The sequence below is a fragment of the Ziziphus jujuba genome, chromosome 2, assembly GCF_031755915.1.
Source record: "Ziziphus jujuba cultivar Dongzao chromosome 2, ASM3175591v1".
NCBI lineage: Eukaryota > Viridiplantae > Streptophyta > Magnoliopsida > Rosales > Rhamnaceae > Ziziphus > Ziziphus jujuba.
The window spans coordinates 28256829-28361763 of NC_083380.1; the positions used below are offsets into that span (position 1 = coordinate 28256829).

The 104935-nt window shown below is 31.4% G+C and overlaps 9 protein-coding genes across 21 annotated transcripts in view; 5 read left to right on the forward strand and 4 right to left on the reverse strand.

The window, feature by feature from the left end:
- LOC107415641 (LRR receptor-like serine/threonine-protein kinase FEI 2) overlaps positions 1-1573 on the forward strand; it is a 5238-nt gene extending 3665 nt beyond the window's left edge. The window contains exons 11-13 of the mRNA XM_048473043.2: positions 1-204; positions 799-932; positions 1061-1573. The exon at positions 1-204 is cut by the window's left edge and continues 51 nt beyond it. Of these exons, the coding sequence (XP_048329000.1) occupies positions 1-204; positions 799-932; positions 1061-1285 (563 nt within the window). The 3' untranslated portion in view covers positions 1286-1573. The remainder of the gene's footprint in view (positions 205-798; positions 933-1060) is intronic.
- Positions 1574-12074: 10501 nt separating this feature from the next.
- LOC107415706 (homeobox-leucine zipper protein HAT5) lies at positions 12075-14539 on the reverse strand. Its single transcript, XM_016024091.4, has 3 exons — positions 13998-14539; positions 12881-13275; positions 12075-12776 (listed from the first exon to the last, which is right to left on the reverse strand). The coding sequence occupies exons 1-3, from the start codon at positions 14152-14154 to the stop codon at positions 12321-12323; spliced, it is 1008 nt and encodes a 335-aa protein (XP_015879577.3). The 5' UTR covers positions 14155-14539; the 3' UTR covers positions 12075-12320.
- A 2577-nt stretch (positions 14540-17116) lies between these two features.
- On the forward strand, positions 17117-21077 carry LOC107415713 (probable anion transporter 5). The gene is made up of 3 exons (XM_016024098.4): positions 17117-17357; positions 17771-17818; positions 19088-21077. The coding sequence occupies exon 3, from the start codon at positions 19312-19314 to the stop codon at positions 20641-20643; it is 1332 nt and encodes a 443-aa protein (XP_015879584.3). The 5' UTR covers positions 17117-17357; positions 17771-17818; positions 19088-19311; the 3' UTR covers positions 20644-21077.
- A 727-nt stretch (positions 21078-21804) lies between these two features.
- Positions 21805-24352, forward strand: LOC107415657 (stress response protein NST1). 4 transcript variants are annotated; one of them, XM_048473087.2, is made up of 2 exons: positions 21805-22100; positions 22826-24352. In XM_048473087.2, exon 2 carries the CDS (start codon positions 22875-22877, stop codon positions 24156-24158), a length of 1284 nt encoding a protein of 427 aa, XP_048329044.1. In that variant the 5' UTR covers positions 21805-22100; positions 22826-22874; the 3' UTR covers positions 24159-24352. The 4 variants fall into 4 exon arrangements, with proteins under 4 accessions (XP_048329044.1, XP_048329043.1, XP_048329042.1 ...); XM_048473086.2 differs by having other exon boundaries at positions 21805-22005; positions 22767-24352; XM_048473085.2 differs by having other exon boundaries at positions 21806-22005.
- A 997-nt stretch (positions 24353-25349) lies between these two features.
- Positions 25350-37507, forward strand: LOC107415711 (pyridoxal kinase). 4 transcript variants are annotated; one of them, XM_016024096.4, is made up of 14 exons: positions 25350-25630; positions 26500-26641; positions 26752-26854; positions 29890-29983; positions 30160-30264; positions 31768-31851; positions 33029-33102; positions 33394-33458; positions 34170-34233; positions 34692-34757; positions 35556-35612; positions 36220-36264; positions 36360-36413; positions 36981-37507. In XM_016024096.4, exons 3-14 carry the CDS (start codon positions 26777-26779, stop codon positions 37119-37121), a joined length of 927 nt encoding a protein of 308 aa, XP_015879582.2. In that variant the 5' UTR covers positions 25350-25630; positions 26500-26641; positions 26752-26776; the 3' UTR covers positions 37122-37507. The 4 variants fall into 4 exon arrangements, with proteins under 4 accessions (XP_015879582.2, XP_060670165.1, XP_060670166.1 ...); XM_060814182.1 differs by lacking the exon at positions 26500-26641 and having other exon boundaries at positions 25350-25510; positions 25563-25630; XM_060814183.1 differs by lacking the exon at positions 26500-26641 and having other exon boundaries at positions 25350-25510; positions 25575-25630.
- A 322-nt stretch (positions 37508-37829) lies between these two features.
- On the reverse strand, positions 37830-47128 carry LOC107415667 (alpha-N-acetylglucosaminidase). The gene is made up of 19 exons (XM_060814181.1): positions 46671-47128; positions 46414-46490; positions 45811-46022; positions 45520-45641; positions 45214-45299; positions 44361-44455; positions 43831-43912; positions 43561-43667; positions 43396-43426; positions 42762-42879; positions 42485-42532; positions 41918-42028; positions 41319-41420; positions 40641-40739; positions 39827-39937; positions 39373-39605; positions 38895-39132; positions 38734-38812; positions 37830-38218 (listed from the first exon to the last, which is right to left on the reverse strand). Exons 1-19 carry the CDS (start codon positions 46905-46907, stop codon positions 37935-37937), a joined length of 2472 nt encoding a protein of 823 aa, XP_060670164.1. The 5' UTR covers positions 46908-47128; the 3' UTR covers positions 37830-37934.
- An 18062-nt stretch (positions 47129-65190) lies between these two features.
- LOC107415673 (protein JINGUBANG) lies at positions 65191-66869 on the forward strand. The gene has a single exon (XM_016024038.4). The coding sequence runs from the start codon at positions 65333-65335 to the stop codon at positions 66620-66622; it is 1290 nt and encodes a 429-aa protein (XP_015879524.2). The 5' UTR covers positions 65191-65332; the 3' UTR covers positions 66623-66869.
- Positions 66870-71908: 5039 nt separating this feature from the next.
- LOC107415675 (uncharacterized) lies at positions 71909-75328 on the reverse strand. Of its 2 annotated transcripts, XM_048473014.2 has the most exons (7): positions 75053-75326; positions 74702-74894; positions 74430-74539; positions 74016-74094; positions 73869-73936; positions 72935-73001; positions 71909-72142 (listed from the first exon to the last, which is right to left on the reverse strand). In XM_048473014.2, exons 1-7 carry the CDS (start codon positions 75269-75271, stop codon positions 72030-72032), a joined length of 849 nt encoding a protein of 282 aa, XP_048328971.2. In that variant the 5' UTR covers positions 75272-75326; the 3' UTR covers positions 71909-72029. The 2 variants fall into 2 exon arrangements, with proteins under 2 accessions (XP_048328971.2, XP_048328972.2); XM_048473015.2 differs by lacking the exons at positions 73869-73936; positions 74016-74094 and having other exon boundaries at positions 75053-75328.
- Positions 75329-87423: 12095 nt separating this feature from the next.
- Positions 87424-97184, reverse strand: LOC107415685 (uncharacterized). Of its 6 annotated transcripts, none has more exons than XM_016024060.4 (15): positions 94025-97184; positions 93820-93948; positions 93544-93735; positions 93396-93448; positions 92922-93240; positions 92674-92776; positions 92374-92589; positions 91634-91744; positions 90333-90529; positions 90001-90216; positions 89596-89871; positions 89356-89503; positions 89105-89238; positions 88319-88405; positions 87424-88241 (listed from the first exon to the last, which is right to left on the reverse strand). In XM_016024060.4, the coding sequence occupies exons 1-15, from the start codon at positions 96755-96757 to the stop codon at positions 88155-88157; spliced, it is 5001 nt and encodes a 1666-aa protein (XP_015879546.3). In that variant the 5' UTR covers positions 96758-97184; the 3' UTR covers positions 87424-88154. The 6 variants fall into 6 exon arrangements, with proteins under 6 accessions (XP_015879546.3, XP_015879545.3, XP_015879542.3 ...); XM_016024059.4 differs by having other exon boundaries at positions 92922-93243; XM_016024056.4 differs by having other exon boundaries at positions 93390-93448.
- Positions 97185-104935: the final 7751 nt, after the last annotated feature.

Consider the following 104935-nt stretch of genomic DNA (forward strand, 5'->3'; position numbering starts at 1 on the left):
CCCTTGGTTCTGCCCGCGGATTATCATACTTACACCATGACTGCAGCCCAAAGATTGTGCATCGTGATATAAAATCCAGCAACATTCTCCTTGATGAAAATTTGGAGCCTCATGTCTCTGATTTTGGTCTGGCAAAGATTTTGGTTGATGAGGATGCCCATGTCACAACTGTTGTTGCTGGCACTTTTGGATATTTGGCACCAGGTTTGTGTTTTCTAATGTGCTCTTTCCCTTATTGGTTTTTGAAATCAAGTATGCTTGAACTATTAAAGGGTCACTTTGTCATGATCTTATAACATATGCCATGAAACAACCCTAGGACTGCAGGATTCTTGTTCTACCTAGATTCACTCAAAAGAAGAATATTTATGCCGTTTACATGCTCCAATGATTTATTGAAAATAAAGGATGTTTGGTTTTTGTGTGATAAAGTAAAAAGTCTTTGATAAGTAGTACCTACTTTCCACTCAGCCAAGTGTGTAAAGGATGCATTTAAGAAATTGGATTTACTGATATGATTTGAACTTTTCAAAGACATTTGGTTCTGAACATGTAACATCAAATTGATATGAATTTATTGTTGCTAGGTGCAAAAAGTCAATGGGAAAGAAATGTGCTTAAGAAGGAACAATAATAATAATGCATATATATATATATATATGTGTGTGTGTCAGTCATAATAAAATCAAGTAGAGGCGTAAAAGAACAATGGCCATCTTATATAATAAGAATGTCCTACAGTACATAGCCAATCATTAGTCCTTTAATTATCACTTTTCTTCTTTAACTACATTGCAGAGTATCTTCAAAGTGGTAGGGCCACTGATAAGTCAGATGTATATAGCTTTGGAGTCCTACTGCTGGAGCTTGTTACTGGAAAGAGACCTACTGACCCATCTTTTGTAAAGAGGGGCTTAAATGTTGTTGGTTGGGTAAGCAAGCTCTTCACAGTTCTCTATTTTGTTGCATGATCATGTGTGCATACAGGGGTAATCATGTTAAAAATGTCATATATTTTGGCTTTGTAAAACCCTTAAGATTTTGATCATATTTTTTGCAGATGAACACGCTATTGAAAGAAAATCGGTTGGAAGATGTAGTAGACAAAAGGTGCAAAGATGCAGATGCAGAAACTGTGGAAGCAATTCTTGAAGTAGCTGCAAGGTGTACAGATGCAAATCCCGATGACCGGCCAACAATGAATCAGGTACTGCAGTTGCTAGAGCAGGAGGCAATGTCACCATGCGCAAGTGATTTTTACGAGTCCCACTCAGATTGTTGTTAAGAGTGATGGAAGTCTCTTACTATTATAGCATTATTCACTGCTGTGAATGTTTTTTTCCCTTCTTGGGAGCCTGTAAATTTTCTTTCGTTTTTATTTTTTTTGGCTAGAAGCAAATTGCATTATTTGGCAATATGGATGTGCATGTTGAAGTTGTCCATCTACCTGTTTGTTTTGAATGCTTTTATATGGTTATTTTCCCCTCCCCAAGGAATGGGAATGCCATGATAGAGAAGCCCTACATGTTTCTAAGAATTATGTCCAGTTTGGAATTGTGTCTTTTCTTTTTCTTTTTTTTTTTTTTTTTTTTTTTTTTTTTTTTTTTTTTTTGAAACTTTGAGTTTTAAATATTTTTAAATAGAAAAAATACAGTGATACCTCCTCTCTTTAGTTATTCTTGTAGAAATGTTATTGTATTTTTCAAAATTATAAAATAAAAAACCCCTTATATTTCATCTTTTTTTCCAACACTTTTTTTTGGATATAACTTTTTGATATCTTCACATGTAAAACTTTCTTTTGTTTTTTTGTTTTTTTTTGTTTTTGTTTTTGGGAGGGAAACTGAATATAATTCTATGAAAAATTGTGCAATTGCATACATCATCCTTTAAAACTTTCAACAACCAACTAGGACTATCTTCTATCCAGGATTTAAATATGAGAGAACCAAGATGATGCATATCTAGCCAATTCATGAGCTATTGTATATGCTTCTCTAGGAGCGAAAAAAAAAACACCTAAAATTACCATAAGGAAGCAAACTCTTTTATCTCCTGCACTAAAAAAGACTTGAAACCTGAGATAATGTAACCATCTTGATTGTCACATGTAAATCAAGTATATAAAAAATGTGCAAATATCAATTATAGTTTAATAGATTATATTTATGAAAATATGACGGTTTAATGATTTTTATTTTTTTTTTAAAAAAAACTACATAAAAATGTAAACAAAAGAATAATTTTGTATCCAAAATGAAATCTATAATTCTTGAAAATATAAAAGGTGTTTTCTATAAAGTTGGTTGACAAAACAGAGAATGTCATTGTTATTTCGGCCTAATCTGAAACCCCGCAGGTAACAAGGTGGGCCTATTGTCTAATAAGTGGGCCAAAATATGGGGCCCATTTATGTGGGTAAGAGCGATGAGTCATTTTAATGGATATGACCCGCCTAATCTAAATCGGAGGGTTGCCCTACCCTAGTCTGCCAATTCCAACTGGGTCCCCCTGTCTCAGAATCGAAAGCGACTGATTGATTGTACTGGGATTCCTTTGGTTTCTATATTCTCTCCTCCTCTGCCTCGTTTTCATCTCTACCCCTGTGCCTTCACCCCACCCTACTTACCATTGTCCTCCTACTATTTTTTTTCCTGTTAGCATTTCCAAAATTCTATCCTTTAGCTTTTTTTTTTTTCTTTTTTTTTTCTTTTTTGTAATAAAAAAATTTGAGTTTTGTAAATTAACATACTGGATTAATGGATTCATATATTTATTTTGTACTTTTTAGTATATTTGGCATCATGCCTTTTTAATTTTTAATATTTTTGCACTTTACTTTCTTATAATATTTACCAATGTTCTTTGAAATTTATAAATATTGCAATACTAATTTAAATCTGAAATCTTTAGCCCATGACTTTTTTTAATTGTTCAAAGCGTCTGTACTCACAAAAAAAGAAAAAAAATCCTTTTTTCAAATAGATTATAATTAAAATGAAAATTTTGTTGAAAATTTTGTTCCAACTAATATAATTTAACAGTTAAAAAGTCATAATAAAAAAATATTGCAACTGTTACGTATCGGTACTAATTGGATAGTCAAATATAAAATGGAAATATCTATAGGCTTCATTCATTGATATAATAATACATTTTGAGATTCAAAATTTAAACGTTGATTTGGATGAAATTTTCTCTTCCTAATAAATATATATATTTTTAATAGGATATTTGGATAATGATAAAATTAGTAGAAATCTAAAATATTCTAGGAAAGCAAAATTTTTTCTTAGATAATTTTTAAAAGGAAGAATTTGTAAGCTTCAACAAAAAATAAATCTCACAATATGGAAAACTAAGATAAAAAATAAATCCTTCTAAAAAAATATCATTTTAAAATTTCCTGTAAAATTAATTTTATATTTTTTAATACAATTTTATTCTTTAATTTTAATGCATAAACTTATTTAATTACTTACAAGTTCTATTTTCTTCTATAATCAACCAAATACTATAAAAAGAATCCTTAAAAAACTCATTCTCGGAAAACTAAATCCTAAAAAACTGATTTTTAGAAATCAATTTCTTTAAATATTTTCTATTTTACCAAACATGCCATAAAGTTATATTTCTTTTGTTGGGTATGTATATTCTTCAATTTTAATTTAGTTCACTTTTAATCTCACATTGAATTTCATTGAAATAGTTTTGGATATTATCATGTATGTAGTATGATATACTTTCATACTCAACAATTTGATGATTAAGTTAAAAAAATCCGTGATTCAAATTTTATTTTTCTAAAATGAAAATAAATGATTCGTACAAGAAGAATAAAATCACGTAAACAATTTTTTTTTTTTCAGAAAGCAAATCATGCAAACTATTATCTACAATATATAAACTATTATTTCGTTAATTAACTTGGTTTTATAATTCTTTATTCCTATATAATAACTTTTTTACCACATAATCAATATTTTTTTTCCATTAATATACTTTTCTGAAAATAAAATAATATATTAATATAACGATCTACTAATAATGTTTAAAATCTAGAAAGCAGGATGGTGGCATCGGAGCAATGTAAAATTACGATTTATTTATAATAATTATTATAAATATCTAAAACTAAAAAAGAAGATATATTTTCATTAAAAATCTTGTTATAATAATTATTATAAATAACTAAAACTTAAACTAAAAAAGAAGATATGTTTTTATTAAAAATCTTGTTATAATAATTATTATAAATAACTAAAACTTAAACTAAAAATGAAGATATATTTTTATTAAAAATCTTGTTATTTGGTATTATTCATGATGAGTATCAACTTACATGATAAACTTTTTTTAAGATATTTAATTTTATTATTTTTATATTAAAATCCTAAAAGTAAATTGTTTAATAATAATAATTTAAAATTTTATTTGACATGTAGGTTTCATTAATGATCATTCACTAATAACAACAAATAACATTTATCTTTTATTACATGTCTAGATGTTTGATTAGACTTTATCTCCACCTAGACACTCAATTATCCAAACCACTATTTCTATATTAAATAATACTAAAGGTACTAACTAATATATTAATATATTTATCGAATTGATATGGCACAATGATATACTTTTATTTCATTCTTTGAAATTTTAATATGACTTACATAAGTGAATTATTTGAATAATAACTGTAGCTATGTCCATGATAAACATCTTATTAGATTAGTTGATATCTAGAACACGATTCTGCAAAGATAATATTATATAATAGCATCACCAATAGTGTATGTGGATTTTTACTAATGTCATATAGAAATTAATATTGTCTAAATTTAAATAATATAAATATACATTCTATTTAAAAATTATTCTCCTAAAGTAATATCCCTAAAAACTATGTGTGGCTTTTAATTAATTAAATTTTTATTTTTTTTTAAAGAATTGATTTTGAAAGAAAAATTTTAAATATTTGACAAACCCTCGAAAAATAGAGAGTAACATTAATAGTATATTTTTTTTTTCTACATTAGTTTAATACAATATTTAGACATACTTATTAAAAAGGTTTTTTTTTTTTTAAATAACTATATATCTATTTTGCTAAAATAAAAATAATTTATCAATAGACAAAACCATTAAAAATACTTTATCTATTCCTCGTTATAGATGGAGATGGAGGGAAGCATCTCGATCAATGCATCAATTGATATTACCTATAAATACCTATTTTACTACTCTGTTTTTGCCTACAATGATAGATGAGGATTTTGATTTATTTTTTTATTATAGTAGGCATCGGTTCGTATACCAGATAAAGCAAGATATAGTTGTGGCTTGAAGTACTTTGTCGTGAGTGAAAGTTCTTCAAAGTACTTTGTCGTGAGTGAAAGTTCTTCAAAGCGCAACAACTTAAGATGTGCATCAATTGCTTCATATACGAGCTGTCTCATATTTTGAGTGCCAAAACTTAAACTATACACGTACATACATACATATATATATATATATATATATATATATGTAGAGATTCTATGGTCAGGATCTATTGAATGGAGTTTCATGTATATCAAAAGCAAAACTGATGCAAAATTGAAATTTTTTAGAAAATCTGATTTTTTTTTTTTTGGTAGCATTTGTTTTTCTCCTAAAAAAAACTAATGTTTTTTTCTTGTATCGCATCTGTCTTTTACAGATTCGCATAAAATTCTATCGGGACGAACCTAATTGTAAAAGGTATTAAATACTAGCACATGCTCATTTCTACAATTGACATGTGTCTTACAACTTTTTCCAAAATCAATGAACTCCTTGAAACAATAATTTCACTTTTTTTGTGTTTATTACATTGTTACAATTCCTTTAATTTTAATACAAAATTCTTATTTTATATATATATTTCCTTTCCTAATTTTTTTAATATATATATATTTTGAAGAGTAGCACAACATATATCCAAAATAATAATAAATGAATATTTATTTATACACAATTGATTAATCTTATTTTATATGAAAAATAGATATTTAAATAAAGTAAGTATTTTTAATAAACTTTTATTTCACATGTGTTTTTAACTATGATGCAATATGATTAAGTAAACACATGTCAAAATTAAGCTGTTTCTTAATTTTATTAAAAATATTTACTTCATTTTAGTTATTTATGTTTCATACAAGAAAAATTAATGCTAATTACCTATATATGAAAAAATATAAATTAATTGTTTTGGATATGTTATAGATAGGAAGCTAGATTCTTCCCCCCATCCCCATCCCCACCCCCCCCCCCCCCAAAAAAAAAAAAAGAAAAAAAGAAAAGAAAAGAAAAAGTAAGAAAGAAAACAAACATATCTAAATTAAGAGTTTTATAGTTAAATAATAGAACGGTAATACTGTAATAAATTTAGAAGAAAAGATCAAATTTTTGTTTGAATTATGTTTTAGTTTTGACAAAAATTGAAAGACACATGTCAGCTATAGAAGTTGAAAAATGTGTGTTAGTAGATTAGCAAGTTGAGTTTTGCTGAAAATCCGTAAATTTGATAATCCAGATATTCGGATAGTAGAACGTCCATATATATATATATATATATATATATATTATTAAAAAAAAAAAAAACCAACAAAGATTGACATACCATAAAGAATGACATGAACTCGATAAAAAAATATAGTTTCGGCACAATATAAGGCAAAGTGGAGGAATTTGATGTTAAACTGAGGATATAACATTTTCGAACCTATCTAAGTCTAAGAAAAACTTTAGAATTTTAGCAAAAAAATAAAAAAGAAAAATTATAGAGAGCCCATTTGTACTTTATAAGGCTATCCTATGTTGTATGAAACTCTTTTCTATAAGGGTCTAGTATTAGTGGCTCTATCTTTGAAACAGGTCTTTTATGTTTAGTTTCTTCCGCAATATCTACTGATTCATTAGATGTTTATTAAATTTTATATGTTAATATTTGATTGGTTTATATATGTATTTATATTTATTTTTTTATTCATGAGTAAATATATTAGTGTCATGTGTTAATATTTAATTTGTTTATTTATATTTATACTTATTTTTTTTATCCATAAGTACATTATATTGATATATTAACTAATAAAACATTGACACATAACATTTAATAAAACTTATTTATTACTTTTAATGAATAATTTTCTTGTGAGAAAATTTCATTTAAATTATTTTAGTTTTATTTTGATTACAATTTAAATCCTATATTTTTAAAATTCATTATTTAAACTTCATTGGTCAATTTTTAACGGTTCATTTTAATAATTAAAAATTATAATTGTTTTTTATAATATTATTTAATAATAAAATGTTAATTTTAAACTTTTTATGTGGTTTTATACTATAAAATTAATTAAAAAATTAATAATAAATTTATTTTGATAATTTTAGGACATTAAAAAATTAATACTAATTTTTTAAAAATTTAAATTTAAATATAATTATAACAAAATTAATAACGTCTAAGTTGAAATTTATGCTTTTATTTTGACAAGAAAAAATTGACAGAAAGTAAGAAAGCGTAAAAAGATTTTTCTTTTTAAAGAAAAAAAAGGAATATGTGGTCCCAAAAACAAGAAGAGGGAGCATGGGGCAGGTGTAACCGTGGGACCGAGGAAAGCAACCCTACAGGTGTGACATCAGCCAGATAGGAAACACGGACAGATGCGTGCTATCACTGTCACTCTTAAATTCCACACCCCTCCCTCACCCCCAATACCCATCTCTCTTGTCTCTCTCACTAAATTACAAAACCCTTTGTCCCTTAAATAATCTTCTTCTTTTTTTTTTGAATTGAAAATATAAATAAATAATTTTGTTCATTTCTTATTATTCCTTCAGAAAAACACGACAATTATAATAATATAAAAAGTTAAATAAATAAATAAAAATATATTTATATATTCTATGAGCTGGTCCCACCACATTTGACCTGATTATCAGCAGGCAATCAAGATATCAGATCTATTGCCACGTATAGAGCAATGTCCACGTCGGTGGGGCCAGCACGATGCGATTCCATGGGGTTGCGCTGTCTTTGATAGCGATATCTTATTTGACGACACAAGCTAAGTACGACTAGCTAGCATCATCTATGCCGTACACGTGGCTGAATCTACTGAAACCCGAACGCCGTGGGTTTCGTAGGTGGGTTTTTACATGGTCGGCAGGAAATCTCGGAAAAAAAAAAAAAAGAAGTATCTCCTCGTGTTGCGTGAAGTAGATGAACAAGTGGCACTGGATCTATGGCTGTTGCGTTCTATGCCGTAGGATATGGGATATAGGCTACAGAGGACAGGTTGTAAAGTAGGATTCTCTATTTTGTTTTATTTTATTTTATTTATTTTAAATTTAATCAGGTCAATTTGCACTCGATTTTAATTTTAAATAGAAATATACAAATCTAATTAAATATTGATTTCAACAAATTAGATTATTAATAGTGAAGTTGATTTTAGATTTGAAATTATTGGATTTTATGTCAAAATCAATTAAAATTTTATTTTTTTATTATTAATACAAAAATCTATTGGGGTTGTTAGGATCGCAATAACCATTCTAAAAGAATCTGTAGCCATGTGGTCACCCAAAAAAAAAAAAGCTTGCTAATTAGAAAATAAAACTAAATTAAATTTTTGTAAAAATAATAAGGGATATTTTTTTTTGGATGTAGATTTATCTTCGAATTTGACACTAAATTGATTATGTCAAATCGAACACCATGGAACAACTAACAACTAACAAAACCATTATTTTAATATCTTTTGTATTAAATGTCTAAAGTCCAAATTTTTCTTGTTATAAAAAATTTCAAAATTTTCTCTCTCAATACGTGTAAAAAAAAAATAAAAAAAGAAAAAAAGAAATTCTGACATTTACCATTAAATTCAGAAACTCGTTTTCGATTTGTTATATGTTCATTTTATTACATACAGTGAAAAACAATAATGCAAAATTATTAAAATATTACTAATTTATTTATTAAATAATGTGATAAATAGTATAACAATAAATATTGATTTATTTTTTAATTCAATTATTTATTTTAAAATTTATCTATTTATATTTAAATTATATAAATATATTATTTATAATATTTTAATATATATTATTTGATAATTATATTTAAATTTAGTAAATATTGTAGTACATATAAAATTATTTGATAGTGAAAACGGGTCAATGTATGAGATTTACATTAGTTTGGGTTAAAATTTGCTTACCTCATGACAAAGCTAAAGGAGTTGAAATACGCTGCATGGATAGCGATCGTACAAATATGATACTTTCATGATTTCATCTTTTGGAAGAAAAACTTGTAGATCAAAATAACTATTCAAGATTGTAAAAGTAACGATGTTATATTTCACTCCAACGTAATAAAATGTGTGTGTGTGTGTGTGTGTTTTGAAATTTGACCAAAAGGACTACAAACTAAAAATATAAAAAAGCTTTCCATATCCAAAATACTTATGATACATCATCCTCTCTTATTTTATTTTATTTTAATTTTTTTACGAAACTAAAAATATGATGTTCAAAAGGATTTGAGAACGTGTATAAAATCACTTGGATGTTGATTATGAATAAAATTAGGAATTAAAATTAAGGAAATACTATAATATATAGAGCGGTGAGGTTGTGTGGCATCCGTCTTTTAATATGAGAGGATGAAAATAAGTGTGAGGCACGCGTGACAAAGATTGTTTAGCCAGTGATTAGGGCTTGCTTTTGTATCCTAATAGGACAGCTTTGTCACATACTATACCCAGTTTCAACAAATTTATATACAAAGAAAAAGAAGCTTTAACCCATTTTGACCAAGTAAAGCTTTTCTATAAGATAATTAAGCTTACCCATAAAGTTTACTTTCAGAGAAAAAGCATGAGAGAGAAAAGGGTTTTGATTTTCTTTCATATTGTATAATCCAATGTTGGCTAGGATAGTGTTTCTTTTCCTAATAACTAAGAATATAAAGTTGGGAGTTGTTGGTAGGACAGTTTAATGACGAAATAATTATAATTTTTGATAAATTTTTTAAAAAATTTAAATATTTGTCATATTAATAATATTAAATTAAAACTTATAAAATCAATATTTATAAATTTAATTTTGACAAATAGATCTAGTTTACTTAAACAAATTTATTATCAAACTTGGAAGATTGAACTTAGATACTTTAATTAAGTCTAATTTTATGAGAACGATATGAGACCTTTGTTGTATACTATATTAAATTAAAAAAAATTTCATCAACCCAATAGATAGAAATAAAGCAAACTCCTGATTTCAAAACTCAATCATTAATTTAAATCTCTACAGTTTAATTAAATCTAGATAACATGAAGGGAAAAAAAAATTAAAAATTTGCCTTCTATTTAAATAAATCTAAATAACATGAAGTAATCCTCGTCTTATAATTAGTACATGTGAATAAACCTATTATTCAACGAAATAGACAAACTTATCTATTTTTTGTTTTTCATTTGTTGAAAGCAAAATTTATCTATTAAAAATATAGTGATGTAATTAGTTAATGATGAACTTGAATGCTGAAGTTTCGAGAAGAAGTTTATGAAACGTATATAATTAGCCGTTTCAGCCTTCTGCCTAGGATTAATGTTATGCTGAGGATAAGCAGGAACATCACCATCAAACAAAGGACATCATGATGATGGGTTGCTCTGCAAATATTTTTTAATGGGACCCCTTTCTAATGTTTTTGAGTGCTATGGTTCTTTTTGCCACTATTTTATTCGGTAAGTTTGGCCAAAATAGAAAGCTCCTTTATAGTTTCTGTGTCCATGAGTTTTTTAAAAGTAAAGGACTGTTTTTGTTCAAACTCATCCAAAGTTACCAGTGCTTTCACCTTTCTTCTAACCCAAGAAAGAATTTGGAAATGCCACAATCTTTTACCTTTTTCTCTTCAAAAGTATATCTTTTACTTTTGGAGGCTCGTTTGGGAAAAAAAAAAAAAAAATATATATATATATATATATAATATATAGTGGTTGATTAATGAAAATGGATGATTTGAACTCAAAATCATTTATAGCCTTATAATATTGGTACAGTGTGACAAATCATTAATAATTAAAACATAAATGCGCTTAGAAGGTCTACATGCTTTTATGTCATGACATTGTTGAAATATCTGTATGGCAATGCATATGAAATATAACTGTTGCATTAATATATAGTTTTTTTTTTTTTTTTTGGTAATATGCATTAATATGTACTTTTTAAATAGTGCAACCCTGTTTAGAATACCATTTTTTTTATTATTAATATTTTTTGTTTTTATTTGATAAGTTTATACTGTTTTTACTTCGGCTAAATAAAAATTTTAAATAGTTCAATACCAGATTTCTCTTTTGGGATTTATTCAACGAATTGAATTGTACTAATTTAAATTTAACTCAAATCATATTAAATTATTACAAATTTAACCTGATATATTGTACAAAACATTAGATGATTTAAATAGTCTAATATAAACTAATAAATATTGCATTTTAAATGGCACATAGAGTCCTAATATAATATATCAACTGTACAGAGGGAGACAAAAAATTTTCGTTATGTTGGTTGAAGGCAAAATAGGTGGTGTCATTACACCGACTTTTAATCATCACCACAAGAAATTGGTGCAAGCAACATGTAAGTCAACGAGCATTTGCTTTTGCATAGCCATCCTTCAATTTCTTGAACCATAGAACATACATATCTGCCAATTGCAATTTTAAATAAACATTAGGACACCATTTACCATAAACGTTCTGCGAGTCAGTGGCCAAAATTTTGTGCCTTTTAATTTGCTTATAAGGGATCTAATTCCTTCCTCTTTGTTGAAAGATTTACAAGCTCGTAACCACTGAATTTTCACCAGTGCTCCCATTTATTACACTCTGAAAGGCTTGTTTACCCAAATTTAAGGACCATGTAATTTTGATTCTAGATGGTCAAATTTCACAGATTGTGATGAAAAAAAACACATTCATCCATAAGCATTTTTCACCCACATTTTGTTTGCAGCAACCCCATTTAGTTATATTCCAAAAACCAAATAGTTCCATTAAATACTAAAAACCCCAACAAAAACAAGATTACAAAAATGGGCAAAAACCACCATAATTTTTTTTCCAGGGCAACCAAAACCCACTACCAGATCTGGATCGGGGTGCCAGTCATTGAATTTATTGCTCTAAAAAGTTATGGCCATGCAGTACCAATTTAAACAGGACAATAACCACCCAGAAAAAGAAAAAAACATATGTACCAAATAAAACTTAGTAAGACCAGGACCAGAATGCATTATCTTCAACAGCAGGGAATCCAAAGTTACATGAACTTGCAGGCGGGTCCGAGTAATCCTCGTATTCCAGCTTGGGAAATATGTAAGAAGGAAACAAGCTTTTGTTCAAGTTGTCTTCTTCGTCTTGCGAAAGATCAGATTGATCAGGTTCGAAAACATAAGAAGAGTCAGCAGGCTCCATGAGTACAGAGGAGTGAGCTCCATCAGTGTAACGTGAAGGGCTGTCTGCATCAAGTATGTCACTCTTGGCAGAACTAATATCTTCCTGCTTACAGACCATAGCAGAGACTTTGGAAACTTCATCTTTCAAGGCCAATTCTTCTTCACTTGGCATTTTCTGTGTTTGTTCCAATAACTTGTTGGTTTCAGATAGTTCCAAGTTTACACCTTCTTTCTCTCTAAGAAGCAACTTGTCTTTAAGTGCAAGAATCTGTGAAAGGCAGAATTCAAATTCACCATAAGTGTTTAACTAAAAAGCTAGATATAACAAAAAAAACATCAATCGGGTTGTAAATTTTAAACATTAGTGCCCACCTCAACTTTCATTTTATCATTCTCCTTGAAGAGGCTCTCATAGTCAGCCTTAAGGCTGTTATAGTTTGCTAGCAGTGCCTCATAATCTTTCTCCAATTGTTTTGTCTTCCACCTTGCCCGGCGGTTCTGAAACCATATTGCAACCTGCCTAGGCTGCAAACCGAGGTCTTTTGCGAGCTGGATTTTCCTTTCCGGTTCAAGCTTGTTTTCGAGCTCGAAACTTTTCTCAAGAAACTGGACTTGATCAACAGACAGCCTCCTCTTTTTTCCAGGCTGGTGGAAATACTCATCAAATTCGTCGTCCCCATTTTCGTCATGATCAAAGGATTGGAACAAAGATGTATTTGATCCATTTCCTCCATGGACGTTTTGAAAGCTCATCATGGACCTTGAACCTGAATCAGGGGCAAACTGGATACTGTAAGGACAGCAGCACTAAAAGCAAATATTGATACTCTATTCTTGTGTGCTCGTTCATAGGAAAATTTGTAGATTTCTAACTTGTAATCCATGCATTGATGATCATATATTGTAATTTCAGGTACAATTTTTCATAAAAAAACTAGTTTTAGTCAGCAAGTTTGACATTTTAGAGAAATTTAACAGAACCACTATAACCAAAAAAGTAAAACAAGAGCCTATCAACACAACTCCATACCAATCATAACTAAATCAGCCCAACATCCAGGCATCAAATTACCTGGAAATTACAGAAGAAGTACAGAAATGAATAACCATATATTCTTGTTTTTAGTCAGGGTACATAAGAATTTTCCCCGAAATACCCATGGAAACATCACTTTCACACATCAGAAATACAGAGAGCACAATATTTATCTAAGTTTAATAAGGAAAAATACATATCAATTTAAAAGCACATAAATTACCCATCAGAAAGATAGCAAACTAGGACTCACAAATTTTTTAAAAAAAATTTGTTAGCTTTCCCGGAAAATTTTTCTGTTAAAAACTTTGCAGCAAAAACAGAATTCAAAAATTACAAAACCATAGCAAATATATACAGATTCGTTCAAAGCAGATAAAAGTTGTGAGCTGAAAAAAAAGGCATATATCAGAAGGATAAACCACATATAGAGAAAAAGAAGAAGATCGATACCAAGAAAAGAAGAAGAAGAAGAAGAAGAAGAAGAAGAATTCTTCGAAGACCCAGAAAGGAAAAGAGGATCAAGAGGCTGAGAAGCAGAAGAAAGGCCCTTTTGATTCTGAAGCAGAACGGTAACACCGCCCAAGACCCTCGAACCCCCCATGTTCATGTACGAAATCAGTAATTTTCTACTCTTAAAAGTCTCTGAAAACTGCCATGGACCAAGCTTTGATTTTTCTTTTTCCTTTTTTAGCTCTCTGATGATGGAGAAAAAGTTAAAAGAGTCTTAGAACCAGACGATCTATGGCTTGTGGCGAAAGAAGCTGGTGATAATGATTTCAGTGATGTGGGAAGTATGGGAACAACGGCTGCTCACACCCATCACTCAGAATAAAGGCAAATTATAGAAATGAAAAGCTTTCTTTTCTCTTTTGACTGTGTTTGAAAGGTGGTGGAGAAGTGGAGCTTGGTGTGTTTCTGAAAGAAAGGGAGAGAAGAAAGAGAGATGAAAGAGTTTCGAAAGAGTTTCTCTCTCTCAAGGAAGAGAGCTGACAGTGATATAATAAGGCTGGCAAGAGCTGTGGTGGACTGGACAAGGAAACCTCTCTATTTACTTTAATGCCCTTTCCCCTACTACCCAATTACCCATCCCATCTTCACTTGAGATTTTCACTCCTTTTTTTTTTAAAATTTAATTTAATTTTAATAATATTGTGCTTCTTCTCTTTTATTTTATTCTATTTTAGTTTTGCAAAATATGGAGACGTGGCTGATGAGAATCTGATCCCAAGTAAACCTCAAAATATTGAGACGTGACCACTGAGGGTGTTAGTTCAACGGAAAGGCCTTCAGTGTTACACTTGTCAGTTCAGGAGTTGGAGTTGAGGTTGAAATTTTGATAGGTTTCGTTATTATTTCGAATAATTCATATTGCAATATCGTATAGTACATAATTACAATCTGATTTTTATGATATTATTAAAAAATATATTTCAAAATTAAAGCAAAAAATATTGAGACGTGGAATTTAAAATCAGAATTATTATGATATCATTTAACATAGCTTTTTGAGAAACTACTTTTAGTATTTAAAAGCTCAAAAGCTGACTTTTTTTTTTTTTTTAAGTATTTGAAAATTTTTCTGAAAATACTTAAAAGGCAAGAGCTAATGATCAAAGCTGAATAATAGTTTTTAATTAAATATATTTGAAGAGGCAAAAAACAAAAATAAAAATTATGTGAAACAGAATCTATATGTATATAGAAATACCAATTAGATTGTATTTAATAGAAAACAATCACGTAAAAATATCATTAGTTTGTTCTCACATGAATAATTTGTTATTAAAACCATTATGTTCTGCACAAACATTATGGTTACCATGCGCTCATGGAAGTATGGTTGTGCTGAAGCTCGACTTTGTGGGTTTTTCACAAATCAAACGGAATAAAATCAATAAGAGAAACCAAACCAAATAAAATCGGTCATTATGGATTTAGTTCGATCTGGTCCAATTTGGGCTTTGACCTAATACTCTATTTTTTAAAAATATTATTATTTTAATTTGAATTCAATATTGTTAATATTTTAAATTACATAATTAAAAAATATAAAAAATATATATTTAAAATATAATTAATTATAATAAAAATATTAAAAAAATTAAAGTTTACTATATGATTGCTCTAATAAGATTTGGTTAAAAAATAAATGTTTGAATCAACTCAATCAAAGGATAAAAATTGAACTGAACCAAGTCAATTCGATTTGGTTAGTTCAGATTAATTTATGGCCACATAGAAGGATAGATTTATAATAAATAGTGAAATTTTATTTGCAAAATAATATTGATAGATGTTAGTAATTCACTTTCTATGAATTTAGAGTATATGCTTTTTATTGTCAATTACTAAGGCCCAAATTATTATAGCTTTTTTCTTGTATTTCTTCAAATAAGATTTTTAAAAAGTTACAAATTGATTTTAGTTAAAATAATATTGATTCATTTTCCATCGAATTAGAGTTTAGTTATTATTATTATTATTATTATTATTATTATTGAATTAGCGTTTAGTTATTATTATTATTATTTATGGTTGAGAAGAGATAGGTAATTTTTGTCAACTATCAAGGCCCTGATTGTTATAGATTTTGTTTATGTTTCTTAAAAAAACAAAAATTTAAAAAACTACTCTATACTTTTATTAAATGTTCTTTTAAAAGGTATAAAACACTTTTAGAAGTTAGAACTTAAAAGTACCTTTTGAAAATCATCAAAAACAAAACATAATACATTATCATATCATTTTTTATTTATTATAATTTGGGAGGGAGTGAATTTTAGTTAAGTTAAGATTTTGAAGTTAACTAAAAATATATTTTTAATAGTTTTACTATTAAAACAAGCCTTTAAATGCTTGTCATATAATTTGTTGAGCAAAATATGGTGTACAAATTTAATGATCCTAACATTACTTTAAAGTATTGATTATACAATATTTTTTTTAAAGTAAAATTGGAAAAATTACAATAATACCTCAATTGTTTTGCTGGTTCTGTAGAAATTTATGTTTTCAAGAATATTTTAAAAAACATGGCCACATTTTATTATTATTTTTTGTTTCAATGTCACCCTTTGTATAAATGCCAGTTGTGGTTTACAAGTGAAAAATTCAGGAAATACTTGAGAAAAAAATGGTAAACTAGTAGCCAAAATGGAATGTAAAGGGGTGTTTCTAAAAGTTTAGAAAAAATCAATAGTTTCTACAAAATTGTTGTAAACAGTGCAATATTTTTGTAGTTTTCCAATCAAAATAAAAGGTTTCTTCTACTTTTAAAACTAGAGTGCATAAAATATTTCAAATATTTCCTTTCAGTACAAAGGAATAGTTATTCAAAGTTCAAGACTAGTTCTTGTGCCAATTTTACATATAAAAAAAAAAAGGAGGAAAAAGATAATAATAATAAAAGAAGAAGAAAGATTCCAAAAAGACTGTTTCACACATAAATATATAATTCAATGAAAAAAAAAAAAATAATAAAAGTATAAAAAAAAAAAAACCAAAAATTTGCAAAAGTCCAAGTAAGCGTTTTCTAAAAATACCCCCCATTTTTTAAAACAATTTCATTTCCTATGCTTCGGTAGTTCTCGTTTCTTTTCGACTTCCTAAGCCCGACTTTTTGATTTGAAAGACGCCCTTTTTTCACTTTTTCAACTCCGTTCTTCTGTGGCTCCCTCTCGCTTTGCTGATCTCACTCCGATCGGCGATTTTCCAGGCGACAAATCGTCTAACGCATTGGTTGGCGGAGCCCTTGACTCTCTCGCTTACTGATCTCACTCCCATTGGCATTTTAATCTCCGCCACCCAAAGGTAATTCTTTTCATTTTTTGGGGGTAGATTCACAACATTCATTTTGCTCTGTTTGGAAATTTTGCGCATTCATAAATTTGGCTTTGTATCTGTCTGTTGGGGGTCCAAAGAGACCTGGTATGGACTTTTTTTTTTTTTTTTTCTTTTTCTCTTCTTCTTTCCAATCTTCGTGGTATGTAACTTTCTTCAATGACTGCTCAAATCTTAGATGGGTTTTTGTGGGTTTCTTGAAATTTTTAGTTTTTGAGGGATTTTTATTTTTATTTTTTCATAATTTGTGTGGGCTTAAGTGTTTGGTTGGCGGGAAATCTTGGAAAAGAAATGAGTAATTCTGTGGTTTCTTTTTTTCTCCCTCAGTGACGGTTTTCAATCTTCTAAAAAAGCTGCTCTTTTATTTATTTACTTTTTTTCAGGTTTGTGAGATTGTTGGCAGGTTGCAGAAGATGGGTTCTCTTTGAAAGGTGAACATTATCAACTGTCATTGGTAGTTATGGTAGCAGAGTTTTGAATGCTTCTGAAATTTTGAGTTTTGCTACCTACCCATTGGTATTTCAATTAAAGTGTTTTATGGAAAATGGAAAATTCTATATACTATCAGTATATTGTTTAACAATTTCTATTGTACTTCGAGTTTTACGGAAGTATTTGAATGGCTAAACATCTGAAGTTCCAAATTTAGAGTTCATCCTTTTTCAAATTCACATTTCAGATCCTTGAGGATGCAAAAATTGTATCCACCTGCAATTTGCACTAGTTCAGTGACTAGCCTTCGCTCATCCCATGATAAATGTAGCTTTTACGAATCCTTTATTTACTATTGAGAATCCAATGATTATAATATGCACTTGATTGTTTCTTTTGGTTGCTTGGACATTCGTGAAATCTATGATTAACATAATAAAGATGAAAACGATACACATAGTTTTACCATCACCTGCATTTAACACCTGTTTTTGTGTCAAAAGAAACGCTTGTTTCTTGTGTCTTTCACGAATCAAAGTGTTGATGAGTGCTTTTGTGAACTCCCTTATGAAAGCTTTTGTTTCTTTTTTTGTTTTTTGTTTTTTGTTTTATTTTTTCTCCAAAGCTTTTAAAGCATTTGATGTTTTTTTTAGTAGTGTATCTTGTATGAGCCTATGTGTGTAAGAACAAGCCTCAAGATCTTCAAAGATCCGACCATAGTTGTTGAGACACTCACCACTTGATATATATATTTTTACCATATACATATGAAATGGTGATTCAGTGCTAAGAGTCTACCAAATAAACAGCGTACTTTCTAATATTCTTGCTCCTAGCATTTGAATACCATTTTGAATAAGGAGATTAACTGTAAAAGTAGAAGAATTTACTTCAGTTTTTATTTTAAATCTCACCTGGTTGGGGTACTTCGTAGTAGTGGATCCTTCAACTTGATTTTCCCACTTGTTACTAACCATTAAGGACCTATGTTTCCCATATCTTGTAGCCTCCATAAGAATGACATTCATTAGATAATAAAACAGAAGAATTAGCTTCAGGGTTTTATTTGGAGGTTACCTGGTGGGGCCCCTTCAAAGTCGAGGGTCCTTCGACTTGATTTTCTCAGTTGTCGCTGCTACTAAGGATATACAATTTTAGCTTTTTGGGATATTATTTCTTTCTATTTAAAGAGCTTGCAAATTCATTTGTTATTACCACTTTCTAGGATGGAATTTATTTAATGTTCTTTCTTTTTACTCTTTCTTCAGGTCCCATTAACATTTCTAAGCTTTAGGTTTGTGATACTTGTGAAGTTGCTGTGTCTCTTATAAAATCATTTTCTTAGTAAAAGTGAGCTAAAGGTCAGCTCATCTAAGCAGTGGTTGACAATTTGTTAAGCTGAAGACATTGTCAAATCTGGCACATTGAGTAGCTGGCTGACCTATAGATGATTGACCATGTAAATACTAACAAATGACATTGAAGGTCAAGTATGCAGATAATGAAATTTCCAAGGCGTTACTTGATTGTCATTTTGACCTTCATCAGCACATCCGTTTGCTACGTAGAACGTGTGGGCTTCTCGATTGCATACACAGTTGCTGCAGATGCTGCAGGAGTTAACCAATCCAGCAAAGGCACAATACTTTCTACTTTCTATTATGGATATGCCTGTTCACAGGTTCCTGGAGGATGGGCAGCTCAGAAAATTGGGGGAAGGAAAGTGCTTCTCCTATCATTTGTCTTATGGTCAATGACTTGTGCATTAGTTCCACTTGACCCCAATAGGGTCTTAATCTTGGTGGTTGCTCGCTTGCTTGTTGGTGTCGCACAAGGGTTCATCTTCCCCTCTATCCATACGGTTCTAGCACAGTGGGTTCCACCCCATGAAAGATCCAGATCTGTTTCTCTTACAACTTCTGGTATGTATTTAGGTGCTGCTATGGGAATGCTTTTCCTTCCAAGCCTGGTAAAATATAAAGGACCTCAGTCTGTTTTTATTGCTGAGGCAGCATTAGGTGCCATGTGGTGTATACTTTGGTTCAAGTATGCCAGTGATCCGCCTCGCTCTGAACACCCCAAAGCTACAGCTGCTGGTTTTGGGGAATCTTTGTTGCCAATCAAAGGAAGCCAGAAAATGAAAGTTGAGAATGGTGGAAGTTCTGTCAGAAGTGCTGCCAAAATACCATGGAAGAGAATTTTAATTAGTTTCCCAGTCTGGGCAATTGTGGTAAATAATTTCACCTTCCATTATGCATTATACGTTTTAATGAACTGGCTTCCAACATACTTTGAACTAGGCCTCCAGCTTAGCCTTCAGGAGATGGGTTCTTCTAAGATGATGCCTTATCTCAACATGTTTATATTCTCAAATATTGGCGGGGTGGCTGCCGACTACTTAGTAACCAACAGAATCTTGTCTATAACTAGAACGAGGAAATTCTTGAACACTGTAGGCTTTATGGTTGCATCTCTTGCACTTATGGCAATTCCCATCTTTAGAACTTCTGGTGGAGCTGTCCTATGTTCTTCTGTGGCTCTTGGGTTCTTGGCACTTGGGAGAGCTGGTTTCGCAGTGAATCACATGGATATTGCTCCACGGTACGCAGGGATTGTTATGGGAGTTTCAAATACTGCAGGAACATTGGCCGGGATTATTGGAGTTGATTTGACTGGCAAGCTTCTGGAAGCTGCAAGGTCTGTGGATTCAGATCTTTCAAGTCCGGAAAGCTGGAAAGCGGTGTTTTTTATACCAGGGTTGCTCTGCATATTTAGTTCTTTTGTATTCTTGCTATTCTCAACAGGAGAGAGAATTTTCGATTAAGTTATGGGTTTTGCATGCCAAGCTCCTACTGTTCACGCTTGTCTGTGGAGACTGAAAAAGTTTTGCTGGTGAACCTGCTGGTCTAGTCTAGCATACCATTCTAGTTACCACAAAAGTGTATAGAACTTGAGAGACCCATAAAAGATTTGAGAAAGTCAGAAATAATGTTGTATTCCACCATTTCATACTTGCCTAGGAAGGTTATACTGAATTGAAGAGCCATTCAAAATTTGATAGTGGTCAGCATAGGGTAGATAAACTATTGAAAAATTGTTGTTTTATGTATTTGTTGAATTTTTTTAATTGTGTCTTTATACATGGGTTTAGTGCATGAACCCAAATGCTTGTACTTGGATTCCACCGAGGAAAGAAAAACTCAAAATAAAATCCTTGCATATTTTCCTGAAAAATAAAGAATTATATTTATATTTTTATTTATAAATTTTCTTTTTTAGATTCCACATGAGACACGTTACCAGAACCATGATTGTGAAATGTTGAGGTTACATGATTGGCCATATAGAAAAATAAAGGTATCCCTGCATAATGTGGAAGATTTGTTTCCCCTTATAAATTTTACATTCATACAAATTTTTGACATTCATTTTGGTTATAACATAAATCAGTTTAGAGATGATCATTATGGACCACACACAATTTGGAGTAGATGCATCTTTTAAAGATCTTTTTGCCAGTGCCAATCGGTGGTGCTAAAGTATACTAATTGCCAACTGCAAGCATTTGACATAGTTTTTGCTTTTAGTTTTTGGTTTATATATATATATATATATGTATATATTATTTTCTTCAAATGAAAAACAAAAATGAATTTAATAAGCTTGTTGGTAAGTTATTTATGTGTTTTTCTTTAAAGAGATTAATAAGTACATATGAATTAAAAAAATGATAAATAAGAAATACATTGGTATTAGAAAAACGTATATATTTTAAAAAATGAACATAATTTAATAAATAAGTATTTTGGTAAAAATTTTTATAAATATTTTGATACGGTTTTCCCAAAAAATAAAATAAAATAAAATAAAATAAAATAAAATACGTAACAACTGTTTGAAGTGAAATTCTATATAACTAGTAAAATCGTTTAAAACATTTTTTATTTTTATTTAAAAATGTAGCCAGCTTCTAAAAACCCTTTTTTTTTTTTTTGCCTTTTTTGTAATAATAAAATAAAAGATTCTGTTTTTCAGTTTTTGTTTTCGGCTTTTCTTTTCGACCTCTCACTGTCCCCGTTCCCATTCCGACTTAGATACAAAGAAGAAGCCCCTTTCACTTTTTCCAAGGCCTTTCTTTGGCTTTTTGATCGCAGCCCGATTGGCAGTTGAAGCTTCGGAACCCGAGGTATTCTTTCATGGAAATTTTCCATTGCTGTTTTTGTAAATTTTACGCATTTCATAACTTTGGTTATCTCAGTTGATGGGGTCCAAGGAAACCTGGTATCCTTTTTTTTTTTTTTTTTTCTTCAAATTTTCGTGTTGGTATTGATGTTTTATGCTTGGTAACTTCTTCGAAGACTGCTTGAATCTTAGATGGGTTTTTGTCCCTTTTTTGAAATTTTTTAGTTTTTGAGGGATTTCTTGATAAATTGTAGGGATCAAGAATTTGGTTGGTGGGAAAATGAGTAATTTTGATGTCTTTTTTTTTTTTTTTTTTTTTTTTTTCCCTAAAAAATTTGCATTTCTTCAGCTTGGTGAGATTATTGGTTGGTTCTAAAAGAAGGTATTCTCTTTGAAAGGTGAATATTATCTATGGTCGTTCGTAGGTCTGTTAACCGACTTTAAATGCTTATGAAATTTTGATTTTGCTGCTTGGCCTTTGATTTTTCAATTGAAGTCAGATGTATTTTCTTGGTCATTCTACCAATTCACATGACAATTAAAATCTTTTGGGTCGTTGATTACTATGCATTTTTATTACTTGGGCTTCAGGACCCCAAGTGGTATAGTCCAGCTTAACATTTCTATTTCAGGACCCCAAGTGGTATAGTCCAGCTTAACATTTCTATTTGATGATAATTCTATGTTATCTGCGTCTTCCCACTAGTATTTCACGTTCTGGTTCTGCTGTTATCTTTATATTTTGCTTCATGTTTTTGTTCATAGTGAATTTCCAGTAAAAACCTCCTAGAAAGGAACCAAAATCTGACTCCCGTGTATCGCAGAGAATTCTGAAACGACAACAGAACTTAGCCTTCTTCACTATCTGTGGGAATGAAGCGCAAGAAATGGTCAGAGCTGGAGGAACAGACCCTCCTTGCCAAGTATGCCGAGCTCCTCAAGTTGGGAACTCTAGCTAAGCTAAAGACCCGCGAGAAGAAGTTCAAGCCCATTGCGGAGCACGTCAACTCCATGCACCATATCCATGATCCCATAACCTTCCCTTTCAAATGGTCTTGGCGCGATGTTTCTATTAAGGTCCAAAACATGCGCCACCAATACCTGGGTGTTAAGCAGAAAATTCGGGTTTCCAAGGATGAGTTCAACTGGAATGATGGTGAAAATCACTGGGAGAATTTCTTGAAGTACAAGGAGGTCTTTGGGGATGTGGAGCTTGATCCTAAGGGAAAGAAATTGTGTGACAATGTGAATGTTTTTGGTGATTGTGGGGACTTGGGTTTTGGAATTGACTGCGAAGATTTGGAAGAGGATGGTGAAGAAGAAAGTTTGGAAGGAGAAGATGATGATGACGATGATGAAGATGTTGGTGGTCGTTGTGGTGGTGGTAGTGGTGGTGGTGGTGGTGGTGGTGATGGTGTTGGTAGTGATGATGATGATGACAGTGGTGGTGGTGATGGTGAAGTGGGGGATGAGATTGTTGGTAGTGAGGGTGAATTTGGGCCTGAGAGAGAAATTGGGGATGTGGGTTTTGGTCGGAAGAGGAAATTGAAGAAAGGGTTAGCAGTAAACAGGAGGTTGGGAGTGGTTAGTGCACAAATTTTGGAGCTGAGGGATGTAGTGTTGAAAAGGGAAGAGAGGAGGAGAGAGAGAGACTACAAGAGGGAGAAAGGTGAGGCAAACAAGGAAGAAAAGAGAAAAGAAGCTGAGCATAGGAAGGAGAAAAGAAGGAATGAGAGGGAAGAGGGGTTGGATAACAGGGAACTGGAATTGGAAGAGATGCAGGCGATGTGGGAAAGAAGGGAATATGAGAAAAGACTGAGGTTAGAACGAGAATTCAATGAAGAGGAACGGTGGAGCAGGATGAAGATGGAGGAGAAGAGAGAGGAGGATGAGATGGAGTGGAGGGAGAGAATGGTGGGTATGCAAATTGAGCATGAGAAGCAAATGATGCAATTGCATGCTGAGGCATGCCAGAACCAAATGCAGATTCTTGGACTGATGGCTAGACTTGTTTGTCAATTTGTCGGGTGGGCAAATGATGGGTTGGGAGGTGGATTAGGGTCTTTGCCGCCTCAAGTGCTGCAGAATTTGCAGCATCCGGGTGGATTGGGCGATAATGGGAAGTCCGATGCTAATTCGCCTTCAAAGTTCATATAAACTGTATTTCATCTGATCTGATACATACATTGTATTGTACCTTCTACCTAGTGTTAAAATTAATTTATTTTGATGATTTTAGTTACAAATTGAGATTGGAAAGAACTCTGTTTGTAATTCGGTAATCAATGCCTACTTGCATATGGCAGAGTGGCATATTCTTTCAAATTTCAAGCAACGATTGGACTTATCTATTTGCTCTTGGTCCATTATTGATTGTTTGAATGCAAAGAGGTGGTACATGGTATGTTAATGCATCAAAATGATGCTTTGCTAATGTGCTTTCTAAGACACCCTGAATCGAATAAATTGCTCCATCCTCTGGTTGGCGCATCTATGCCCCAGATAATATAATTTATAAACAGGTTCTTTGTTGGCGGCATGGATGAAAGACTAACATTGACTTAAAGAGTCAAATGTTGTTTTTAATAGTCTCTATTTGGAACAGCTGCTATTAGTGCTGGAGGAAGAAAGATCATGAGGCTGAGATATTAATCATCATCATAATCATGTGGTGGAGAGCAGCAGGAGAGAACCTTCTCTTAGCTGGATAATTGACCTCTTGCTCAACAATTATAAAACAGGAAGGAACTTCAAGCGATGGTCCCTTGACTCCTTAATGTGGAAACTAAAGCACACTAACTATGAAACCTGGAAATATCTTTTTTATTTTATTTTATTTATTTATTTATTTATTTATTTATTAAAATTAATAAGATAAAAGGTTTTTGGGCCACCAAAGTAAATTTCAAAAATGATTTTCAAGTAAAACACTTAAAAAAATATACTTACGACTTTATCTACCATAAAGCTTGAAATTCAAATAAACAGAATGGCTTTCATTTCTATCTCAGTAATCGATTGAATTAATAATTAGTTTATTATTATTAATATTATTATTTATTTAAAAGAAAAGAGGAAGAAACTGTTTTCTTATAGAAACAAATATAAAAAAAAGGAAGAAGAAGACTTTGAATCGTATTTGCAGTGTTTGACTGTGTAAAATTAAAGATATATTTCATCTGGATCCCTTATATTAATTACAATATAATTTTTTAAATTTTTAAAAATTACAATTAAAAAAGAAAAATGAAAGAAACAAATATAACAGCAAAACGATGTGAAATTGATGATACTTTTAAAGGGTGAGGGATCATATAATAATATTTAAATCAAATCGGAAGAGCGGTGAAATAAATCCGAAACTTCGTCAATGCCACATGGCGAAAGGCTATTGGAAGGAGTTGGAGTATTAGGCGCACATGAGCAGGTAGGAAATTGTACCCTGGCGTCCGCATCGTCGTCAGTACCTTCGATGTAAGAAACTTTTGTTGACAAAATCAGTTTCTGATTCTCTCTCTCTCTCTCTCTCTCTATCACATTCTTCTCTCTTCTTTTCCTCTCTCTCTCTCTCTCTCTCTCTCTCTCTCTCTCTCCAAGCCGTTTCTCACTCCAATCCTCCATTCCTTCAGGTATGCTTACTCTCTTTTTATTTATTTTATTTTATTTTTTGGTTAATTGGCAGTTTTTTAATGTTCTGATTGCATGTAGCTGTAAATATATAGATATGCATGTAAATTTTGTATATGTATATTTTTTTTTAGAGTCTGAACTGTTAAACTTATTGTTCAAATGGTTGTGGATTTTCTGGTATTTGTCAACTATGCCTACCAGCATAACCAGTTTTTCACGTTGTTTTCGTTATCTTTATCTTTATCTTTTTTTTTTTTTTTTTTTTTTCTTTTTTTTTTGGTTTTGGTTTTTGTCTAGATTTTGGATTTTTCTTTTTTCAGAGGTTAAATGCCTAAATGTGTTCTGCTTAGTTTGTATGTTATGAGAATCTTTGTGCTGAAATTTGTTTAGCTGTTGCAAAATGTATGTTAGATTATAATTGTTTGGGTTTTGTCTCTGTTTCTGAAATGATGGATGTGGCGAGCTAATTGAATTCCTTAAATTTTAACTGACGCTTAATGGACAATGATTGGATCTTCTTGATTCTGTCACACAATTTAAAATAACCAACCAACCAAAAAAAAAAAAAAAAAAACCAAAAAATAATTAAATTAGATAAATCGAAGAAGAGCACCATGTAATTCTTGATGAAGCAATGCGGAAGAGCAAGTTTGTTAAACTTTGATGATGATTTATGAGTATAAGCTGTGGGCGAACTTTGTGTTAGATGGAGCTTAAGATCATAAACTCTAAGGAATATGTGAAAGATATTAAGACCTTCAGCCTATGGTATTTTTGTTTTGTGCAATGTAATTTTTTCAATGGTATTCATTTTATTTCTTCTTTTAGAATAACCTTATAATTGGATTTTATATATGCAATAATAAAGTGGCAGTGTACTCATCGACATCACACTGTTCTCTGAAATATTGCAATCACGATTTTCTCTCGGTCTCTTCTTCTATGTTGCTCAACTCTGAGCTCATTTGCCGTCTCCGATTGGGATTTTTCCGACGAACCCACATTTTCGTGTAAAATACTTTTGGAAACTTATCCGTTGGTTATTTGATTTGGATGTTCATAGGTTCTTTGATTTGACTTCCACTTTTCTTTTGTTTTTAATCTTTTATTCGACGTGAAGGTCATAAAGCTCGAGAAATCCAGGAATGGCACCTCCGATCCTTTCACTGGCTCTGCCTTCTGAGACTGGTCGAGTTCTCAGTATTCAGTCTCACACAGTTCAGGTATTGGTGCTTTCCTTTATGCTTACTTTTTTTGTCTGTTTAAAGAAAAAACTGGAAAGAATACAGGGATGATTAAATTGAAGCCAAGCCAATTAATCTAAGAAAGTCTAGTTTTTCTTTGACTGATACTGTAGTTGTGGATGGCCTGATTGTGTATGATGCTTTTTGTGTTGGCTTGATGTGAAAAGTCTTATTCTTTTTATTTATTTTTTGGGATGTTAGTTGTTCTGCAGAAGTGCTTTCTTAATTGTATACATAATTTTATCATTCATATTAATTCACGCCTGTCTAAATTTGATTCTCAACAATATTATTGAGTTAGGATTGAGGGAAATGGACCAGAAAATGCTTTTGTGATTTGACTGAAAATATTATGTGGTTAAGAGTTTATTTGAATGGTTTCTTCTTCACCCCTTTGCGAGCACATAACGATACAAAGACAGCTTTTATGGCATACCCCAGCCTGCAATTTTTAGTTGGTTACATATGACTGACCATGCATTCTATGGGATATCCCACCATTTGACTTGTTTTCTTAACTGCAGTAGTATTTTGAGTACAACAAGTATGGTAAAATTTATTGGTCCGAGAAGGGCAGAAAGGCAGGGTCATGGCGCAAATGATTGTTATATATATATATATATATATATAGTATTAAATTCCCTTTTTTTGGGACTTGCAGGCATTGCTTAAATAAAGAGCAACATGGTTGGATATTCCCTTCTTGTCGTATTCTTGATTTTGTTTGGTTAAAGGTTTGGAAGGGCCTTGGTATCATATGTATTTTCTGTATAAACGAAATGATTAATGCGTTTGTCTATATTGTATCATGGTGCATTATCAATCAAACTAACTTAAAATGTAAAATTGAGCACCAAAGATAAATTCAATCTAACATCGTATGCTTGTGTCTCCCTGATGTGGTCAAATTTCTTATATTGGATACAAAGTACGTCCTTCTACAAGTTTTTGAAGATCCCTATGTTTAAAGTAATAATAAATGTTTTGGTGGGTGATTTAATAGACATTTCTAGGATATGCATCTGTGGTTGGGAAGATGCAGTGGCTATGGTAGGTTGGTGACTAAGGTAGGCCATAGGCGCGGTTGCTAACTTGTCTATCATTCTTTTTTGAAAAACTGGATTCTTCAACTGACATGGCCTGAGACAGAATAGTTACTTATGGAATCACATGGGCTTGTATCCTTCCTAGTTGGTGTCTTTTGGTTGTACTCAGTTCAATCTAGGAATTATTGTTGTTTTAAGAGAGGGTATTTGTCGTCATCTACGCATTACTATTGATAATGAAAGGGCAATATGCTGCCAGCGAAAGGACTCAAAATTAATATGCCTTGTCCCATATCCCATGGTTACCAAAGATGGACTGCTAACTGTTCAGTTTGTTTATAATGACCCAATTTTAAATTGGACCCCATGTAACTTCTGAATTTTCTAGGATTTGCAAGTGGATCAGGGGAAATAATTTATGAGAAGGATGTCAACCTTAAAGGAGTAACAACTGTCTCAGTGGAAGTTTCCTAAATAGTTCGATCACTTGATAAAATTGTTTGTCTTAGATTTTGTCTTAAACAACAAGAACTTATGCCATGGAACATGCCAAAAGCATGTGTTTTGTTTTTGTTAGATATACAGGAAAAGTACATGATCTAATATGATGCTATAAACTTGGATCTTAAATCTTAGGCTACATTATCAAAATTGGCAAAGTTTCAGTGTTGTGGAGATAAGAATCGTAATGAGAAGTAATGGAATTTTATATTGTCGTATTGGAGAACTGGTGGGGTAGAATATCAATGTATTCATATGGATGATGCTTGTATTATCTTGAGAAAGTTATAGTATCCTGTTATGTAAATGCGGCTGTAGATGGGGAAGTATCTGTATTGATACAATACAACATGAGTAATAGGAGTTGTATTGAACATGGCTGGAGGTACCTTGAACACTTGCCAGTACATTATGGCACTTGGGGGTGGTTTTCAGGGATGTAGGTTGACTTTTAAAAGCAGTAAATGGATTTGGCAAGGCCCCTTGAAATGCAATTTAAGCAAATCTGAATTAGGAGGATGATTTCACATGAGGGGTAGAATTTGTTGGGTGATGGCCAAAGCTGGATTGCAACAAATTTAGTTTCACATTTGGGGCTGCATGTAATTGAAATGGGGGAGGGAAGCTTTCAAAGGAGGATGGTTTTGAGCTGTAAAATGGACAGAAGACTAGACAGCCCAAGTCAGTCATACATGAAGCAATCCCGCTGGTTGTTGGAACTTGAATCTAGTTAGATATTTTTTGCTTGCTGACTGGTTTTTAACCAAAACATAAGGACCGATCTATAAGGAAAGGTAGCTGATGTGGCACTTAACATAGTTGGGCCATCTTTTATTTGTTATTCCTTATACTTTTTCTTCTATGTTACCAGAGACATAATTATAATTTGATAAGAAGTTACAAAAAAAATGAAATTATGATAGATAAACATTGTGTTGGTACTTAAATAAATAAATGAAAAAATCCTGCTAATTTAGTCTTTTTTATCTTTTTTAAAACATAAAATATAAATAGGTTTTTTAAATTAAAAATAAATATTTTTTGAAACAAGGACAAAGTAATCTATTTGAAATCAAGTAAAGAAATACTTAAACAGTTTATGGAGAACTAAATTCAAACAAATGTGACCCTTAGACATGTAACTGCACCAATCCAGATAACAAATTTCTCCTCATGCATCATTGTAGTGTCTATTGGTTTGATTGTTAGATACTCCTTGTCATATCCTTGTTTTGAAATGCTAAAAAATAATTGCAAGAATTTTCTTTTTTAATTTATGAGTTGTGCAGTTCTGAGATTCATGTGCAAGAAGCAAATTTCATCTGTTGGCATTGGATCTAAGACCTTATTGTTGTTGACTACCCTTATTTTCCTCGGCTTTCATAATTTTTAATGTCTAAATTTTGGTTCCATTATCTGTATAATGAATCTCTTGCAATACCTTACTTCTTTGCTACTTCCCTGTAGGGATATGTTGGAAATAAATCCGCTGTCTTCCCTCTCCAACTGTTAGGCTATGATGTTGATCCAATTAATTCAGTGCAGTTCTCAAACCACACAGGTTAGCTGCTTCTTTTACTTAATTCAAACAGTTTCAGAATTCTTGAGGCCTGATATATGGTGTGATGATCTGTGGTCTGTCCATCTGTACAAGTTCAGGGCTTCAGGCATGCTATCCTCGCTAAGATGATTGCGATATCATGAATTCATGATTAAATTGATCTTAACATGTTACAGGATACCCAACTTTTAAGGGTCAAGTTTTAAATGGCCAACAATTATGCGACTTGATAGAAGGCCTTGAAGCAAATGATTTATTATACTATACTCATTTACTAACAGGTATTTCTCATAATTTTTTTTGGTTATATTTTGTTATATGTGGCATGCTAGGCTAGAAAATCTCTCTTGGAGAATTATATGATATTTTTTTTTGCATGATAAACTGGGAGGGGGGAGCTCTATTTGGAAGTAGGTTTTATGAGACAGGAAGTGTGCACAAAAGGCGCACAAAATATGCATTTGTTCTAGAATTTGAGAGAAAACAAATTTTGATACACTGATTGATGTTTTTATTAGAGGTTGTCAGCATGAAGTATTGTTGCGCTTTTGTTTCCACACTGTACTTATTTGTGAAGAGACCCTAAGTTGAGATACATTTAAAATGGATTTGGAAGTTTTCAGTCTAGATTAAATTTGAATAGCCCAAGGTTTTTGCTCTAGAATGCTCCACTAACCTTTCAATTCATACTTTTACACTTTGCACAATGCAGGTAAGGGGAAAATAGCTTGCAGCTATGATTTTCAGAATATTTTGACTAGGAATCAAGTGTAAAAAAAGCGTTCATATTGAGCCATTAATATTGATTTTTTGGATAATGCAGTAGGTCAATTTGTTCCAATTATCACACTTTTTCAGTTTCAGCAGAATGGCATCGGACATGGCTGAATTAAAATGTGTTAAATACGTAAAAATGGATTTAAAAAATTATTTTGGCTTTCTGTATTCTTTGTGGCGTTAACTTGAGCTAAGTATTTAATTGAGTTTGATGATGTATTATGTTTATCTTCTGCCTTTTTGGAAGGCCACAAGAGAAGGGGGGTTACTATGGTTTACATGAATGTGGTAACATGTCTAGTATATAATGCAAAGTTTCCTGATAAGCCTCTTGTGCTGGGACTCAACGAAACGTATTTTTATTATCTCATGGCTGCTTGTTTGGATATCAATGTCAATTCTGATAATAAAAAGCATATGATATGTTAGTAGCATTTTCTCATCCACTACTAAAAAGCATATGATATGTTAGTATTGATAGGAAATCAATACGTAGGGTAAAGAAGATGATTAGAAATCCCCAAAAATTAAAATACGACAAAAAATTAAACAATATAGTAAAATTAAGATATCCTTTGTCTGTTATAGATAATTACTATCTGCTCTGCTTTAGGATTCAAATGAGAAGGTTTTCACAAGTAATGTTGATTTGAGTAGGTCATTTAGAGTATATGCTGTAGAAGTCTTCAAACAAATTTAATCGTTGTGGCTTCATCTTTATGGAGTTATGTTGTAGTCTATATTTTTAAATCATGAGGTTGAAAAGGTTGCGATAGCTTGCATTATAATGCCTAGAAGGATTTGTTTAAATTGCAAGTTGTGATTAATTTGGAAACCTCATGCTTTTTGAGATAATATTTGAATAATTCCTTTCATTTTCCTTATTTCCTTATATTGTTTTCCACTAAAGCTACGTCTGTTTTGCTCTTACTAATTTTTTTTATATTTTAATGTTTTGAACTTTTGTCACCTATGAAGAAAACTCTTGTTTAATTGACATACTGCAGGCTATATAGGTTCAGTTTCCTTTTTGAGCACTGTGTTGGAAGTTGTCAATAAGCTTCGCTCTGTGAATCCAAAACTGATATATGGTAAGTAGATCAAAATTCCTTGACCATTAGCTGTTGAGATGGCTAGGGCATGTAAATATTGAACCTTTGACTTTGCATTTTTCTGTCTCCTGAACATTTGTGTTGAGGCAGTTTGAAAAATGAAGCCCAACCTGTTGAAGAGCTATTGTTTTCTTGCTTTTCTTTTCAACCTGCATTAGGACTTGTTTATCTGGCTATTGCATTAGACTTCGCATGGATACATCTTCACTTCTAATGCAAAATTATGAGATGTTTGGCAGTATTATAAAATATTGCGATAATTAATGGTTGAAATTAAATCAAGCTTCTCAAGTTAATATTTGCTGGAAATGAAATTCGTTTTTATTCAACAGTTGGAATGAAATGTCGTTGCTTTTGTCCTGATGATGGTTATATTAGCTTGTAATTGAATTTTCAGTATTTAAAGTAGAATGGTTAAATGTGAAAGAAATACCTTTATTGAAGATGATTTTGTGGAAATAGTTTTTCCTTTCTTGGCCAATTCAACTGGGGGATAATTATCTAAAATTTATTTCCTTATTTGTTTCCTTGTTAGTTTATTTTTTCTAGCTGCATTTTTTTCTGTATAGTTTCCTTTTCATTCCTTGTGTGTTTATATATATAGTTTTGCCACCCACCCTTTAGAGAATAACTACGAAATATGAGTCACTTTTTTCCTGCATAAGCTTATTCAGTTAAAAATGAATTGCTTGTCCTATTCATATTTGACAACCACTATGTTGCCAACTAATAACCTGCACCCTTTCTTCTATCTTCTAAGCAACCTACTGCACCTGATACCTTAAACTACCCTTGGTAAAATATTACATTAAATGCTATAAGACTGCTTCTTATCTCCAATGCCAAAATAACACTTTAGATTCTACAAAACCCTTAAGGTGTACCATACATCAGCACTGAAAAATTTTGCAGTAGGCATTCTGACGACCCATATTTACCATAATTGCCCAATAATTATGATCATAAGTTCTTGCAAATGGCTCTGTATAGCCTTAAAAGTCTTTAAGATCCGTGGGGTCTGTTTTTCTACTAATAGTAGCTGTAAAGTATGCAGTGACTGTTGACTGTGTATTTTGTGTCAAGAGAATGTGCTTGTTCATCTTATTTACTACTTGTTCCCCTTTATTCTTATTAAACCATTGTCCCCACTCTGCAGTCTGTGATCCAGTGATGGGTGATGAAGGTAAGCTCTATGTCCCTCCAGAGCTGGTATCAGTCTACCGAGAGAAGGTAAGCCACCTTCTTTATTGCATGGATCTCTAGTATATCTTTATATTTATCCTTTATATATGCGTAAAGTGAGTTGTTTGGATGTTATTAGTTGATAACTAGTGAAACTTAAAGTACATGTTAACCAGCATCTGCTTCTGTTCTTTATGTTTGGATTGATCTAATAAAACTAAATAACTTGAGGAAGGATTTGATATTGAAGTTTGGCCCGTTCTTGTTATTATTTCTTGATGTGAACTTATTGAAGTCTAAATTTGATAATTGTTACTTTTTGACACACTATCTAATTAGGTAGTTCCAGTGGCTTCAATGTTAACTCCTAACCAGTTTGAGGCAGAACAATTAACAGGGTTCAGGTAATTTCAGATAGCACATCATACGATAAGTAATTTATCACATTATTCATTTTTAATTATTGGATTATCGTCTAGTTGGATATGCAACTGCATATGATTTTCCTTTTCCTATTAATGTATCAGATATGAATGAATTCTCCTTTTTTGGTCTGAATATCAGTATATTAAAGGTTAGCTTCATTGTTGAAAGAAAAAATTATTCATTTTTTAAAGTTTTATTTTCAAAATCGATGTTTTATATGTTAAAACATTGTAACTTAATACTACTTTTGTGACGTAGTCATCTAATTATCTAATATTCTATTTCAAAAAGAAAAAGGGAAAATAAAATTCCATTTTATTTTACCAAAATGTTTTTGAACTAATTTCTTGGGAAAATATGGATATCATTTGAAGAAGCAAAATGAATATCTCAATCCATAATGGAAGGAAATGAAGTATGGATTTGTCAGAACATATAACACTGCTTCCTATCTCCTACATGCATGCACACACAAAACTGCCTTATGAAACTTTAGACTAATAAAATGTAACGTCTGAGTCTGATTGAAAGCAAAAGCTGTTTGTTGCTAATGGTGATGGACATTTGTGTAGTTGCCTGGATGGTGTTAGGTCTCACATCATTGTATTCCATTGATTTTAAACCTTTTGCTTTTTATGTGGTAGTTAGTATTTCAACATTTGCTTTCTGAAAAAAGTCATTTGTCACAGGATAGAGTCTGAAAAAGATGGCCGCAAAGCTTGCAACATTCTTCATGCTGCTGGACCTTCAAAGGTTTCATTATCTACAATTTTATGTTGCCCGAACAACTAAATGCTTGCACCTCTGATATGATCACTTTTAATATTACCAATCCTAGAAATCAATAAATGACTAAGATGGTAAATTCACCCACATGTTTACTATTGTGAAAGGGAGGTAAAAAGGGAAATTAAAACTTGAAATAGGTTCAGTAGTGAAAGATTAGTTTAACTTCATATGACATTGAGCCTAAAATCTAAGTCTTACCCACCAAGACTGAATTTGTAGTTATTCTCATGCAGTAAAATCATTTCATATACAGATGTTCAAAGCTTTTTGATAAAGTTTTATTTCTTACAGAAAAAGAACCGAACAAAAGAATTTTTATTTTTTATTTTTTATTTTTTTTAAATATCTTTAAGCTCAACCTCTTTCTTTCTCTCATCTTACATACATTTGTGATATACTATGTAATTTGTTATTAATCTCAGGTTGTGATTACAAGCATTAGTATAGATGGTAATCTTCTCCTCATTGGTAGTCATCAAAAGGAAAAGGTGGGTTTTCCTGTATTTAAAGTTTGAGATTTATGTTTGGTTTAAACACAATCATTATGCTGCTTATAATTTTTATTTTGTTTCTGTGACTGAATATTTTAGATGAATGATAAGGTACTGGATTAAGGTTTTAATTTGGAATTAAATTTTGGCAGTCTAGTATCTAAAGAACTTTTCCTTAATCCTTATCAGTGGTGCCGAAAGTAACAAGTAGCATAACTATTTAATAAGTTGACCTTGATGTTAAACCGACTCATTACATAAGCTATAAGTAGCAAAGATGTTAATTGTTAGATTTGTTGTCTCTGTTCAATATGGGATTTACAAGTAAAACTTTTTGCTAGATTATAATGTTTACTGGAATTTATCTTAATCAGTCTCTTCTTCCTACCAATTTATCGTGGCTTATGGAAAGTTGGTGAATAATAACTCGTAGATGGTAGTGGAAGCTTACCCTCTGTCATCAACTTGCTGCATCATCAGCTCAAATTGTAAACCTCTCTGAGTTGAGATCACAACAAAAATCTAGTTTTTTTTTTTTTTTTGGTGGGGTGGTTTCTGTATGGTTAACATTTAGCATTAAAAATTGAAATTTATACGCAAAGTATGATTTTTTGATGTTGCAGATTATGATTATGGAAAAACACTTTCATCTTTTTTATTAGTTTTAATTTTTATTTCTTATGTTTTCCATCTTGTATGTGCAAATTATATATATGGCTACGTTAGTATGTATTGCTTGTTTTCAAGATTAGTTTTAGCATGCTAAAGCTTTAAATTTTCACTTGAACATGATAGGGTCAGTTGCCCGAGCAGTTCAAGATTAAGATTCCCAAAATTCCTGCATACTTCACGGTATGTCCTTGAAAACTTTTTCATTTGCAATGCTATGTTGATACTGGCCTGTGCACTGTAGTGTTGTTGTAGGAGAGATCATTCACGAGCAAATGTGTGTTTATTAATTTTGTACTTACGTGCATGTTCCAAATCAATTAGCATTAGACCCTAGCCTCGATGACCACAACAATTTCTACTATCTGAATACATAGTCAGAAGCCTTCCAAATATTGTAGTATGAATTATCAGGCAATTAATAGCATTGCGGCTGTCCTTTAACTGTCAATAAGTATTAGACCATGACCTCAGAACTTCATGGCAAGTCCAATGCCAATGACCACATCTTGTTGGAGTCTCCATGTGTGCCCTTGTGCCACAAATGGTAGCTTGCTTTTAGCCAACACTATCCCTAGCTTCTTTCCCTTTGATATTCTTCTCTCTCTCCTTTCCTTTTCTCTCATCTTTATCCCAAATTGCTCTTGATCATCTAATTTAATTGGTTAGAAAGAAATGGAAGATTATTTGAAGAATAGCTAAGAGGGAGATCATTTTATGCTTTGATTGGTACTTATATTCCCATTTATAAAGATCTTCTAGATTGACAATTATTTTTATATGCTTCTAGGGAACAGGGGATCTTATGACTGCACTTCTTCTTGGTTGGAGCAATGTAAGTTCTCTTAAGATGTGGTGTGAAACCGACATCTTTCCTTTTCTTGCTTATATTCTTTTGTTTATGCTAACTATTTTTCTTGGTACATCCAGAAATATCCCGACAACCTTGGCAAGGCAGCAGAGCTTGCAGTATCAAGCTTGCAGGTATTTGTTTTGTTTCGTGGATTATTTCCTTGAGTTTTCAACACGACATTGATTAGGGGATTGGGGATTGTTTATTTTTTAATTTTTTTAATTTTTTTTTTTAATAAACAAGGGTTGGAATCAAACACGTGAATGACCTCGTACTAAATCCATAAGCATTCCCATCTGAGAGATGGGAAGCCTGCTTCAATTGATTTTGAAAAATCTACACTTTCTTTTAATATGTATTTTTCTTTTTCGCAGGAGATGTGATATTAGATGTTACACCAATTTTATTTTATTTTTATTTTTTAAGCAAATAGTGGATATGCTTAAAATTTATTTATAATACAATCAAATAATTGGTCTAATTGTTCGTGGTGTAAGTTGAAGGCATTAAAAGTTTTCCAAAATAATCATAAGATGCTGCAGAGCAACAAGTTTCTAAACTGCTCATGCTTACACCAATGAGTGTCTCGAAAGAGTTGGTTTGATATCATTAAATAGTAGTTCATAGTTTTCATTATGTTGCTGGAACCCTCTTGGTTAGAAAAAAGATTTGACTGACGAAATATCGAATAATTCCAGGCACTTTTGCAGAGGACTCTGAAGGACTACAAAGAGGCTGGACATGATCCCAAATCAAGCAGTTTGGAGATTCGATTGATTCAGAGTCAGGATGACATTCGTAATCCTGAGGTTAATTTCAAAGCTGAAAGATACGACTGACTGGGCGATAAGCATCAGAATACATTTAATACTCATGTTTCATTTGGAAACAATATATGTCATGATTGTGCTCTTGCTCAAAAAGTTCGGGTAGGTCATGGTGTAAAGGTGAAAGGAAAACTTTTTTATTTTATTTTATTTTTAAGTTGTAGCCAGCATAGAGAGAATAATTTTCCCTCAAAATAGAAACATGTAAATGTGACAGCTTTACTCCTGTTTGTGGAGATATAGCAAACTTGTCTTCACAGTATACAAACTATACGTACACATGGTATATGTTGGGTGACAAACTATACGTATACATGGTGCATGTTGGGGTTAGGGTTTGTATTCTCCATTTAAAAAAAGAGTAAAAAAAGAAAGCTTTTTTTATTAATTTATTTTCACTCAGAGCCTACCACCATATTTGATCAAATTGAGGATTGAATATGCTCTGGCCCTGCCATGCCACTGATTGAATGAACGGAACTTATAGACTGTACATTTTATTTTCTCTCTTAATGCTGTAATTTTCTTTCTCTCTTACAATTTTATTTTCTACCGAATCTCCAACTTTCAATAATTTTGGTTCCAAGTTCTAAATGTAATCTAGGGAAATTAATGTTATTTTTTCGTAGAATTGAAAATTATCTTATATGCTTTTCTACTTAATTCGGTGTATGAAACGAACCATTTCATGAAAAAAGACTAAAAGTTTGATATGTTAAATTAAAATTAATAATTATGGAGAGAGAGATTACTTATTATTATTATTATAAATATTTTGCCGCATTGAACAGGATAAATTCACATATTATTACCTATTTGGACAGATCAAATAATATGAGAAGCAGAAGCTTGATTGAATGATTCAATGTCAGGAGTGAGCAAGTACTTGTTGTAAAGCCATCTGGATATGTTAAGAGCATTTCCACCACTTTCCACTGCGAAGGTATTCCTACTGTTTTGCCAATCATTTGTGAGCTTTATCCACTCCCTCCTCCAACTCTTCAGTTGGAAATTATTACCCTCTTTTAAGCTTTCTATCAGAAATTTAAAATATATTGCCGCTCGAGGGCCATAATAATCTCGTAAAAGCCCACTCCAATACTTGTTTCCTGGAAGCAAAGGGAATAACCCAAACTAAATCAATTATTAAAAAAAAAAAAGGAAAAAAAAAGAAAAAAAAAGAAATGAAATCCAACACCAAATTACTGCAATATACATTCACAGAAAATCCATATTAGTAGCCTCAATCTGTCAGAATGCAGTGAATGACTTAACGTGTCCATCTATGGGCCTTACACGTGGAGATGCACATAGGATACGGAGATTCTAACATACCATATTTCATAGTTACCAGGACTTTCTAACACTTATAATATAAGTTACCATCTATTTAAAAATTTAAGCGGATAGAAAGTGGGAGTTAAATTATCACCTACCTAAAAAATTTAAAGTGGAACCTGCATATGAAACTAATGTATCAAATATATAACTTTCTATTATCCCACCAACTGGACGTATAATTTTTATATAACAGCTCGGTCCCAAATGGTAATATGCAGGATAAGAGAATGGTTATCGCGCGTTATAGGAAAAACAGCTGTAACGGATGACTTTGTTCTCATACCATAATCACGAAGCAGGCTTGCTTCCTCCTCTGTGTTGTCGAACCACATAGTTATTTGAGTTCTTGCATTCCATTCAAACTGCATTTTGGATAAAATCGATTAAAAGAATCCAAATTACTTAGGTTAACCAAGTAGACATGATAGTTTAAGGACATCAAACCTGCTTTTTCTGTTCTTCATGTTGGGCAAGTTGTTTTGCACTTTCCAACCAAGGTCCCAGAAGGAATCCTTCATGGCAACCTAGAAGTGTGTCCATATCTTCCACAAGATCCAAAAACCTCTGGCTTTGTTCACTCACCCCATGAACATCATTTGACCGGTATGCTTCTATGACATTCAGAAACAGCTGATTTGCGTATTTTGCTAAAGCTTGTCTGGTCAGATCTATAAGGTCATACCTGAGTATAAAATCAGCCAAAATGAATATTAAAATTTGGTCAAAATGAACAAGATGCTACCTTTGTACTTTCTAACTCATAGTTCTGAGATTTTGATAAGTTTGTTTTGCTGTCTTTAAAGGCACTCCAATAGGGTGCTATATGGCCAACAAAACAAAAAAGGACTTGAAAACAAGAAAAGGAAAAAAAGAGATTTTCTAATGCTTAGAGATTTTCCAAACATAAAATGTGCTTACTAACCTGTAAGTATTACTTTGAGATAGTTCATCACCACTGGCGATAAAAAGTTTTAATGCATGTACTACATCAGCAGTTGAATACCATAAATGAGGTTGATCAAACGATTCAGTTATCTCCTTTATCACTAGTCTTTGCAATGCCGGGTTTTTATAGTGGCCTTGTCTTTCATGGGGTATTGATATGAAGGATGGATCAACATCAGGGAATGACACAATTACATCCCTGTTTTTATCCTGTTTTTTCAGCACCAAAAATACAAATTAGAACAAATTGCCTAGTTCTTGATATGGAATTGGGCATATAGGAGTATTGCAAAAAACATAGAAGAAATATTCTCAAAATGTAAAATAAGTAATATGTTAAATTGAGATGCACAAAATCTTAAAAAACAACACCTACAAATAAAACAGAGCAGCAATAGAAAAATTGTACAGAAGCTTGTATAGGTACATACATAGGCACCATCAGTACAATTGTAGATGGTGTGATATAATATATTCCAGGCATCTTGCACTGAAGGAACAGATTTACCATAACGTCTTGCCGAATAGAGATTAATCCAAGCCTAAAATAAGGACAAACAAACAAGAGAGTGATTAAAATCTATAATCTCCCATTCCGATTAGGTCCATTATGAGTTACATCCATACCGAATTAATAAAAGAGAGAAATAAATGCATGTTTTGAAGTTCCCCAAATAAGAAAGATCGTTTTTAATGGCTTGTGGAGTGAGAATAAATGCATGTTTTGAAGTTCCCCTATTAAGAAAGATCGTTTTTAATGGCTTGTGGAGTGAGAGACTTTGCAAAACATTTTGAAAAAAAATAACTCAAGACAAGAGAGTGATAAGAGCTGTGAACAAAAAAAAAAAATTCCCACCACATTTTTCAACTAGTGCACATCGTGTTGCATGGATGACATACTACTAATCTTGCTTTTCTTAGTATGTCTTTTGGAAACAAATCAATTGTATCAAACCATTCGATATTAGCTCTCATTTTATCATTTTAGATGACAAATTTCTTTAAATTTTCACAGAAAACCTATGACAGAGGGATCAATTTGACAATATCTGATGCTTCAGAGATGGCATTTCTTTAAAAAATATGTGGATCAAATTTAGAGAAGCCTTAAAGAATGGGGATGATTTTTGTAGTTATCCCTAAATTTTATCCCAAAGTAGGCTCCTTTCTGTGGTTTTACTTTTCTACTTACCAGAAATATAAAATGAAAAACATGATGGGCATTCAGGTAAATGTTAACACTACCTTTGCATCAACTTTGTTGTGTTGAAAAGCCATTTCAGACATGAGGTCGTAGACGACAGGGTTCTGCTCTATACCTTCCATTGACATCCCAACACCAACCTTCAAGCAAGTTCAATGATACATATAAAATATTGAAATAAATCTTTCTTTAACAGAAGATAAAAAAGCTGAATGGCCTAAATTTCAATAGTCATATGCACTTATGCTACAGTAATAAAAAAAATGGAGACAATTTTTTCTTCCTGTGTGAGATCAAAATGTGCTTATGTCAATCTCAACGTTTTGATAAAGAGTCTAGTAGAGTTCTAACATGATTTGCTAATCGACCAGATCCTCTTCCAGCTATCATTTTAAAGGCATTAACTTTAGAATTCAAGAACAGGGAAAAACAAAAAGAAGAATGTATGAAAGAAGTTGAACGTTAAAATATGCTCCACCAAACAAGCAATTTAGTTATGACGGTGATATCCACAATCTTAAACTTTCTTGGCTCAAATAATTCCAATTTGAATCCTCCCTGAATAAATTGTAACCAACAAAAGAAGATTAAAGCCATCATATGCTGATGTAAATAATTAAATATAACCATAATACAGGCATATAAACTCACACACAAAAAAAAAAAAAAAATAAAAAAAAATTGATAAACAGGAAGCACGTTTAGAATGTTAAACTTGCCATTGTCGAGTTTTTACTTGTACGAGCATCAATTGGTCCAGAAGCTATTGAATCTAAAATCCCATACATCTCAATATTTCCTGCAAAATTGTGCAGCATACACCTGCAAATCAGGATAGCAACAAATCAAATGGAACTTATTAGGGAATGTGGAAAAAGAGAGAACAATATTAGTACACTAAAAGCAATTCCCTTAACTTTATTTCTTAAATTACAGCATGAAAACAAAGAATTGAAGTTGCAGGTTAATCCATAGTTTTAAACTTATTTATGGTTGACAATATAGAGAACTGCAGAAGTTAGACATAGGACTTTTTCATAGGTTCAAATATGCATTTTCGTTAGAACATTGAGTCCTTTATAACATTGCCAAACTGCTAAAATTAAAATTTAATTGGTTCCAAACTGGATTTCATTTCTAAGGTTATGACAAGAATAATAAAATGTAAGAAAATAAACAAACAGAAGGTTTTGCAATGCAACCTACATTTAAAAACTACATAAATTGCCGGCAGAAAGACATGGGTATTTTCATTAAGTATCTAAATCAGATAATTAACTGTCATATCAGTGAGAAAAATAATAATGAAAGAAACTTTCCAGATGTAAGGAACACCATAAAACTGCTCAGAACTACTCCATATGGGTTTCACTTCAGCAAAAAGATCAAGAACTACCATCCTCCCCACAGGAACAGAATGTAGAAGTGCCTGAAAACAAGAACATGTTGCTGTCAACAGAAACACATCATATACGAGAACCTGCAATCAGATCATAAACTGGAATATGGTTGAAAGTGGAACATATATCAACATACAAAGTCTACAAAACATATTAGTATAAAACGTATCATTTCAAGAAGTAGAAGTCAAGATGGTTGCATTACATGTAATCACTCTATTCAACATTTCAAGTTAAATTTCTCTCTGTTTAAACATGCTCAACAGGACGTTCTTCTAAGATGGAACAAGGAATGCTAAAAGTACGTTGCATGAATTTATGATCAGCTTCTTTCAGTACTGTAAATTTCATAGTTCGATACTGAAAAAAACCAGTTCTATAACTAAATTTGTCATCGTATCACTTAGGTGCTTGAAGATTGAAGAGTGAATAGCTAGAAAGACAAGACAGTTAAAGCACAGATGAAATACAGATAAAAGTATAACCTTCATTTGAGGAGGCCTCCAAAACGGATCATATGAAAATAGCCATCCCTACAGAAGAATATCATATTTTTTAGAATACCAGGAAAAAGAAAAGGAAAGTACTAGTGACTGAAAAGCAAACATAAAATGTAAAACAATGCATATGAAAGTCAGATCAAAGTTGTTCAGTAACTCAGTAGATTTGCATGTTCATGTTTGGCCATAGAAAACAAACTGCATGGAATTGGATGGGCAATGTAGTGATCCTTGTCCTGACAAAAGAGATTAAGCTTTTTACCTGCATTAACCATACAGCATCACTATCTCCACTTTGTATTCCCCTATAAATTGCTGCTCCGAGTGAAGAGATATACTCAGTGTCATCAACAGGGGGCGTATTTTCATCGAAAGTGTCACTGGAACATGTTCATTAAAATAATTACATATGGCAACATATCTTCTGAAAAATTAATTTCCCAATATAATTAAATAGAGTTATTCGGAATTTTAAAACCAAATGATGTTAAATTAACTTCAACATATATAATTACAATTCCATTTATACTATCCAGTTATCTTACTTTCACTTTAAAGATTTAAAATTGCTGTATGCTACAGAGTATCATTCATTTCAAGAAAGAGTTGAAGACACTAGGAAAGCAAGAGGTTCCAAAAATTTTTGTATGTAGGGTGAATTGCCAATGTAATCACCCATAATAAACCACCTCATATTAGTGCAATTTATTAGGTAAGAAAAGTTACACATGACAATAGTCAGCCTGATTTCACCTATAATTTTTGTTCAAGAGATTCTTCTATGATCTAGAATGATAGTTTCAAATCTAATATTTTTTAGCAGACGTCAAAATTGAAATTTCCAATAAAAGTTAAAGAATTATCTGCAAAATAAAATGACTGGAGGAAAACCTTACCAGTTGTATATGTGGCTGGACCTTCCATATTCTAAATGCAACATGCAAATTAACCATGGAAATAAATCAGAATGTCGAATTTCTGTTACTTTTATTAACATACACGCATGGAAACACCCTACAAAAATTATATATTCAAAATTTAGCAAGGCATGAGATTGGAACCTTTTAGTTGTTGCTCAATGAATGCTCTCCCAATCTCAACAAATAAGGGATCTGTTGCATCAAGAAGATATGTGCAGCACCATCTAGGATCACTCCTGACTGTAAACCTAGAGCATAAAATGAAAAATATAAACAAAATGTTCATCTTTCAACAGGAAGTGCATGGTTAGCTAGGCATGCATAAAGGAAATAAGCAAAAACAAAATTGCTTCAAAACTATAGATAAAGTGACAGGTGCAAGTGAGCACATGAGCACATAGCAATACTTACCAATTTCCTAAGCGTGTTATCTTTGCTGATGGGAATATACTTTTCAGGGATGCAGGAACGTTTCCAGAAAAGGCTGGAAGGACTGAAGCAGAATACAAAAATTAATATACACTTCCCAAACTAGGAGTATAACCAAAATATATTTCAAAATTAAAATTTGAACATTCTCTTCAGCTCGATTTCTTGATTCTACTCCTACTGACTAAGTTTCATAAATATACGCAATTTTTCCTAGACCAATCTGTTCAAGGCCTACAACGATATACCCACATCATGCTAATTTTTTGCTAACAAAATTTTAAAGAGAAAGTGGACATTTCTTTCAGTTTTCTTTTTTGCATTGCTGAACCTATAGATTATATTCTCTGACCACCTAGGGTGTCTTTCCCAGTGATATTTCATAATCAACATTCAGATAATTGCCCGTATGTGGAGCATATTAAAGAATCATTTGATTATTGACATAAAAAGGCTTTGTTTAGTTGGATCATGGCTAAAAATGTCACCAAATATTTTGTGATAGGAAGTACCTGGAGTCATTCCAAGTTCATACATCCTGGTAAGAATATTTTTCTGCAAAATCAGCTGTTGATCAAACCAACTCTGTGGTAATGGTCCACCCCATCTGTGATAAAAATTACTACATTAACATAGTTGTTGAAATAAAAACCTTCAATGTTTGAAGAATCTAATGTTAATGACCAGAAGTACAAGCTCTTTATTGATGCATTCCATGAAGGCTATGTGTTCATGTAATTGAAACATTCAAAAATAATGAGATATAAAGGGTATGCAAATATCACATTCATTGGTTAAATCATCTCATATTTCTACCTAACTAATGAAAAGCATAAAAGAGTATATTCACTAAAACTACAGCAGACATAGAAGAGAACAAGGGAATTCCTTTTTATTTACAATGGACTATGCTATGGTTTGAGAAGCACAACTAGATGAGATCAATCAAGGAAAATAAATCATGAACCGTTAAATTTCTATTCTAACTGGGCAAAGCCATAAGTATTTACATGGAAGAGGAGAGATATAGATATTCCACAACACCTACAGAGAAACCACAAAGGGATAAAAACACAATACTAAATATTGACACCTTCACATAATTACCATAATTCTTCTCATTTCATTATTCCTGATGCTCCAAGTCAAAGACCAAATTCCCATACTTTCATACTCCATTCTGTCATCACTACCACTACATCTCTTCCTACACTATAAATCCCTCATATAACATCTCTCTCATATCAATAATCTTGTCAAGAAAACTATTGATTAAAAATTATCCTATAAAATAAATTTCTGAAAACAAACTCTAGAAAAGGATGATGCCGCAACTGTAAATTAAAATGAGATCTGTTGACTCACCCATGCAAATTTCCCATACGCGACCATGCAAGAAATGCAGGGCCTCCAAAGAAACCATCCAAATCTGAACTGCTTATATTAAATTTCTGGTAGATGATCAATAATAAAATATTGCAATGTGTGAAAATCTAGCGATGTTAAACTTCTAGGCAATCTCAATTTAATATGCTGATTAAGAAAAAAATGATAATCTAGTGTTGCCAAAATTCAAGACTAACCTCTCACTTTTTTGCAAGCAAAAACTATGGTTCTCCAATACTAACAAAGATAAAGATCAAGCTTCAAGGCAGAATTGAAGAAAATTACCTGAAAAACTTTCTGCCAAATAGCCTCTTGCCCTGTAAATGCTAGTGGTAAATTGATACCCTGGAGAGCCATCCAATCAATCTCCCTCTCCCATCTTTTCCAGTCCCACCAAGCAAAAGTATCTTCCCAAACCAGATTAAACAGAAAGTCATATAAAATTTATCAGAAGATAACCCAAATGTTTAAGCCACAAAAATTCGAATAGTCCTGCTACAGTTTTTTTTTTGTCACAAATCACAAACATCATAAAGCATTCAATAAGAACAAACAAAATTTGAATTTGAAGCTTACAGCTAGATGTAACCGCATTCTGGTAGTAGTTCCAAGGAATAGGCCTCTGGATCAAAATACCAGCATCTTGAACACGGGGAAGAAAACCAACTTTCGGCACTGAAAATAGCTGAGCGCCACCGGTTTTCTCCCAGGATATATGCGCACCACACCAATTCTTCAAATACCAGTGCAGACCAGCCAAAATTTCCACTCCAGTGACCCCAGCAATTCTAGTTAAAAAATTGAAGGTCATATAGTTTTTATTTTATATATAATGGCAATTCATCATTATAATCAAAACTACATATATCTGCATGCTTTTTATAGCTCTTATTATGTGCTGACGTTATTTATTTTGTTATCCAAAACTAACACGCAGAAAGGCATGAGAAATTTCACTGTGGCACTTATCAACACTGTGTCTAAACCCACAAGATTAACTTCTATAAAGCAATTAGGTAAATGGTATAGACCATGTCAACTTGTTAAGTTCTGAATGTTAGTTAAGAAACTTTATATCTATGACTAAATTCAAAATAGGCAACGAAAATGAAATTGCAAAAGATAGAGAGAGAGGAAAAAAACAAAAAAAAGTTAGTACACTAAGAATTGCCAACATACAAAATTTCTGGATCCCCGCGTCTTTTGAAGGAAGGATGATTCTTGATAATGAAACAAGATGAACCCCCACAAATTTCCTACAAAGTTAAGCAACAAAAAATTAGAAGCAGTTTCTTAGATTTTCCGTCTCAATTTCTTATCAATTTCTCAGTCACCAAAAGCAGCTAGCAAGTCAGGTCCGAAATATCGAATACTGAAACTTAATTGTTCCTACTAAATCCCTAACAAACCGATATTCAAAAAAAAAAAAAAAATACCCTGGAGACGATTTGGAAGTCGAAGCTAGAAGAATGAGAAGGAATCAAGCGGCGAAGCACACCGCGAGAAGCAGCGACTTGGACACTGGGCGCAGGTCTCTCGCGATCCTGAATTTCAAGAAGCCTCGAAATGTAGTCAACTCCAATGGTGGATGATCGGACGGCGGAGGGGAATGTGAAGATGATGAAAGTCAATGCCAGGAGAGAAATGGCGGGAAACGAGGAGGAGGCCGCCATTGCAGAGAGCGCGCGAGAGAGAGAGAAAGGCGCTGAAGAGGAAGAAAACTGAGAGTCTCTGTTGAGTCTGAAACTCTTAAGTTGGAGAATTATAAAAGAAAAAAATGGAAAAAAAAAATGGTGGTGGTTTAAGGAAGACGATCAAAGAGAATCTAAGAATCTTAGAGAAGAGAAAAAATTCAGTTACTATCTGACAAAATTGAAGGCCGGCTTCAACATACTTCGCGCCAACACTACTTTTTAATTTTAAAAAAATATATATATACATATATATCTTTTTTTTTTTTTAAGCTATATATATATATATATAGTGGTTTCATGTGCAGATCGTAATAAAAATAGATTTTTTTTTAAAAAAAAATATTAATTTTATTATATATATGTATTTTATTGTATATGCTGTATATTCATATACAGTAAAATTATTATTATTTTTTTTCAAACACATCTATTTATATTCTAATCCGTATGTAAACGATCTACATTATAAAATATCCTTATATATATATATATATATATATCTAAAAATTGCGCTAACACCCCCTTCTATTTTCCCAATTTTGCAAAAGATGTCCTTATGTTTTGAAAAATTACAGAGATACCCTTTTATATTTCATTTTTACCAGAATGTCACCCTTTTTGTAATTATTATTATTATTATTTTAAGTTTTACATATAAATTGAGCGTATAAAATATACAAATGTCAATTAAATATGTAAGGAAAGTTTTTGCATACATTTGGTATGAAGGATGGAGTAACCATTCTACTTTTCCCTTTGGTATGTTTTTAAATTCGGAAATATATTCTTCCATTTTAAAGAATAGGTATATTTTTTTATAAAAAAAATCATAATTATTATTCATTTATTTTTATATGGATAAACATTAAATATAGGAAAAAATTTATAGACCCTTTTCGAATTTGATAAAACATGGCTCACCTTTTTTCAGTTTTTAAATTCATCACTCACCCGTATATGTTAACATTTGTTAAGAAATTTGATCCTCCAATTTGTTCGGCTTGTAAAAATTCTATTTGGCTCTTAAATGGATTAAAATAAGGAGAAATTTCGTTTAGATTTCCTCAATTTTGTTATAATTACATTTAAATCACATACTTTTGGGAGTTTATTATTAATCTCTTTTTAATTTTACATATCTATCCAAATAGACTAATTTATTAGTTTTTACCTTTTAATTTAATAAAGTTGGAGGCTAAATATTAAAAAATTAGCACTTTATAATTGAATAATATTGTTAAAATTAACTGATAAAAATTGATAATTTTGTCTGAATGATAATTTTTCAAAAGCATGGCTTCTAAATAGGACTAAATGAAATTTTTCCTTCAAATAAATATTAATTTAATGCTTATCCTATTACTGTTGTGTGTCAAATTATTAATATATACATATTACCTTAAAAAAAAAAAATTACAATTCTACTAATTTTGAAAATTATGATATATATATATATATATATATATATTATTAATTACAAAACTCTTCCAATTTTTTTATATCAAATATAATAAGTTTATCAAATTGACCCTTTATCGTTTAACAAAATAGAAGAAATTAACTACTGGGAGAGAGGGTGAATGATGAATTTGAAAATTTCAGAGAGGTCAAAGATATTTTATCAAACCTAAAAGGCATTATAAAAATTTTCCCTTACATCTATTTGGCTATATTTTTAATAAATTTAAATTTAGATGGATTATTATATAATAAAAATACGTGCATAAATATACAATTTTTAATTAATTTTAATCAAATTTGAAAATAAAAAAGGATATATATATATATGCCAAATCTTGGTTCCATTTTATAACCAAAACATACGAAAAAGAATGACTACTTTTTTCTTTTTTGTTCTAATAAATAGTTACTCCTATTCTATCAAAAATTACATATTATATATAGCAAATGTTCATAAATTTTGAAAATACAAAATGTATGTTATAGGAAACTAAAAGAACATAAAGTGTGAAATTATAATTTTTCCTAAAATGCATATATAAATAATAAATTAAGAAACTAAAAATTTATCATTACATATATATTGGCATATTCTTTGTTATGTTCTGGTAGATAGACATGATAGATCTAACGATAAATACTTTCCCCATTAAAAGGAATCTTACAAACTTGGGTCAAGAAATATTACCCAACAATATAAGTACCTTCTAATACTCTCACATTGACAAAGCGAAGGTGCTCCACCAACCATATATTTTGTCATTCTCAAAACCAAACGGCCATATCAAAACAAGTTTTCCTCTGTAACGTCACGCAGTCGTGTGTTTCTGAAAGCATCCTTGCGATTGCAAGACTTAAATGTATCTTAATCAATTAGAATGCTAGGTAGTCTTGTGGCAAAATTATGATTCTCTATTTTTCATTTTTTTCAACAATGATTTTGAAGGCCAAATTCTATTTATACCTTTTTTGAGTTTTTGTTATTATTTTTTTTTTCTAATTTCATGTTTTTGAAAAATTATCAGTAATTTTTTTAAATTATATATATATATATATATATTAAAACAAGATTTATTTGTCAGTTTTTAGAGTTTTTACCAGTTAAAAATCAAAATGAAATAAAACATCTGTACTTTATAATTAAATAATATTCTAAAAACATAATTTTGGCCTTTTAACTATTAAAATTAATTTGTAAAAACTAATAAAAATTGATCAATTAATCTCTTTTATTAATTTTATAAAACCAAATAAAAATAAGTGATAATTTTTTTAAAATATGAATCTAAATAAAACAATCATAAAATTGGAAAAGTGTAAATAAGATTTTCACTTTAATTTAAAATTTCTTGCTTTTCAAAATCTATAAGATGATAATAATAGAAAATAAAAATATAAAACCAGACAAATTTCATTTGTCCTCTTTGAACAGGTCAGATCTCATGCTCTTCCTTAATGGACACCCTTTCAAATCCACTATATCTCTATGTGAGTATGAAATTCTGTGCGAAAAAGTTCTGAAAATCTTCCATTTTATCACTACCACACTACCGCCAATAACCACAAAAAATACTTCTTTAGAGCAAAAGGCTAAGAGGTGACTAAAACATGCTTAGGTAAAAAAAATCAACCACACCAGAGAAAACCCTATATGAAAGACCAATATATATGCATGCCCACTTGAATTTGTATCTTTAATATTTTTTATCTTATAATTTTGTTATATGCAAATATAAACTGACTTAAGTAATTTGGATCTCAATTCCTATCCTTACCATAAACTAATTAACCTCTATGTAAATCTTATATTAGACCTGGTAATTTGTGTTCATGGATCATGTTCGTGTTGATCCCGTTTAATAATCGTGTCAAAAATGCCTAATCCGAAAACGAACCATTTATTAATCGTGTCAGATACCTAAAATACTAACCCGACCTATTTATAAACAAGTCAACACGACATGATCCGTTTAACACGATTACTTTAATGGGTTGTATTGACTTATTAATCTGTTAACTTGAAGTTGACCCGTTAACCCGAAAATTAACCTATTTATTTTTGTTTTATTAAAGATTTTTTTTTGTCTTTAAAAAATTAATAATAGAAAATTGTTTTTATAAAGTTTTTAATTTATAATATTTTTTAGTTATTAAATATTATATTATGGATAAAATTATAATTTAAAATTAAATTTAAAGAGGTTGTAATAGGTATATAATCGTGTCAAGTTAAATTTAACAAATTTAATAAATGGATCATAATGGATCAATTTCGAGTTAAACAGGTCAACCCGAAAATGACACGATTAATAATCGTGTTAAACGGGTTGATCCGATTTGCTCCGAATTCATTTATGATAAACCTAAATCCATTTATTCCGTATCGTGTCATGACTTAGATTGCCACCTCTATCTTATATGCCTTATGGTTATAAAAGACCAACTACCAAATCTATTTAGGCCAATGTTTTAAAAGGTAAAAGCATAAGATGAGGTGTTTTTGTTGTTATGAAGTAAGACATAAAGCCTAAGACATTGAGATGTAAACTTTTGGGGAAATAAATTTTAATAATAAAAAATAAGTATATTTTTAAATTGACATGAAATTAACAACTAAAAATATAAATAATTTTTAAACTACAAAATAAATCAATTAAAATTTACATAAATATAAAAGTAATAAATTATAAATAAATATACAATATATACTTTTAATTTATAAATAGCAAGATAAGTTTTATACAATAAAATTAGATCTAAGTATATGTACGAAGCATATAACTCACTATTCGAAATGCCAAAAAGCATATTTTTATACCCACGACGTATATCCGATTTCCTAAATAATTTAGCTTAGAGAAATAGTACTGCAAATTTTAAGTCTCAAGCAGTTTTATATGTTTCGAGTCTTTTAAAACATTGCTTTAGGTTCTAACAGTTAAAATCACCAAGCAATCAGATATTATATTTTACCATAAACCATACATTCAAACACAAATTAAATTTAATTAGGAAATTAATGAGAAACTTCCTTCAAGGTATTACATTTGAATAAAGTTATGAACAGTAAAAAGGTGGGAAGAAACCAAGAAGTACCTAAATATAAGCACAAAAACATTAATGCTTGCTGACCCAGTTGCCATATCATTAATTATTATTATATAGGACCAACAGACAAATATGGATATGGTGTCTAGCAAGCCGTATCAATTGTATGCATTTCTGGTTATTGATTTAGTGCTTGGAAGATCCCATCATTTATGGTGTCTGCGATAGAAAGTAGAAAGCGAATGAGGTGGAAAAGGCTTTGCTGGATTTGAATATCTCCACTCCACTCATTCATGTTTGCTTCCTATATCTACAAATCATTAATTAGTTAGATTTCATTAATTTAGAGGAAAAAAAACATATGCAAAGATGAATATAAGAATTGCTCACCTAAAATTTGTTTCCCAATTTATAATGGATGAAATAGTAAAGTGATATATCGTATAAGTAATGCTTCAATAAATGTTTAATTTTATCCCAAAAAAATATAATGAATACTTAATTTATCCGTAAAATCTTAAATGAAGATGTTGCAACTCTTGGCTCATATTATTTTCCATTGTAAATTGAAAAATAGTCTCCAAAAGATCATATATGGTGCTTGTGTGTCTGTGTGTGTGTGTGTGAGAGAGAGAGAGAGAGAGAGAGAGGTAGAGAGAGATAGAGAGAGAGAGAGAGAGAGAGAGAGAGAGAGAGAGAGAGAGAGATTTTGATTTGATACAAAACATAATCAGTAGAGTGGATAGTTTTTTTATTTGATTAACAATGAGTTTAGTTAGAATCGGTTTAAAGAGTTAGGCTTATATTAGATAAGTTAAGCATTAGGTCTTCCTCTGTTAGTCATAATATAGATTTATTAACATTAAAACCACAAATGTATTTTTAAATCTCATATCTAAAAGCAATCTAGCTTATTTAAGAGCATTTTCAAAGTTTCTTTAAAATAAAATGCATTTTTAATATAAAAAGTAGAATTTTAAAAAAGTTTTTCAACAATGCTGTTTATGTGATACACACTTTACTTTTATTTTGTAATATTTACTGTTGTATTTATTTCCCTAATTTTTTACTTGAATTTCCTCTCAATTATGACTAATGAAAAGAGATGCCAATAGATAGAAAGAATAAAAATTAGTAATTAAAACATGATAATGGCTTGGGAATTTGTTGCAGTATTAAATTAAATTATATACTATTCAATATAAAATATAGATTCGATTATCTGCATTTAAAAAGCCAAATTTATTTTTTATTTTAAAAAATTAAAATAAAAAATGGATTATAATATGTTTTTAAGAGCTTGCCTCTTTAAAATCAAGAATATTAGATAAATAAAGAGTCTCTCATACTAGAACATCTCCGATAATGCTATTATTTTAGATAATATTTTTTTTTTTATCATAAAGAGCATCTTAAATAATATATAAAAATAAAAAGTGGAACTTATAAAATTACTCCAACATCACTCTTTAAAATTGTTTTATTTTGCATAAGAAAATGTAAAATAATTGTGATGCATAGATTTATTGTTTTAATTAACATAAAGTGATAGTGATGTATAGAAAAGTGTAATCTAATAAATGAAAGTATTAAAAATTTAATTTTAAAAAGTGAATTTGACTCTCTATATTTGCAATGCTAAATATATTTTTTATTTTAATTTGAAAAATATAAATTTTTTATTTAAAATTTAAAAATGAGAATTGACTCTTTATTTTGAAAAGAATGAAGCTAGTAAAAAATCCATTAAAGATGCTCTAAATTCATTTGTTGGTTTAAATACTATTATATTAAGAGCTTTTGCTATTTGCCATGAGCATTCACAATGACAAATAACCTACTATAAAAAAAGCAATTTTTTTGGAAAAATCAATTTAATTATCACATAATATATAAATTCTATAGATCATTTTTCACTAATAATGATGAATATTATTTTGTTTATAATTAACTTATAATATTAATGAAACATCCAAAAGTTTTAAAAAAATAAATAGGAAAAGTCAGTTATTATTTATGTCAAAATGGAATAGAATAATTGAAAATACATGAAGGGTTGTGCAGCGGCGGAGTCATGTTGATTGTACTTTTGTGTTTTAATATTTGATTTTTATAAGTGTATTTCATTTGGTTAAAATAAATTCATCCTCCTCGTTGTTAATTTCGTTTTTATAATTCATCCAAAAGTAAAACCCATATAATGTCTCCCCCCCCCCCCACAAAAAAAAAAAAAAAAAACAACGTAAATTTTCTTTTAAAAAAGTATATAAAATTACCATAAAAATCCAGTTAAAAATTCAAGTTGTTAGTACTTGAAAAATTAAAAATAATTTCGCATACTAGTTTTTATATTTTAAAGCATAAGACGCTGTCCATACTTTATAACTTGATTTCGTTTACAAATAATCCCCCTTATAAACACAATCCTGGCTCCGCCACTGAGTTTGTGGATGGAAATATGCAAAGTCAGCTTAAATTTTAGTTTTTCCGTTTTAATTCCTTTATAAGGTCTATAACGATATCTTTTAATTAATTATCACGTCAAATTAGATGTCCCTGCTGAATACAATTTTTCAAGTACTTCGTAGAAAATTGAGACAAGATAAGATTAACCGATCTAACAGTCAGAAACCATCCAAAAACATAGAAGGAAAAATAAAGAATAAATTAAAATAATTAAAATAAAGAATAAATAAAAAAATTACTAAAAACCTTCATTTTTCAATATCATGGGTTCTTAGAGCTACAATTTTCCTTTATAGGCTGATCTCAGTAAAGCACCAGTTTACTCCGGAAGGAGGCCAAGTCAGTATCAAGAAGAAGGGAATCTATATATGGAAGCTAGAAATGAATAGCAGTGATTTAACCATTCAAGATTACAGAAGACACTAAGGAGACATTAATCATTACTCAATGGGTCCGAAATGTTTCAAATAAGAGGTCCTACAATTAATACTACCAAACTGATTATAGTTTATCTGTACCTTTCAACGTGAATCAAATTGCAGAAAAATCCTTTTTGGATAGCAAGCTATAAATTAAAACGTGAAAAAGTTTGGTTCTGTTACGGGCAATTTTCTGGGGACAAGATTGGATTTTGGGTGATGGATCAATCATTTTGTCAAGCATATTCGACAGAAGTTATGAAAGGAGGTTATATATATAGAGGGTAATTCTAGAGTGCAAACCATCCATAAGCGGATCGCATTCAAAATCAATATTTTTTTAAAAAAAATATCAATTTTGTTGTGTATGTGTATATAGCATACATAGCAAAGTTGACGTTCTTTTTCAAAAAACATCGATTTTGAATGCAGTCCGTATACGGATGGTCTGCACCGTAGAAGTTATATGTATATATTACTATGTGATTACAAATTCAAGATTATTTTATAAAAAACAACGATTATTTCTTCATCCATCAGTGATAAAAATCTTATTCATAAATAAGCAATTAATATATTTAAACATTTAAAATAAGTTAAGTTTCATATTCAAATTTAAACAATTATCAATCTTTAGATTAGGTTCATTTAATAGTTAGGATAGTTTATCAAAATTATTCAGCAAATATGTTGGTGCAAAGAACATGTGCCTTCATAGAATTTATAATTATGATGGGCGTTAGCCAAGATATAGTGATGAAAAATTAAGTTATATCCACCTATATCTGACTTATGCCTACCATAATGCATTCACACTAATGGTACAAAATTTATATGTATAGATGGGTACAAATATGTAAACCTGATCTTGCAATGCTTCTTTCTTTGGAACCTAATACATATGATTCAACTTATGTTATTTAAGGACCTAATTGGTATAATTTTTGAAAAATTAAAAGCAGCTTTTTAATGTTTAAAAACTGCTTTAGAAAACATTTGGATAATTTTTTAAAAATATTTCAAAGTTTTAGAAAAATTTTTAATCAAAATTAATAAAAAAATAGCTTTTTAAAAAAGCACTTAAAAAAAAAAAAAAAAAAAAACAAAAGGCTGAGCCGAACAAAAACACTCATGCAAGCGCTTATAGGAGCTCATTAGGGCTTCTATCGTATGCGGCAATTGCTGTATGATGACTGCTTATAATAATAATAATAATAACAGTAATAATAATAATAGGTGTCTCGCTTAGAAAACCAGGCTGAAACCATGGATAGGGTCCCTCATGGAATAGAAGTCGCTGCCTGAACTTCTAGAAGAGTTAAGTCAAATTCATGATAATAGCCGTTAGTTAATCAGTCATCACGGATCGAGTAGATCAAAAGCTCCATATTAATATGTGTATATATATATATATACATGCATATATATATATCTTACACGTAACCAAACATATATCATAACAAAATATGTATACTTAATTCAAAACATATTAATATGTGGTTTTTTATATCCATTTTAGTGCATTCATTTTATATCCTTGACATTACACTTTTATTTATTTATTATTATTATTTTTTTTTTTCAGCCCGCTGGAAAACATACAGATGTTTAGATGAGGATTTTCAAATTTCAAAGGTTCTTTGTCATGCTATCATGAACACTTTTATTATCTTGCCAGGTACAAAGTACACTTATTAATTTAATATTACATATATTTTTTCTTTTTCTACCAAATAACAGATATCTTTTGTCTAGGAAATTTCCGAATATATATAATTGCATATCTTTTACATGTGATGGGTATCAAAAGGTGCCTTATAACTATTTGAGATTTTTTTTAGACAAAAAGTTATATAGATTCCAAAATGGAAGAATAGTTGTATATATATATATATATATACATAATTTTATTCTATTGTGTCTATATATATATATGTTAGTCTTTTTCTCATTTATAAAACATTTATTCAAAATTTATCGAAATTTAGATCAAAGTTTGAACTCAAATTTAAATCGATGTATAATGGTTTTTATCACTACACCAAGCTTACTAATACTCTATCTTTTACCCGTGAATTTCTACTTCTTTTGTTTAATTGCATCTAAACTGACATCTTACCTTTTGTTTATATCCTTCATAATCCTTAGGTCAGATCCTACTGTATGATTGTTAATATGAAATTATTACTAAAGTTAAAGTGTAAACACCTACGCATCTCTTCATCTAATTAGGTTAACAACCAAAGATTAACAGCCAATTGGTTTATGGAAAAATTCAATCTAAATCTATGTATAATCAAGACTGTAAATAATTAATCAATTAATAAAGTACATAATTTTTTTTTTTTTTTTTTGTGGCTCATTTGTTTTGACACGCACCATCAAATGTCAATTTATAACAAAAACATCATCTTAGAGTTTTTATTTGTTCCATCTTGTAATTAAACCAACTTATATATATTAGTCAAACAACATAAAATAATTAGCTCCTGAAGGAGATTTAATGATCCAGAGTGCAAATGATCCCCACACCTTTAATGATTAATATATATATATATATATATACACACACATAATAACAAAAGCTTAATTATATACATGATATAATATAAAGTAACAATATTTTTTCATAATATTTTCAAATAATTTTAAGTTCTAATTAATACGTTCATTATCTTGTGTAATTTACAACGCAATCAAACGACCGGGCCAATGGTCTGATTGGGAGGAGATCTATTTTTGCAGTGAAAACTTTTGTCAAAAGTGATGTTTCATATTATCTTTTCCATTGGAAAATAGCTTGAAATTGCTATATGTATATATATATATATATATATGTATATATAATTATAATTTTTACATAATTCAATTCTCATTAACTAATGTAATTAGTTCATAGTGTCATGCATCATAAAGTGCTAATGGGACCCAAGAGAGGGTTACCTAAAGCCAACCGAAGTTGTAGGTGAGGGAACTGTTTAGATGGCAGCTTAATTACATCACAAATAGCGGTTTTGCATTTTTTAAATAAAAAAATTTCAAATACTCTAAGTTCATCTAATTTGGACAAATCAATAAAGTAATGGTGGTCAAAAATTGTTTTATTTATATATGGCCTATAAATTAAAATTTTTAGTTATATATTAAAGTGACATAGTTTTAAGGTTTCTCTCACTCTATATATATAATATAATAATTATGGTCAATGTCGTTTTGCATGGCGTTTTTGCTATCAAATATAACTATTCATCGAACAAGTCAAAAATATACAACATTTAAAACAAAAGAAAGGAATTGTCCATTCAAAAAGACCAAGCTTATTAGGTTGTTATCATTTTTATTTTCAATGTTTGGCTTATATTCAATCTTCTTTTTGGTTTCAAAAATATTATCTACGTCCCCAATGATTATTTCAAAAGATTCGCATTTATCTCTCTTATCGTTGCATTTCACACCTTTGAATTTAACATTAATCTCTATCATTTCACCTTCTAACAATCTCAAAATTTAAGGATTTAGTCGACATAATGGCAAAATTCAGGAATGGATCCGAGAGGAATTATCAAATGTCTACAATGTCTTTTCTTTATCAAATATATTGACATTTTAACATTTTCGTAAAGGAACTCATATCAATGCTAAATTAATTTGATAACTGCATTATCTTTGTAGATTTTATATTTGAGATTTTTTTATATTAAAATCATGTATATATATATATAGTTTTTTCTACCATCCACGATATATACTGTCAGGACCCGTCCAGAATTCCTTCCCCGGAACCCTAGACAAACCTCGATCCTGTGGAAACCCCACGACCTCCAACGGAAAATCCGACGAGTCTCCCCTAAGGGATTTACTTACCACAAACTACCTCGCACCGAAAACACACTTCTATAAACATCCCCTTATTCCTCCCACAACTACAAATTGTTCCACAAATTTCAAAGACTTCAAAATAAAACAACAGAAGAACCCAGTGCATAAAAACAACGACACGTCCAATACGATACGAGCATTATACGACAAATGTGGAATTTATAAAAATAATGATAAAGAAGCAATACAGATAGAGAGGAAAAAGGGAAGAAAAACTTCTTGAACCTCTAAGAACGAATCGAGACGTTGGGCTCGCCCCGACAATCAACGTCTCCAACCCGGACCTAGGGAACGGAATTTAAGAGTGTGAGATGCTAATCATCTCAAAGAGTGACCCTAACTACTATACACCTTCAATATTAATAATATAAAAATAAAGGAATTTAATTAAGCAATACCGAACAATTAAATAAATAAATAAATAAATATTTAAAGTAATAATTTCTCTCAAAACTCTCACTATTCACTCTGCTTGAAATGTTCCCCTTTTAAAACATTTTCACAAAACCCTTGTACGTACTTCCCAAAACCAAGGAACCAAACGAATTAATAAACAACAAATAAACAAATAAATAAATACCCCAAATATAAATATTCCGTAAGAATAAATTATAATAAATAATTTTTTTTTGAACACCTTTGGGGTTTTAAACTTTAATTGCAATTTACACCGACAATTACACCTCGACGCACCACACCATATACCTGATGCCCTCCGATACCCGTCATTCCGAGCACCGATCGGTGAGAGGTTAAAGAGAGAAACCCGCAAATGGGGTCACTTCGGCGTCCCGAAACATCGATCGCTAAAACCATCAACCCGGCCAAGGAGGGGGGCGATTGTGCACAACAATAACCTTGCCTCGCCCACGGTCCAATGGCAACTCACGGGTGAAGTAATAACCGTGCGCTAAACCGTATAATCACCGCGCACTACCACGTGTACATACACCATACACCAGAACACCAATACTGTGTGAGTGCGTCTAAAAATAAACAATAATAACCAACCGTACTGTTTTACAAATTACCGTGGGAAGTATACCAAATTTTCACAAAACACCATCCCACATATTTTTATTCAACGACCCTAAGATTTAAAACATCGATAATCAACAAACCACAATTTTCCTCAAATACGAGATGCAACCATAAAAATACCGCGACATAATTTATAAAATATAACCAAATATTTTAAAAAATATTTAACCCAATTATGCCCAGTAAAATCAAATTTAAAACCACGTACAAATACCACCAAAATTCACTTTGCTCATGCATAATAAATTAAACAACAATATAATTCATAATTAAATCACAATAAAATAATAATCGGGAATTTCTTAATGATCCCAAAATTTCATTTAGCACCATTGGGTAAATATGTATATAAAATAATTTTTTTCCCGATTATATTTAAAATACGCCACATGAGCACAATTTCATATACCAAATTATACCACATAAATACAATTAATTACCCCGAAAATATTTTTAAAGGTGGTTCACTCACCTGGAGCACGCAATTAAACCACGATCCACTATGGGATCAATTCTACGACTCACCTGCTCCTAGAACAAAATTCACAGATATACCAAATAAATTAATATTTTAATCGGGTAAATAATACCCAGACCCGGGCTTAAACGCAAACGTTAACCAAAATGGTCGAATGATATACCGAATCGAAGCTTGTGGAACGAGGATCACCAATCTGTCCGTCGACCCCACCCCACGTGAGGTGGCCTAATTTGGCCTTAAAGGTTCGCTGTGTTCACTTCCCCATATCTCGCAAACCGCTCGAATTTCTCGGATTGGAGGCCATTTTTGGATTCGAGGACCCAAAATAGGGGGATAGGAGGCTCAATTGGGAGTGGGCTGGCCGAAAAACACAAGAAAAGAGGAGAGAGAAACTTTGGCCGGCGGCGGTTCGCTCCGACTCGACGACGCGTCCCGTCTGGGCTTACCGGGCCGTGAAACTTGGCGGCCAAGCTCGCGAGGTGGCGGGCTTCTCTGGTGGCTAGCGCGTGAGGGCTATGGGTGGCCGAATTCAAAAACACGGAGAGAGAGAGGGACGGTCGGGAGGGAAGAAAAATAACCGTGTGTCGTGTGTGTTTCTGGGAAGAAGAAGGGAAAAGAAAAAAGAAAAGAAAAAGAAAAAGAAATGGTGGTGTTTTCCCACGTGGGGAAAAGAAAAGAAAAAAGAAAAAGAAAAAGAAAACGAAAAAGAGAAAGAAAAAGGAAAAGAAAAAGAAATAATTAAATAATATTAATAATAATATTATTATTCAAAAATAATAAAATAATTTGATTTTTTTTTTTTTTTCACATAGTTGACATGTGGCATTTCACCATGGTGACACATGGCCACCTTCATTGAATCACACGTGGCACCTCGTTATGCGTGTAAAAATAATATTAAAATAATACAAAGTATTCAAAAACTTTACAGTCCATAACTTTCAAACCACATGTCCAAATCGGACGTGTCTTAGTCTACGGACTCGTATCGACGAGCACTTCACAATCATGCATGAGTCAACGCTCAACCTTACATGAATAAAAAGTCAACCCCCGCACCCCCTCGGACGCTTTGGACCTCAACTTGTTTTACTCAAAACTTTCAAACCGTAGCTCCGTTTTCAACGTGCTACCAAATCACGAACTCGTGCCAACGTGTACTTCGTAACGCACTTCCCCGCTCAACCTAGAATTCCAACCGGATCAAAAGTCAACTTTTGACCCCTTCACAACGGTCAACACAACCTTTGCCAACGTGCAAAAATTCCGACATGGTTCGACGGGGTGTTACAACCTTCCCCTTACAAAAATTTCGTCCTCAAATTTCTTACGTCGCTAAGCTCTGGCCTTGAAAAAAAAAACCATAACATAAAACAAATATGCACGCTTGTAATGGAGGTACATACGATACCTTCTACATGCTACGTAATCCATGATTCCAACCGTCGCCGACACTCGCTACCAATACAAACCAGGGTGGTTGCCTATATTGGCCGTCCGATCCCCTAGCACTCGTAGGCAACATGATCATGGGGCTAGCTCTACATGGACCACAATGGTTCGCCGTCTCCATATGGTGCAAAGATAATATCAAACCATATAACATACAAATACATGAACGAACATAAACAAAAATACTTGAATAAAACACCTTTAATTTCAAATACCACTTTGAAAAGCATTTAATTTTTGATAAACGATCGGAAAAATATTTTGACACCTTCGAAGTTTAGAGTTACTCAAACTCGTGCAACGAATTTGCTTTCGAGACAAACGAAAGAACGCTTTAAGACGGTAACACGAGAGAATAGACACGGATGGGATGCACAACAATGCACAGTCCCTTAGGAATACTAGAACCTAGAGCTCGATACCAACTCGTCAGACCTCGTCCGTAATTCCTTCCCTAACTCCTGCATACTCTCGATCCTGGGAAACCCTACCGGACCCTCCAACGGAAAATCCGACAGAGTCTCCCCTAAGGGATTTACTTACCACAAACTACCTGCACTGAAAACACACTTCTATAAACATCTCCTTATTCCTCCCACAACTACAAATTGTTCCACAAATTTCAAGACTTCAAAAAATAAAACAACAAGAAGAACCCAAAGGCATAAAAACAACGACACGTCCAATACAAAGATAGCGTAGCATTATACGACAAATGTGGAATTTATAAAAATAACAGATAAAGAAGCAATACAGATAGAGAGGAAAAAGGGAAGAAAAACTTCTTGAACCTTCGCAACGAATCGAGACGCTTGGGCTCGCCCCCGACAATCAACGTCTCCAACCCGGACCTAGGGGAACGGAATTTAAGAGTGTGAGATGCTAATCATCTCAAGAGTGACCCTAACTACTATACACCTTTAATATTAATAATATAAAAATAAAGGAATTTAATTAAGCAATACCATTAACAATTAAATAAATAAATAAATAAATATTTAAAGTAATAATTTCTTTCAAAACTCTCACTATTCACTCGTTTGAAATGTTCCCCTTTTAAAACATTTTCACAAAACCCTTGTACGTACTTCCCAAAAACCAAGGAACCAAACGAATTAATAAACAACAAATAAACAAATAAATAAATACCCCAAATATAAATATTCTGTAATAAATTATAATAAATAATTTTTTTTGAACACCTTTGGGGTTTTAAACTTTAATTGCAATTTACACCGACAATTACACCTGACGCACCACACCATATACCTGATGCCCTCCGATACCTACTGGCCCCGAGCACCGATCAAGTAGAGGTTAAAGAGAGAAACCCGCAAAGGGTCACTTCGGTCCCGACAAGCATCGATCGCTAAAACCATCAACCCGCCAAGGAGGGGGCGGCCGTGCACAACAATAACCTTGCCTCGCCCACGTCCAATGGCAACTCACGGTGAAGTAATAACCGTGCGCTAAACTGAGATAATAACCGCGCACTACCACGTGTCCATACACCATACACCGTAACACCAATACTGTGTGAGTGCGTCTAAAAATAAACAATAATAACCAACCGTACCGTTTTACAAATTACCGTGGGAAGTATACCAAATTTTCACAAAACACCATCCCACATATTTTTATTCAACAACCCGGTACGAAAACATCGATAATCAACAAACCACAATTTTCCTCGAAATACGAGATGCAACCATAAAAATACCATGCGGTATAATTTATAAAATATAACCAAATATTTTCGTAAAATATTTAACCCAATTATGTCTTAAAATCAAATTTAAAACCACGTACAAATACCACCAAAATTCACTTTGCTCATGCATAATAAATTAAACAACAATATAATTCATAATTAAATCACCATAAAATAATAATCGGGAATTTCTTAATGATCCCAAAATTTCCATTTATTACCAATGGTAAATATATATATAAAATAATATTTTTCCCGATTATATTTAAAATACACCACATGAGCACAATTTTACAGATACCAAATTAATACCACATAAATACAATTAATTACCCCTAAAATATTTTAAAGGTGGGTCACCACCCTGAGCACGTAATTAACCCATGATCCACCACGGGATCAATTCTACGACTCACCTGCTCCTAGAACAAAATTCACGTATTACCAAATAAATTAATATTTTAATCGGTAAATAATACCCTAAGACTCCGGGCTTAAACGCAAACGTTAACCAAAATGGTCGAATGATATACCGAATCGAAGCTTGTAGGAACGAGGATCACCAATCCGGTCTCCGTCGACCCCACCCGCCGGAGGTGGCCGAATTTGGTCGGAAAGGTTCTGGTGTTCACTTCCCCATATCTCGCAAACCGCTTCGAATTTCTCGGGATTGGAGGCCATTTTTGGATTCAGAGGGACCCAAAATAGGGGGATAGGAGGCTCAATTGGGAGTGGCTGGCCTAAAACACAAGAAAAGAGGAGAGAGAAACTTAGCCACGGCGGCTTCTCCGCCCGACGGCTGCTGGTCCGTTTGGCGGCTGGCCGTGAAACTTGGCGGCCAAGCTCGCGAGGTGGCGGGCTTCCTTGGTGGCCGGCGCGTGAGGGCTATGGGTGGCCGGAATTCAAAACACGGAGAGAGAGAGACGGTCGAGGGGAAGAAAAAATAACCGTGTGTCGTGTGTTTTTGGGAAGAAGAAGGGAAAAAGAAAAAAAGAAAAGAAAAAGAAAAAGAAATGGTGGTGTTTTCCCACGTGGGGAAAAGAAAAGAAAAAGAAAAAGAAAAAGAAAACGAAAAAGAGAAAGAAAAAGGAAAAGAAAAGAAATAATTAAATAATATTAATAATAATATTATTATTCAAAAATAATAAAATAATTTGTTTTTTTTTTCACATGGTTGACATGTGGTATTTCACCATGGTGACACATGGCCACCTTCATTGAGTCACACGTGGCACCTCGTTATGCGTGTAAAAATAATATTAAAATAATACAAGATTTGAAAAACTTTACAGCCCATAACTTTCAAACCACATGTCCAAATCCTGACGTGCCGCTAGTCTACGGACTCGTACCGACCAGCACTTCACAATCATGCATGAGTCAACGCTCAACCTTACATGCATAAAAAGTCAACGCCCCCACCTCTTGGACAGTGTGGACCTCAACTTGTTTTTACTCAAACTTTCAAACCGTAGTCTGCTAACGTATACTCGCCTATTTAACTCGTACAACGTGTACTTCAGAATAACTACCTCACTAACCTAGAATTCCAACCGGATCAAAAAGTCAACTTTTGACCCTCTTGCCAACGGTCCAACACAACCTTGGCCAACGCAAAAATTCCGACATGGTTCGGGACGGGGTGTTACATATACCCTGTTTAAAATTTATCCAGACAATATTTATCATTTTCAGGATAAACAGGTGAATACTTTTACTTTTATACGTATTTTTAAAATAATATGCATTGCCTAGGACAAAACCTGGATTTATTTTTTTGCAGGAAAGAAAAATTATACATATTATATATAAGTATATGATAATATTTATTATTCTTTAGAAAGCTATCTTCAAATTATGACAAGGAATATTGACACGTCAAGTACAAAGTATTGTATTGATAAACTTTTTAATATAAAAATTACCAAACAGTACGACACAAATATAAAATTTGAAGAAAATATTTAATCTAACGATCTAAAATCCAATTTAAACATGTCAATACAAGTAAGCAGAATAAGAAAAGAAGATAGGGGGGGGGGGGGGGGGTGTAAAAAACCCTAAAAAGGAATATTTATAAAGGTTACCCATAAATTGAATTTTTTTTAAAATTTTTTAATTTTATTTTTTATGTTGCTTGAAAGGAATGGATAAAATCTTTATGCTCCACCCACCTGTAAAATGGCCCATATCGATCCCTACTACTACATCATCTTTTTGCCAAAAAAATTAAATGATAAAAAATATTACCTTTTTGCCAATAAAGCGTCCAAAATGCAAATTACCATAGATCTAACTATATTTTTTTTTATCATAAAATTAAAAGTCCACTTTTCCACAATATATACTCCCAATCCTTTCCCTTTATACATTACTCAAGCTTTTTCCTTGCCGTATTCTATGCTACTTTCTCTATCTCTCTGTCTTTTCTTTTGACGTGGAAATTATGGAGTTCAACCAAAGCTCTCACTCAAACAATATTGATCACCATCTTCATCTCCAATTCAATTCCAACCATGATCATCATCTCCTTCTCCATGACCATCCACAAATACCCCATCTTTCTTCACAACTAAGCCTTCCTTCACTTCCATCACTCACTTCACAATCCCACAATCACTACCAATATCCGAATTCAGACACTACTAATACCATCCATCACCACTGCCTAACCACTTTCAAATGCCAAACTACAACTCTTACTACTTCATACATATCTTCCCTCACCGTTGCCGGAAAATCCATCATCACTGCCACTTCCGACGGTGAAATCCGGTCATGGAACCTCGACGAGGAAAAGAACTACAACTCAATTGATTACAACATCCTCATGGCTGCAGGGAAAGGTGCAGTGAAATCCCTGGTGGTTTCAGGCCATGAAAAACTCCTCTTCAGTGCTCACCAAGACCACAAAATCCGAGTATGGAAGATCGAAAATCATCACGACCAACACACCGATCACAAAAAGCTTAGTCGCTTAGCTACTTTACCGACACTCAGCGATCGAGCATCGAAGCTTCTAATTCCCAACAACCATGTTCAAATTCGCCGCCACAAGAAATGCACTTGGGTGCACCATGTGGACACAGTGTCCGCGCTGGCTTTGTCAATGGACGAACAACTCCTCTACTCCGTTTCATGGGACCGAACACTCAAGATATGGCGAACCGCCGACTTCAAATGCTTGGAGTCGGTGAGGAACGCCCACGACGACGCTATAAACGCCGTTGCAGCCTCCGTTGATGGTTATATTTATACAGGTTCAGCAGACAAGAAGATCAAGATATGGAAGAAAAATATGGAAGAGAAAAAACACTGTTTAGTTGGTTCGCTGGAGAAGCACAACTCTGGTATTAACGCACTGGCTCTGAGCTCGGATGGGTCGGTGTTGTATTCAGGTGCAAGTGATAGATCGATTGTGGTTTGGGAGAAGGATAGTGGTGGTATTATGGAAGTTGTTGGTGCCCTTAGAGGTCATAGCAAATCAATATTGTGTTTGGCTGTTGTGGAAGATGTGATATTCAGTGGTTCAGCAGATCAAAGTATAAGGATTTGGAGAGGTAAAGATAGGAATTATTCATGTTTGGGAGTTTTGGAAGGTCATTCTGGTCCTGTTAAGTGTTTAACAGCAGAAATTGATGATTGCAATTCTTGTGAGGATGGTAATTCCTATCTTGTTTACAGTGGTGGATTGGACGGTGACATCAAGGTCTGGCAGATTATTGTTCCAAATTAATCTCTGATATAGAGAATAGATTATTATTATTATTATTATTATTATTTATTTTCTTCTTATTTTTAGGTTTGAAAATGTTTGAACAATTTTTTGAAGATTTCATGCCTCTAAAGAGTTTCTAACCGATTAAGCTCTTATGAAAAAAATGAAGCAAAAGTTATTCCCGAACAAGATCCATTTGAGATTCTGCTACAATTTTAGTATACACAATAAAATAAAATAAAATTTTTAATTTTTATTTTATTTTTATATGCAAGTGTAACGTAGTAGTTAAGTTTTATGGTCTCGCTTTCAAAACTAACATTTTTTTCATCATTGAGGATTAATGTTGCCCTTTGGAAAAGTTCTGTTGACATAAAAAACGTCATAAATGGAATATATATATATATATAATCAGTCTACAGTAAAATTTATTTTATTTTGTTAAACTAAAATAAAAACTATTGAACCATATGTTAAAATTTAAAATTTAAAAATAATTAAATATAGATTTAAAAACATACTAAAATTCTATTTAGAAAAAATAAATTTTAAATTAATGATTAATAAATATAATCTTAAATTTTAATTTTTAATGCAATCTAAAAACTAAAAAAAAAAAATTTATATTAATTTTTATATTAAAAATTTTATTTGAATTTGACTGTATATATATATATATATTATATGTAATTGTTTTACACTCAGTGGAGTAGGAACTTTTAATGGAATAGGAACTTACATGATTTACTTTGATATTACAGAAGCTTATATATAGATCATACAGTAATGTAACTTCACATAAAAGTTTTTGTCAATCAATGGGGTTAACTATTTTCTCTAAATCAATGAATGCAATATGGTATAGAATGGACTAAACATTGACTTTTTTGGGGTTAACATAGACTTGTTAACCAATGGAATCTAATCTAGGTTGAGACAACAATCAATTATCTATTAAAAGCATGACTAGACGGTGTAGGGTCTAGAATCCAGACACAATGTTACATATATCCACATTATATTCCATTTTATTTCTTTGGATTAATATTAGACATGCAATTGTAGCCCAAAAAAATAAAGTATTAGACATGCAATTAATAGGTTAACTTCTGCTTCTAAGGATTAGTTGGATGGTGGGACACACAAAAAAGTAGATAGAAAAATCAACAGGATTTGGATATTGTCGTATTCAAAAATTCAATAATAATAACTAATGGATTTTTTTTTAAAGGGATTCTTGTTCTTATAAAATCTTACCTTCCATTTCTTTGTCGATGCTCTGAATTGTCAAAGTAGGATTGCCAGAGGAGAAAGTAAAAGCTCATTTCTTTATCCAAGGGCAGGTAGGAAAATGTAAACCAGTAATTTATATGAGATAGAAAACCATGATTTGATAATCTTTGTAATCTTAAATCCTTTCTTATAACTAAGAAAGTAAACAGGTTGTATTCCATAAAGCAAAATGTATGGTACACCTGGCTCAATAATTAACATTATTACTAATATATAAATATTTTTTTTTTTACAACATTAAATTCATTAACAACTGAGGAAAAAAAAATTTATTTCGCCTAAATTAAGATTTCAACATGGATGCCTACAAATACTACTAATATAAATATATACATTGTTCATCATTAGCTTTTTCCTTTTTAGATCTTGAAATTTCCTTATTTTTATCCATTAACTTTGTTAGAATAACTTTACCTTTTTTATTGTTCAAACAAATAAAAAAAAAAAAAAAAAAGGAGTGCGCTAATAGTAGTAATGATTACCAATGAAATTATTGGTTAATAATTGTTAATTACCAACATTTAATTAGATATTTAAATTTTAATGAATATAATAATAAAAAATGTATTTTGCTCATAAACTAAATAGGGAAAAGTATTTACGTAATATTTTATTGAATTAAGTAAATATTTTATTACTATTACATGTTGACGATTACTTTAAAAAATTTACGGAATTAAATAAATTTTGAACTATAATAAATTAATTGATAGAAACAGAATGTTAAAGTTAAAGATTAAATTGACAAAACTTGCAAAGCACAGAAATTTTTTTAAAGTGTAATTTTTATCCAAAAAGGAATTAAAGTATAATTGATGCAAAAAAAACATATAAATATGAGTCCTGGAAGGTTGATGATTAGGGATGTCAACGGGGCGGAACAGGACCGGTTTTTAAAATCCCGTCCCCGTCCCCGTAGGAAATTTTACATCCCATCCCCGTGATTTTTCCTGTTTCTTTAAATGCGGGGCGGGATCGGGGATTTTGCGGGGCGGGGATGAGACAGGATGGTTTTCCCCATTTTGTTTTTTAATTGATATTTTTTTTGAAAATTTATATAAAAAAATTATTTTGTGATTAAAAATAAAAAAAATGACTACAATGTAATAAAAATATAATAAAATACATCAAGGAACAAATTTACAATTATAATAAAATACATATTTAAAAAAATAAATAAATAAATAAAATGATTTTACATAAATAAAATTTTATAAAAAAATAATAAATAAATATATATATATATATATCGGGGCGGGTTCAGGGCGGGGTTATTATTCTCCGTCCCCGACCCGTCTCCGACTCGATTTTTAAGCATTTATCTCGAGCTTGTCCCGTATTCTCAAATTTTCAAAAAAAAACTGCCCTATTAAAGGAGATGCATCACGGTTTTAGAGATGGACAGGCCAAATTGACATCCCTGTGTGGTAAAACAAAACCTAAAAGAATTTTTTTTTTTTTTCCTGCAAGGAAAGCAAAGAAAAATCTACCAAATATCTTTGTTTTATTTTTTTAAGTAAAAGGTTAAATCAATCAACTCTTATCGATGAGAGAGAGAGAGAGAGAGAGAGAGAGAGAGAGAGAGAGAGAGAGAGAGAGAGAGAGAGAGAGAGAGAGGCAATCGCTAACCACGAAAGATCATTATTATGTTTCCTTTGGAACAAACCAAATTCCATATCAAGTGGGGAAAATAAGTAATTGTTAATTTATATACATATTCACTTTATATGGCACTGATCCGTACGATTTGGACTTGGAAGGTAAATAAAATTTGTAGACCCATTAGTTATCTCCTATGCCGATTTTCTTGAAAGCTTAAACTTTTTGACCTCTTAAAGATTAAAACTAAATAAATAATAAGACAAATTTCACTTAAACATTTTTATTTTATCATAATTATATTTACATCTCATATTTTTTTAAAGATCATTCGTAATTTCTTTTTGTTTTTTATACTTGTTAAAATAAATTTATTTGTTAGTTTGTACAAATCAATTTTCAAAATTAAAGGTTAAATAGAAATTGAAAATCAATATTTCATAATTGAATAAATTTTAAAAATATAATTCCAAAACTAGTAAAAGTTAATATATAAAAATTTCATGATAGATTTTCAAAAAAAAAAAATGAAATTTAAGTATGATTAGCAAAAACCAAAAAGTTCTAAATAATTTTTTTCCTAAATCATGAGAGCAGAAAGTTAGGTAACAGTCATATTTCCCATGAGACAATCATCATGACCTAATCCTTTTATTTATTTATTTATTTCCAAAAACCCACTCCCAAATGTTATGCAAGGTGCTGATTTGATCCGACGGAGATGCAGATAGAAGATCCATCAAATTCTCCTTCCAAAACAACCCGATAAAAATATTAAAAACCCATTTAGCAAAATGGTCCCTCCTAGCACCAATACCTAATAAAAACCCACCTTCCCCATAACTTGGGTAAAGTTGTCTAGAGTAGACTCTTTGGGCATGTGAAATAGCATATGATATTATCTTAAGGATTTATTCTCTAGCTCAAAACAAAAAACTGAATTGAATGCATAAGTGACAGTTAGCCAACAATAGCATTTCTTTTTTTAATCATTTACAACAAGTTTCCTACACCTTAATATCTCAAATGCCAACACTATATTTTAGATGGTTAAATTCCTAAATTTTTCTCTTGCTTTTATTTATACCATTTGGACCTATTTGAAAGGTGTCAAATTTTGTTGGAATATGAAATTCCCTGGCAAAATAAATTTTTGTATTCAGAAGATCTTGAGAATGAGGAAATTGTAGGATTTATGAGAAACTAATTCTCACAACTTGGAAAAATAAGGTGTAAAGTAGTTTCTTCCAAAAAGATATGCATTTTGAAATTCCAAAACTAATTTTATATATATTTTTTAAATACAATTTTATCCTCAATTTAAACACAAATTAATTTAAGATGCATTTGGAAAAAATAAAATAAAATTTTAAAGTGTTTTTCACAGCTCACACAGACTTTTATAGTGCTTAAAGGTGTATCATGTAAAGTGTATGTGCATAAAGAGAGAGAGAGAGAGAGAGAGAGAGAGAGAGAGAGAGAAAGGCGTTACCACTTCGATAAAACCAAAGGTTTACTCTTCCAAAACTATTTGGAGGTTGATCATATAATTCTAACAACGACATTAAAGGGAAAAAAAAATATATTTGCAGTCATGCTCATGAGATCAGTATTTAGACAATCGCACTTTTTTTGGGACAGAAAATAAATAAATAAAATAAAAAGGGGACAAACTATAAGGTAATGGGGACACTTGTCTTGATGACTCAACTAGAAGTAATTTTCAAATGGCAAGGAATCAATTTCATGCTAGATTTTAATTATAGTAGATCAATTGAGAATGCTTGACTTGATCATGCAAATCCTGTACATTAGTCCAAATTAGTCATCTACGTCAAGAATATCTCCATTTGTCAACAAACATGCATCACCCTACCCTTTTTTGGTCCAATGCCTAGGCTAACCAAAAGTCGTCCTTCACCTATCTTTATAAGCAAAGTTTTGCCAAGCAATTATGTGAAAATGCACAGTTGTCAAGTTAACTCAATCCTGTTTCTAAATCTATTCTATGTCAATTCTAGAAGCAATCTCACTTGAATTTAATTTTAAAATTATTATATAATAAAAAATATTAAGTGGTCGCTCTTTGTGAGTGGTGTTCCCCCACTTCCACTTTCTTTGTTTAGTATTTAAATAATTATTGTTTTCAAGCTTAAAGGCGACTCTCAAGTGTTGGTTTCTTCTTTGTACCTTTCGGTTACATGGGTTTGTACCCTTTTGGCATTTCCATAATATATTTTGACTTGCCTAGAGAAATCTGAAAAGTACTTACCTAACAGAAGCCAAAATGATAGTTCATGAAAGTTCTTTATCATAATAGTACCAATTTCCTAGAGTATCCTTCCCATCTCCTAAAATAAGTATGAAAAAACCATAAAAGAATAACTGCACAATAAGTTCAACAAGTGAAAATGGTGGATCGAAGGCAAATGTCATTTAAAAGTGAAACTTCGATGTTAAGCTGTTACATACACAGGTGTAAGGCAGGTGGAAAAGATAGTAGACAACCGAAAAAAACAGGTTTCTACATTATTTATAATGGAACTTTAGCTGGTGTACCTGGGTCACGAGGATATTTCCCTGGGGTGGTGCGAGCTTTAAAACATACAATGGCAGTTCTCTGTCCATATGGGCTGTGTGATTCCACTGGGAAAACATGTTATAAAACTTAGTAAGAATACAAATATGCCTCTGTGTCTTGATACCAATATAATGAGACATAATTAAATCATGCATTTCAAGGATTGATTAAGAATTGAATTTAATTCTACAATTAGGTTAACCATACAACAAAAACTGACTAATATGAAGAGATGTGTTAGACTTTACAGAGATATCAAAGTCAAGCAAGGAGCAAAAGCCATAAGCCAAGGTTCTCAGCTCGCTCAATGCAGGAAGGGAAGGCCTCTAACATGGAACTAGAATCTTCAACTTCGCTACTTTTCTCAAACAGATTAGAAGGTTGTTCAAGGTGTCAAACAAATTTTAAACAAATTTTGATAGTACTTTGCACTTTAATCATTGGAACAGGAGATAATGCAGCAGAACATACATGATACATGTACAGAGTTTGTGCTTGCCATGCAAACTACACATTAACCCTCTCTATATCCCTGGAGCAACAGTTTTCCGGGTACAATAATTTGGCTCATGTTTGAATTCTCAGTTGGAGACAAACATGTTAACCCAAGTAGGATTATCAATGGTAGCCTTAGAATTATTTTTAAAATATTGATTGAATTTATATTGAAAAGAAATATATTAGTCAGTGATATCTTATGAGAGTGCAGCAAGTTACCATGCTTAAATACTAGCTTACTGAAAACAAAAACAAAAAGTAAAATTATTCAGAGAAACATATTAAACCAAACACCAACTTTTTGTATGTAAAGCAATACTTTGAGGTAATATAATTGTCATTAATGTGTTCGAGCATACCAGCGCAGAGTTGCAACAGAGAAGCACCCATCATTTCAATTGCTCTTTCTGCATTCTTAACTTCCTCCTGTTTTAAATGTACCAAGTACAAAAGAGATTTTTAGTTCATATTATACAAGCCAGACAAAGAAGATATAATGGACAGATTAATCATGTCACTAGAGCTAGTTAAAGAAATAAATGGCCCCTAGAAGGAATATGCACACCCATATTCCAATGACACTGTTTTTACATGGCAATGGCATAACGCAATGAATTGCCTCACTAATTTCTTTGCCATGAGACAGTCACAACTCACAAGTTCATACCGAGGTTTATTTTTCAGAATATTCTCTACAACCAAACTTTGGAAAACAACAAGAAATTTATGTGGTGCATTCTCTCTTCTCAATAAGTTTCGGAGGCCTTTCTTTCTTTCTACAGTACTCCATTGTCCAGCTCTGGCTTGCAATATCTCTTGTACTTTTAAAATTTCTTATTACAGATATTTTAGGATCTAAAACAACAATAAGAAAATCAATAGTAACATATTTTAAAAGAAAAAATTACTAATAAGGGAATTTTGCTATTGTATTTGCAATGCAAAATGATTTCTTTCTCTATCAGATCATCAGTGAAATTAATGCATTGTTTTAATAATTCCTTATATTTGTACCTAAATCAGTGTAAAATGTAGATTTTAACAGATCCCCCCAATAGATACTCATGCATAAAGAAACTAATAGTGAAAGCCAGCACAAACCTTCCCATGAAATTTGAAAAGAACTAGTCAATGGAATAGAGAGTTTAAAATCTTCATTTTTATAAAATGTCAACTACATATTCCAAAAATAAAAATAAAATAACAATTGGAAATATTATCATGGTTTACACAATTATGTTTGTCTTTGGTAAAAGAGGTGGTTGAAATTAAGCTGTGGAAAACCAAACACACCTGAGGGTCATGGCCCTTTGCAGCAACAAACAAACCACCCACACGAACCAGAGGAAGACAGTATTCAGCTGACCAGCAAAGTAATGAAATAATTAAGTCTTGAAAATACACAGAGAGAAGCCGCGAGAGAACTTTTTTATTTATTACCTAACACTCTCATCTCTGCAACTGCTCTAGCTACTGCTACATCAAATTTCTCTCTAAAGCACGTACTTTGCCCCAAATTCTGTCCTATAACAAGGTTTGCAATGTAATCCAGATGAAGGTAAATGGTTAGCATATACTTAATTATGATAATTTTCAATGTAAATAGTTGTAATAGGTTTGCATGCTCAGAGTCACACACACTATGTATATTTACATCATTACATGCATGGACATACTTGTGCATGTATATACACACAGAGATATATGTATATATAAACACCCAACAACAACAAAAACAACTAAAAATTCTCCAATGAAGCAAATCTAGCATGATATTGTTCAAAGAAAAACATCAGTAAATGCTATAAAAGAAATGAGAACTTAATAATCAAAGGACCAAAAAAATGAAAATACCTCAGCTCTTCCTCTTTCAACTTGAACATTCGTCAAACCGATATGACTAATCACATGCTCCAAGAATACACACCTCTTATTCATAGACTCCATAAGGGTAACTTCCCAACCTGTCCACCACATATATATATATATATATAAACATATAATACATAAGATAAATCATCTTAACATATATATATATTTATATATATGTATTTAACGTATAATATATATATATGTATTTATGTAAAACATTAATGAAGAAAAATAATTGAAATAGAACGATATACCAGGGCAAGCAATGGCTAGAACTAATCCTGGAAGACCTGGACCACTTCCAACGTCAACAAGATTGAGATTATTGCATGAAGAGCTACAATGAGAGAGATAAGAATTCCTTATAGGTGGTATAATCGCAAGCGAGTCTTCAATGTGTCTTTCCATGACTTCATTCTTCCCTGTCACAGCTGTCAAATTCATTCTCTGCAAGTTGATAAAACTCATTAAATTTTGTAGGAAAATGGTTCCAATTCATATTTCAAAACTTTTTAATACCTTTTTTTTTTCCTGGGATTTTCTCGGAATCCAAACAAAATATCATACATTATGTGAGAAACAAAAGTACAGAGAGAAGAAATGACCTGGTTCCATTCAAGAAGAGTGTCTACATAAAGATGGATCTGATCCTTTTGAAGAGGACTTAAGGCTTCAAAGTACGAAGAGTTGAGGATTCTGGTGGTAGTTAGAGCTTTTGTTCTGAGTCTGTACGGATAGAACGTCTTTGGCTTTGAAGCCGGAAAGTGTTTGAAGAAAGTCCCCAAAGGGAATGGGACTGCAGCAGCGCAACGAAAAACCAACATCTTCGCGCCGCTTTTGCGCACACTTTATTTTTTATTTATTAATTTTATGGGTTTTTTTTTTTTTTTTTCCTTTTATTTTCCTTCTTATGCGTGCTTCAAAGCTTTGTCCATTTGTAATTCTACATACATTCACCCAACAACTCTAATAACATTGTTGTCATTCACTTTTTTGTTTAGTTGCTAGATTAAAAAGAATTAGAATTTAAAACAAGTTAATACAAATTAGAAAAATCAAAGTCTGTGTCTTTAAACTTTAATATTGATGTAACATATAAGTTTAACTTTTTAAGAAGTGTGTTTACTATGTAATGATGTTTTAAATTACTCCAAATAAAAACTTAAGAATTTCTCCCTTTATATCAATTTTTGTAAAAAATAGAGTGGTACTTATAGGTTTTAGTCTTATTAAGCAAAGTTAGTAAAACTCTTAAATTTAAATAATTTCCATCCATTTTCTTCTTTTTTTCTTAATTATAAAAATATACCTTTTTTTCTTTATCTTAAAAAAATCTAGCAAGTATTTTTTTTTTTCTAATTAAAAAAACTTCTAGCAAGTTGATGGTGAAAGTACCATTGAGAACCCCTTATTGTTAGAAGCCAAGTGGTTAGTCCCCTTAAACCGTGTTTGACATGAATACAATGTCATATTTTATTTTTAAAATTCAAAAATAGTTTAAGAAGTAGAATTCTAGAAAAATCTCATTCAACAGCTTCTAACCAAAATTAGTAAAAATATTAGCTCCTCATGGAGCTCTTATGCAGAAATTTAAGCTTTGACCAAACAGAAAAAAAAAAAAAGTTACCCTAAACAAATTTTTACTTTTTTTTCTTAAGAAACTTTGTCTTTTTTAGAAAGAGAAAAAAAAATTGAAGTGTATACTAGAGTTGTTTTAGAAAATATAGTTACCACCATTTGGACATTTATTTCAACTTTTTTTTTTTTTGGTGAATAAAATTAATTACACAAGACACAAAAAACCTCCCAGAAACGGGAGGGAGTTACATAGAGAGCTCACTTCTAAGAATATCAGAGGCTATCAAGTCCAAGACATCCCCTAGAAGAGCAATAAAATTACAACAAAACGAATCAAAAAGCACACCTGATTGAAGAGCTTTCTTGACTACCCTATTTGAATTTCTAGAGTTCCGAGACAAACACCAGTTTTCCTTCCCGAATAATGATCTAAGAAGGATCAGATCATATCTTGTTTCCCACTCCGAGGGTTCTTATGAGGAAATGATGTTGTTTACCATCTTACTATAGTTCGAAGACCAATATAATTGATTCCACTTCCTCCTTTTTGCCACTTCAGCTGCCCAGGAAATAGCTTTCACCTCAGCATCAAAGGGGGAACTATACCAAATGATATTGAAAGCCATGAAAATGGCCTTCCCTTTCCCGTCTCTCACAATGAACATGATCCCAACTTGTCCATTGCAGAAAGCAGCATCCGTATTAACTTTCCACCATCCATTAGGAGGAGTTGTCCACCATTCTCTGGTCTTTTCAGATTGGTTATTGTTCAACTTATCCAGAAATAAAAACCCATCGACGACCTGGTTAAAACGGTGCACCATGTTCTGCTTTGGGTTGAAGATAGTGAAAATCCTATCATTCATACACCGCCAAGCAAAATATAACAGTGAAGATAGGAAAATAGTAAAAGAGTTCTTATCCAAATTTTGGAAGCAATTTTCCGTTTTCGAATTGACACAAAGCTCTACCAGGTCCTTGACATCAGTCATCTCCTAATTCTCCCAATATGCAACCCCATTTATTGGCAAACGCTAGTCTTCTGATGAAATGGCAGTCTTTAAATATGTGCACGGCCATTTCCTCTTTATCTTCACACCACACACAGTTTCGTGCCCCTTTACCAATTCTATTAACAACCACCTCTCGAGTTGGAACCACATTAGACAACACTCTCCACAGAAAAAGTTTGAGATGCTCGTGAATCTTAAGATTCCAAAGTTTCCTCCAGATTCCTCCTCTTTCATTACTTTGCTTGTTCTCAAAAAACAACTCATAGCAACTCTTGATAGTGAACTTTCCATCTTTGTTCCCCTTCCAAATGAGTTTATCTCTGCAACAAACTTGTGGCCAAGAAAGTTGTAAGATAGCTTCTAATGATTCAAAACTACTGAGTTGCCGAATTTGAGATTCTTTCCACTGATAAAACCTCTCATCTCGGAGTTTGAAAACTCTTCTCCAATTGGAAACATTTACTCCCTCCTTAACAATGGGGCTTTTGAGGTCAAAACTTGGAAGCCAGGGATCCTTCCAAATGTCAATATTAGATCAGTCACCAATTTGGAAAAAAGAACCTTGTCTAATAATTTTTCTGGTTTTCATAATGCTTTTCCAAACTAGGGATGGCAATTTATCCCGCACATCCCGAAAATCGCAGTACACCATTCCTAACGGGGTGGTTTTTCCCCAAAAAATCGGAATGACGGGGCGGGCTCGGGATTTTAGATGAAAAATCAATGCGGGATCGGACCGCGCCTGGGGAATAAATACCTCGTCCCGAATCCGGCCCGGTATATATATTTATTTATTTAATTTAGTTTTTTTATTTTTTATTTTTTATTTTTTTATCATTCCCAATTTTTTACTAACAAACAACCCTATCCCTTTAACCCCTCATTTCATTTTCTTCTTGCCCCGACACACACTGCCGCCACTTGCAGCTGCTACTTAAGCCTTCACCGCCACCTGCTGCTTAAGCCTTCACCGCCATCTGTTGCTCACTACCGGCGCCACCTACTGCAACAACACAGTTGAGCTCCTTATGCTACTGGATCTCTCTTTCTTTCTTGTTTTTCTGTTCTTGTAAGACCTTTCTCTGCCGTTGCTCTAAATCAGACATTTTATTCTTTACTTTTCTGTTTGTGGGGAGGTGTTTGGGGTTTGCGGATTGGGATTGGGGGTCTAGGTGGTTGACATTTAGGAAGGGGGACCAGCTCGAGTTAGCAAGATGGAAAGCTATTGATTTTCTGAAATCCTATTTTATTACTTTCCATTTTCTATTTTTCCTTTCTTCTAATTATTTCATTTTCTACTTTTTATTTTTCATTTTTTATTTTGCCCCTATAACAAATTATTCTAATCCAATTTTTCCTTCTTCTTTTCCCAAAATAATAATTTTAAAACATTTCTTCTTTAGTGATTGGATCATAGCATTTCTTCTTTATTGCATTTCTTCTATTTATTTTTATCCTTACAAAATATTTCAAAATATTTTAATTTTATATTTTGCATCCGATTCATTCATTGAAGTATACTTGTTTAATCCCCTTTAATGCTATAAAATCTTTGTCTCCATAACAAAACTATTTATATATATATATATATATGCATTTGGCCATTGCGGCAAAACTGCCTAGAATATATAATTATTTATTTTAATTTCCTCACACATTTGTCATCATTCAACGAAAAAAAAAAAAGGCCGAAATATGTGCACTTGTTTTTTTTTTTTTTTTTTGTCAGCATCATGATATTTTGTTAATAATTAAACATGACCTTGCTAAGAATCATTGCATTATAGAAAACAAATTGAGTCTTTAGATTTTTCAAAATCATTCATGCAAAACCATAATAATTAATTTGTTTGGAAATAATATATATATATATATATATATATATATATATATCAATTAAAAACGGAAAAAACCACCCCGTCCAGTCTCCGTCCTGTATTGACCTATCTGAATCGAGTCAACAATCCAGTTTTGGTCAACCATAATAGCTTGAATCTTGTTCTTCCTTCTTCTATTAAGGAGACTGGTATGAAAAAACTTCGTGTTTCTGTCTCTCTCCTTGAGCCATAATTCTCTCAATTTCTTACACAAGATAGATTTCCATCTTGCCCTTTGCACTCTCAGTTTGTCCAAAGTCACAGAAACAATTTCAGCACAGTTAGAAGCTGAGCTAAGATTGTTTCAACTTTAGTGTAGCCCAATAAAGCATCAAATCAATAATGCTATTATAGAGCCTATAAAAAGGAAACTGAGACTGCATTGAATGCCATGGCCAAATCCACACGTACACTTGCACAATTGTCCTATTTTATCAACTTTGTTTTGGTATATATCTTTTATTATTTTGGAAATATGGGACTCGAATTCAAAAATTCAGCTTAGAAAATAGTATTACAACTAAACTGTCCCGTGACAGTTTGTTTTTTATCATTTATTATTATTTTTATTTTTAATTCCTTAGTTAGAGAAAGTAGAAATTTTTACTGGCAGACCTAATTATGAAACTTAAAATCTAGTATTAACAACTTGATCATTGTTATATTACCAAAAACGTAATCATTGTAATGTTTTAGTGTCCTAAAGTAAAGAATATGGTATGAGTAAGTTTGAAATAATATGACTTCACAAAAAGAAGATGGTGTCAAAGTGTCAACTCACTTTCTTCATGCAATGATGATTTCTGAGATTTTCCACACAACCAAACAAGGCACAACCGCAAAGAATTAAAAGGCATTTCTCTTTTTTCTGTTCAGTCATAGGGGGCCTCACTCACCACCTATTTCATGTTCATCACCCTTCTGCTGGTGGAATTAATCACATAAAGATTTGTTAGATTTTGCTAGTGGGTCTTTAATTTTCAATACCTGCTATTATTATATGCGATTCTATTTTTTTTGTCCCAAGAGGCCCAAAAAAAAAAAAAAAAAGGTAAAATGTTTAACCGTACCATATTATTATTCAGATTCTTGTTATTGTTATTGTTATTACTGAAAGCTTATTGTGTGCCAAAGCAAATGCCCAAGGTTATATGTGGTGGTGAGAAAATGGAAATTTTAAAGATGATTTGTTAGACTCCATCAATCGGTTTATATTAAGTGCTTAATGTTATATATTACCCATAATAAACTACAATATAACTCTTCATATATAAACTATCCGATATAATTCTGTGGATAATTAATGTGTGTGTGTGTGTGTGTGTATATATATATATATATATGAGCTAAGAGATCCTGAATCCACACATGGCAAACTGTGAACTTTATGATGTTTGGGTTTAAAATTTGTTTGGAGCTAAAAAATGATTTTGGAATCTCTGAGATATTTTATTTTTTTCTTTGTAAGCTGGGTTCCACAATTGGCATCAGACTTGTTTGGGTTTACAAAGACTTGATAAAGGAGAAAGTGGAAGGAAAAGGTTGGTTCAATGCGGGTGACTTTATCAGGGTCAAACGTAAAGTCATTGGACAAAGGGTTTTAAAAAGCAAGATTTAGAAATTAGAAGCCAAAGTTGTCATCCATTGGACCATTACAAGGTGTATGCTTTCTACATTTAAGGCCTGTTTGGATGGCTAATAAGAAATTTCTAAAGTACATATATTGGTTTAATTAATTAAAACCAGTCATACACATATATCATATATGCCAACTAAATAAGAAAGTTTCTTATTTGGGGATACTTAAAAATCATTTTTTTCTAGGGAAAAATGTCTCAAGGTTATGCATTTCTCCATGTTTCATTTTAGTAAAATAAGAAAATAATAAAAACAAAAAAATTAACATTTGAAGAAATAATGAGGGCATATATATATATATATATATAGATACAGTATGAATATGATCAACTTAAACGAATAAGAGCTTTTCCACAAGCCAATCAAAAAAGTTTTCCAAACAGTTCTTTTTTTGGTTCTTTCTCTCTCTCCTTTTTTTTTTTTTTTTTTTTTTGGGGTGTGTTGAGTTTTGTGGAGGAAGATCGAGAAGGCATCAAAGGGTATTTTTCTTGGATGACAGAAATATTTAAAACAGATTCGTTTTCCTTGTCAGTAAAAGTTAATTTGGCACACAGTGGTCGTGGCACAACTACTAAGCCATCATATATGGTGCCAAAGCTTAATAATTCTAAGTACTTTTTTCTTATTCGCCGGGAAAAAAAAAAAAAGTACTTTTTTTTTTCTTTTTTGGGATTAATGCTCCAAATTAAACAATAATCAACGTAGATATGTTTCCACAAGCACACATATATAGTTGAAGTGTATGTTTATGAAGTCTTTTTAATATAAAATCAACTTGATAGCTAGTAAATTTTCTTTATTGAACTTATAAATCATTGTATTAGAGACTAAAATTTAAAAATATATTAATGATTTATTTAGAAACAATAAAGTATTAAATTTTATATAGACAAAATAAATCTTATATGGATCTATATTAACCTTTATACCAATATAAACACTGGTAAAGAAAACTTTAATCATAAAACCATCAAATTGACAATAAAAATCTAGTTCTATGTATGTATAATTATCTATTTGAATTTTAGGGACAATAACTTGATATTATATGAACTTGAAGAAGTAGTTAATTCGTGGAGTACTAAAAATGGGACAAATTAGGGTTGATGGTGTTCAGGGTATATATAATATTTTGAGTCGTAATCAGTTGGTAAATAAAATAATAATAAATTATGGCTGATTTGTAGGCAATTAGGAGAGAAAAAAGGAAAAAGTGAAATGGAAACAAAAAAGAAGGATGAGAAGATGTTTGGCATTGGTTGAGCTTTTTTTTTGAAGATGTACATCAGAGACCAGGTAGATATTCAGTGAGTGAGTGGTGACCCATTCAAAATATGCTTGTTTGGGAATCTTATCCATGTCTCAACAAACTCAAAGTTAACTATTCCCTGAGAACATTAATCACTTCTCTCTCTCTCTCTCTCTCTCTCTCTCTCTCTCTCTCTCTCTCTTGATTAAAAAAATTGATTTTCCTCTTTTAGTTGTTTGAGAGAGAGAGAGAGAGAATAATTATTAAAACGTTGGAAGAAGAGTAATATTCAATGTAATTTTATTTGTCTCCTCTTATATAATCAGCACAGGTACTATATACTACTTTAACAGAAGACCAGCCAGACATTATCTTCAGAATGCCACAAACACACTGTCTTTCTCTCTTTCATGTGGTTGATTCCTAGCTCCCACCTGTTGTCCCTGCATCCCAGAGTTCAATTATTCCTCTGTCATTGTTAATTTCTTTTTTGTTTTTTTTTTTTTTGGTGAAATCTGTCATTGTACATTTCTTTTATATATATACATATAGGTGGCCTGCATATATATATGTGTATAGGTTGCCTGCCAAATTCCATCTTTAACTAAACCCAATAAAGCTTAACTATTTCATCAACTCCATATACAGTCACAAACAGCCTTTTACTGTCTTTCAATATTAAAAAATAAATAAAATTAAAAATAAAACTACTCTTAATAAATAATTTCACACGAATTACTATCAGCTACAACACCATGCATCCAAGCTTTCTATAGGTGTTAGAATCCCCATGTACATATAGGGTTGAAGAAAGCAGCTTTTGAATGAAAAAGAAAATAATATACAGTTTAAAAAAAAAAAAAAAAAAGTAAATTATTTGTCTCAACTGACTCAAAATCAGAAATAGTAATTATTTTGCTAGTTGAATAAAATAGTAATATATTTTATTAAACTGTTTTCGAGAATACACGTTACCACCTAAACTGAAATGCACTAGATTATTTTCCCTTCTCATATAAAATAAAATAAAATAAAATGAAGTGAACTTTTCTTTTGAGGAACAGGAGCTTGGGCAAAAGCTATACCCTCCTCATGGCTTAGTGATAATTCTCTCCACAAGAGAGACTCTCTCTCTTCTCTCTTTCTCTCTCTCTCTCTCTCTCTCTCTCTATCTCTCTCTCTCTTGTCTCTGTGTGTGTGTGTTAGAGATGGCACGCAATACCTTGGATTTATCTTCAAGCTTTGAGCAGCAAAACCCAACAGCACCAATCATGATGCCCTCCATCTCCTCCATGCCCATCTCAGCTCTGACTCTCTTCAACCATCATTACCCCCTCAAACTCAAACCCTCCTTTATCCTCCTCTTCTTCTTCTTCTTCTTCTTCATCTTCATCATCATCACCCACCAACTTCTTCATCATCAACACCTTCAAACACACCCAAGCGAAGAAGAAGAAGAAGAAGAAAAAGAAGCAGCAGAAGAAGAAGCACCAAAAGACGAAGAAGCAACAGAAGAAGAGGGCTTGTGAGAGAAAATATTACTCCAAAGTGATCAAAGGTTGATATTTGTTAAGAAGATTGGAGGATCTATATGATCTATCTTTTTTCATATAAGAGATGGAGAGTTAAACATCCCAAAAAACAAATTACCAACTCTTTGGCTGGTGGGGAATCAAGCGTCTCGGTCCGATCATTTTTGCTAGATCATTAAGCTAGCAAAATTAATTTTTTTTTTTTTAAGGTTTTGGTCGTCATCATCACTCTTAGTTTTTTTTTTTTTTTTTTAAATTTATTTTTATATGATCCCTCAAGTAAACGTAATTTTTGTTCTGTTTGATTACTATATGTTCCATTATTATTGTTATTACTATTTAGATTTTTATCAATTAATATGATTAATAGTGTTATTGCCTTTGGTTATCATACGATGAGTCTGTTATATATGACTATCGCCTTCGACAAGTACTTTTTTTCTTTTTTTATTGGTGAAGTACTTTATTTTCTCAATTGAATCATGTTTTTTCCGATTTTGGAATCTTTTATTATTCATCGGAACTGTTGGTTTAACTATAATATTATTGAAAGAGTGGAGTTTGTTTTTAGTACATGAGATTTATCTTCTTGAGTAAACATTTAATAAATGAATTTTTTTTTTTTTTCATGGTAATATATACTAATGAAATATGCAAATAAATAGACATATATAGTTCTGAAATATTATAGCTTTCTTTCTCTGTGATAAAGGCAACATTTTTGTGGCTATATAGTCTTCGTAGTTGTTGCAAAGCTTGCTGAGGTGTTTTCTTCATATATTGATCATGGTGAAATATTTTGTTGAACTAGGGTTTTTCTAGTTAACATATTTTCCAATGGCATTTTAATTTCTTATAGCTAGTGATTTTAGTAGATATTAGTTAGTACATTTTGGCTCTTAATTATATCAGTAATAGTTAATCTACGCCGATTCAGATTCCACCAATTGTTTCATATGGTATATGTACATATTTATATATGTATATACGTTGACTCAAATACTGTTTCTCATCTGAAAACATATGAACTGTGAATTGAATATGGACTTGAAAGTACAATATTTTTCATATGGCAGGAAATTTTTGAACATTTTTTTGTTTTTCATGTGGAAAACTTAGAAGAGAAATTTTGCAAGGCTTTTAAAAGTCAAATCTAAAGTACCCTTGATTCTCATATGCTATATTAATTTCTTCCCAACTAACCAGCTCATTTCAAGAGAATAATAGTCGAAATCTGCCACATCAGAACATGTTTGTTTATATATATATTTGGTATATGTTGATTTATATGTGTGAAAACTGAACTAATGTACAGGATTTCAATAATACTAGAGTTAGGTTCACCAAATTTAGTTTGGTTTATTTTTTTTAATTTACTTTTTCTATTTTAGTTTTTTTTTTTATATTTAGATTATATAAATACTTTTAATCAATAATATTTAAACACATATCATTTGCTAAATAAATTTAATAAATATTTTAATACAGATTTAATGCAATCAAGGTTACTTTTTCTTATATAAGGGATTATATTTATTTTAATTTATTATTAATTCTTTACACTTTAGATCCTGTAACTAATTTGCTTTTTGACATACAACCCCACGCGGATCATGTGCCTTAGATTTATTTTCAAATTGAGCAATATGGTAATCCCAGTTGATTTTCATGTATATATGTTTGTCTGTTTTGTTGAGATCAAAATCTCGTACATATTTGGAGTATGAATAACTTTGTGTTCATTGAGATAATTTTGCCTTACATAAATTATGTATCTCATTTGAGGAGGATATATATACATATAAATTCTGTATCTCTTTAGTGATCATTTTTCTTTAAAATGAATACATTTATAAATATATATAGATTTATATAGTTTTTTCAAACTTCATTTTAAAGGTTAAAATTTTAAAATAAATTTATAATTTTTTAGATTTTACAAGCTTCACTTTGTGAAAAAAATATTTAGATTATCATAAAATTCATATTTCATTACTAATTAAATTTTAAATTAGTCTTTTTATGATCTAAAAGCTAATAAGAATTATATAAAAAAATATGATACTTAAAAAACATATAGACATACATATATGTATAGATATATCGTATGATATGGACATTTGTAAATTTTTAACTTGTAAATGCAGTTGTATTTTTAGAAATGTTACCCTTGCTTAGATGTGTTGTAAATCCCATACATATGGCTAGGCCAATTACTTGCTCATAGCTACATCCATCGAAGCTTGAAATGGTAGTTACGATAGACCTCTCATGACCTGTAAATATTTTAGGTACCAATTAGCCAGTGAGGCTGAGCAATTACAAGGAAAGTTCAGTCATTTAGCAATAGTATATACTGCAAACTTTGCTGTTTGATAAATCATCAGCAATTAATCAAATTTCAGTATGCAAGAAACTCACGTTTATTTGAATATATTAAAATGTTAGGAAAGTAAAGAGGAAAATATATTCTCCATCATAATGTGGGTGTCTCATGTAAACAATATGTTGTGGGATGAAAATTTCATATAATATATTATCTGATGTGAGACGCTCATATTATCGTAGAAATAGATATCTATTTAATAAAATTTTATAAATTGAATGTTTTATTTAATTAGTTTATATTCAACTTCAAACAACCTTATATGTAATTATAAATTAGTAGGGCTGCTTTATAGATTTTCAAACCCAAATCTAATACCCTCTCCCTAAGGGGTCATATTTTTTATCCAAAATAATGCTCAATTTACCTCAAAAATAAGAAGAGACAATTAAGGAAACTAAATCACCAAAACTTGCTTTGCATATATATATATATATATATACACACACACATAAGAGAAGAATTTTTAAAAAAAATTTATGTGTATGGATTGAATTCAGAATTATTAATGTTCAAGAAATATTATTCAATTCCAAACAAACCTGAGATAAAAATTTAAGATGACAAAACTTGATAGAATATTTTAGATACTCTTAACATTATTGTTCAATTATAGGTGGCATTAAAAAAGAAAGCGAAGACACCTTATTGAATCATGACTAATATAAATTGGGGGTTAATTGGATGGATATTATACGCGGACACAGATCTTTAATTACGTAGGAAGAAAAAACACCTTTCAAGTACTAAATTGGAATTATTAACTTTTTCGTGTAAATTTATTCTTTATAGAATCTTATTCCGATTAATTATCAAATCAATGTCCCAATGACTGAAGTGCAATAGCGAGGAGAGGAGGGACTAGCTTGTCAGTATATTTCTCAATTGGGCCAACCATAGTTCAAGCTGCAGAGTTTTTTCAAAGTAGTTCCTACTTCCTAGGACTACATGCATTGTGAGTTTTGTTTCTTTGGTACATCACATGTATTGAGAGTTAAGTCCGACCAGCCAATTAGCCGACCAGAGGCAAATAGGACAATGGAAATAGTAAGAATAGATGCAAAGAGACAGGAAGGAGGACGGTGGGTAATCAACGTCAAGGAAAAATAAATAGTTAAAAAGCAAAGCACCACGCAATCAAATCTGCACTGTATAATGGCTACATGCGACCAAGGATTTCAATCAACCATTATTGGTGGGGCAATGTATGCTTCTGTGTGAGCAAGATAACATCCTCTCCCGAATCTTTATGTTATGAATTTCTATATATGCGTATGCTTTCAGAAAATAAAATAAAATAACAGCGCTGAACCTTTAGCAAGACTTTTTGCTAAACAAGCCCCATCAAACCCGCAACCCCGTACTAAACATAACTTCATGTATGGTTCACTTGAAATACAAACTGAATTGGATTAAACTAGACTATTTTATATATAACTCAACCAAATTTTGCTAAATTTAAAGTAGTATAGTTTAATTGGACAGAATGGAAAACAATACAGTCCAATACAGGATTTTCAATGAAACCTAAACGCTAAAACAGTAATGAGCAAAAAACAAATATTCACCATCAATTGAACTATAGGTTGGCTCAACTGCACTTGAAAAACCTGGCATGTATCACATTCCATGACAACGGATATGATACTCTGAAATCTGAATGAGTGACTTAAATGAAATGAAATCACAAAATTCAGTAGAGCTGGCATCAAAACTAAACTTTTTCACTTCCTCATTTAGCATGATGTCACAACTTCACTTGTATGCTACAGTTGTAAGGACCCAAGAGGCCATAATGTCATCTATACAAAACCCTTTTTCTTTCAAAAACTTGAGCGGGGAAATTTTGGAGAAAATTTTGATAACATCAAGCAGATAGTTTTGAAATCTAGAAAACTAATTTCCCCTGTTACAACTGTTATATGTTCTAAGCAACTGACAATCCACTGCCATTATAGACTCCGCCCAATTCCATTTCTATTCGGCATGAACAAAAAGCCACATTCTTGTAATTCCTGCATTCTCTCTCCCCCACATCAACTAAACCACCTTATTGGAGATGTCCAAGAAATAATAGGTAAAAATTCCAGGACATTGACTGATCATGTATGGTGAAGCTACTGTACTTTTTGGCTCTTCAATTATCTGGTTTTGGAAGAAACTCTTCTGATACAATGGTTACTTCCCTGAGCACCAGCTGCTCCTACAAAAACTTTTTTGATTATATCACAAAACTGTTAATTAATTCTATATCACAATTCTGGAACCTTTCTACTGAAACACTTCTCTGGAACCAACTTTGGAAATATTACTCTTCTGTGAAATGTGGTGTAAGCAGGATTTCACTGCTCGAAGTAGACAATGTTTGGACACCCCAACTTCACACAACCTGATTTGCTCATTTGGCAAATAATGTTTTGAGATCCAATAAAATTTAGTTTACAGCTTCATAGAACAGAACTTGGGGTTGCAAATGCCCTATTTCGCACTCCGTAAGAACATCAGCCCAGTCACCAATTACCTAAACATAAATTAGAAATTGTAATACACAAAACAAAAGTAAGAGACAAAGCATTAACAAAAGTCAACAAATTTTACCTTGACAGTTCCATCGTCGTACTTAATCCAGCGTCCTTGCTCATGACTATAGGCAAAGCAATGGTAATGTTGCCCATAATAGCACACCTAAGAGTTAAACATACATCAGAGGCAAGTAATGTGGAACTTATTCCCATAAAAAATCCTCCTTTAACCAATTCAGAATTAGACGTTTAAATTATATAGCAGAGAGAAGTGGAAGCAGCTAATAAAGGGCATCAATTGAAGAAATAGAAATATACAGCGCCAACTTTGAGAATGAGGGAAAAATAGAGGACCAAGAGTACAGTGAAACCTAAAAGATATCGTGCATGCCGTAAACGATGAATTAGCATAATATTATTCTTAATGCAGACTTGACTATCCATGTAATCAATTCTTGCTTTTATATCAGTGCTTGATTGGTAAAAGCATGCAAGATGACTGTTTACAAAATGCGTAAAACACATTTATATAGGGGATGCTTGAACATCACACGTATGTTTTAAATTAGAAGCATCAAGCATATTGGCTATATTAATGAAGGAAGTATAATTGGCTATGGACGTCTACATGTATAACAAATTGGTATAATTTATATAACGTAAGTTCCAAGAAAACCACATTAGATATTTAGCAGAATCATTAGGCATGGCAAAAGGATTAAGTGCAAGAATTTAGCAAAATTTTATCAAGTATTTTCCACTGTAGAATAATCTCAGTTTTATAGCCATGGGAAAGATTCTGAAATACACAAAATAATTTTTTACATTAAATAATTGTTGAGATTTCTCCACATATACATACCACAGAAACCAAGCCGTGCATGTTCTTTGGATCTAGACCACGATAAAGAACACTGATGTCTATATCAGTATTAAGAGCTGCTAATGTTGCAGTAATATCATCAGCATCCTCACAAGTATTCTGCCAACCCAGAACTGCAAGACCGAGAAACAAGTATAAATACAGTTCACATAGAGCTTCTATTTCCCTTTTATTTTCTTTTCTTTTCTCTTATGAAGAAAAGTTAATTGCTATCAACAACCAAAAGTCACCTGTCGTGAAAACATGAGGTGGAGTTGAAAGAATGTGGTGTATGTAGTTGAGCTTGCCACAACCACCATCCCCAGGATCACATGCTAGTTGATGATTCATCTCTACAAGATTCAAAAGCTCTTCGAAGGAGCTTTCATTGCACATAACCTAAATAATGGGGGGGTGGGGGGTGTTGAAAGATTAAGAAAGGATGGAAGAACACAATAAATGGAATAAAGTTTTTTCTTACTAAGAGATACCTTCATAGTTCGGAGGGCACTGGCATTTATATTATGAAAGAAGGAAGTGTACTTGAGACGCCTGGACTCCAGACTACAATTATAGCAATTCATACGTTCAAAAATATCCATTCCAAAAATGGAATGCGCAATACAAGAATTATTTGTACAATCCCAAGACCCCATGCAATTACTTTCCAGTGAGTCAGTATCAGAAACACTTGAACCAGGAGTAAACGACCGGTGCAGGCAGTCAAATATTACTGCCAATACTTCAGAAGCATCATTCATCTGAGCCTGCCAATTGCTACAATCTCAGACAACTTATCAAAAGAAAATTATTTCACAGTATACCTGCATATGGTGAAAATAAGTATTCTCTAAGCTCTAGGAGATGAGATATATATTGGAGTTCTTTGATCTTACCTCCTGAAAGAAATTACTATTAGGATACAGTTTGCTTAAAGCTGTTCTCAAAGAAGTAGGGTCGACTGCTTCTCTCGGTGCATCCATAGCTGCAACGTTAAGGGCCTTGAATATTTCATATAATGCACAGACAACACAAGGATCACCCACATGGACATGTTCAGATGTTGATCTCCCAAGGAACTCATCTCGAAACCGTCTAATATGCCATAAGGACTGAATTCATAAAATGAAGGCAACATCAAGATAAAAAGGATCTTATCAATATGAAATACAATTAAAGGTGCACCAAGATCAAAATTTTGACAACAAACTCATCATGTAACACCAACCTGTATGATAACATTTAGAAAGCAGTTGTATTCACCAACTTCATTCTTCAAACCTGTACCATATACATCACCTCCATTCACATTGTTAATTGTCACATCACTAGGAGAAATGCCTCTGTTATCTACATCCCCTGAAATCCCATGTGGTGTCTTCAATTTTGAAACTAAGGGCACTTTATGTTGTGCTTGGAGATCATCTAAGAAACAGCAGAAATACAATGTTAGGCAGTCGATACATTACTACAAAAAAAAGAGGCAAGAAATACTAAATGCTCTTGAGCCAGTAAACGAATGCAATTACAGTAAATAGCAATATAAGATTAAGCCCATGATCAACCAAATGGCCAGAAGTTTAAACTCCAATAGAGATTGTGCCATCAAGATTAATGACTCAATGGTCAACTACTGTCATATACCTCAATTTAGAAACCTTAACTATATTAGTATTTCCACATATATCCAGTCTGCTAGTCATATTTCATGAGTATCACATCTGCTGTCAGTGTATCTATGCATGTTGGTGAGAGTTTAACTCCAAAAACCAAATTACTATTTCACATTTACTTGACCAAAAAAGTCCTCAGTGTTGCCAACAATATTACTACTTAATATTTATAATAATTACAAGGATAAAACCTGGTTAAGGTACCAGCGACTCTTTCATGAAGTGCAGTATTTGCCTTAATTGGCGAAAGAGCATGTACAATGCCACTGGCAAGAGCATAATAAAGTGCAGATGGAAAAACCAGCAAACATATTTACTTAGATTCTTACAGTAAAGAACGCAATGAACTGTGAATGTGAAAAGGTTGGAATATCTGGCCAAAGAAGGTGATGGCCTGTAGATTTGTTCTAATGGTTTGATCCCTCCTAATAAAACACAGTTTGTTTCAATTCTGATCGCTTTTACTTACATAACCACATTTATACTTAAAAAGTTGCATAACAAAAAAAAAAAAAAAAAAAAAAAAAAAATCATTTTCTAGTTGTTGATATTTAAATAAATAATAATGAAAATTTGCCATTGATAACATCCAAAAAAAAATAGTATCATACAAGCATATGCAGATACACTAGATGTACCCAAAGCTCCTAAACTAAGTGATCAACATCATCTTTGAAAAAGACAAATGGCATCATCCTTTGACAGGTTCATAAAAGGTATAACTGTAGTGAGCAAGTCAATAACCCTTGAACCTTGCTGTGCATGCCACAGTAGATGACAGATGAAGCTTTAATCATGTGGAAATCACATCGATAACAAGAAGCTCACATAAGAAAAAGGATAAAAAATGCTTTACCAAGGCTTTGGAGCACAGCCTTTTTAAGGTCAGCTTGGAACCTTTCTTCATCATCTTCTGCTTGTAGCTGTCTCAATGACTTTGTTCCATTGTCTCCCGAAACTGGAATAACTGGTTTGAATAATTAAAAACTGATCATCAAATTACTTCCACATTGACTACCAAAAAAATAGATTAGTCCTATGTTGCAGAGTGACCCACAATTTTACTGCGCATCTTATAGAAAGATAATAATAAGACTTTTCCAAGAAAGACCCCAACCCACCGCCCTCCAAGCTTTCACCATGTTTCAATATATCCCCTGGACTTATTCAACTGTCATCTATGGCATAATTTCAAGTCCAATATATAGCATAATGTCAAATTGGTCCTCCCACATATTTTTGATGAAGCTTAATAAAAATGACTAACTAGCATTCAAATAGATGGCATATATATATCACAAGTGTCTAAATAATAGCTATTTACAAACAAAATTGGAAAAAATTAAAAATGAAACAATTTATTGTTCATGCTCTCTTTCAATTTTTAACCATTTTGTTCCAAAAACAGTCAATTTCATCAAACCCTAACAAAAAGAACGGATCATTCTAACATTATGCCATAGCTCACACATGATGAGAAAAAAAAAGTATAAAAAATGTTCAAGGAGGAATATTGCACATCATTTATTGTAATCAGACAGTAGTTGAACAAGTAAAGTACAAATTGAAATACATCCAATTAAAGTCTATACGTACTGCCATCAGCAAGGGCATTGTCATGGGATGTAGCTTGCTCTTTCAGGCGACCCTGAAGTTGTAAACTCCTGATTTCCATATTTTCCTTGTTGGAAGAGATTTTTTGATGCTTTCCATCAGAAATTTTGGCAGAATTCCTCTGCCTTCTACTTCTCCTTCCTGTCCGTCGATCAGAAGGCAAATAACCATCCTCTGAAACTCCCCCATTTGGTAGGCCTGCTCAAGGACAAAAAGAATGAAAAAGTCTCCAAAATTTAAATCTTTCCCAGTCTCACATGGAGAATCCTACTAATTACCAACCTTGTAAAACAGTTGAAGATTTCATCACCGCAGAACCATTTGGAGTCTTTAAAGGCATGCCTTCAAAATTGTTTGGGATCCCATTCTTATGATCCAACTGCTGCTAAAAGGTGAAATTTTATTATTGAATAACAATGCCTCTATTCAACAGCATTCAATCTTCAAAACCCAATCTAACATTCCAGTTGAACATGGAAAATGAGTCACAGGAACATCAAGCACAACACAATAAGGTCACAACCAAATACCTGTACAAAAGGTTTAGACTGCTCTTGTACACCTGAATCAACAGGGGCACACTTTAAATACACATTATTCAGCAGCCCATCGTCCGCCTTCTCTGAATGCAAACAAGAAGATTTCTTATGCTGCTCAGCAAGGTGCTTCTGTTTAGCCTCTTTCTCAATTCGTCTTTGATACTCCAAAGTCTCTTCAAGCTTTCTTTCCAACGCTTCAAGTTCAACTCTACGTCTAAATTCCTCTTCCTCTTGTTTAAAGTCATCACCATTCAAAGAATTAACAATCTCAGAATCAGGATGGTCTCCATCAGTTGCAACTGGAATTGAACTGCTGCAAGAGAGACATTAAATGCACATTAAAAATAGAGAGTAACAGATTATACCATTGTAAACAATCATCACACACAATCCAATATTAATGTGCGTAAACAATGAAAGCAATTCAAAAACGAGAGAAGATGAGAATGCAGAGTATACCCATACACCGGTTCACAAGTCTCATCATGAAATATGTGCTGCTCAGAAATACCAGGAGCCTGCAGAATAATAAAATATTATATCACCATCAAGGATTTTGTACAAATATTTACTCCCACCAAGTTTGATACAAAGCCAGACCACGAATAGAAACCTTTGAATCTTTAGCTTTCTTATACTCCTTGTTCTTTTTCTTATCCTTTGACTTTTCTTGTGTATGCCTTGAAAAATCATTTCCTCCTTTGACACCCTTCTTAGAATCAAGAGCAAGTTCCGCTAAAAATGCTTCTCTTGCAGCGTCAGACTTTTCAGTGGCATCTTTCTCCGCCAGATCTTCTAAATGTGCCTTTAAAAGAGAATACAAATATGCATACCGTGAGGTTAAGAAAAGCTGATGAATATGGCAAAAAGTAACTCATTCAATACAGACCCTCAAATACGACTTCACAAGGGGCAGTAAAATTGACCGATAATCATGTGCAGAAACAGGCTCAAGCTTAAGTTCCAGCTGCTGCATCCCAGAAACATTCCGCATGATTCGTGCATCAATTTTGCTAAGCTGCATTGTAAAACAACTAAGGATCAATGTCAATATTTAAACTAACAAATGCAACTAAAACCGAAACAACAGTAACCTCTATGTATAATTGTTCCTTCTGCCTCTGAATTGCAACCTCTACACAAGTATCCACTTGATGCAAATAGTCCTTGGCTCTCCAGTCATCATCTTCACCAGATTCCAAATCATATAACTGAGAAGTAACACCAGCATAAGTTTCCTCATATCCAAACTGATTGGTATTAAGAGCTTCTGCTTCTTTTAAAACACTTGATATAGCATCCAACTCAATCTGACTGTTGGTTAACATCACATCATTTTCAATCTCAACAAGGTATTCTCTCCGCTTTCTCAAAACAGACTCAAAGCTTTCATGAACAAACTCTGTAGCATTTTCCCTCTTCTTACCCTCTTCAACACACAGATCCTCCACTGCCTGTAATGCCTCCTCATAGCTTAAATGCTCACATTTTCTATCACAAAGGGTCTGCAAGTGGAAAAACTCCTTCTCAAGCATCTGTAGTATCTCCATACCTTCATGTGTCTTCTCTTCCTTTGTATGCACCCATGATGCCAATTGTTCTCCACTAGCAGGGCCTGAAAATATCCAGGATAGCAGTGTATTGGATTCAGTGAGGACTCCATTTGCATGGCTGACAATAGCAGAAGCTGCACCATTTCCATCAGGTGTAGCAGCATGATGACCAATGATAGGAGTGCTCTCAGCCGACAATAAACATTCATCCAGAAGAAGAAATGATGCATCTCCATTGAGAACAATCCGCTCTTTAATCTCTAGACTTTGAGTACCACTATTTGCATCATCCACCGGATTAATACTCCCAGAATATCTAGCTAAGTCACAAGAATGGGAAAGTTCCTGCAAAAATTTTAGGATTTTCCTTAGCTGGGAAGCTCCCAGAAAGCAAATGCACATAGGTGTTTGCTCCACACCATGGTTAAGAAGCTGAGAACCTGAAGCAATACGCTGTAGTTCATCCATTGTAAATTGTATCAACCTGTTAAGATGGCTTGTAGCTAGATATTTATGTCTGATAAGCACCTCAAACACATCACGAATTCTTTCAAGAAGCCTTGCCCGTTCAGAGTCATCAGATATTGGCCAGTTATAAGCAAGGGAAGAATATGGAATAGACCCATTGTGTTCATCACATTCTCTACACTCAATGCTCACAATTTTCTCACAGTCAGTGCTTTCAACAGTACTATCACCGTGACTGTCTCCTAGAATTTCCTTATGAGATGAAGAATCCCATACATCTTTGAAGCAGCCATTGCAATCCCCATTATGATCCTCACAGAAACCCTCAACGAATTCAGAGTCTCTGCATTTTGTTTGATTTCTGAGCATTTTGTCTGCAGCTGACACATCCAATGGTTTCCAAGTATAGTTCAGAAGCATCTCCCTCCAGTCATCCTCAATACATTGAGGCAAAATTGTTTGCATTTTAGGCAAGAGGTTTCCCATGTGATCCTGCACCACATGATGCATATGAGACTCCGAATCTGCAAATCTCGCATTACAGCGGCAGCAAACCCAGAACTTCCATGTCCTATTACTCTCAGCAAACAACAATGCTTCAGATATAACCTCATTAGCTAAACCATCCTTTGATGAACCAAAATGGGCTTTCAGATCGGAAACCTTAATTTTAAGCATCTCTTTCTTCGTATCAAAACTCAAAGAATTCCAGAACGACCTGACAAAATCCTTCCTTTCCGAAGACGACCTACTTTTCCTAGCATTGCCATACTTCCTACGCTCGCCGCCTGCTCTCTGACCGGATCCCGAAGACGAATCCAATCCTTTATCAGCCTTATCCCCTTCATTTTGCGATTGAGGTACCTCAGACTTCTGCTGCAGCAACCTCGCTGCAGCAACACGAACTTCAATCTCCTTCCTACGCTCTTCAGACGTCTTGGGGGTCTTCTTTATCTCATTTGGCCTCCTAGCTTGGACCAATCTCACCTCCATTGGATCCTCCGAAGCCCTCCTTATTGGAATCAACCTAAACTTCTCTTCCCCATTTCCCAAATTCTTCATCCAAGTCGATATGGAAGCGACGTTGGAATTCCGAATTAGCTGCCTAAGCTCATTCTGGACGTGCACAATTCGAGCTTCCGAGGTGGATATCCTCTGCTGGCTCTCCTCCTGCAAGCTTTCCTTGGCAGGATCGATGGGGTTCTCTATGGAAAGCGCTCGCTCACACTCTTGCACGACCTCCTCATACTCTTTCCCATCATTTGCCGCCTCGTAAAGCAAGTTGGCATAGAAATGCGCGAACTCGATGGAGTTCGGCGACAATTCCACGGCTCTACGAGCCGACTCGATGGCGTTCCTCAAATGCCGGTTCTTAGCGTTTGGGTCATCGATAATCGACGCCACTCTGACACACACAGTGCCTTGAACTCGGTGAACTAGGGCCGAGTGAGGCGAGTTCTCGTGCCGCTGACACAACTCCTTCATCAACCTCAGTGCCTTAGTGTGATTACCTCGCCGGAGCGCCGTTAGGGTTCTGTCGCATTCGAGCTTGATGTTGGAATAAGGCGACGAAGAACCGCCGTCCGATTCAATCAACGCCGATGCCGTCGTCGTCATCGTCTCGATCTTAGCCTGAACGATGGGATTGGGAACGATAGCGTTCGAGCATGGTTCAGACTCCGCCGGAGTATGACAATCGGCGGTAAAAGTGGTGGCGGCTCCTCCGACGGCATGGTGAGTCGCCGCCGGTGAAGCCGCCGGAGATTGTTTGGGACGCGGAGCAGAGTTTCGCTTCTTATGCCCCATCGCCTAAATCTATATCAATCGGATTCACATGCATATATACGTCTATATATATCTGTATATATATATATAGCTATATCTATATGTATATACGCAGAGAGAGAAAGCTATAGAGGGAGAGAGAGAGAGAGAGAGAGGATGAAGAAAACTTACTTGTGAACTTTTAGAGAAAGAAAATGAAAGAAAAAGGCGAAAATGTAGAGAGAGAATTAGGAATTTAGAAGTTCGATTGACGGAGACGGAGAGCGATCGGCGGTGAAATCGAAGAGAGAGAGAGAGAGAGTGAAAACAGAGTTTGATTGGTTTGGTTTTTGTTTGGGTTTGGGTTTTCGGGTCGCTGTGTGACACACAGACACCACCTACCCACAGAAGGAGGGTGAGGTTGTTTGATTGCTGAGAAAATTTAAGAGCGAAAATGAAAAAATTATTGCAAATCATATATGTGTGTGACTAGGAAACTATTTAAAGTCTTTTCATCCAAGATTTTCTTTTTTATTTTATTAATTGGAAAAAAAAAAAAGTGTAACCGAGGTTTTCTTTTTCTTTTTAAAAATTTATTTATTCTTTCTTTTTTACCTACTTTTTGGCTTATTTTATGCTTATTCTTTTTTATAGTATTTCTCAATTGTAAGAATAATATTATTATTAACTTTTTCATTATATTTTATATAATCCGTTTCAAAAGAAATTTTATATTTCATATGATTAGATTTTTACCCTTTCCTCTTTTTTTTTTCTTTTTTCTTTTCCTTTTTTTGGAATAACTAATAGCCTTGAAACAAATTTTAAATGAGAGTTGATAATTTATGCCATGTAAAGAGATTTTAATTCTAAAAATAATAAGGAAACAAATTTTTGTACTTATTGGTCAAAAGGGTTTCTAAATTGTAAAAATAATAATAATAATGATAATAATAACAATGATTCCTTATAGATATTTATTTTTTATAGTTTTCAACGGTTAGGATGTGTCTAAACCAGCTTACGTGCCACATCTGATCTGGTTGACAAGGAAATAGAAAACTTCCATTAACCCTTTATGAGTTTAGAATATTCAACATGCTAAAAACTTGATCTTTCGATTTATTTTTTTATTTTTATTTTTTTTGATGAAATGAATTAACTCCAATAATAAAATATTCCTATTAAATTTTTAACAACTTCGGAATACAAAATATTCTCCATTTATAAATGGACATGGAATCCATAAAGAGAATTTACGTACCCATGAATTGGAAGTGACATGACCTACAAAGTACTGAAAAATAAAATAAAATAAAATTCCCACCAAATTTGGAAGGAGATTTTCATCAAACCATTAGCGGTATGTTTAAGAATAATATTTCCCGTACACTTAATTGTTTCAAATCAAATTTATTATCTTTTAAAAAGAAGTAAAAATAACAAAATTTTAGCATTAACAAAAACGACAAGAAGAGGTTTGTTTTGTGCACAATTTTTGGAATCATATACGAGATTCTTCGTTTATAAATCCACGTGGAATTTACATATAGGGTTCACATGGGCTTGAATTGGGAATAATGCAATCCAACCTACATGAGTTAAAAGAGTGGTGTAGTCTAAAAAGTGCTAAATATTCTTTTCCTTCAAATTGGGAATGAGTTTCTCATCCAAACAATTCGCTATTATTACATTTATGGATAACCTTATCATACATTTTAATTATTTTCAATCAAAAATTTTATTTTTAAAAAGTGAAAATAAATAAACATAACTTAATTAAAAAAAAAAAAAAAAACAACAACAATGGAAGGAGTTTGTTGCAAATAATTGATTACACAAAAAATTTAAGATATTTTTAAAATTTTTAAGTCATATACAACCCTCCCCTTTCACAAATCCACATGAAGTGGTCCACGTGCATTGTAGGGAGTGGTATTGTTTGGTCTTTGAGTTAGGAGTAATGCAATCTAGAAAGTGGAAAATATTTTTTCAAGGAGGTTTTTTTTTTCTTTTTTTCTATTTTTTTTTGTGACTGTTAACAATTATATTTAGGGATAACTACAGTTTGCCCCATCAATTATACTTCCTTCAAATACTTTTTGCACTTTGTATCCAAAACTGCAAAACGTCTCACTTAACCCCCTAAATCATTGGTCATATTTCCTTTAAATACCTTTTACACTTTGTTTCCAAAATTGCAAAACCTCTCACTTACCCCCTAAACCATTATTTTATATTTACTTAATCTAGTTGTGTAATAATCTTTAATAAAATGTAACGGTCAATTAGTCTATCAAGCCTCTTTTAAAAACGCTAGCCAAATTACTTTTAAAAATTTAAATTCACATACTTATATACATGTAAAGCGTCATAATCCAACACATTTTGTTGGATAGCATCCTCGCAGTTTATTCAACCACAATCCCTTTTGTGGGATTTATATATATTTTATTGATCTATTAGTTTATAAGCCCATCTATGTTTTGATGGTCTATTAATAGTTTTCATGACTCACAAATTTATTCTAGCCTTATTAAGCTCTAATACTATTTGCGACCATCCATTGATTTAGTGAATCTTTTTTAAAATTGCTAACCATGTTACTTTTTCAGATTATAAACTCACATATTTATATATATTTGTAATGTATTATGCCAAGGAATGTGCAACTTTCCAATAAATTTGACAAAATTGATCATAATATTGTCCAAAAGTAAAAAAAATATATATAAATAAAAATATTTATAAACAAAATTATAAGAGTTGTGAATGTTTAATTTTATCAAACTCATTTGTTAAATTGCATTTTAGACTTACAAAGGGTTTTGAATCTCATTTTTTAATGGGGTTCAAAAATTTGTGGACCTTTACTTTTAAAAAGTAGCAAACCTCCTTTGGAAACGTTCATCTTTTTTAAGGGATTCAAATTTTTTTCCACAACAATCCAAATCTAATTTTTCTTTTAGCTTTTACAATTTTTTAAATGACTTTTTTACAATAGAAGTTAAGAAAAATAAGGAAAAAAACTTATATGAAAACTAGTTACGCAATTCAAGTACTAACAAATATATTGGTAAAAAATTGAACTCTGATTAAGAAAGTAAAGATTCAAGTTCCAACATCGTCTAAATCATAAATTTAATCATATTTGTCAAGCTATCAATATGGATGTACATAAATTATATAGGTTTTATTTAGCAATAACTAATAGAAAGCTAAGATAATATTTGGCCTAATTTATAGAAAGCTAAAAGTAACTTTTGAAGCTGTTTTTTCGAATTGTGGTTCTGTAAATACAATACAGATGTACACAAATTATGTAGGTCTTGTTCGACATAATTTATGGGAAGTTAAAAACAACTTTTAAAAACTGTTTTTTGAAGTGTCTTAATAATTTTCAAAAAATATTTTAAACTTTCAAAAATATTTACAACCAAAACTAATAAATAGTATTTTTTTTTTTCAAGAAATACTTTTGAAAAAGTAAAAGAAAAAGCATAAAAAAAAAAGTGGAAACAAAAGCAGCTATGTTGAATAAGGCCATATCTACATGGATTAGTGAATCCGCCACTTGAAGATAAAAGCGCATGTCAACTTTTACTCTTCCAACCGTTTTTAGTTACCCCAAAAAAGCTTCCTATATCATGCACTTATTAATATAATGATGTTCTAACTTAAATAAATTAAAATTATTTTTATTGTGAACAAAAAATAGAGATTTCAGACACTTTTTATTAATTTTTATGTATTGTTGAAATGGTGGTGGAATATTCATCGATGATTATGGTGGGAATAGAAGACAATTCACTGGCTGGGGAAATTTAGACTTGTCTTTTTTTTTTTTTTTTCTTCGAAAACCTTAATATTGTAACGACCAGTGGTATTTTGGTTAAAACATGGTAAATTTTGTAAAACCCTTGAAAAAAAATGTTATTGGGTGAATTTTCCTAACAATAATCAATAATAATATAGTGACCATTTGTTTATAGAATTTGTTTGTCTAACCATATTAAAAATGATATGGTAATATTCAATGGACTTGTTTTATATTTATTTATATTTAAATTGTATGAATATTTTAGATAATAATATATTCACATATGCCATTTCGTAAATAATTTTAGTAAATATTTACTCTTACTAAATAATAATACCAAAATAATTAAAATTGTTTATTAAATAATATAAACAATGTAGTAATATTTAATTGATTTATTTATTTTATTTGCTTAAGGTTTGTTTTGTATAATTGATGAAAATAATTTTTTTATCTATAAAATTTTCTTATAGTATTCTTTTTAATAAAAACATTTATTAAAAAGCTAGTAGTTATTTAGTTGTCAATTAAAAATGTGGTGTAAATATTAAAATGAGCATTTGACAACATAACTATAGAAGTCCTTTTGATTTAACTGTGTACAATATTATTTTTTTACATGCCTTTTGAGCCCCCCAAAAAAAAAAAAAACAATATTATTTTTTTACTATATATTCAATAATTTTTTTTTATATAGGTACTGTAAATTAAAAAAATATGTAACACTTAAAAATTAATAATACTCAAATTAATATGGTAAATATTATTGTTTATAAATTATATTATTTTAATTTTATTGTTTAGATTTTAGCTTATGTATTTAGTTCTTTAAATAGATAAAAATAATGTTCAGGAAACAAAAGAAAATAAGGTGAGGACCCAAAACATTTTTAATGATTGAATTTTATACAAGTTTAATTAGGATATATTGGGTTTTTTTTTTTGTTATTTAAAATAACAAAGAAAAAGTGGTACGTAAGAAAAGTATTTTTGGTAATTATGGTATGTAATAAAGTTTCATTGAATAGTAATTGAATTTATTATATATATATATATATATATATATCTATATAATATATAAAAGTAGAATAGTCAGTGTCATATGTCATCATAATATTCTTCAAAATTTCTTCTAAAATCATCATAAAAAAATCATAATTTATTGAAAATTATGGCCTTATAAAAATTATGTAAAATTCAACTTCCCTTCTCTTTATTATTTATTGCCTTATCAAAATGTCAATACTAATAAAGCTGCTATTTAAGAGCATAAGATTTTTTACTTTTAATTGTTTGTATTCAAAAATATATATTGTTATTAGGACAAAAATATAAAATGTATAATTACTACAAAATATAGTATTATATTTGTAAAATATTAAGTGTATCTCCATATATAATATATTTTAAATTTTTTACACATACAAATGTGATTATATGGAAAATAATAAAAATATCTCCTTATTTAGACCAAAAAAAAATACATAAAAAATATAATTTTGTTTTACTAATGGAAAAAATTTGAAATATCATTTTCACAATATAATTGTTAAATATAGCAAAATAAGATTTATATTTAAAATAAATTTTTTATTTTATCTCTATTCACTGAATAAATCAAATACATTTGGTTTTTCGTTAGTACTTGCAAAGAATAAAACAAAAAAAGGAAAAAGATAGTCAGGATGAAAAAATATTATTAAAATTTATAATCTATATATTAATATTTTTGTTAATTTGTTATATTTATTTTATTGTGAAATAAAAAGATATTATAGATAGTAATTAATAATTAGATTTTTTATACTAATACATATACATATATAGATATGTAATAAATGGATTCAATATCAAAATATATAGATTTTAATAATTAAATTTATCTTCTTATTTAATCTTCTTAAAATATATGTAATCATAAATAAAATATTTTATAAGATAAAAATGTGTCCATTTGATGAATAATAATAATAATAAAAATAAATATAATTTCATTATATTATGAGTGTTTAATATAAAAAATTAATTATTGTAATAAATCAAAAAAATGCATTTGAATTTGAATTTGAATTATATAGATGAAAAATATTATATAAATACATTTGAATTTAAATTTGAACTCCATAGGTTATATAAATACATTTGAATTTAAATTTGAACTCCATAGGTGGAAAAAATAAGACAGGTAAATACATTTGAATTTAAATTCTATAACTGAATAATATTATGCATAGATGTTAAACTTTTTCCTTTTAACAAACTTTTATAATATAGATTGAAAAGTAAAAAAAAAAATAAAAAATAAGATTCAAATATACTTAATAACAATAAAATATTTTAATAAGTTTTCAAATATGGCTGAACATGTTGATTTTATCAACCAAATCAACACTAACAAGACGCAATAAATGTTCAAAATTCGAATACTAAGACTTTTGAAGGTTACAAGCTTGGATGATAAATCATAAATTAGTAGGATTAAAATAGTTTTAATGGAGGGACAATTGTTTTTCCTTAAAATTTTATAACATATTATTATTATTATTATTATTATTATTTGTTTCAGTATATATAATACTTATTTATTTTTAATTTGCTGTTTTAAATTATTTTTTTATAATAAATAAAATATATGATATAATTTAAAGTTATGTATGAAAACATCCATGTAATATATAATAACATTAAAGCTTAAATATTATTATTTAATTATTTTTTATAATATTATATACACATATTATCTATATTATATATAAAAGTAAGATATTTAGTAAAAAAAGTCTTCCACATATCATTCGTATATTTGAATATAATTAATTATCATGAATTATTTTTAAAATTATTTATTATGATTACATATATCGTACATCAATGCTAGTAAACTAATAATAGAGTTTTTTAAGAGAAGATTAAAATTTAAATTTTTATAGAACAGTTTAAAAAATTTATTGTTTTAGTCAACAAATACTGTGACTAAACATTTATTTTAATTTTTTTTTATAAAATAAAGAACTTTTAAACATTTATTTTGTTTCTTGTTTTTCTGAAAAAAGAGTTTTCTGGTCTCTAAGTACAGCTTTTTCAGTTGAAGAAAGCTATACCAAATATGTGCTTAGGCTATATTTGGAATTTGGAAACTACTGCAACAAAAGGTAAAAAATGGGAAGATTTTAGTTTTCTTTGTTTGGCTATAGAAAAACAAGCGAGGAAAAAAAGAAAAAAAAAGAAAAGGAAAACTCAACGGAATAAGGAAAATAAATAATAAAGGATGGCGATTTTACTTTACTATTATTTTCAATCCGAAAAACTAAAATTCTATAAAAATTTATTTTTTAAAATTTCTTATTCCAAGCACCTTTTTTATTTATTATTTTTTCCTTCTACCCATTCTCGCTTTTCATGATGAATGATCCTATAAATTGAAAACCTTTTTTTTTTTTTATTTGTTAGCCAAACATATAAAAATATTTTATTTTTATTCCTTTCAATTTTTTTCCTTAGTCTTTCACACATGCAAATAAAATCTTATTTATTTAAAAGTTTACTTATTCATATTTATTTTATATAAATATGTTTATTATCAATATGTATTGATAAATATCATCGCTAAATGATTTTGGAACATCTAATATTATTGTTTCCCTAATTTATACTATAATTACAAATCATTCATGAATATTTTTCTAATTGTATTTGCATTAATAATTATTGGAAATGTGTAAACGGTTTTTGTGTAAAATATATTATCAATTACTATTGGAATTTATAACTTATTAAAGATATATATTTTTTTAGTTAGTTCAAATTTTATGATAAATATAATGTGTCAATTATAGTTTGAAGGAATTATTAAATGTTATATCATCCAAATTTTTTTTATAAATACCTAGGATAACATTTAAAAAAATGTTGATAAAAGTAAATATGTGAATTATGGCTGATAAATGGAAGATAAGAGTTTGTTTGGGAATCAATTAGTAGAAATCACTTCTCTCATATGATTTATAAAAAATAACATAATTGATGTTTCTTTCATAATCATCAAGTAAGTCGTTTTCTAACCCATAATTTCTTATAGGTTTTACTTAAATTGTGTGAAATTGGTTTATAAAATAAAGCTCATTTTGATAACTTTTTCTTTTTACCATTATCAATAGATATAATAGTAATTTTATAATTCATTCATGTTTAATTTTTCAAATCAAAAAGAAAAGTAGAAGACTATAAACATAAAACATTACTAAACTATAAAGAAAATCACAAAAAAAAAAGGCTTATACATATATATAGAGATATATTTTTCAAACATGAAAAAAGTGTTTTCAATATTTTAAATTTACTTCCAAGTCAACTAGATTTAATCTACTCAGCAAATGTTGTTCGACCACAGACTATTATTG

Excerpts from the sequence above, each read along its gene's own strand:
- LOC107415706 (XM_016024091.4), bottom strand. The coding sequence starts at position 14,154 with ATGAACATGGGGGGTTCGAGGGTCTTGGGCGGTGTTACCGTTCTGCTT. Across the intron at positions 13,276-13,997 it reads TTCTTCTTCTTCTTTTCTTG|GTTCAAGGTCCATGATGAGC; the intron begins GTATCGATCTTC and ends CCCCTGATTCAG. Across the intron at positions 12,777-12,880 it reads ATGATAAAATGAAAGTTGAG|ATTCTTGCACTTAAAGACAA; the intron begins GTGGGCACTAAT and ends TGCCTTTCACAG.
- LOC107415713 (XM_016024098.4), top strand. The coding sequence starts at position 19,312 with ATGCAGATAATGAAATTTCCAAGGCGTTACTTGATTGTCATTTTGACC.
- LOC107415657 (XM_048473087.2), top strand. The coding sequence starts at position 22,875 with ATGAAGCGCAAGAAATGGTCAGAGCTGGAGGAACAGACCCTCCTTGCC.
- LOC107415711 (XM_016024096.4), top strand. The coding sequence starts at position 26,777 with ATGGCACCTCCGATCCTTTCACTGGCTCTGCCTTCTGAGACTGGTCGA. Across the intron at positions 36,265-36,359 it reads TTCTTCTTGGTTGGAGCAAT|AAATATCCCGACAACCTTGG; the intron begins GTAAGTTCTCTT and ends TGGTACATCCAG. Across the intron at positions 36,414-36,980 it reads TTGCAGTATCAAGCTTGCAG|GCACTTTTGCAGAGGACTCT; the intron begins GTATTTGTTTTG and ends GAATAATTCCAG.
- LOC107415667 (XM_060814181.1), bottom strand. The coding sequence starts at position 46,907 with ATGGCGGCCTCCTCCTCGTTTCCCGCCATTTCTCTCCTGGCATTGACT. Across the intron at positions 46,023-46,413 it reads CGCGGGGATCCAGAAATTTT|AATTGCTGGGGTCACTGGAG; the intron begins GTATGTTGGCAA and ends TTTTTTAACTAG. Across the intron at positions 38,813-38,894 it reads ATGAAGAACAGAAAAAGCAG|TTTGAATGGAATGCAAGAAC; the intron begins GTTTGATGTCCT and ends TCCAAAATGCAG.
- LOC107415673 (XM_016024038.4), top strand. The coding sequence starts at position 65,333 with ATGGAGTTCAACCAAAGCTCTCACTCAAACAATATTGATCACCATCTT.
- LOC107415675 (XM_048473014.2), bottom strand. The coding sequence starts at position 75,271 with ATGTTGGTTTTTCGTTGCGCTGCTGCAGTCCCATTCCCTTTGGGGACT. Across the intron at positions 74,095-74,429 it reads TTGAAAGAGGAAGAGCTGAG|AATTTGGGGCAAAGTACGTG; the intron begins GTATTTTCATTT and ends GTTATAGGACAG. Across the intron at positions 73,002-73,868 it reads CAAAGGGCCATGACCCTCAG|GAGGAAGTTAAGAATGCAGA; the intron begins GTGTGTTTGGTT and ends CATTTAAAACAG.
- LOC107415685 (XM_016024054.4), bottom strand. The coding sequence starts at position 96,757 with ATGGGGCATAAGAAGCGAAACTCTGCTCCGCGTCCCAAACAATCTCCG. Across the intron at positions 91,745-92,373 it reads CAATGCCCTTGCTGATGGCA|TTATTCCAGTTTCGGGAGAC; the intron begins GTACGTATAGAC and ends TATTCAAACCAG. Across the intron at positions 88,242-88,318 it reads ACGACGATGGAACTGTCAAG|GTAATTGGTGACTGGGCTGA; the intron begins GTAAAATTTGTT and ends ATTTATGTTTAG.